Source organism: Empidonax traillii, unplaced genomic scaffold (assembly GCF_003031625.1).
Source record: "Empidonax traillii isolate 1590-97213 ecotype Southwest subspecies unplaced genomic scaffold, ASM303162v1 scaffold565:size409173, whole genome shotgun sequence".
NCBI classification, from domain to species: Eukaryota; Metazoa; Chordata; class Aves; order Passeriformes; family Tyrannidae; genus Empidonax; species Empidonax traillii.
Genome location: NW_020955758.1, coordinates 94,807 through 235,625, shown reverse-complemented (window position 1 = coordinate 235,625; position 140,819 = coordinate 94,807). Strand labels below are relative to the sequence as shown.

Here is a 140,819-nt window from a genome sequence, read left to right as displayed (position 1 = left end):
GGGTACTGCAGGGGGGGTCCCTGACCCGTGCTGGCCCCCAGCCCCCTTTGCCGGCTCCATCCCTGGTTTCCTGAGCAGTCATGTGCAAAATGTACCCGTCCCTAGACCTTCCCAATCCCTGCTCCGGCCCCATCCCGTGCCAGAGCTCTGCCTCCGGGCGGGGCTGTGGGATGGGGGCAAAGCGTGGACATTCATTAGAGCTTTTTTTGTGGGCTTTTTCTTTTTTTTTTTTTTTTTCCTGAGTTTCTCAGCCTGGATCTTAATTACAGGCTTAAATCTGCAGCCATAGGAGAGGGAAGGGAGCAACGGGCAAGTACTGGGAGGGAGGGGAAACGACTGGAGCCCCTGTGTGGTCAGATCCAGGGTGGGAGGGAGGACAGGGAGGTGTTTGCCCAGGCTGTGCTCCCCAAGGGTGCAGAGCCTGACCCCTCAGAGCAGCAGCTGAAGGGCTGCCATGGTGTCCCACTGCCACCCGGACTTACCACACTGCTCCTCTTGGCATAGAAGGGCTGGAGTGTGCAGAAATAAAGCAGAAATTTCCCTAAACACCCCGTTTCCTTGTCAGCCACAGCCTGGCCCTTCCTGTTGCTCCAGGCGCGTGGCTGAGCTCATGCTTGGAGCTGGCTTTTCCTCCCCGCCCTCCCCTGGTCCCAGGGGCTGTCCCTGCCCTGGTGCCCCTCACCACGGCCTCTGTCACTGGCAGCCAGGCCTCCCATGCTGGAGCCAGGCCGGGAAGAAGGAGCTGGGGGTGAGTGGGACAAATCCCACCCAGAGACGTGCAAACCCTCCTGTGCACGTGCCCTGGTGGTGTGTGTTCTGCTTGGCCTTGCTTAGCTCCCCAGCAGCCAGCGGGCAACCCTGGGGGAACCTGAGGGATCGCCAGGGAGATGGTGAGCAGTAGGCAACCCCAAGGGAACTCCAGGAGTCACTGGGGAGGTGGCTCAGGTAACAACCGCCTGAATTCAAGCCACCACCAGGAACTCTGGGGGCTGGGGCAGCAGAAGCTGTTGCAGGGTCCACTAGGTTTAGGGTTAGGGAGATGCAGGGGGCAGAGCTAGGGATGAACTTCCTTCCCACTTCCTTCCTGTGGTGCAGGGCCACCTGCATTCCTGTCACCTGCAGTCGGCAGCCAGGTGCAGGGAGCTGGCGGGGAGTGGGGCAACTGCCAGAAACTCTGTGTGGTGCAGCCGGCGGGGCTGGCGGCGGAGGTGACCCCGGGGTTTTGCTTTTGGACTGAGAGCTGAGGAGCTCCAAAATGCAGCATTTGGGGGGCTTTCGAGGGGTGGGGTTTTGGCTTGAGGTGGTGGCGCTGGCTGCAGGCGCCGGGTGCCAGTTCCCCGTTTGGCAGGGAGGGTGCTCGGGGAGATGAAGGGGAACCTCCTGTGACTCTTCAAACGCAACCGCAGATCCAGCTGAACCCCTGGCGTCTTCCCAAAGTGCATCTGTGTGTCCAGCCGAACTCAAGCAGTGGATCTCTGCATGGGAAACTCAAGGTACAATGTCAAAGGGAAGAGAATCAAACATCATCACCACTGTGCATTAGAAAAGCTGTTTAAAGTACCACATGCCGAAGGGTCCAAAGAGTCTCAAGCTGCTTTGCTGCAGGCATGGGGTGATGCCAGGGGCTGTGGTCCCACTCTGCTTCCTGGGTGGGCATCTTTGATCCCGGGAGCTGGCTCAACCAGGGCCAGTCCCAGGCACCGCGATGCCTCTTCCCTCCTGGGAAGGGCCCAGAGACATGGGGACTTGGGCTCCAGCTGCTGCCTCTCTGCCAGCAGCTCTCCAAGCAAGAAACAGAAGCAGAACCCCCTGGCAGGACACAGGGGCCCCTGGCAGCCGGAACAGCCCCTGGCAGCAGCGCTCCCTCTGCAGCCATCGCCACCCCTCCGGCTGGAGGGGCCCCTGCGTGGTCAGGGCTGGCTCCTGGGGCTGTTTGCACTGTCCAGCTCAGGGGCAAACTCTGTGATGACCCTCCGGGCCAGTGGGTTTGTGGTCTTGAGCAGTTCAGCGGCAGATGGCCGGGTACCGGGGCTAGTTTTGCTGCTCTTCTTCTGAAGCAGGGCTTTAAAATCCTTGTTCCTGCTGGAAGACTTCCCGCTGCTGCCTGCTGCTGCCGGCGACTCACTGGTTGGGGAGCCTGAAGTCTTTACAGGTGAGTGGGAGGTGGGTCGGCTGCTGAAGGTATCACCAGGTTCTTTCCTGCCCAAGACCTTCCTCTTTGACCTAGGCACCGAAGGGACATGGGTGGGAGCAGCCCTGGGCTGGAGTGAAGTCCCAGGAAGGGGCGTGGCAGTGCCCAGAGCTGGCTGTGCCTGCTCTGCTGGGGCAAGGTGACAACGCAAGCATGGCAGGTCATGCTGATGGCAGGACCAACCTGGACCCATCCCTGCAAGCTGGTGACCCAGCCTGGCTGTGCTCTGAAGCACTCAAGGCAGCACCAGCTGGGCTGCCCCAAGTGTAAGCATCAGCCCCATCATGGAAAACTGAGGTGTTGTGGTGGGGGGACGCTGCACCCGGTGCTGTGACTGTGGCAGGATACAGTGGGTACCAGGGGCTGTGCCCCCCCAGTGCCATACACCAGCCTTACCTGTGGATCACTGTGAAGAGATCCTCCGTGGTGCGGGATGTCGTGAACACCTCATCATCCTCCTCCACAATGGACTCAGCTGTCTTGTCGCTGGCAAAGCTCTTCTCCTCTGTGCTGGCCTCTGCTGAGCTGCCTGTGGGCGGGGAGGAGAAGATGGCAGTGAGCCCCTTTGCGGCATGGGGGGACACCCCTGTCCCCGAGGTGATCCCACTGTGGGGGTGGGGAGACCCTCACCTTGCTCCGAGGCAGGGTCACCAGCTTGCACGGTGTCCACAGCCTTGGGGGACGGCAGATCCTCAGCATCGGGGTCGCAGCAGGTGGGGTCAGCGTCCAGTGTGATGATGGGGCTGGGGGTGGGTGGCAGGTCCCCCATGCTGGCTCCCACCTGTGCCGGGGCTGGCATGAGTGGCAGGTAGAGCACGCTGGGCTTTTTGGGCACCGGTGGTGGCACCTTGGCCTTCCTCCGCTCCCTGTCGGCGGCACCGCTCCGCTCCGGCTGCAGCTCCTCCAGGCTGCCCTGTGAGAGCCGCCGGGGCCCTGCTGGGGTCAGGGACAAGGAGGGCTCCCCCAGACCCCTCCTCAGCTCCCCTCTCCGCAGCACCACGAAGCCATCCTGGGGCACCCCCTTCTCCTTGGCAGTGGTGCCTGGTGGGGACATGGAGGACAGGGGACCCTCCTCCCGCAGAGCTGGGGGTTTGGGCAGGATGCATGGAGGGCGCTTGGCCAGAGGTGGCTTCTCTGCCACAGGTGGCTTCACCTTCCTCTCTGGCCCTGGGCAGGGGCCACGCGCTGGCTCCTCAACATGTTCTGGGCCATCGGCATTGTCCTCTGGCTCCGAGCGGCTGACGGAGCGGAGGCGGACAGACTGGAGGTCAGACTGTGTCACTACTGGCATGATGGGCATGATGGGACTGGTCTTCTGGGCCAGCTTGGTGCCAAAGGTGGAGTCAGAGTGGTGCCGGCTGACCTTCGTCTTCCCCTTCAGGGAGATCTTCAGCCCCGAGAGGTCGAGGTGGGCAGGTGGAGTCATGGGGAGGTCAAAGGACAGCCTGCCCTTGGGGCTCCTCTCCATGGGGGATATGGGGGGCAGCGAGGACTTCCTTTCAGGGACCAGCGGCCTCACCCGCACCTGGTGTGGGGAGTGCCCGAGGATGGCAGAGGTGGGGACGGTGGGGGTTGGGGTCTCTGACTGACTGGAGTACCCACTGGATGGGGACATCAGTCCTGTGGGCCTGCCTGGAGAGGAGGTCTTGAGGTCTGCCTCGGCAGAGAGCTGGGAGGGTGTTGTGGCCCTGGAGATGGAAGGGGACACAAGGGACTCGGAGCTGCCCCGTGTCTTGGCGCACTCGATGGCCGTAGTCCCCGTGGTTGTGCTCGAGCTGGAGAGGGATCGGTAGGGATCACTGCCTCCCTTCCAGTCTGTGAGATGCCACTGGTGGGGGGCAGCTGTGCCGTCAGGCTCCCTCCCCGCACTCCCCTGAGGGTCAGCATGCACCAACCGGTGGCCCTGGAGCTCCGGTGGGATGCACAGGCTCTTGGGCCGATGGTCCTTGGGCAACGCTGCACTGAGCCCCACATCATCGTCCTGCCCCTCTTTGATCAGGGAGACACTGCGGGTAGGCGGTGAGGGCTTCTTCTTGGCCTTCTTCAGGGAGATGCTCTTGGAGCGCCGCCGCCGCTGGCCCTCGGGCTCCAGCCCCAGTGAGATGTTGTCAGTGCTGGTGCTGCCCTCGGAGCTGGCGCTGGGGTAGCCCAGGACATAGTTGGCGCTGCCCCGCCGAGTCTCGGCGTACGCGATGTCCATGGAGCAGAGGGACCCTGAGTCCGTGGGCACCGACAGTGACCGCTCGCGGAACCGGCACCCTGCCCGCTCCACCTCCAGCCGTGCTGGCCCTGCTGCTGGCTCCGGCTCCTCTCGGCTTCCTGGCAAGAAGTTCCCCTTGGCATCTTGGATGCACCCAGAGGTGAGGGGGGATGCAGGCACCGGGCCGGAGAAGAAGCTGGGCCCATTGTTGCCCATGCGCTCTTCCGTGGCGATGAAGAAGGAGGGGGTGGCAGTGGCGGGTGAGCCTGGGCTGGGCAATGGGATGGAGCCACCTGGTGATGTGCAGGTGGGCCCCTTTCCCAAGCCGGCGGTGGGGCTGGGGGGGCTCCCATAGCCCAGGGTGCTCCAGGGTGGGGAGAAAGGGGTGCCCTGCATCCCATTGCAGGTGCTGGCACAAGGGGTGGCCGCCCCGTCCATGGCAGCAGGTGGCTGGCAGCAGCGGGCCCCAAGGTCACTGAAGGTCTTCCTCAGTGGGGCCGAGAGGGGCTGGCGGGAGCTGATTTCCTGGGGTGCCGTCCCCCCACTTGTGGCTTCAGGCACAAAGCTGCAAGAGAGGGACTCAGCGATGGGCGCGTGTGTGCTGGATGTGGGGCCGTTGGCACTGCCTGCGAGGAGAGACACAGCCTGGTGAACATCATCCTGCCTCACTCTCAGGGTCATGGTTCTGCCCTGCCTGCCAGGGGCCAGGACTGGTCCTGTGGCCAGTCTCGGGGCTGCATCTCTGCCCAGGCATGAAATGTGTTTGGGTGGGCGGGGAGGAGGGGTTGTTACCCCGTTAATAGGTGCTCTCCTTCCATCTGTATCAGCATGGCCATAACCCAGCAGGGCCAACCCTCGAATCTGGGATCTGTGATCTTGAATGTGCCATGGACAACTCAGCAGCCATGGCAGGAGGCTCTATCCATGGGATCATCAGCCCCACAGTCACCGAAGTGCTGCCGCGGTGCTGCTCGATGGTGGGGACACAGATGGGGACCAAGAGGAGCCAGGCCAGGCATTGCCAGCTGGGATGGGGAGGGACATGGTGGCTCACAGTGCCACAACATCGTAGCACATCTGGAGTGGGAAAGGACCTGGGAACCCTGGGGTGGCTCTCAGTGCCACCTTAGCACAGCTGGGATGGGGAAGGAGATAGGGGACCCCGCTCCAAGCACCCCCAGCAGACCGGGATGCTCAAGGCTGTGGTGGGCTGAGGTCTAACCAACTCCAAGGGAGGAGCTGTTGATGGTCTGACTGCTGTCATGGGGAGAAACCTTCCTCCTACTCGGTGACAACTGCCTTGGAGCAGCCATTGCCATGGTCCCCCCTGTCCCTAGTTGTCTCCAAGGAGAGGTTGGCTCTGATTTCTCTACACCTTCCATAGGGAACAGCAGGACAGAGTCCCCAAGCCATACTGGCTGCTGTCCTCACAGGTCCAATGCCAGCCCAGGAGCACTGCAGGCACCCTCAGCCACACGCACCCTCAGCACTGCTGCGGCCAACTCGCCAGCCCCAGCAAAGACCTGGGCAGGGGTGCGCCCCACAGCCCTGGCACCCTGTGCACAGGGTCTGCCCACACTGGGGATGGAGGATACAGAGACAGAGCTGCTGGAGCCAAGGCTGGGTGACTCCTATCTCAGGATCCTGACTTGGGCTGAAGGGGCTGTCCCCAGTGCCGTGCCAGCTCCAAGCCAGCCCTGCGTCACCAGTGTGCTGAGCACCTCAGTGCCCCAGGAGGGCACAGAGTCAGCGTGGTGCCTGCACTTCCCCATGACTGGGGCATCTGTGCCTGGGCTGGCTGCCAGCCCCTGGGGTGGCTCTGCCCCCTGGTCAGGGCAGCTCTTGGGGGGTGCCAGCCCTGCCTGGGTGCTGCCTGCATGGTTCTTGCCGTCACCTTGGTCTCGCAGGGACAGGTTAGGGAATCCAATAATGGTCCGTCTACGCCGCAGGGTGGACTTTGGGTTCATCGCGGTCTCTGTGTTAAACAGGGAGTGACGAGCACTCGCGAGCCTAGCAAAGTGCTGCCCTGTAGCCAAAACAAACAGCGGTACACCGCGCTGCTGGGAGCCGCTGCCTCCATCCCCCATGTCCCCTGTGTGTCCCTAGCCTGGGATGGTGACACGGGCTGGAGCGTGGGATGGCAGGAGGATGGTGTGAGCCACGTGGGGTGAGTGCGGGGGGAGAGGGAGGCATGGCAGGAGATGCTGCAGATGGAGGTGGGACGGATGGAGAGCTGCTGAGACTGGACCCTGGCTGCATGACAGGCACTGGTGAGGCTGGACCCTGCACCACAGAGCTGAACCACACTGGGCATGTGGACATGAAATATGGAGAGGAAAGGGACCAGTGTGGCCAGGCACAGCTCTTCCTGATGCAGGGAAAGGGTGGACAGACACCTCTGCCCTTCAGAAGGGCTACCTCACCCAGCCACCAACCCCAGACTCTGACCTGGGGCAGAGCATGGCAGCTGTGTCTGCAAGGACCAGGCAGGACCGCACTGCTGGGAGCTGCAGCCCCAAGAGGACAAACAGACCGACAGACGGGTGACAAAGGTGAGACAGTCTGGGTGCATGGCGTGCAACAAGAGTCCAGGTGACAACGGACCTGGCTGGCTGGGCAGCACAGCAGGGATGTGAGACCTGCCAGAAGCATGGCCGGTGGACCAAAGTTGTGGATGGCATGAGAGGTGGTTGGGAATGATGGGTGCCAGCGTGGTCCTGCTGTCCCCTCTCTGCCCTGGTGCCCACCTGACCCACACAGACACAGCTGGTAATCCCAGCCCCCTCCCACCACCCCATGCCCCACCCCAGCAGGTACTGGGGCACATCTCTGCCCTCACCCTGTCCCCCCTGCCGCGCTGTGGGGTGCTGCCCTACCCGAGACATTAATGGGGACGATGTTGGTCTGGATGGTGCCGGGCTGGTGCCACTGCTTCTCCTCCACGGGGGGCAGGGGGAAGGCCCTGGGCCAGGGGGGCTGCTTGTCTGGGCTGGTGGGGAGGCTCAGGGAGGCGTCAGGGGGACGAGCGCTGAGGGGGGTGCTACTGGTGCTCTCCTCTTCAGCAGCTCGCCGGCTCGGGGGCTGCAGGGGGAAAGGGAGGGAAAGGCACATCAGCCACACAAGGAACAAGGGTGGGACACAAATTGGGGGCTTCTCACCTACCCCCATACCCCAGCACTCACCATAAGCACGAACTCAAGACGCTTGGCAGGTGGGGGTCGAGGTGACGGTTCAGGGGGGGTGTCGGGGTGACCAGCGGTGCGGAAGGTCTGCCCAGTGACCCTGCTCTCGGTGTACTGCTCCTCATACTCCTCTGCAAGAAAAACGACACCTGGGACCCTGCTCCAGCTGTTGGCTGCCGTGGCAGGGGGCACGCAAAGAGAGGGGTGACTGTCCCCTCTAGCTGTGCCCAGCCTGGCTGGCCATCCCTGCTCAGGACAGGCACCTCAGAAGTTGGGGAAGGGAGATCCCAAGGAGGGTCTGGGGGGGCGGTGGTGAAGCAGCACAAAGACTCCAGCAGCTGGCCCCACTCTTCCCAGGGGCCTGCCAGGGGATGTGGTGGGTCCTGCTGGGAAGCAGAGCCCCACTGGGGACAGCCAGGAACTCAGTGTGTCCTCATCCTGTAATTGTTGAGCTAATTAATGCTAGTGGCTGTGGACTGGTGAAAAGCAGGGCTGCTCAGGCTGACTTAATGAGATTACAAGCTGGGGGATGGTCGGGCTGCTGATCTCATCGATGCCTCCGGAGTATCCGAGGCAGGGCCGCGTGACGGCCCAGGCCAGAGATTGGAAGAAAACAAAACCACTGGCCACGCTGATCCAGTTAGGCAGATTGGTGGCAGGTCCCTAAGGCCGTCGTGAGCAGAACTGCGCTGTGGTGGGGCCTGTGGGTGACCTGGGGACTCCAGTGGCCTCAGAAGCCCCAGGGGGCAGTCCTGGCCCCAGCTGCTTTGGCACTTGCAGTAGTGATTTGGGAGCAGAGAACAGTGAGGAGCTACTGGAGGCTGGGACCCAACTTCTGCAGCCTGGTGAGGTCCGAGGAGCAGCTCGGACACGTGCATGGGAGATAAGCTCACTGTTTCATGGCGATCACGTAGCCAGGGCAGCACCCATATACCACCCTCATCCAGCCCACCCTAGCCCCTCTCCCTGCTACCTTGCAGCAAGCTCTGGAGGTTGAGCTGGGCCTCCTGGTGCAGCTGCTCCATGCCCGGTGGGCGCCCAGCTGCCAGGAAGACGTTCACAGGCTGCTGCCATGGCAGCTTGGCAGGGGCGGCTTTCTTGCTCTCAAGGTCCAGGTTAGAAGTGGCTGCAGGCAGGAGAGAGCAGGGTCAGAGGCGGGCAGGTGGGCAGCTTCCCCGCAGGTGCTGCCACTGGACAACACCGCAGCGGCACAGCGCTCATCCCACCCCACCTCTCCAGGAACACAGGGACTGGGATGTGGCTGCGTCCCACCCTGGCAGGCTGCTGCCCACTGGGACCAGCCCCCATCACTGCCACCGCTTTGGGGGCTGCACACTGTCCCTCTGGGCTGCCGAGAAGGGAGCGGGGTAAAATTGGGGAAGGAAGCCAGCCCTGCCACTCATGCCCAGCCGCACCCGGGCACAGGAAACGCTGCACACCCCAGTGGAGCAACATCCCAGCTGCAGAGGAGCAGAAGTTGCAACTGAAAGGCAGGAGCCAGGGGACCTCTCGCTTCCATCGCCCTGGATTCAGGGAGCTCGGGGCTCACGTGCCCTGTCCCCCTGTGGACACTCCCCAACCTCTCCAGGAAAAGAAAGCTCTGTGAGACTGCCCAGACCCTCTGAAACACCCTTACGGGTGAAAAAGTTCCTAGGAGAAGGATCTGGGCTTGCTGGTGAGGTGGCCCAGTGGGGAGCTGAGCGTTGCTCTGGCAAACAGGCTTTGCCATGGGAACGCTGCAGCCCCAGCACTGCCACTCTGAGTGGATGTGGGTTTGCTACCCAGCACGGAGCTGAGGGAGTGCCACTGCTGGCACGCTGCCTCTGAGGACATCCATGCCCCAGCGGGGCACAGAGCGGGTCTCTGTGAGCTTTACACAGGGATATGGATGGCCAGAGTCTCATCCCTGGGGATTTGGGGCTCATCCTGCGCTGCCTGGTCCCTGTCCCCATCCCCATCAAGTTGAGGTTCTGCAATTACCAGCATATTACAGTCCCCCTCTGCTACCCACAGCGTGGTGCTGTGGAGTGCCCGTCCCCAGGAACATGCTACCGCCCCGCTGCCAAACCCTGCTCCACTGCCAAACCCTGCTCCGTGCCAGACCCCAGCCAAGGCAGTACCAGCGATCCCACTCACCTGGGAAGGGGACTGGCCCCAAAACAGGGCTGGGACCCTGAGAACAAGCCACGTTCCGCTGTGCCTGTGGTGGTCGGGCTGCCATGCACTGCGTCACAAGCATCCCCCCTGCTGTCCCTGATACCCTCCTGCGCACGGTGCCCTCCTGCCCCCAAATGCCCTTCTGCCTACTGGGCCCTCCTGGCCATGATGCCATCCTTCCCCTGGATGCCCTCCTGTCTACAGTACCCTCCTGCCCCTGGGTGCCCTCTTGCCCACCCTTCCCCGAGCTGATGGAACCCGTACAATGCACAGCACCCCGAAGCAAGGTGCCACGTCCCCAGCCTAGTTACTTTTATAATTTGTGTTTCCATAACGACGCGCCTTAACACCAGGTTTTTTCCTTTTTTTTTTTTTTTTTTTTCCTTCTTTCTTCTTTCTCCTCTAAATAATTTGACTTGTTTCCATATCAACCAAGAGGTGTTGGGGCACATGTGTGCATGTGTGCAGTGGGCACAAGGCAGGGTTGGGCATCTCCCCAAAAACCTGACCCACACAGCTGGGGGCAGGGATCACACCTTCACCTCAGCATAACCCAGCCCCCCAACCTGCTGTCTTTGGCAACATGGGGGATCCACTGCTGCCTCCCCATTTCTGAGCGCATCCCAAGGGTGCACCCCACATGCTGGCTTGCTGCACCCCTCTGCCCAGGTCTCACAGCCCCAGCCTTCGGCCTTGGCACAGCTGATGCTCTTCACCTTCTGCCCACACATCCCCCACAGCAGCTACACGGTGTCCCACCAGGACTTGGGGACACACAAAGCACAGCCCCCCGCTGCCCCCTCCACCTGCCCGAGCTCCCGCCGCCCTCCCCAGAGTACAGGAGCTCACCTCTGCACCTCGGCCCTGCTGCTGGGGCAGCCCCGGCACCCACCCCCGGGCGCCAACCACGTGGGCAAACCGCAGTGCCGAAACTGGGGGCCGCCCTGGGTGTGGAGGAAGTGTGGTAGCACCCAGAGAAGGGCCCAGCACCCTGCCCTGCAGCGAGGGCAGCCTCGGCTGGGCAAAGGGGGAACGGGCAGCGATAGGGTGTCCTGTCCCACAGAGCTTCCCCCTCTTTGCCAACACGCACTCGTTTGGGACCGTGAGTGAGGCAGTGCAGCCCTGAGCTGGCACATTGCTGAGGTGCTGGCATTGCTGAGGTGTGGGCATCGTGGGGTCCATCTCCCCAGCTGGGGAGGAGAAGAGGTGGGGGCAAGGATGGTTGAGCCAAGCATTCTCCTGGCACCCAGGTGCCCAAAACTTGCACCGCAAGGGCAGCTCCACGCCAGAGTAGCACTCCCAGGCGTTGGCTTTGGCTCCCTGGGAGCAGCTGCTCTGAGGGTGTTTTGGGAGCAGCACTCAGAGCCCAGCACCACGCAGCAGCTTGGCAATGGGGAGCAAGGAGCCAGCAGCCCTGATCCAGCAGCGCTGCCACCAGCACTCCCAAGGGATGGGCAGTGTTTGAGAGCAGCCTGGTGCAGGATCAGTGGGAGGGCAGGTTTGGAGAGTGTCCGTGGAAGCCCAGCTGCTGCCCCCATCCACAGACACGGGACAGCTCAGCGAAACAGGAGTGCCCAGTGGTAGGACACGGCAGCTGGTGGGAATGCCCCGCCACATTTATCAGTGACAGGCTCAGAATACAAAATGCCTCTGAGGGGCCCCAACCCCGTGGCAAATGCCTGCGGGAGGTGAATGGCATCTCAGCAGAGCAGAGCCAGAGAGACAGTTCCAACCCACCACCCCCAGCAGTCTCGACCTGAGTCTGCCCAGTCTCAGCACTGAGGGAAACTGAGGCACAGCTGGTGGGGAGGTTCACCTTGCTCCCTGCTGGCACCAGGTCCCCCTTCTGACCCTAGGGCTTGTGGAGAGGAGCAGGCAGCATCCCCTGCTCTGCCTGCAGATGAACATGGGCATGGAGAGCATCCAGCTCTGGGATGTTCCCAGAGAGCCAGCACCATCAGCTGCAACAGATGCTGCAGCCTCAGAGTCCTGCTCAGCATGACCCAGTGTCCCAGCTAGGGGTGTCGTGGCCATGGCAGGTACACAAGGACCAGGGTTGAATTCTAGGGGAGTTCGCTTCAAGGGGAGCTGAACTCCACTCTCTCCTACAGGAAAAGTGTCCCTGCAGGACTCCCAGCCCCTCAGCACTTCCCGCATCACCGCCACTCCACACCAGGGTCCCTACTCACCCACAGCCCAGGCATCCCGAATCCACAGGGAGATATTTGACAGTGCCATCGGAGCTGTTTCAATCCAGGCTGAAGCTCCCGTGAGACGGCGCCTCTCGCTCAAATCCACCGCCAAACTTTTCCCTCTCAGGCTCGCTCCCCACGCACGGGAGATGCCGGGGACGCGGCTGGAGCTGCTCGGACCCTCTCCGCCAGCGCGGAGCTATGGCAGGAATGATGTAATGGCAGCAGCGGGCGATGCGCCATCAGCAGAGCAGCCATGGCAACGGATACGGGCACAGCGGCAACTGCCGCCGGTCCGGAGCACCGAGCGCGCCAGAGGGCGAGGGTGGTGAACTTGGGGGCTGAGACTGATCCTGACAGCTCCTCAACCCGCCCTCCGGAGCCGCTGCGCCTCAGTGCCGGTACATTATACCTCTGGCTACAAGCAAGCGCCGCGACCCGCCGCCGGCACCAGACTGCTCACTGCCAACGCGTGCGGCTCGGTGACACTCCCGTGGTATGCAGCCAAACTCATGCTGCTCCACAGCGAGCGGAGAGGAAGGGAAAAGAGCAAACAGTGGGAGCTGGCAGCGGACGCAGAAATGCCTCCTGTCCTAAGCTCACCCCCCACTGAACCGGACCTGCCGGGCCAGCTCCCTGCGGGATGGGGAGCGGCATCCGTGCGCACGGTAGCTCCAGCTACGGATGCCCACCCGGTGTCCCAAAGTGACACCCCCCTGACACCCCCAGGCCTGGTGCCACAGGGCGGTGGTGCTCACCAGGCAAGCGCTCACACACACAGTGCCCAGGACGAGCCCTTGTTGGGACAGCCAACAGACTGTGCCCTGTCCAAATCCGACCCTCCCAGGACACCCTCCCTCCATCGCATCTCTGGCGGCACAACTCTAAGCCCCTGGCGAGGCAGAACCACCTGCACAGGTGTCTGACCTGCTGGTATTTGAGCCCAGAAGGGCTGGAAGCCTTTCTGGGGTGCCCATGCCCAGCCCCCCCAGTGTGGCCATGCTGGAACCCTGGTGTTACCCTGCACAGCACATCCATGTGCTCCCACACAGGTGCCCACCTGGACCGCAGGCACTGAGGAATGACACTGTCTTGACACACCAGATCTGCTGGAGGCTTTTGGCTCTTCCACTCTCCCTGTTTTACATGAAATCAGCTGATTTTTGTACTGATGGGAGATAAGGGCGCTGCAGAAGTTGCTGGGGGCAGAGGGGCAGGTTTGGTGGTTGTGGGGTGAAGGCTGGATTATGTGAGAGGTTTCCGTGAAAACCAATAGCAGCAAAACAGTCAATAATAACATCACTGTCCATGAGTAGGGCTCAGAGTTAACAGTGTGCTAGGACACTCTGCCCTGGGTACATTTGGTCCCGGCAGTGCAAGACGGGCCCTGGTCAGGGATTTTTGGCAGGACGGGAGGTGCATGCGCTGCAGGAAGATTTGGCTGATGAGGCTTGCCCAGGAGGAGCCTGGCATGCCATCCCATCCTGTGCCGTGGGGATGGGAACTGCCTGCAGCCCTACTGGCAGCAGGGCTTGGCCTGGGACTGCAACCAGCCAAGGTGGACTCAGGCTGTTCCCTGCCAAGGGGCCAAGATCCACTGCTCCCAAGGATGGAGCAGCAGCACTGGGGTGGGGGTTGAAGCTCTGGAGCCTGGCTGGACCCAGATCCCTGCACCAAGCCCTTCACCACATGCAGCAGGACCAGCCCCAGCTGGTCTCTTCCAGTCCTGCCACACCTCCTTGACAGCCTGGCATCCTCGTCATACTGCGACCCTCACTCTCCCATGCTTCCCAGCAGAAATCCAGGCACAAACCTTTCCTGAGAGCCTCAGGAAACCTGGCAAGGCAATCTGTCATCCCTAGCCAGTCCTGGGACCCCGGCATCACAGCATCAAAGCCACAGGCATTGCCAGGCACAGGGTGGCTATGGCCAGCTGCCAGCCAGCCTTCCTGCAGTGATGTCTCCAGCCTAGCTGAGACTGTTTGGTGGCACATGGATGCCCAGGCAGTCCTCACCACTCTGCCCAGCGTGCAGGCTGCCTGTGCCAGAGAGGCTGCTTCCAGAGGGGTGCTTCCAGGAAAGCGCCGCTTCCCCTGTGCCTGGCTGGTTTTACACTCCGCGGGACCGGGACAATGCGAGGAAGTCGCCTGAGAGGGGAATGTGGCCAGAGGCCCCGGGACAAAGGGGCCAGAGACCTGAAATCAGTCACAGCGGGAGAGATAGCAGTAACAGCAGTGAGGGTCCTGGGTGGCTGTGATGTTTGTACTGACCCACAGTCCTCACTCCTGCTGCCACCAGCATGTGGGAGCTGCCAGGAGGGAACAGTGCCACGGAGACAGGCAGGATCTGTCCCTGCAGGACTGTGGAGTGGTCAGTGGGACACACAGGCTGGGAGTCTCCACCTTTCTCTTGTTTTGTCAGAGCAAAGACACCCCACCAGGCTGGGGAACGGCAGAAGGATTCAAAAGGGACAAGGGACACCCCACCAGGCTGGGGAACGGCAGAAGGATTTAAAAGGGAAAGGCACATACCCCAGGTCAGGCTGGGGAAGGTGGGACAAGACTGATACTGCTGGGCAGTGCTGACCTTGGGGCTACTGCATGGCCTCCACAGGATCCGTGCCCAACAGCTGCCCTCAGCCCCCAGAGTGAGCAGTGCCTGCCTGACGACCCCACCGCCCCACTGCCCACCCCAGCCCTGCCCTGCTGCCCACCTTACCTGCCCGGTGCCAGGGTGCCAGGAGCCACTCCACCTTGGCCATAGCTGCGGGCACCAGGGGAGAGGCTGCTCCCTCCGGCCGCCCGGGAGCTCCTGCCTCAAAACCAGTCCGAGAGCACTGAGCTTCCCCTGCGTCCCCGCTGCCCCAGCTCCAACGGGGAAAGGAAGCGACCAGGAACTGGTTGTTTGAGTCAGCGCCACAACCCATTGTCCCGGCCCTGGCCCCGGCCCCTCTTCCTTCCCCGGGGAGGGATGGCAGAGGGACCGCGGCTCTGCACAGCCCATCCCCGTCACAGAGACCAAACATCTCCAGCCGTGGCTGGAGCAGCAACCAGCACCGTCCGAAAGGGGTGGTGGGTCGCTGGGGGGACACACTGCACAGGGGCTTGTCCTCCTGGCAGAGCACAGTCATTCCTACATGGAGCAGCCCCAAGCATCTTCACCTGGAAACCAGCACCTGGAGCCTGATGATGCCCCCTGGCCCAGCTGAGCCACTGCTCCCCAGCCTCCCAATCCTTACAGCTAACGAAAACAGGGGCCCTTCTGAATCCACCTGGCTTTGCCCTGGGAGCTGCCAGAGGTCCCAGAGCTTCCTCTCACTTCGGCGCCTTCCAAAGCCTGGAGTAAAGGCTCCTTGGGGACCACTTTCCCTGTGCCCCAGGGCTTTGTAAAGCTGAGCTGGCTTCTCTCAGAGGATGGAGGCCCCTGGGAGCCAGGGCTGTGGCAGTCCCGGGAATGCAGCCCCAAGCCCTGGCTTCCTGCAGGAAGAGGCTTTGGAGCCATAGGAGCAGCATGTGGAGCACGTGCCTTGCCAGGGGCTGCTGCCACCCATCCTGTGCCAGGCACCCAGCGATGCTGCAGACTGAAACATCAGGATGGGTGACGGATGGCAGATACCAGCAGAGCTCATTTTCCACTGGCAAACCAGGCACATGGCTCTGACGGATGGGGGGACAAGGAGACCTGTCCCCATGGCCGTTGCTCCTCTGGGACCCCATCCCACAGATATAGTGCCAGTGAAGACAGATGCAGTAACTGGAGAGCTGCCTTCCAGCCCACCAGCCCATGAGGCAGAGGCCCAAAAACTTATCACAGTAGTGTCAGCAGCCCACGAGCATGCTGCCTGTTCCAAGAGGCCCCTCCAAACACTACCATGCACACAAGCCAGTGGCTGTGGCTCAGCCCACTTGGTTCCTCTGGCACATGAGGAAAGGGTGCAGGTGGCTGTGCATCCCCACCAGTGCTGCAGGAGCTACCGAGTACTAAGCAAAAGGGCAGAGTGAGGAGTCACTTGCCCCAGACTGATCCAGCCTCACAGGCCATGAGGAAGACTGGATTCTGGATCCCCAAGGCAGAGTAAGACCCCTCTGTGCACTGTCCTGTGCACAGGGCAGAAGGATAACCCTGCCTGAGGTTAGACAGGGTGCCTCCCAGTACGGCAGGCCCTGGCTCTGCTCTCCCACTGACACATTCCACCCCACCAGAGACCCAGACAGGGCTGCTCCTTATGGAGCCTCAGTTCCCTCCCCTTGGCAGATAAGCTCCAGCCTGGACCCGCCACTGCCTCTGCAAAGAAGCCTGCATGCAGCTGCTCAGGAATACCCCAGCCACTGACATCCCAGCAGCCCCGGGAGTGCCCAAGTATTCGCCCCAGCTTTACACCCAAGACAAGTTTCAAGCTATCCAGTGTCAAATCCCACTCCTCTCTGCTTTCAACAGCCAGGAGCAGGTCTCCCCAGAGAGGCCAGGCACCAGAGGGAGATCTGTCAGAGACCTCCAGGGTGACCTGTGCCTGAGGACAGAGATGGACCAGCTCAGGTGCAGGGGCTGGCCCCACAACCCCCCTTGGGCCCTTCCCACAGCTCCAAGAATTCCTTTGATGATAACGAAGTGTGATTAGCTCCTGTCCCCCTCAGAGCAGCAGCGGCACCCTGTGGGAGGGACAGGCAGGGAGCAGGCCAGCATGCTGTGGTCCGGGCACTGCTCACCCTCCATGCCCGTGAGATGGGAATCAAGGGCAATGTTCTCGGTACCGAGTGGCACAGCATCCTTCATCCCTCAGGACCTGCAGGCCAGCATCCCATGGCCCAAGCACTGCCTGCCTCCCAGCAGGGAACAGGCCAGCATCCCATGTCCATGGTACCTCTGAGGCCAACTAGTCCAAGCACTGCCCACTTCCCATGCCCAAAGATAGGAGCCGAGGGTGATGTGCTGGTTACTGACCAGACCCACATCCCTCATTCCTCACAGCTCAGCATCCCTTACCCCTCCAACCCACAGCTCAGCATCCCTCCTGATCCCCTCCTGAGCAACCCGCAGCTCTTGTGCCCCGTTCCAGAGCTTCGCACCCACCGCTACAACAGCGGTTGCAAAATTAGACAGCGTCAGGCTGTGCTGCCACCCCCTCTGCCCGCTGATTATTAAGCTGTGACAGTCACTTGTGCTGTGACAACCAGTCCCCATTTTCCTGCAGTTTCTAAGCAATCTTCCTGAGGTCTCTCCCAGGGCTGGCAGCTCCCTGCTGCTGCCCACTCTGCTGTGTCCTGCTCCTAAGCCAGCAGGCAGGGAAAGGGCAGCAGGAGCTGAGGCCAGCAGGGCCCGGCACGCTGCACTCCAGGGCTCCAGGACTCTGATGGGCCTGGCGCCAGGAGCCGTGGCAGACCCCAGCTCCCAGCTCTTCTGGCATTCCCAGGAGCTGGGCTGGGAGGACAGCTGGAGAGTGTCTGGGAAGGGTTGTTGAACTGCCTGGGCCAGCTAGGTGGGGACAAAGGAGTGACCGGACAAGTCCTGCTTGTCTGACCCGGCTTCCTCAGAGGGCACCTGCCCTCACTGACTGCTCCCAGCTCCGAGCAAACCCTCTGCTGCCTCTGCTCCCCCCACAACATACTCTTTGTGGAGCTGAAAGGCTGTCCGCCTCCCCAAGATCGTTTGTGGTATGAGAGCCCCCAGACACCCACTACCTCTGCGATGCGTGGGAGAAGGGAGCTGGGGTGTGGGGGCTACACAGGCACCAGGCTCGCTGCCTCTGGGGGCCCAGCTACGGGGACAGCAAGTGCAGGAGCTCCCCGTTGCCAAGGCTGGCACCCCACACCTTGGGGCTGGATGCCCATGCCCAGGGCTGGCTCCCCATTGCCTGGGGCTGGCTCTCTGCACCTTGGGGCTGGCTCCCCACTGCCTAGGCACGGCTCCCTGTCCTTATAGCTGGTTCCCCACTGCTTGGGGCTGGCTCTTCGGGGAGCACCTGTCCCACACGCCGGGGCACCGCGGTGGTGCCCCACCGCCAGCCCCCATCCCACGCCGTTCCCGCCGGGAGGCCGAGCCTCGGCCGGGGTGACCTCTGCCCGTGTCCTCCAAGCGACCCACCGGGGAGCGCGGGAGCGAAGGGTGCCGAGCCCCAGCCCGAGCCAAGCCTGAGCCGCCCCCTCCCCGCCGCCGCAGTGCGAGGGTCGCGGTGTTGGTGGAGGGGGGGATGAGGGGGGCGGGCGGGGGGCGCGGGTCCGGTCCCGCCCCGCCCGCGCCGGTACCTGTTGCCGAGCGCATCCTGCCCCGCCGCTGGCTGCGCGGCCCCTTCCGCTGCGCGTTGCCCATCCTCCGCCGCCGCCCGGCCCGGGCTCCGAGCGCCGCCGCCCCCGGGCCGCCCCCCGGCCGCCCCCCGCCGGGCCCGCCGCGCCGCGCGGGGAGGAGCCGCGGGGCCGGGCCGGGCCGGGCCGCATCGCTCCGCTCCGCGCCGCTCCGAGCAGAGCTGAGCAGAGCCGAGCCGAGCCGAGCCGAGCCGGGCGGCACCGGCACCGGCCCCCGCCTCGCCGCCCCCTCGGAGCCGAACGGGCGCCCAATGGCGGCGGCTGCGGGGGCCGGGCGTGGGCGGCGCGGGGATGGGGAGTACCGGAGTGATGGGGATGGGGTGGGGGGTAGAGGGGCTGGGGGCCCCCGGAGTGATGTGGATGGGGGGCTTTTGGGGCTGCGGAGGACCAGGCTGATGGGGATGGGAGGTACCAGCACTGGGCACCCCCGGGGCAGTGGGGATGGGGGTGACGCTGGGGCTGGGCAACCCCGGGGAGATGGGGATGTGGGGTACCATCGTGATGGTGGGAAGGTACCGGGTCTGGGCACCTTCGGAGCAATAGTGTGGGGATATCAGGGCTGGACAGCCCCCAGGGTGATTGCACTGGGCTGGAAGTCCTAGGGTTGGGCAGTCCCCTGGGTGGTGGGGATGGGGGGTACCAGGGCTGGGCACCCCTCGGGTGATGGGGCTGTGTGGGAGGTCCTGGGGCTGGGCATCCAAGGGTGTTGGGGCTGGGGCTGGGCCTGGGTGGGGGTCCCCGTGCTGGCCCTGTAGGGTAGGTGGCTGAGCAGGGGATGGATGGAGGCAAGGGGTCAGGGACCTCTTCCAGGAGGCAGAGGCCATCTCCAAGAGCAGCTGGAGCTGTGCACAGTGGGAGACAGGAGGTGCTGGGAGAGCTTTGGGGCTGGATCCCATCAGGAACCCTGTGTGAGAGCCACAGGACACTGCAAGAGCCAGGCATGGGGCTGATGAGGTATCAGGTAGGAAAAGCAGGGGGGTCCCTTGTCTGCAAGCACCTCTAAGGTCCCCGTTCCTGGCACTGAGTGTCCTGGGCACTGCCATGACTGCACAAGGCTGAGCTGCATGCAGGGACCCCCACCAGGAGAGGACTGGACACTGGAATCAGCTACTACCCTTGGGCTTCTTCCCCTGGCCCAAGCCCCACCATATCAATCTGATGGAGAAAAAAGCCCTTCCCAGGGTGGGGAAACCTGCCCAGCATACCCAGGCCTCCTGCACACACAGCCCTTCACCCCTGAGGGCCAAGAGGGATCAGGATGGCTCATCCCAGCCACTGTGTCCTGGGACGGAGCATCCCTGACACATCGGATCTTGGCATCTGTGTAGCAACAGAAAGGACCAGAAAGTGCTGGGAGGTTGTTATGGAAACAGCCACAAATTGGATCAGTACTTGGCGCAAGGAGCGGTTTGTGTGACTGATGTGGGAGCAGGTGGGTGTGACAGCCGCAGCAGTGCGGGGGGCCCCGTGGTGGCACCCCAGTGCCCGTGCCGTGCCCCTGTGCCAGGGCTGAGCTGCACAGCTCGGGGGCACCCGGGTGGTCATGGGGCTGAGGGCAGTGCAGGCTGGCTCCCACCCACCTCACCCAGCCTCCGCACTCCCCGGGAAGGCGAAGGACTGGGGCGAGCTGGGGGTGGTTTGCAGAAATTCCATCAAGAAAATACTTTCTGCCACTCCCCCAAGCCCCAGCTGAGCACAGACACATGGCACTCGTGCAGCAGCCCCTCTGCAAGCAGCCCCTCTTGTGGGTCGTGGGGTCAAGATTCAACAGTGGGACCTTTGTTCTGCACCTTGCCCCGGGGAGCTGGGCAAGTCCCCGTCACCCTGAGACACCTGATGGGGGGCAGCCCCAGACCCCAGGTCCTCATTGAGCCCCATGGGCACATGCAGCCGCCTGCACTGTCCTGGCCACACAGTTCCTGGGAGCCCAGACAGCTCCAGGTGGCCCATCCAGGTCTCTGGGCTCACCGTGCCGGGGCCGAAGAGCAGGAGGGTGCGAGTGGCTGAGGGCACCCCAAATGCCCAGCCTCACTGTGGGCACTGAGAGGGGAAATACTGGCGCTGTGGCACTGTCTGGCCCCAGCACAGGAGTGGCTTCACTGCCTGTTTCCAGAGCAGCCCCTCTCCTGGCAGAGAACCCAGCTATGAAGAAGCCATAAACACTCACTAAGTGGCCGAGCTGGTTATTTTCTGTCCAAGAGACCATGTTAAAGCTCACAACCAGTGAGACAGATGAGCTCATTGGAGAAGAATGGCTCGGGGCTGGCCAGGCCAGGGCCAGGGAGCAGGGCCAGGGCTCTCAGCCCCGCACCGGCACCATGGTGAGTCACTCCCAGGGCTGTGCTGGACCCTGAGGGGTCTGACATCCCAGCAGAATGAGTACAGCCCCCAGCAGGGTCCCAGCTGAGCTGTGGGGCAGCGCTGGGACACCGAGCCCTGCAACCCCACCCCGCTGAAGGTGACCCCCAAGCTGCCCCTCAAAACCTGGTGCTGTCGGGGGATCTGCGTGCAGAGCTGGAAAACTGGGCTGGAGCTGCCGTGACACCTTTGTGCCACCTCGAGTCCCCTCCAGGCTCTGCATTCCTGGGATTCCTTCAGTGCACCAACATATTTCCTTGCTCTGTGTCCCGGGAGCTGCACTGGGGCCTGACTGTGCCCATGCCCAGGACAGGCACTGCCAGTGGTGCCCTCCGTGCTCCCGGTGTGCCCAGGGCTGGAGAACGTGGTCGCCTGGCTCTGCTATGTCCCTGGCAGTGTGAGAACTTGGCATGAAGCCACTTGTGGGGCCAAGCCCAGGGGACACAGGGGACCTCGCAGCCCTGATCACTCCACAACCTGCCCCCACGCCCCCGGCCATGCAGAGCTTCCTCTGAACGCCCCCGAAAACAGCTGTGCCAGAGAACAGCACGGAGCCAGGCTGCCACCCCCTGCCGCGGTGCCATCACTAGTTCCTGCCATTTATGAGCCACTCATGGGAGACATGGGATGCAAGGGGTGGCGCTGGCATGTCCCCCCCAAGACCACTGCATCCCTCAGCCCCTCTGCCCTCAGCAGTGCAGGGGCAGACCGGGCACCTTCCTCCTGGTAGGGTCCCTGGGGATATTCTCCGAGGATGATTCCTGCCCCAGCCCAAGTGGGTTGGGGGTGGAGGGGGAAGCGGAGGGACACATTCAGTCCTTGGGCTGGGCACGGGCACTGCCAGAGGCTGGAGGGCACTGCACCCCTGCCCCTGTCCCCTGCTCTGGGGCTCTGCCTGCTGCCACCATCAGTGTGTGCCACCTGTAAGCCCATGAGGGGTGATGGGCACCCAGCTGGCCCCATCCCACCATCCCCATTGCATGCAGGCAGGAGCCAGGAGCTGAGCAGGCAGCTCTGCCAGCCCTGGGGCTGCCTGGTGCCTGCACCCAACTCCAGTGGGTGCCTGTCGTATGTCATGCACCCACCACTCCCTGCCAGGCCCTCCCGGAGCACGGCAGTGAGTCCCACAGGCGGGAGAGGAAAAAAACTTCTACTTACCTAACTCTGCCTCCTTCTCTTCTTCTCCCCGCAGGGCCAGAGGCTACAGGGGAGGACAGCTGCCCTGCACCTCACCCGCTGCTCTGAGCCCCCATGGCTGCCCACGGGGCGGACTGGCGTCTGCCCCGGCCGGGAGTGGGAACGGCCACAGCGCCAACTCCGGCAATCGCTCGCTTGCGCTAACTCGATCCAGGTTTCTGGAGAAAGGCTGGATGGAAATGCTTCTCCCACCCCAGCCCAGGCCCTTCTTAAAGATATAGCTACACGTCCCTGCTGCGGGTGCCGGAGCCATGGAGATGAAGCGGCGACGGAGCATCCTGCCAGCTGGCGTCCTTCCAGCGGGCCGGGGAGCCCCGCAAGGGAAGCGATTGGTGGGACCCCTGGGGAGGAGATGGCATCGCCACCTGTGCTGTGGGCTGTGCCGGCCCATGTGGCTGCTGTGGGCAATGTGAACTGCCCCTCCTGTAATTAACAGCAGCCAGGTGAAGGGCTCCCGAGGCTGGCAGCACCCCATGGCCGTCAGGGAGGAGGCTGTCCATCCCCCCATGCCCTTGGCCGGGATCCCAGCGCGGCAGGAAGGGAGCTGGTCCCACGCAGGCAGCCCCTTGCAGGTGGCCTCGACAGCCCACACGCTGCCTGATAGCCGGGACCACCCGGGAGGCTGCCGGCTGCAGCTGCGGGGAGGAGAACACCCGGGGGCCGGCCAGAACCTCGTCGTGATCTGGACAAGGGTGCACCCCCACGCCGGGTCTGCAAAGGGGAACCTGCTCCCCCTGCTTGCAGGACGCAGCCACGTGAAAACCCCCCAGATGGCAACGGTGGAATAGTGACAGACAAACCCTGTCCAGAGGAGAGGTGCTGGCATCAGGCAGCCAGGGCTGCAGCAGCCAACTGAGATGGATGGGAAAGCACCAGAGAAGAATCCTGCTACAGGGGCAGGTGGGTCTCAGGGCTGACCCCATAGCAGCAGAGACCCTCTGGTTCCATGGAGCACGGAGCAAGCACAAGACAACCCAGGAGAATCCCTCTGGGAGCTCTGACAGCACAGACCCTGGCACCCTCAGCATGCCCAGGAGTCCCCACCTCTGCAACAGGCACACGTGTGCACACTCAGACACGTATGGATACAAAAGCACATGTGTGTGAGTGGGGTTTGCCCTGTACTGGGGATATGGTGTGCCCTGCTGTTCCCACTCTCCTGCCTGGCTGTGGGGACACTGAGCCAGGATCCAAGCTCACAGTGGGGCCATGCTGCTCCATATGGATGCAGCCGGTGACTCGAGGTGTCAGGAAGGGAGGGAAATGGCTGCCCACAGCCACTGTCTAGGTAACTGGGCGGAATTACCTTGTTCCCTGACTGCTTTGATCTGCTGCCATTAATTAACTCAAGGACTAATGACCTTCTCCCACTCTCTGTACTGCCCACCATGCTCGGTCTCCCCATGCCATGCAGCTCCACGTTGGCTCCTGGAGCTGCCACCAGCTGCCAAACACTGTGCCGTGCCAGGCTGGCATCTGCGTCGGGTCAGGCTCCAGAGGGCAGTCAGGGGACGGTCACCCCGTGTGCTGGCAGGTACTCACCCAGAGCCACGCATTCACCGCTGCCCGAGGTGCCAGCCTGATCCCCAGCCAGAGGCATCCCGGTGCCCGAGGCGAGCGGCCGGCCTCGCTGCCAGGCACGAGTGCAGGAGGAGGGTGGAGGAGCCCGCTGGCACGGGTGAGGAGAAGAAGAGCCGATTCTCCTCGCCAGCATCCTCGGCCCATTCGGCGCCTCGCCAGCTCCGGCTCAATCCAGGCTTTGTGCCGGCAGCGGGCGGCTCCCGTGCACGCTCCAGCGTGTGGCCAGCCCTGTGCCAGCGCCCGCGGGGAAATGGGCACGGCCAGCGGGCACGGCACTGGGCACCCGGCGAGCACAGATCATGCTGAGAGCTGGGCACCTGCCCCCAAGGGCCTGCTGGTTTCCTCCCCTGCCAGGGGAGGAGGCTGTCCATCCAGGGGTCTCCTGCTCTCCAACACTCAGCCCCCCTGGCCACCGGTGCCTCGCTGCACGGATAACTTGCGCAGGCTCCACGGGGAGCCACCCTGCACCCCCACCTCTGCTGCTTCTGAGCACCACGGAGCTCCCTGCAGCTGGAGAACTGGCTGCCAAGGCACGCTCCAGCTCTTGCTTCCACATGGAGGTGAACGCATCCCGCACGCTGCTTTAGGATGACGCAAGCTCCAAGGAGACACATAGTTGAAGGCAACCCATATTCCTGGTCCGTAAATGCTGCCATATTCCCAGCCAATGTGATGCTGTAAGCGCTTCCTAAGAGGAGCCGGGAGCACTGGTGCTTGTGGAGTTTCTTCTAAGCTCACTCTGCAGGGACTGGTCCAGGCAGGAGGAATCAGGAACACCCGGGGTCCGTGAAGCTGTGAGGGAACAGCAGTGGCTGTATTCTCTCGTGCTTCCATGCACTTCTTACTGGGTGATGGGAGTCTTGAGGACCTGCTGTCCCCAAGGGACCTACTGCCCCTAAGGGCCACAGCCCAGCTCCTGAGCAAGGACCACCAGCTCAGCTCTCACATGAATCCTTCCAAAATACCACCCAAGGCTGAACAAGATTTTTTTTTTTTTTTTTAATCAGGATTTGGGTCCATTCAAGCAGGAATTCTGATCCCAACAAAACCCCAGGAGGGAGGGAGGTTGCAGCAATGAACTGGAGATGCCATCCTCAATGTCAGCTCTCAGGATGTCCCACGAGTCCCCCTGAGCGTGGTCAGGCTCTGCAGGGACCCCACACCCACGGGCAGGGAGGGTGGGGGGGAACTGCGACCACGGAGGGTGGCAAAGCCCAGCCAGGGCTGCCCCTTCCTTGTAGGAACATCAGCAGTGAAGGGAGCTACTGGTAGCAGGATTGGGGTGTCCTGCCCCCCCGTGCTGCCTGTAGCACACATTTTCAGGGACTGGCTGTCAGCTCGCTGCCGAGGAAGGCTGTCGGCCAGAGCGGGGCCGGTGGGAGCCGCGCGTTATCCATCCATCCACCTCTCACTGAGCCACTCGGCAGACGGTTCCTGTTAAGGGGAGGGTGCGGTTCCGCTCCCCCTCCTCCGGCAGCCGAGCCAACCATCCAGCTTTGGTCAGCATCCCGCTTCCCGCCCACGCCAGCAGCCTGGGGAGCTGTGCTCTCCCCTCCGATGCTGAAATCACCGCTGGCTCGGAGAAATGCAGGCAGAGAAAACGTCTTGGAGGTCTGGGAGGGTTTTGGGAGCTGCTCTGCCTTGCAGAGGAGGCTGCAGTGGGTTGTGACTGCGATGAGCAGGGCTGGGCTCCCCGGAGGGGGGTGGGGGGAGACCCCCATAAGCCACTTCAGCACCACTGTGGGGCTTCAGAACTGCTGTGGGGCGGGCAACACTGGCCACAGCCCATCCCGGTGAACAAGGAGGCTCCAAATGCCCCTTCCCAGTGGTGGTCATGGCCACAGTGAATCAGGGCTGCACGGGAGGAGAGCATCAGAAGGGACTGAGGCCACATCTCACTCCAAACCGACCCTTCTTGTCCCCTTGATTTGGGACATCTTCGTGTGGCTGTGCAGTGAGAGGCCAGCACCATTCCTGGCACTTTGTTCTGACTTGAAGGGCACTGCCCCCCTGGGCAGGTGCTGATAAAGCAGCTGCAGAGTCAGAGGAGCAGGACTTGGCAGCCTGGCCCCCAAAACGGAGCACTGAGGCTCAGGTAGGTTCACATGGGTGAGTCCTGGGACTGCAGTCACAGCTGCAACCCTTGTTCCCTGTCCGGGGGCACCAAAGGACAGGCCAACCACTCCAGCCTGGCAGAAAACTCCAGCATGTCACCGAGGGTTTTTAAAATTTATTTCATTCCTTTTTTTTTTTCCTTTTAATCCAGTGGCAGGATCTGGGCGAAAGTGTCTGTGGCAGCCCAGCAATGGGAGAGCCGAGCAGAGGGCGCAGGGGGCAGCAGCCCCAGCTGGCCGATGACTTTGTCCATCTTAACGGCTGATTTCAAGGAAGGCTGGGAGGTCAGAGGATGGGAACGCTGCACATTTCAGCAGGAGCAGTAAACAGCTGCTCCTGCCAGCACAACCCGGGGTTCCTTCCAGAGAACCGTCCCGCAGCTCTTCAGGGACTGCCGCTTGAATAGCTCTCGGCGCCAGCCCCATCCTCTGCTTTGCTGAGATTTATTTCTGGAGCTGCAGGGTCCCGAGAGGGGAGGGCTGAGCCATGCCTGCGTGTGTCACCCTCTGGGACATGGCTGTGCCGAGGGGAGTGGGACAGGGAGCCTGGTCCCTGCTCTGTCCTGGCTGCAGTGGGACCTCACGCCTGGATGTGGTGTCCCTGCACCAAGGGATGAGGGATTCTCCCAGCTCCCGGGGCTAGGCGTGCATCCTCCCCACTCCCACCACTGTTGGTGAATAAGAGCAGAGGAATCCAACAGTCCTTGGCTGCCGTATCTCACTGGAAACAGCCACTCTGCCTTGTCGGACAAGTGTTTTCCCAGCCCTTCGCCGTGCGATTCCTTCATCTGGCAGCAAAACTGCTCCACTGGTATCTCCCCTTCCTGACGAGGAGGATGAGGCAGCTCCCACCAGCTCACAGCTTCTGGCAAGACCAATGGACCTGTTCTGCTGCATAGCAGTGACCTGAACTACCCCGTCAGGGTGAGGGGACCTGCAGCTTTCGGATGTGTTTAAATCTTTCTGTGAGGATCCAAAGCCAGGCAAAGACTCCTGATTCAGCTGAGGATGCCCAAACCTGGGAGCTGGAGCGGAGCAAGGACCATCCTTGGGAAGGGTAAACCACCACGGGCAGGCTGTGACATGTCATCCAGACCCCACTGGCTGCTCAGAGCCACTACTGGTCCCAGGTGATCTTCCCCTGCGTCTCCCAAGGACAAGACGCTGGGGTTCCATTCTGGTTTAAGAGCAGAAATGTGATTTTTGCCTCTCTTGGATCCTCTTCAGGAAATGAAAACAAGGAGAAAATAAACCCCAAACCCAGTGAGGGGTGTTGTTAAGCACTAGATCCTTGCTCCGAGACCCTGCTGTGCTGCAGCTCGGTGGGACGTGCTCTCCCACAGCCCTGTGTGGCCGCAGCTTTCCCACAGTGCCAGGGACTCACATGGAACTCCCTGAGATGTGATCTGTCCCCCACCACAGGCTGATGCTGGAGCACTTAGAAAAAGAAACAGCCACTGAAATACCTGTTGGAATTCTGTTTTTTTCCTTAAGTAGAGAGTTCAGTCACTCTGGAGGCTCCAGCATCCCACCAGCTGTGAACCAGTAGTGGTGGATGGATGTAGAGAAGGCAGGAGGGTGGGTGGGCTATGCTCCCCTTAGGGTTTGGGGTGAAATGAACCCCCAGCCCTCTGTGCCACCAAGCAGGGATGAAGGGGAGGCATGGTGGGCTCAGCTCTACTCACTTCACATTGCCCCAACTCTTCCCACAAGATAAATCACAGCATTTTAATGATGTGACACACCTCTGACCCAGGCTCTGAGCCAGCCCGGCACATCTGCACACATGCATATTCATGGCTCTAATGAGGAGCTGCAGCACGGGAGGACAATTTGCTGCTGCCTTATGCACACACCTGCAGCTACCTGTGGTGTTCCTCCACAAGAAACTCCAGGTACTTGGAATTAGCTGAGCACAAAACGTGGGGCTACACACGCCACCTGCCCACAGCCACAGCTGCAGCCATTCAGTCACCCACACTGTCACCCACACCGTCTCCACCACGCTGTCCCTCCACTGTCTCCCTCACTGTCCCTCCGCTGTCTCCCTCACTGTCCCTCACACCATCTCTCCCATGCCATCCTCCTGCTGTCCCCACACACTGTGTCCCTTCCACCACGGTGGCACACGCACAACGCTCCCGTGGCCACCTGAAGCATTCCCAGCCTGCTGGCCAGACACAGGCAGTGAGGGACCATCTGGTCACCGGCACGGTCAGCTCCTCCTCCGGCAGACACCGGTCCAGCACATACAGTGATGATGCTGGCAGTTTTGGCACGGCACTGGTGCTGTGCACGAGTCAGCTTGGGTGAAACCTTGCTGTCCCCTCGTTTGTCCTGGCTGATTCACAGGACAACGGGAGACTCTTCCTACCCTAATGACGGATCCACAGCATTTGCAGGAGCAGCGTGGCTCCCAGGTCGAGGCTGAGTGCTCTGCTCGCTCCCGGCATCCGGGACACATGCTGCGAGGGTCTGGCAGTCATTTCCCATGGCTACAGGCAGACGGAGCAGCAAGGGAGCCCTTGCGACGGGGTTTGCCGAAAGCAGAGGCGCGTGGTCTGCCAAGGGCCTGGGAAACGCGCGGCGCTTCGGGGGAACGTGCCGGAGCAGCACTGCCCTTCCCGCCCCGCAAAGCCTCTAAAATAAACTTCTATAAACAAATCCAAAATGAGCTTATTTTAAACTCCTCTGAAATGGGCTGCCTGCTCCTGACCCAGCACAGCAGCCTGTGCCAGACCAAAACGCTCGGGATGGGAAGTGGAATCAGTCCAAGGGAACCCAAACCCTGCTGGCTGCCAGAAGAGGGGATGAGCCGACAGGACTCCTGGGCGACAACCCAGCGTTTACCCCGGACACACAACACCCTGAGCAAAAACTGCCCTGTGCTGGACAGGACAACCCCTTTGGTCCAGAATGGGGTGAAGTACCTAAGGCAGGGACATTGTAGGGTTGGCAAGAACCAGCTCTGGCAGCCCGGTGTCCCTGCTCTCCCAAAACAGCCCCTGGTAATTGGGGACACAGCATGAGGTGCGCTTGGACAGCAGCCTGGAAAATGCCCACTGTGAGCAGGGAAATAAAGACCGGGCAGAGGGAAAGGGTGTGGGGTTGTCCTGGCCTCAACCCAACACCCCAGCCCAGCACAGTGCAATGGCCACCCCCATCCCGCTCCCCCAGAACCTCCCCGCCGATGGAGCAGGGACGATGGGCCCCGACAGAAGGAGCCGGCGAGGATCGCCCGCCCGGAGAGGGGACTTGGAGGGACCACGTCGGAGGAGCAGCAGCGCAGCCCTCCGGCACTGGGGCAGGGAGCGGGACCCCTGGGAGCAGGAAGTGGCCCTAACGGTGGCACTCCCAGGGCTGGGGCACGCAGGACCCCCCGTCCCGAAGTGGGGGCCCCCTTACCTGTGGCGGCGGCGCGGAGCGGGCGGCCCCGCAGCAGCGCCTGCAGGCGGGCGGCGCGGCGGTGCAGGTGGGCGGCGCGGCGGGCCAGCGCCCGCAGGTGGCCCTCGATGTCCCCTAAGAGGGCGACCGAGTGGCCGCAGAGCTCGGCCAGCTGCCGCAGCAGGGCGAGGGCCGCCAGGCTGCAGGTGTCCCGCAGCTCGGTCAGCGGCCCCGCCGGCCGGACCCGCACCGCCACGCACCGGCGGTAGAACGGCATGGGGCGGCTCGGCTCGGGGCAGCTCGGCTCTGTTTTCCCCGGTCCCGTTGCCCCTTGGCCCTGCTCGGTTCAGCCCAGCCCAGCCCGGCCCGGTTCCCCCCGTCCAGCCCCGCGGCTGCCAGGGCTCTGGTCCGGCCGCGGCGCAGGGGCTCGGGGCCGGTCGGTGGGAGGAGGAGGAGGAGGAGGAAGGGGAGGGAGGGGGCGGCCCCGCACGAGGATACTCGGGCCGGCGGCGGGGCACGGCAGCGCGTCCCGACGACCGGGAGGGAGAGACCGGGCCCGGCGGGAGGAGATGTGGGGCCGCTGCGGGCTGGCGGCACACCCGTTGCTGGCACTGCTCGGGCACCCTTTGGTGCCGGCTCTTCCCTCCCGGTGCCCATTCTGGGGGGAACGGGCATTCCTCCCGCTGACGGCTCTTCTCTCTTGGTACCATTCTCGAGGGCACGGGTACCCCCCGGTACCAGCTGTTCCCCGCTCCGTTCCCGTTCCCGAAGTTGTGGCCCCCTCCGACGCTCTCTCCAGCTGCAGCCGTCCCTCTCGTTCTGGGAACGGGGGCTGCGGGGCCTCCCCCGAGACCTACCCGGGCCTCCCCGGGCTTCGGGGCTCCGGTGCCCCTTAAGGCAGGCAGCTCCCAGCAGCCGCAGCAGGACAGGCCGTTAGTTCCGCATTTTTCCCGCTTTTCCCGTGATGTTCCTGCCCCAGCAGCTGCTCCCCACCCACGCCCCAGCGCACACTACAGCCAATATTTGGGTGCCAGCGAGGCAGCGCCAGGATACAGCGGGGATGTCCTGCCCGCCGGACCTGGCTGCGTGTGGGGAGTCCCGGCAGCAGTGGGGGCAGCAGCAAAAGTTGAGAGGAAAGTGTCTGTGATGGGTGTAACCCCCAATCCAGCTGGCTCAGCACCCCATCCCCAGCAGCTCCCCTTGCTTTGGACAGAGCAGGACTGGAATTCCTACCGGAAGTTTCCTGTGAAACGATTTCTCCCTGCGTAGTGAAACTTGCTGCACTCCTGAACTATTCCTGCACTGCTTGGGCTCATGTAAATGTTTGTGCAACCAGCCAACTCCATGGGGCTGCTACCACTGAGAACTTCCTTCTCCCTCTCCCTTTTCCCTTTCCTATTTCAGCCTCATGAGGTGCCCTGAGCTCCTCTGTGTGCAGAGTGCTGAACAGTGTCTCCTCCAGGACAGTCTTGGAGCTCTCCTGTGTTGTCATTCCCTGGGCTCATGGGACTGTGGTGGTCGGCACCTCCCTGAAGGAAACCCAGGCAACAGCAGGCGCTGAGCAGCCTTGGTGTCTTGGCTCCGTTCCCGTCACAGATGGGGAAACTGAGGCACAGGGTCACACCCCACTGGGAGGTGAAGAGGGTGAAGTCAACCCAATTCTCTTAGCTTGGCCAGCCCCGATCATGAGTCATCATCTGGGTAAGGAGAGCATCTGGAGCCCATCAGGGCTCTGTTTGCTCCCCATTCCCAGCTCACCCACCCTTCCCAGCACTGACCTCTCCCACTGCCAACCAAGAAAGAACGCAAGGACAACGTGCCTATTTCTATGGCTTTTCCAGCACAGACCTGTGTGTTTCAAAATACAAGCACCAGGTTTACACCGTCCTCCCCATCAGCTGCAACTGCCCCACCTGGGCACTGTTCTGCTGGTCAGGGAGAGGACAGGCAACCCCGCCAAAATGAGAATTTATCCACTTTTTGTCTGATTTCAGGGTGGTTTCCTCTTGTTCTACCTCATGACACAGGTTTGTCATGGCAGCAGTGCCCAGGTCTTGAGGCTGGCTGAGCAAGCAGGAGTATTTTAAGCTGAGTAAGTGCCAAGGGCTTTTCCTTTTGCTTTCTTTGTGCCTTCAGCCTCATTTACAAGGCTTCTCCGCAGCTGGAGAGGTGTGAACACATTGCCCATTGAGTGCAAGCAGAGATCCTCAGATCATAACCTGACTCTGGGACCAAAGGGATTCATAAAGCCATCACATAGTTCAACAACCTCAGTAAATCACAAAATCCGGTCGCTTAGCAACTTAAACTGGCTTTTTCTCTCCTAAATGGCGTGTGTTTTCCTGAAGTCCTCTGCAAAATATTTAGCATGAGAAAACGACAAGGACCCTTTCCATGTGAGGTAAGCTGCACCATGAAGTCACCACATTATTCTGATGACCAGGAGTGGGGCTGGCCAGGGTGTGAGGGCTGGAAATGAGGAGCCATAGCCCTGTGACAGCTCTGGAGCTGTGGACAGGCCCCAGGGAGAGATCCTGGGTGAGGCAGTGCCAGAACAGTGTACCTCCATGAGGGTTTTGCTTCTCTGCAGGGCCAGAACCCCTCGATGTAGGCAGAGCCAGGATCCAGGGGCTGCTCCGGGATGCTGTAACAGATGTGCAAAACCCTGGCGCGGGGAGCAATGGACTGGGGATCCCGTGGGAAACAGCTCCATTGGCCACTGTCCGGGCAGGAGCGTAGCCAGTTCTGCAAACACTGATTGCAACCAGATGCTTCAGGAACTGCTTTCCCTGCTTCGACTCCGCCCCGCAGAGAGCATCCCCTCTGAGGGAGGGGACACGGCGTATCCAAAGGGAATACCTCGGGTGCGTTTTATGGGTGGTGGGGCTTTGGGTGAGCCTTGCTTGGTGGAGAGGGGCAGGGCATGGTGGTGCCAGGACCCTGGAGGGGGTCCTTACCTTCTCCCAACGTACCCTGAGGACTCTCACCGCCTCTGTCTTGTGCCTTCTCACTGAACATCTGGTGATTGAATGAGAATCATCAGCTCTCCACACAACTGCCTGTCCCATATTGCATCCCCTGACACCAGGAAATCCAGAGCATCATCACTGGCTGAACTGATGCCTGAGGGGTTCAGCATCCAACAGCCAAACTCGGCTTTTGCAGAACCTCTCTGAGATCCTCAGCTCCAGAGCAACACTTGTCTGTAGCCCACGGCCACAGACGTGAGCCGAGCTTGGCATCCGATGGGAGCTGCACTGCGCTGGCTGCCCCAGGACCCCTCACTGGGGCTCCCTCATGCTGCCCGGGATGCTGGATCCCCCCTTGCCTGTGGCTCCCATTGGCCTCCCAGTGCCCACTGGAGGGTGCTCTCTGCCAAGCTTTGCGCCGCGGATGCTTCCGAGCAGCCCTCGCTGAGAAAACAATGAGGGAGAGGCTGGAGCCGTTTTGGTGGGATGTGAGAGCCAAATCCCTTCCCCAGCGAGGGGGCGGCACTGGACCCCACCGGGCACCGTGCGGACCCCACTGCAGTCACATGCCCCGGGACCAGCTCCTGCCCCATTTGCCTCCCATCCAACCCCCTCCATCCTCCTTGAGTTGCTCTCCCAGGCTTTGCCGTGGGACAGCAATTCCCTGGGGCAGTAGCTGAAGCTGCTCCAGGAGCCCGAGGTGCAGGTAAACACTTCCAGCTCACACTGCTTGGCTGTGCCACTCCACGCGGCCTCAGGGCACACTGCCCTGAAGCCTGTGTGGTTGTGCCTCCCAAGTCACCCTTTGTGGTCCCTCTGGAGTCCCTTTCCTGCTTCTGCTCCAAAGCCCAGCAATTCCTGCAGCCTCCCTGCTCTCCCTGTGTTTTGTCCAGTCATCCCATGCAAAGGTGCCCAGCAGATCCCAACAGAGACTTGCAGACTGCCGGTGCTGTGGGTCCACTTGGACATGATCCCATGGCCCAGGACACTGAGGCAGGACAGGGAACAACAGCACCTGGGATCAGGCTTTTCTTCCACACAATCCCCTTTATTTCCTGAGCTGCATGCAAACTGTCCAGAACTTCATCCAAGGAGTGTGAAATATCCCCACCTGGGCCGATGGATCCAGCTCCCACCACCTCCCCAGTCCTTGTCCTCCTGCTAAAAATTAGTTTGCACAGCCGACACCCCAGAGGCATCTCCTACAGCCAGGTCTGATCACTGATGCCATTTGCTACCAAAATGGGCTACAACATTCCCTGTTCTTGGCTCACACGTGGTCCTAATCATTACAGCAGCTCCTTTTCCCTCCAAGTTCACTCCCTCCCAACTCCGACAGTCCTCTTTGTGCATTCTTCCAAGGCTGGGCTTTGCACTCCCGAAACGTGGGTGCTGAGGAACGTGTTTGTCAAAGTGGATATTCAGCTGCAAACTGGAAGAGCTGTCTGGCTCAGGCTGCTTGGAGGTGCAATGGGTTTTCTGGGTTCAATTAACTTTCCTCTGTGTCATCTGCGAACTGGGCTCTGCTCTCCAGCTCTTCCTCCTTTCCAGATTGCTGCAGAAAACATTAACATGCGCAGTGATGAGATCCATGGTGGAATTGTTCATGAAAAATTGAATATCAACTCCCTTAGTCTTCTGTCCAAGTAATTTTTCCCGTGTTGGCATCATTCTCCTGACTCTTAACCTGTATGCAGTGCTGCACCTTCCTCAACCCTCTGGCTACCCCAGCCACCCATAACTCCCACTGGGAAGTGGGACATCCCCCAGTACCAGGGATGTTTTGGAAAGACTGACACATTTTCCGTCACGGAATCCATGTCATCCCATCTGTGCTCCATTAGTCTATTTTTAATCACAGTTTAAAGCCATTTTCCAGGAACAAACACAGATTTGCTGGCCTGTAACTCCTTCAACCCCTGGTGACATTTTGGGTCCAGGTATGTGAGTTGCTGCCAGGTAGAGCAGAGGCTGCAGTAATACGTTGCATGTTCATACAATCATGGAATGGTTTGGGTTGGAAGGGACCTTAAAGCTCATCTAATTCCACCTTCTAATTCCCTGCCATGGGCAGGTACATCTTCCACTATCCTAGGTTGCTCCAAGCCCTGTCCAACCTGGCCTTGGACACTTCCAGGGATGGAGCAGGCACAGCTTCTCTGGGCAGCCTGTGCCAGGGCCTCCACCCTCCCAGGGAAGGATTTTTTAGAGCAGATCAGCAATTAACATCTCCCTTTTTCTTTAGTCCCATTTTGACACCTGCTGAGTCACTGTTGTGCATGTGAATTGGTTTTCATTCCCTACAAGCCTCAGCTCCTGCAGCCCACACGCCAAACTTGCTGATGTCCCAGATGCAGACCCCTGGCACCACGTCTCTCCTGGGGCAGGAGCATTAGGATGAAGGGCTGCACTGTCCTGGATTTCATAGGTTTCATGTATTTTTGAGTTTACTCCCTCTAGGTTTCCTCGCAGACCAGGACAATGCTTGCTGTGCTTGCTTTGACACGAGCCCCTGGGCTATTTTCGAGCCCTGTGCTGCAGGATGCCACAAACAGGGGTGCAAGGGGGTCAGTGGTCAGTCTCTTGGGGAGTTCCCTCCCATGGAGGAGGCCACTCCCTCATACTCACATGTAAAGTGCCTCAGTACTGGGGAAAAGCCCATGGGACCCCAGGGACTGAGGGTGGGAGGGGGCTCTGTGGCATCCACATCACCAGCCTGGGCAATACCCAGGGCGCAAGGCAAATCTGATGTTCTAAACTCCTCTCCTTGCTGTGGCCTGTCCTTCCAGGGAAAGAAAACAATTTCCCTCTTTCCAAGGCTGTTAACAACCCAGGCCCTGAGCTAGGGGGCTTGGTACAGCCCAGTGGCATCCACCTCATCCTGCTCCCTGCAGAATGGGATGCTCATGGGGTTTCTACAGGGATACAAGGAGCTTCTCTCATCTCCCTTAACCAGGAGGCCTCAGATTGCCCTGAAGAATGAAAATCATCCTGGACGACCTCAAGCTGTGCCTTGGAAAAGTCCCACTATCCAGGTGATCCCTCACAGTGTGCAAATGTTAATTAAGAACTTCACAAAGCTCCACTCTGTTTCTCCCTCTGCACTTTGTTTTTCCCTCTTTGGGGCCTCAGAGCTCGTTACTGGATGTGCTGGCCGTGGGGAGCAAGTGTTTAAATAATCTGCTGCAAAATAATTATTATTGGACAAAACCCACAGGCAAAATTCCATCTGCAGGGCAGAGGACACAGTTCTTCTAATTGACACAACACAGGTATTTGTGTCAGGAAGGAAACACCACTTTGATGCTGTTTGAATACCTGGGATTGTTGAAAGATCCTAATGAAGAGTCACCCATGCAGAGGCTCTGTGGATGGATCCTGCTGTGTGCTCAGAAGTACTCACCCCCTTCTGAAGCAGAAGCTCCAGACATGTGGCAGTTCACAGAGACATTTTCATTTATTCTTGATTTAATCCTTAAGGTAATTTATTCTTACACATGAAATGAGATTTTTTTTTTTTTCCGTGTCAATAGATTTTTTTTTTAAAGATTTCCACCTGTTTAAAATCCATGGGCTGTGGCAGGCAGGGGATTGGCAGTGGCGTGGGAAGACATGTACACCAGGAGAACCAGAGCTGACCTGTAGCTGTGACAGGGCAGAGCACACTCGTGTCAGGTGGCCCTGAGACTGGCACAAGAGTAGGCACAGCTCTGCTCTCGTCCCTGGCAGTGTCAGTGCTCTGCTGGTGCAGGGTTGGAGATGACGTGTGTGGACATTCCTGCTCCAAAGGCTGCAGATCTGCAAATCACGCTTGGCTGCAGAGCACAAGGGACCATTTTCATGGGGCTGTGCTCCCCACGGAGGAGACCCTCATGCAGGAGGGCCCATCCCTGCAGGAGGACACCAGGACGTGTCCTCACCACAGGATCACCATAGTCCTGGCTTGTGGGAGCCGACTGTGCTGATGCCCTTAGGCATTGCCAGGCAGAATTGGGGTACACGTGTTATATCTCCCCATTCCATCTGGGACTGTAGGGTCTCAGCCCACAGCTCATTCTTCCCCGTCAGGATGCGGAGGGAGAGGTGTCTCACTCAGGCTGATCGATCACCGTCACTTCCAATTATGATAATAAATGTCTCCTGCTGCCTCATTTGCTCTCCTGGTTCTGCCAGCGTGGCCGCGCTCCTTGCACAGATTAAATGCGTGATGAACACCGTCACTGCTGTCATTCACACCGTCGTGTCATTCACCAAGGGACTCTCAGTGGGTTAAATAAATGCTGGTGAGAACTTCTCCCTGTCAGGATGCCCTCTGCGTGCTCAGGAAACATATTCTCCTCTCTCTTTGCTGCCAGCTCTGCTCTGGAGGAGAGGGAACGCAGCAGCATGGGGCTCTTGAGTCTCAGCCAGTGACCAAGCCTGTGCTGGACCTTGTGTGGATCAACACCCCAGACCTCAGAACCATGGCAGAGGCCAAAGCTCATCTTTCTGCTCTCTCCCAGCCCTCTTTGCTGTCCATCTGGTTCCAAAATCTTCCACTGTCATCCTCCTGAGCAGCACAGCCCAGAAGCACTTGGACAGGAGGTGCTTTTTTTTTAACTTGTGAATAATTTCTGTCCTTGTACCCTCCCATGAGTGTTGTTGCTGTGATTGTTCATCTTCCTATCTCATTGCTCTTTCCAGTATATTGTTTTCATCTCAACCTATGATCTTTGTCTTTTGTGCTTCCAATTCTCCTCTCCATCCCACTGCAGTGGGGAGTGAGAGAGCAGGGTGTGGTTTGGAGAGTTTCGGTGGGGGCACTAAATTGAGGAGTATCATTCCTAAAACACAACATCCTCCAAGTGGGAAAAACATCCCACCAAGCCCTGTGGAGCAAAGGCCACATGGAGCAGGAGGAGCCCAGGCAGGTAAGGGGCCCTGTGGCTCATTCCAGACAGTCAGGAGCTGTGTCTGTCTGTCCCAGCTGGACCCACACCAGTGCAGGGAACAGTCACCTCATGGAGATGGGGGGGCCCAGAGCAAAGCCTCTCTCTGCCAAAATGTGACTTTACATTTTGGACTTTACAACGAGTCCTTTCCTAATCCAAAATTTTAATGTATGATGTGTCTGTGAAGGGCTGAGCTGCAGCCATGTGCAGTGCAGCAATATATCCAATTAACTATGGGCTGCTTTTACACGCAACATATATTTTAAAGACGCTCTTAATCACCAACATATTTTTTCCCTGGCTTTAAATAAATATTTATAGGGCCCAGGGGGTGGCTACCTGGAAATAACTAGTGTTACTTTTTGATATCACAATACATATTTCTAGAACGGAAATTAGTTATTTAATTCTCACGTGCGCGTGTCCAGCACCAACACAGACCTTGGAAGGGAGCATTCGATACTGAGTTCACTCTGGGGTTGTTCTGCAGAGCTCCTCTGTATGGATGTCCCTGTCATCTCCATCGTGGTGTCCTTGTCACTGTCACCTCAGTCCTGGCAGGGCAGCTGGGTGCAATGGGGACAGCTTTCAGGGTCCCTCCTGTGGGTGTCACTGTGCAATCACTCTAGAATTGCTGAGCATTGCTGCCTGGGAGGGGACTTGGCCCAAAAGAGGGAAGGAAAATATTGCTCATGGCCTGACATGCCGCCAGCGCTGCTGATGGCCAAGCGCTCTGCATTTGGGCACTGGTCCCCCTTGGCCTGTTCTTCTCCAGTTGCTCACCCTCTCCTGCTTAAACCCCAGACTCCACTCTCCTTCTCCATTCCTGCCTCTTGCTCAGGTTGGTGGGGCTCTGAAGGGCTGCAGTAACTCCTGAAAGTCCCAGAGCTGGTAGGAAGGAGACCCGGAGGAGAGGACCCACTGTGGGGGCAGGGCAGGGGCAGGTTTATTTATGATCCCCTTTCATCCCTGCGCTGACGCACTCGGCTGTTCTGAGCCTCCCACACCTTCAAAAGCTGCTTGTTCCAGTTTCTTTTCAGGTAAAACTTCACTTTTGGATTAAAAAGCTGGTTTTGGAGGAAGAAGTCATCCAGCAAATCCACCTTAAACCTCTTGCTGCTCAGGGCCCTTCTTCCTATCTCAGACACAACTGCCGGACCCCCAAATGCTGGGGGAGGAAAGCAGCCTCTGCCCACCCACTGCCCACATACCCCTTGAAGCCCCTCCCCACAGCGGGGTGAGAAGGGGCAGAAAATGCTCCCACTGAGCCCCGGGATGTCGCAGCAGCTCCAGAGGGAATGGAGCAGCTGAGGCTGGAGAGGGAGGAAAGCAACGGCAGGGAACGGATGGAGCTGTGATTTCTTTTGTCGGGAAACTGATGTATCAGCAGGTCTGGCACTCCTTTGGCATCTCATCCCACTCAGACACCCAGGTCGGAGGTGAGGAGTTCAGGGAACTGGGGGCTCTGCAGTGTGACTGAAGCTGGAATCCAGAAAACACCTAAAAATAGCAACTGGATGATCCCTGACCCCATTAGTCATCTCCCTCCCCAGAAATACAGATCAGACCGGACTGGAGTCCAGCTGAAGGCCTGCCTTTTCCCAGAGTGATCTTTAGTGAGGAGTCAGATGAATCCACAGCAGCCCACCGGTGTCATTTCATCACTGGTGGTGAAGGTGGGGTGGGACACGGGGTGGAAATGTCTCTATTTCCTTTTGCAAGCAGATCCACCTCAGAAAAAAGCTGATGTTTTTTGATTTCTCCTTTTGCCTTACAGCAGTTATGTCATTTATGTCCCAGCGTTTTTGGCCATTTTAAACTCAGCACTCCCGGTAAAAACAAACCAGAAAAGGCACTTGATGGTTTAACTTGTGACGGTTTAATTCCCAGTCCCCTGTTAGCATCAGCTGGTCTTGGTTTCAGAATTAGCAATGGTAATTGATACCTGAGCACGGGATAACTGCTCCTGGGCTGTGCTCCTGTCAGCCCCAGTGACAGCTCTGTCAGTCACCAGGTGATTTATGCAGGCTCAGGGCCTCACAAGGATTGTGTCGGTGCTCCCGCCTGCAAACTGCTTTTGTTTTCTCCTCGCTGCCTCTCGTGCTCACTCACAAGTTGATGCTTGTCATGATCATTTATTTGTATGGGTGTAGGACGGGATGAGCGCCACGTTCCTTACCTAGATGGACACAGACTCCAGGGAGTGCGCACACACATCTGGAGCTGCGTGCCGGTCCATATCCTGGAGCTCCTGCACACAGGAGTAGGTTTATTATTTCTTAATTCATCCTCCTGCCTCTTGACGGATTGGGTAGATGCCCTGGGTGGGTTGGAGTACCCAAAAGTGGTTGGATTTGCTGTTCTGTCAGGGGGTTGCCAAAGAGCAGTGGGGCTGAGGGTTGGTCTGGCCAATGAGCCATGACCCAGCACAGCACCAGAGAGAGGGGCAGGGAGAGCTGCCAGGACCAGGACAGTGCTGAGAAGGAGGATGGTGGAATGCAGGGAATGCTGGGCAGCTGGAGGAGGATCAGGGAACCACCAGCAGGAGATAGTTCTCTGCTTCTCCTGGGCTCTCAGCTGGGTGAAGAAGGTCAGAGGCAATGCCATGGCTGAGGAGGACAGGCCACATCAGGCCTGCGGGTGACAAGTGAGGGTTAGGGCTGCAGGTCTGCCATACTGTGAGAGCTGCTGCATCCCTGCACATGTGTGGCCACCACAGAGGAGTGCTTTTGCCACTCAGGACTGAGATTTCCACAGCCATGTCTCTGCTCAGTGCCCCAAAGTAGCTACAGAGTGCACGATGTGTTATGAAGAGGATAAAGAACCCAACAACAATAAGTAATAGCAGTTCCCTTACTACACACCCCTGGGATCCTGGTGGGAGTGACACATCCTGTATGTTCTTAAAGCCCATATAATTCTAACACCCTGCCATGGGCAGGAACACCTTCCACTAGACCAGGTTGTTCCAAGCCCCGTCCAACCTGGCCTTGGACACTTCCAGGGATGGGGCAGCCACAGTTTCTCTGTTCCCATGGTGTACCTGGCACACTTTCCCTCCAGCTGCAAGTGTGCCAGTAGCAGGGCTGGAGCCCTGGGACACATTCAAGGCAGGTTGGCAGCCTCTTGGGGATCCTCAGGGGCTGCGGGCTCTCCAGCTGGATGGTATCCACCTGCAGGGCTGGGCAGAGAGTGGTCATTGTCCTGCACAGGTGCCCTTGGTTAGATGAGATGTGGTTAGATGGGAGGCTGGTGAACACCTCAGCCCAGGGACTCTGCCCTGTCTGCCCTCAAGGACCTGGCTGGCACGACTGCACGACCCCTCAGCAGCCAGCCGGGGGTGTCTGGCAATGCCTGTGGTGTGCCTGATGCTGCCAGGATTGCTCCTTCACCATCTTCTCGTGGGCTGGAATGAGGTGCTGTCTGCTGGGGAGGGTGGGGAGCTGAACATCTTTGCCTGGACGTGCGCAGTGCTGCCCTGAGGGATGGGGTGCAGGAGCAGCTGTTCCCCAGGGGGAAGGCTCACATCCCAACCCCAGCCCTGTGCTGGGATCACCTCGCTGCCTGAGGCTGCCCACCTGCGGCCACAGTGTGTCCCAGCTCCAGCCGGGACACGCAGAGGCAGATGCTGCCCTGAGGACCCCCAGAATGGCTCAGCAAGCAGCAGGGAGACACAGGAAAGCACTCATCAGTGTTAGCACACAGCCAAGACCCAAAGAAAAGGCCTTTTGTCCTCCTCCTCATTAGCGTGTGTGTCTCTCCATGCAGGGGAAGTAATTATCCATTTCTTCATGCTGTTGTGGAGTCTCCTCTTCCCGTCAGTTCGTGCCCAAACACCTTGTCTGCAGAGTCAATTGACTCGCACAATAGATGCTTCTCTCTCCCTACTTCCTGAAAGGGCTCTGTGTTCCCTGTGTTCCATGTGTTTGGTCTTTTTCTGCCTTTGTTTCTCTTTTTTTTTTTTTTTTTTTTTTCCCCTGGTGCCCACTTAATTAACCAAATAGGGGCAATTTTGCCTGTAAGTAGGGATTAATCCCCCAAGTAGGAACATCAGCTCTGGCTCTCCAGGCTGTGCCTGTGCTCTCGTGCAGGGTTACTCATCAGTGTTGAGCAGGATGGACTTGTGGGAACTCATGACCCCCAGCTCCTGAGAAGGAAGACTCAACGTTATGAAAGTGAAACCTCTGTTCTCTCCTACCAGCAACTACCCAGGGGAGTCTGAATTTCTGTGGCCCAAAGAGCGGGAGATGATTTCCTGGGGCAGCATCTCATGGTGGCTGAGGAAGGAACAGCTCCGGCTGTGCCAAGTTTTAGTTCAGGAGGTAAATTGTATGCCCAGCTCCTGGGCAGTGTGTGAACAGCCATGCAACCCTGGCCTGCATGGTATGGGATGTCCCTGAGTGGCATGGGATGCTGTTTTGACAGCCCCATGTTGGTCTCCCGTTTTGGCCTTGAGCTCTTAAAAGCCACCTCCTGCCTCCTGGCAATGACAAATTGGGAAGATGTTGCTGAATTAAGATATTGATGTCGCCTCCTGAACGTTGGGCTGGTAATAAAATCACTTGATAGCATTTCTGCTCTTACTATAATTAATTACCTGCCATTTTTATGTCTGCTAATGATTTGTTTGTGATGCTTGTCGTTGCTGTAATGGGGGATCAGTGAGTGATGGACCTCCCTTCTTTATACGTACAATTAAAAAGGCAGCAATTAAGGCATTTATGCAGAAATTACACCCAGGATCCAAACCTCGGGTGAGGTGTGTGATCCACACCATTCATTAAATGCCACAGTCACAGTTACAGGCTCCTGCCTGATTCACATCAGGTTGCTGGAGTGGGGTGTGATCTCCAGGCGCATTGCTGGGGAAGCAACAAGTGGGAGCTGCCACAGTAGACACGCGATGATTCAACCGAGGCTGAGGAACGCTGTGGGCAGGGAGCATTGTGTCGTCCCCACAGTTCCAAGCTCCTAAGGCTCCTGTATGTGATGGCCTTTGTCCAGGTGCTGCACATGGGTGTGCCAGGTCCTTTGAGCATCCACCATGGAGGTTCACTGCTCTTCCTGTGGGAGATGAAAACGCAGAGGGGTTGGGATTTTGGGGTGGCACAGGCTGCTGTGGGCAGAGTGATGGCTCTGTGTGCCGAGGCCAAGGTTCTGACACTGGCAAGTCTGCTCCTGATACCCCAGGGTAACTCCCTCCTGATGCCAGACGTGGAGCTTGTTTGTCTTTGGGATGCCATCAGAATATCGCAGAATCACAAAACAGTTTAGGTCAGAAGACACCTCCAGGATCATCGATTCCAGCCATTAACCCAGAACTGCCAAGTACACCACTAAGCTATCTCAGCACATTAAGAGTGACCCTGTTAGAGGAGACAAGGACCTCAACTCCCAGCTAGTTCCTAGTGCACTGATATACACATCCTTTTAGATCCCACTGCTTTGAGATGTCTTGACCTCTTAGGTTTAGAAACTGCAGCCTCAGAGCAAGAAAACCCTGAGCCGGGTTTTTGCTGATGTGCTATCCCCCAGCAGCCCCTCAGCTCCTTGGTGTCCACCAGCCTATGTGGGTGTTTGAGATGTTTCCCAGTCTCCATGGCCATGGGGGACATTTAAATTCAGCGGGTTTTCTGGAAGAACATCCCCAGCTCCGAGAGGGAAGGTTGTTTCCAGCTGACTGCCTGTCACCAGCCATTTGGGACTGAGCTCAGAGAGGCTTTGGCAGGAGACATGTCACTCGTGGGTCTCATTGCTCCAGACATCGTTGGGTGCTCTGACCACCCAGTGTCTGACAGGTACAGCCAAGCCTCCCCCTTCTGGCTTCTCCTCCAGCCGCCCAACCTGCTGCTCCGTGGAGCGCTCAAATGTCACTGTTGATTTTACACCCCCTTTTTGTGGGTGGTTCATTTTGTGTTGAGGTTGGTTCCCTGTGCCCCTGGGTGTGTAGGCAGCACCTCTCAGTCCTTGCCCAGCTGGTCCTGGCCCTCAGGTAGCACATCTCATGTTGTTCCTTGTTTGCTGTCCCAGCAATTTTGGGGCCAATTTTGGGTTTCATCCTGGCTGCTTGGGATGCCTGTGGAGGCAGGCAGTGCTATGGATCCGTGGGGCCTGTCTCCAACCTCCCTCACATTTTTCTCCCCTTGCACAGAGCCCACACTACCTTTGAAAAATCTGTGGGGGTTATTTAATCTCTTGGTTTCTTCTGTCCAGAGGGACTGTTTTTAAACTGGTGTTTTCACAGCCAAGATGTGGAGGTGAGGTTTATTTGGGGCATTACTATGGGAGGAGCTCTGACATCGAGACCATCAGGGATCTGTGATTTATTCTGGGCACAAGCTCACATCTGTGAGTTAGAACCCACTGAAAGTCTCATCTGTCTCTAATTCCAATAGAAGATGTAGCCTGTGCCCTCACACTCCCTCTGTGCTGGGAAAACCTGGAAGCAGCAGCACTTGTCACACAGCCTTCACAGTGCTGGTTTACCACTCCTGTCAGTTCACCTCAGATTTCTGTTATTTTCAACTGCAATTGTCCCAAATTTCTGCCTGGGCATTGCAGGCAGGGCCAGGGCAGTGAGGGAGCTGGGTGCCCTTCACCCTGCCAGGGACAACATGCCATCAGAGCGGATGGACAGAGAGCAGGGGACACACCATGGGGGTCATGTACTACCCTGCATTTTGATCTAACACTTCTGCAGAGAAGGAACGTGATTCCCTGTGTCTGATTAGTATTAAATATTTCCGAAACCCACGAGGTCCTGGTGTGCATCAGCATATGGCAGAGCTGCCTCGGCGTTGGCCACCGCGAGGAGGGGATTCATTAGTAAGACATTTTTATGTATGAAAAGAAAAACATTACAATCCCCGTGGCTGGCAGCAGGCTGGTGTTTTGCAGTTCTGGAAGGAATGGAAGGATCTGCTCGTTGGCACACTGCCCCGAAATGTTTACCAGCAAACATTTGTCCTTGTTTTCTTAAATAAAAATATTGCATATTGCATGTTGGAGTAACAGCCTGCTGGAAACGGGCCCTTTGGACGGGAATGGGCAGTGGAATCTCTGGCTGCAGAGACGCACTTCTCTACCTTTAAACACAAATATACACGTTGTTTGGGGGAGAGTCGAGCTTGGAAGAGGAGAAGGAGGATGGAGGAAGTTGGTAGCAGAGCCATTAGGAGCGCTGGGAAGCGGAAATGGAGATGCAGGTGTATAGCAGCATCGGGAGCAGCACTGGGGAAGGGATGGGGAACAAAGTGGTGTTACATCTGATGCCAAGCTCGGGCTGAACCTAGAGGCACTGCAAACTGTACCAAGATCACATCTGTGGTCAGACACACTGTTGATCAGAAGGAGCCTTCACTCCAATAATGGGAAGGTGGCACCAAGGGGTTTTTCATCACACACAGACATTTCTCTTCCAGAGGGCGAATGGTGCGTGAAGATGCACAAAACCAAAGGACAAAACACAGTGGGCAGTGATGCTATCTGGGCACTGAGAGTTAGCAAACAGAATATCTCCACAATAAATGTTGACTCCTGAAATATGTAAGAGGCTGCTGCCCTGGGCTGCAGGGCATGTGAGAACAGCAGCATACGCTCCCCCAGAATGGAGACTCTGAGGTCACCCACCCCACTTGGAGTGCAACACAGAAAACCTTCTTTTGAACCCTTCCCAAATTACTTAATCTGCTTTAAAATGCTGGTGCCTTATTGCGGGTCAGAAAAAATGATGATTCCCATCAGGCGTGTCAGCACTGGACCACACACACTGACCCTTTAGGTGGATGGAGCAGGTGAGCCCTCCATGCTCCCCACAGAAACCTACACAGGAGAGGGCCCAAGGAAGATGCACGTTAGCCATTAGCCCTGGTGGAAGGTTCCAGCACTGGAGTGTGGCCAGGAATCCTGGAGGGACCACCAGCTTTTGTTCCCAGCTCATTGCCACTGAGCATCCTCTGCCTGAGCCAACGCCACTGCAGGCACGTCCCTTCCCTCTGCACCCCGGGAACGTGGAGGCTCTCAAGGTCCATGTGCAAGGATTTCTCTTCCCTTGCTTCCCCTTTGTTGAATAAGCGGTGGCAAATTAGGTCATGTGGAGCTAAATTGAGCATTAACTGTTCTCCCTTCAGAGCTGAGGCTGCAGCCTCTCTGGGGAAATCAAAACCATTTCAAAATATGACCGGGATCAGATCACTTCCCCTCCAGTGCTGCAGAACTCTGGGCTTTCCAGAGAGGACTTTGGGAGAAAAGCTCCTGGTGAAGAGCAGGGCTTTGTGGAGGCGTGAGGGTGAAAATGGGCTGGGAAGGGGCTGGAGTGTCCATCTTACTCTGGCATCTTGCACTCTGCTGCCCCTCTCCTCAGCCCTGCTCCCACATCTCACAGTGTTGCCGTGCCTGTTGTTGGCTCCCCGCAGGCGTGTGATGCTCCTCATGTGGAGTCAGCAGAGCTCGGGAAGTTACCCCTTCAGTATCTCTCACAACCCAGCTCTCTCACTGCTGCTGCAGGGATCTGGGAAAGCTGCTGAGATGCTGGAGGGAGAACTCCAGAGACTCTCCCCGCCCTGTGGAACTTTGTACGGATCTGACCTGTGCTGGAGCCTCCATCCCTGCCCAGTGCACTGCCCGCAGCTCAGCTTCCTCATACAGGAATCCCACCTGTGCTACCAGCAGCAGGAGCAACATGGAGGTCCCTGGGTCCTGGGGTACCTGACCCTCCCTCTGGGCACTCCTGCCCCAAGGGAAGAGGGGTGACCAGAGCTGCCTCACTGCCTTTGGATCAGTTATTTCCTCCAGATTAGAAAGTTTCAGAGGCAACTGGATGGTGCACCATGGACTATGGGATTTCCAAGGACTATGGGATTTCCTAGGCACCACTCAGTCAGTGATGAGCAAAAAGGCACAGGATCCTTCCTGGGATCCCATGGCTGCTGTGGGACAAGGTGAGAAGTCCTGAACGGTGCCTGCAGGAATTATGGGGTAAAACCTGGGACAAGCTGAATGCAGAGGATGACTCCAGCAGTGAGGTTGGGCTGGGTACGAAGGAGCCTCTGGTTACACATACCAAAGTCACTCTGTGGGCTTTTTCCTCCTTCCCACTCTTTTCCCAAGCTGCCCTCTCCACAAGGCTTGTCCTCACATGCAGGTTCCATGGATATATTCCAGGTAAGTTAATGAGACCTGAGAGGTGCTCGTGGCTGCTCCAGCATCAGTGAAACTGTGCTCTCCAGTGTGTGAGATGGTGATAAAATCACCAGGACCAGCTCAGCCTGGTTCTCAGACCACCCAGACCTCCACCATGGGGTCCATCTGTCGAGCCCACATCAGGGACAGCAACAGCAAATCTCAAGGCATTTACAGGGCTGGGTGACTTCACTGAAGGGGTTTGATCCTTTTCCAGGTAGAACCCACTGTCCCAGCAAAAATATCTTTCAAATACTGTATGTCCCTTTTCTCACCCTGTGTCTGTCTCCTTTCCCACTGCACAACAGACCAAGCTAACCTGGCCCATCACATTGTGTCTTCCCAGGGCAGAACCTTCCAAAGGCTCCCAGAAATCATGGAATAACATGCTATAGGTTGGAAGGAGCCATCTAGTTCCACCCCCCCGGCCATGGACAGGGACACCTTCCATAGATCAGGTTGCTCCAAGTCCCATCCAATCTGCCCTTGAACACTTCAAGAGATGGGGAAATCCTGCATAACTGCCTCCACCCCAGGTATTCTCCTGTGCTGGTACCCAGGTGATGGTGGCTCTTGGCTCTGGCCAGTGCTGGCTCCTTCCTGACAGGTGATTTACTGCCCCGCTGTTTATTGCCCAGGGAAATTATCCAGATTAATCACAACCACTACAACAAAGTTGCACAATAAAAGCCTAAATGAAATAAAAGTCGGTCAAGTGATTCATTGATGGAAATGTCTCCCCTGCTCTCAGTGAAAGTGTGTGCTGTAATCTCTGTCACTTTGTTACCTTCAGTTTCCAGCCTTTAATCCAAAAAACACTGTTATGGTTTAGAGATATCCTGCAGGTTGGGAGAGCTGGGAAAGGGATAATTCCTGCCAGAGAAATGGAGGGCTGGAGCACCCCTGCTCTGGAGATAGGTTGGGAGAGCTGGGGTTGTTTAGTCTGGAGAAGAGAAGGCTCTGGGGAGACCTGAGAGCCCCTTCCAGTGCCTAAAGGGACTCCAAGGGAGATGGAGAGGGGCTTTGGACAAGAGCCTGGAGTCACAGAACAAAGGGGAATGATTTCCTGCTGACAGAGGGCAGGGTTAGACGCAATATTAGGAAGAAATTCTTCCCTGTGTGGGTGAGTCCCCTCCCTCAGCCCCCAGAGCCACGGTGCTGAAAGCAGGATCCCATCCTGCAGCTGCACCCAGGGCTGGCACAGGAAGGGGAGATGGCAGCACAATAGACCAAGAAGCTTTGATACGCAGGGTGAGAGCTGCACTTGGGTCCTTCTGAGGGTGGCAGAGCAGAAGGCTGGATCCATGGAATGCAGCCTCTGGAAGCATCTGCCTGATGTAGGCTTTACTTGCTTCCTAAGGTGTCCCTGCAGCTTTTTTGGTGGGAATTAGGAAGTAGTTGTAAGTGGGCTGGTAAAGTTTGGAAGGGACTTCAAAGATCTTCTAGTTCCAGTACCCCTGCCATGGGCAGGGATGCTGAGATGCCTACTGGATTTTTTCTGGGATATCCAGTAGCCTGTCTTAAGTACCCTGGGGATATTGCTGAACACACGCAGCCTTTGGAAAAACACCCACATTCCCTAAAACAGAGTTTCCCAGCCAAAGCTGAAATGTTCTTTAATTAGCCTCGGCTTTGGATAAGGCTGCTTTAAGCAGATCCTTGTTTTTGCTGAGTTATGCAGGGCTCGGAATGAACAAGATTCCAAGTTTCTGCCAGGAATAAGTGCGTGTTTGCACAGACGGGAAGGTTACCTGGCTCCCTCCATCTGCGACGGGTTATTTACCATTACCATGTTTGCACTGGAGTTGTGAAATGAAGGCATGTTTATTGAAAACCTTGGAGCAGCTGTTGTCTCGGCATCTCCCGGGAAACTGTCACTGCCGGCTTTTCTCCCTGTGGAAGTGGCAGTGCAGATCAGTCTGGGGAATGAGTGTTGTGCCAAGGAGGGATTTGTGTTGTGCTGCCAGGGGAATAGCGAATTCCTGTTTGATGCATTAAGCTACGTGTAAAAATTTAATCAAAACCGCATTTATTATACATGATAGTGGGAAAAAAAAAACCAACTAAGGGCTTCTTCTCCTCATTAAATGCCTTAAAAATGGCTCAAGAGGAGAGGGAAAGTGCCTTGGCTTAGCAGAAAGGCTTTAAAATAAAAGTGTTGCCATTAGCTTTGCTGAGGTGACCCAAAAACTATTTGGTGTGGGAGCACTTGAACTCCCCCTGGAAAAGTGCAGTGCCTGAGCCAGCAGTCAGGAACAACCCGAGGTGTTGTGTTGTACTGGGATCTTCATCTCCTGGGGTCTCTCTTGCCTGTGGGCAGTCACCTGTCTGTGGGACCCCCGTGTGGCATTAGCCAGAGCTGGAGCAGTAGGGGCTCCCTCTGTCTCTGTGACTGGCTTCTTCCCTTGTGGGTGCAGTGATGCAGCATGAACATGGCCAATGGATGTGACTTTGCAAGTGGTTTCTGCTCTAGGAAAGGCAGAAAGTGCCCACAAGGTGCATCAGGTATGGGCTGATCCTGTGTTCCAGGACAGTGGGATCCGGGACGATGCTCCTTGGCTGGTGGCACAGAGAGCAGCACATGTCTCTGATGTGGGTGACACTCCAGCCCTGCCACCAGCTCCCTTGGGTCCCCTGATGGTACCCTTGCTGCTGCCAGGCCTGTGGCATGCCTCGAGGGGGGCAGCAGTAAAGCCTGTGCTGCAGTACAGAGATTCCACATGATCCTTTCATAGACTGGTTTGGATATGGAGATTCCACATGATACCATCATAGTTTGGTTTGGTTGTACAGCAGCAGGTCTGGGGGTACCACAGGGTGGGGAGTCCCCAGGACCCCTGCAGAGCCTGGCCAGGGGTGCACCCAGCTGGCACCCCCTGCCATAGTCTCTCCTCCGTGTCTGGTGGGTACCACTTGTCCCACTACAGGTGGGGAGGCTTTCACAGCCTTCCACTTTCTATTTCCATTTCACCTCTTCTCCATTCTCCACAGCCTGTCTCAGCCATGGCTCACTGCTCTGGGCACTCCTGGTCCCTGCATGGGAGGTGGGTGGTTGGGAGGGGGTGTATCTGGCTGATGGGTGATCTCAGATGGATGACTGGGGTCTGCCGCTGCAGCATATGGAAGTTCCCGGACCCCCTGGCTGGGATGGATGGACTTGGTTGCTCCTCTGCTTCATTTAAGCAGAGGTTTGGTAAAGGGTCTCTGAAACTGTGGTCAATAACTGTGAAAACAACATGAACACAGGAAGGTAAATAACTATTATTTCCAAGGTTACACCTCTGTGAAGTCGCAATAGCATCCTTTACTGATGGAAGGAAAATCCAACAATGAAGAGGCTACTGGACTGACTCAGAGCAGGAAGCATTGAAGTAGAATGAAGGGAAGGAGCTGGAGCCCGGTGGAGGAGTAAAAACTGTGTTAAACTGCAGGGTGAATGGAAATCTTGGTGTCCAGGTGCTCTGGGTTGGGTGCTCCGGTAAGATCCCAGTGTCCTGGTGCTGGTGGGAGCATGGCCCAGCAGTGGGCATGTCCGTGGGAACCACAGATCTCAGGGAACAGGTGACAACATTCCGAGGAGTGCTGTGAGAATTTGAGACCGGAGATGCAGGAGCAGAGAGGTAACAGAAGAGCTCGTGCTGTGATTTGTTATTTGTTCTCTTGAAGCACGATGGTGCTGCCTAAAGAGCCTCTTGGAGCCGGAGGAGGGGGCAGGAAAATAAGGAATCTCTGGCAGAGGTGCTTACAGGCAAAGCCACCAGAAATGTCAGGAGTGGCTGTAAATCCCTTTTTTTCTGCTCTGCTTCCAAAGTTTTTGGGTGGAGATGGGGCAGCTGTGATGCTGCTGTCCTGCATCCCAATAACCAGGGGTGACAGAGCCATTTCATGGTATGGGAAAGTGTCCCTTCACCTTAAATAACTTCCTTTGCATTCCCTCCTCTGCCTCCTTGGTGGCTGCAGCCCTGGGGCAGGAAGAGAAAGGTTGGAGTTGTCAGTGCTGAGAAATAGAATATTGTTTGGGAAAAGGCAAGGAAGGTAAATAGAATTTTTTTTTTTCTCTAGCAGTTAAAATTGCATGGTAAAAAAAAAAGAAAAAAAGAAAGAAAGAAAGAAGAAAGAAGAAAGAAATGAAAGGAGAAAAAAGCTGATGGGAGGAAAATGGATCTGCAAATAGGGTCTCTTGTAGTAAAGGGGAAATTGTTTTTTGTGAGAAAATTATTGCAAAATACTGCATGAATAGGATCTTACCCTGTCAGACAGAAAATGCAGCTGAGGGAAAGGCTGGGCTGGTGACAGTGGTAATTGGTTCTGACTGTAATTTCAACAAGGCAAGAGCTGCTGGAGCAGGGCTTGGCAGAGAGAGAATTCTCCTGCTTGTAAGAGGAGCTGGGTGGCATGCAGCTGGAAAACAACTTCTTCCTTGAAAAATTGATTTTGAGTGAAGTGATTCATAGATCCAAGGTAAACTGAAAAGTGTAGTTGTTTAGGGGAAAGTTGAAATGTTTAGTTCGAAGATATTTTTTGAAAAAGAAAACAAGCTTATTTCTCTTTCCAAATTAATGATCTGAAATGCGATGTGGGTTTGGTTTTCTCTTTTTTTACATTAAAATGAAACAAATCCCCTCAAAATGAAATAACTCCATAAGAAAATGGTAACATCTTCATTTTGGAGTAATTCAGAGCAGTCCTCCTTGTTTCCTTGTTTTAGTGTTGTGCTGAGCAACAAATACTTTGCCCTGTTCTGGTGTGTGTATGTGGGGGTGAAGGGGTCGGTTGGGGCTGCTGCAGAGTCTGGGAGCCCTTTTTGTACTGAGGGGAGAAAATGTTGTTGAAATGTTGAAAACACATGTGTCAAGAGCATGGCAGTGTTAAATCTCTCTGGCTGCTGCAGGTACTGGCCAGATCATTGGGTTTTCATGGGAAAATCAATAATAATCGTGTCTCCTGCAGATCCACGGGGATGAACTGGTCATTCAAGTCATCTTGATCTAAAACCCTGGAAGATTTGGGGAAAAGGAAAAACTCATGTAAGGCCAACAAAAATGTTAAAACGTGGTTATTTCTGCCAGGTTTTCCCTGGAGAGCTACGCTGGGAACACCATGCATGGTCTGGGTGTCCAGTCAGAATTCATCACTGGCCACAGAAATCCAGGGTGAGAGCTGGGCATCGGAATATACAGATCTGATGTTGTTTAACATGATCTGGAGTGTCTTCATTGGCATTCACTGTCTTTCCAGGAGCCTTTGGATCTCCCACAGAGCCCATGGAAATGGAGAGGTTATATCCTAAGGCTTCCACAATGGCATGGGACACCTGCACCCAATGTTTTCTTGGAGGTAAAGTGGCCTCTAGGGCCCCACAGGATTTATTTCAGGGCGCTGGCTCATTTAAGACTTACCACTCAACCCGGTACTGGTGTCAAGCGGATGTGTTTTGGGAGTGGATTAAACATCTGCTGCTGAACATTATTTTGCAGTCTCTCTGGTTTTCATCTTCCAGATGCCAGACTTGTTCAGGGTCAGCTTAGGCTTTGCTCTGTGAGGCAGGTTTAATACCTGCATTTGCTCTGTATTTCATAAGGGGAAGCAGTTCAAGCATGAACATTCTGCCCTTCAGGGGATATCCACCAACACAGCTTTTCCACTTGGCAGTAATCCCAGCACCAGTCCTGGCTTAACAGTATCACTTCCATTGCCCTGTCAGGCTCTCCATCATGGCACAAGCTGCTGAACACAGCGAGTGTTTCAGGTGATTTGATAAGCTGCTGTCTCGCTGAGCACCATGGACGTGGAGTGCTGTCGGTCACGGTGCAATCCTTCAAGATCCGGTGGATTGAGAAAGATCAAAGAATCGCAGAACAGTTTGGGTTGGAAGGGACCTTTAATGGTCACCTCATCCAAGCCCCAAAGATACTGTGTTTGTGCTGGAAAATGTGTGATAAGACATTGCTGCTGGCCTCGAAGGTGAAGGTAATGCTCTAAACTGCTGGTAAATTCAGGATATGACCAGGGCGTTACCGTGCTGAGTGAGGAGCTGGTGGCACATGCGTGGGAAGGGGTCATGGATTTTGGCAAAGTGGTGATCCTGTCTGCAATGAACAGGTATCACTGCAAGGGCCATTCCTGAATCACACATCTGTGCCCAGGTGTTTCATAAAATAACCAAAACCCAGTTAAAATTTGCAGGTCTGGGAAGGAACCAGAAGCTCCCGACACAGCTTCCAGCCGATCCCAGGACCTGGACGGACTTCATGGTGGGAGCCAGCCCTGCCCACTGCAGTGCTCTGCCAAGGGTCCTGTTGGAGGGTAGGACACAGGTCACCACCATCCTGTCCCACTCAGCACTGCCACCACACATTTTAGAGCTGGACAGGAGGTGAGTGTTCCTTAACACTCAGAGATTTCTCATAGGAAGCATCTTTTTAAACTTGTGTCAGATGTATCAAGTCCTGATCTCTTTCCCAGGCAGTGCAGGGGCTCGTAGGCTCTCCTCCAGACCTTCCTCATCTGTCTCCCCTTGGAAGGAAACAACCAACCCTTTCAGGTGCTCCACAACAGAATGTTTCTGAAATTTATCTTCATTGTTTTTTCCTCAGAGACCCTTTTCACTGGGGCGTGTCCCCTCTGGGTCACACACAGCATTTTTTTGAGCCTGACTTCTTGGTCAGGAAAAGACTTTTGCTTTCCCAAGGATTCTGCTGGGTCTGAAGGGGTGAATTCCCTCTCCATCCAAAGGGATTAAGTGAGACGTGTGTCAGAGCCACAGACCAGGTGTGCTGGAGACCCCAGGGCTGGTTCACCGGGACTGAGAAGGATGCAGGAGAAGGGAAGCCCACCACCTCAGTGAAGCTCATCACTCCTGCCTGGCCCTTCCCAATGCCATGGCCACATCTCAGCCAGCTCTGTCACTGGCAGACCCTCAGGGAGCCCTGGATTAAGCTTTTCCCTATATTTTTTTTTTTTTTTTAAATTTAAAAATCCAGCTGCCTGCATATACATGTGCAGCCTCGGTGACTCCTCGGTCTGAAAAGCTGCTGAGTGGATAAGTGGTTTGAAATGGTTGATGCAGAAACTGGGTCTTGGCATTTCCAGAAGGAGGAGTTCCCATGCTTTTTCATTTTACAAAGTGCTTGGAAATGAGTTAAAAGATCAGCTGAAATGGAAGCGAAATTGTTTGAAGTTCTCTAAATATGTGTATATGGATACACACACCAGGGAAAAAAGGAAGAGAGGGGGAATTCTGGTTTCAACTGTTTTCTTTTTGCCTTAGGTATGCTCATTTTATTTCAGCTTTTCATCTGGTTTTGTAATAATGCTCTTACTTTTTATTTTTAACTTTCTTGAAGATGTTTCTGGCATCAGGATACAGGTTTCTCTGCTCATCAGCAGCCTGGGGAGCAGGGAAGGAGACCAGCAAAAAACCTTGAGGTGCCCCAAATTCGGCTATGACGGAAAGTACCAGTGCTAGGGAAGAAAGGAAAACCTTTGTGCAACCTGAGTGTATCCACGCTGAAGGGTTACATGGCATCCAAACTGCAGGGTTGCACGGCAGAGATGTGTGTGTGTGATTCATGCAATTTCCACAGGCAGGGAGGTGTTTTCCAGCACGGGGGCCGAAGAATTCCCGCTCCGACGCGATTTCCTTCCTCCCTAATTCCTTGAGCCATTAATCTGAACAGACTTTTATCATCCCCTTGCTGCCCTCCTGTGCATGCAGGATGATAAATGATCCATGGGTGACTCCAGATTGTTGTGTTGTTATTTACTGCACGGTGTTGGCTCCTGGGCTGAGCTGAGCTCTCCGTGCTGGCTGTGACCACTGAGCCTGGGTTGGGCTGTTTCGGGGGGTGTTCCCTGTCTCAGGGCAGGGAACCACCACCCTGTGTTTGGGGACTGGAGGGGAACTTTATTATTTGGGCAGATAGCAGTTTCTGCTAAATTTTCAAGACTTTGGTCTATATGAGCATCTTTGGAAGTGCCATTACAGCATCCTGCAGCACTGGCAGATCTGGAACTAAGATCCCACTAAGCTTGGGTTATTATAAAGGGAAAAAAGCAGCTGCTCCTGCTCATCCTTTCCACAGTTCCTCCATGCTACCAACACTCTGGTTTCTTTCCCTGTGCAGTGTACCATGTGGGATGGCCTCCTTGTGCTGGGGGATGCTGTGGGAATGCCACGAGGATGTTGTGGGGGTTGCCTCCCCACCGTGTCACCATCACTTCCATGTCACGCTGTTGCTCACTTAGGTTGAGCACCTTTGGTGATGGAGGGGATTTTAGTCCCACATTTTATGGTGAGCTAAAGGTGGGAACGTGACTTTTCTTCCCCCCCCCCCCCTCCCCCAGAAAAACCCACTGTGGTGGTTTGTGTCTGTTTAAATCTGATTTCTTCCCCAGCAGCAGCCAGCATGGTGTGCTGCTGAAACCTCATACTGGGTTTGGAAATGGGAAGGATAAAAATATAATGGGGACATTTCCCTGGCTCCTCCATTTGCAGTCCTGCTCTATTTAGTAGCCCAATGCTGTGATGAGCTATTTTACCACTGAATTTCATTTGCATTCCCTGCCCCTGGGTGCTGTGGGTGTACTGGACATCCCTTCTAACTCTCGCTGCCTCTGAGAGCCCTCCTCTCCTCTCCCTCACTCCATGGGACAGGGCCAGCCGGAGCTCCTTTTCCCTGCTGCGAGGGAGACAATGGCTGATCACATATTCCAAGCGCCTCGTTCCTCTTCCGGACTCATTTTCCAGCACGGGAATGTTTCCTCTCTGGAGAGGATGCTGAATACCAAACATGCCGTGGTGCCTCCGACGTGTTCAGTTCAAGGTCACGTCTCTGACAGCCTCAGGCTTACCTTCTCAAAATCATTCCAAAGGTCCCTCTGATGACTTGGGAGGAACGAGGGATGTGCCTGGCTGCGTTATCAAGGATGGGAATCTTAATTGCAGCCTGTGAGGTGGGTCTGTGCGAGGAGGGGGTGATGGGGCTCCTGAACACAGCCCTCAGTGCCTGTCACCTTGTGCCATTAGTTTAGTCCTGCGCATGCATGGAGACTAAAAAGAGAACAGTCTAATTAAAACCAGTATAAATCTGGACTTCCCAAAGTTGGACTGATTAATAATGTATCACTCTGCAGCAACACAGAGCTGTGAATTAGCCTGGCTGTGCCTGGCCCCGGCGCGCCGCGTGCCACGGCGAGGGCTGCCGGAGCGCCGGGCTGTGAATCACGTCTGCTCGAGGTCGTCTCCAACAGGCTAGAAAGGCTTAATTCCATGAGTTCAATAAATGATGTGTCTGTCTTAAACACAGCCAGTAATTCATGGCCTCTGTGTAACAGTAGCTCAAAGATCTTCATTGAAAGCTCTTTGGGAGGACGATGCTCTCATGTGCTGGGGATGGTTATGGAGTCTCTCATTTTCAAATTACTGGGTAGAACCGAGCCCTGTTTTAATCTGGCCATTAATTAGAGGGAGTAATTGTCACTCCGTGTCTCTCCAGTCGCTCTAATGTGAACAGGAGCAGTCATTTATGTGGCGCTGGTGGACAGACGCCCGCGGCACTTGGCTCTAATTGGGTCCCAGCCCTGGAGAGGACGGGACTGAGCGGAGCCGGAGCCTTCGGGCTGCCTCGCTCATCCCTCCGGTCGTGATGAATTGATGGATTCACTGCCTGACCCACGGGCCGGGGCGATGCAATCCGCACTAATGAGAGCTGGGGTTTTGCCTGGCGTCAATTAGCGCTGCTGGGAAGGAAGAGGAGTGGGCTGGGGGGTGATGTGCTGCCTCTGCCACCCTGGGAATTGGCCCTGGAGAGCCCCTTGTGCCTACAGGGAGGTGGGAAATGGGCACGGCGGTGCCAGGGAAGTGTTTGACAAGTACCACATCTCTGCACTTCATCCTGTGCTGGGACTATGACTCCATGTAGGAGCTGAGAGGGAAGGGAGATGGAAAGGGAGGAGAGAGACCACATGGCAACTCACAGGCAAAGGGTGCCTGAGCCATGGGCATCAGGGAGAGGGAATGGGAGCAGGAAGGAGAGAGAGCAACAACAGCCTGGTCAGGACGAAAGGCATTTTTATATCTGCCAGTGAAAACGGATTCAATAAGTATCTGCCCCACCACAGCTGCCAAAGCCATTTCCCATAACACAGGCCCCCCTCCTCTCCCACTACCCCTTCCCTGTGCAGGGAGGGTGTGGGTACCGAGAGCCACAGCTCTGAAACGGTTGGCTGAGGAAGGAAAAACACCTGAAGTTACCTTCTGTGGTTGCCTTTTAGAGCTCTGTCCCCCTTCCCCCACCATCCCAAGCAAATCCTGCCAGCTCAACAGAGCTCACCACAGCATGGGGCAAGAGGCACAGGAATCACAGACAAAACCACCAGCAGGGACAGAGGTGGGAATGTATGGGGTGGGTTTGGCTGCCTCATCTCGGATCTCTCTTTTGGAGAAGGGTACCTGGGCTTGGACCCCAGGCTCTGGACCCGGGGAGCCCTTGCTCTGACAAATCACTGGCAGGATGCAGGGTGAGAAAAGGCAAATGGTGCCTCTGGTGTTCCGAGCATCCTTGATCCTGTTGCTTCATAGGGTGGATTCTTCTCCATTGCCTCTTGCGCCTTCACCCACTCCATGCTTGAAATTCCTCTCTCTCCTTCCTGCTCCCAGTCCCTCTCCTGCTCCCTTTTCTTCTCCCATTCCAGCGAGGCACCTGCTGCTTGGTTCCTTGGAGAGACCAAGTTTCCATCGGTGCCTTTGATAGAGATAGATGGGGGCTGATGGGGGCAGTTTTCTGGGATTTGGGGCTGCAGCTGCTGAAGGGAACGGTTTAGGCCAGGACCACCATCCCCATCAGCACCACAGAAGGTGGCTGAGAGTGAAACAGGGTCATTTGGCGACATGGGTTAGTGCTGGGCTGGGCACTGCTGGGGGAATGATTGGGCTCAGTGGTCGCAGAGGGCTTTTCCAACCTACAAGATTCCATGTCTCTATGTGCTGCAGGCTTGCAGGGGGAGAAGCAGGCTCAGAATTCAGGGTAATCTCCACGTGCTGAAGAAACAGCCCAAAATCAATGATAGAAAATTCAATAATAACAAGTGCAAAGCACTGCACTTCAGCAGGGGGAAAAAAAAACTGTGCAAGGAGATGAAAGGAGGAATAATTGGCTCTGCAGCAGATTCCCTATTTAATTATTTATTTATTTGCTGCCAGTTTTTTATTAAAGCAGCTTCTCAGGGAAGCAGGTAGCAGGGCCAGAGGCTTGTTTGGGTACATGGGGAGCCCGGGGGGAAGCAGAGGGGTTGGAACATCCCCTGGGTGTCCCCTCCTCCTTCTGCCAGAATCCCCTGACCAAGAACCTGTGAAATGAACAATTCCACAGCCTGACTGTGACTACAGGCAGCCCTCCCCCTCCAGTGCCAGCTCGACTGAGAGGGATCCTGGCATCATCTCAAAAGGATCTCTGGCAAGGCAGAGCCAACCTGGAGCTGCAGTACCTCATCATCCCTCAGCAGTGGAGTGACTACAGGGCTGGGAGCTCCAGGCTGCAGGGACATGAGCACTGAAGTTAATGGATGGGGAGCGGGATTTGATGTGCTTTAGTGTCTGTTTGAAGAGTCAGGAAACACTTGGGGTTATTTAATTGAAAGTAACTGTGCAAAACCCAGAATTAATTCTTATTAAACATCCACAGTGACATTTTCTTAAGTGGAAATTAAACAGGCATTGAGGTGAAGCCTTCTAAGACTATTCCTGTTGTGACCAGGAATATTTTAAGGCACCAGAGTGTGTTAAATTTGAAGAAATGAGCTGATCTGGATGCACTCTGGTTCTCTGTGTGGCTGCTCAGGCAAGAAGGGGGAGCTGGAAGTAGAACCATAGAATCAGGGAATCGTTGAATGGTTTGGGTTGGAATGGACCTTAAGAATTGTCCTGTTCCAAGCCCCTGCCATGGACAGGGACACTTTCCACTAGCCCAGCTTGCTCAGAGTCCCATCCTTGAACACTCCCAGGGATGGGGCAGCCACAGCTTCCCTGGGCAACCTGTGCCAGTGGGAAAGCCCATCTGAGCTGTCAGTGTGTTTGAGGAAGGAGAAGGCAGGACTGGTGGAGAGAAGGCCAGGAAGAAGAGAGGGCTGGCAAGTAGGGATGGAGTGTCAGGGAAAGGAGTTGAATGGGACACCCTGAAGCCCCCATCCCTCTTTGGGGATGAGCCCTGGTCACTGGAGGCAGCAAGGGCTGCCTGTGAAGCAGCAGTGAGACAGAGGGAACCATCCCACTGACCAGGAGAGTGACCTGTTGGAAGATAAAAACTTGGCTGGACATTAGCAGTTGGTTCTTGCCCCTCAGAGCAGAAGAGCTCCTGTGGGAGTAATGGGGACAGAAACCTGAAGGGTTTTTTTTGATTCTTAGCTTCCTGACAGAGGCTGTGTGACACCATGGCAGAGCTGTAAGGAGATGACTGCTGCCCACCAGCTCCATTCAGCACAAGACTCCCAGTTTCCAGGTCTGGCCATCTCCTCATCCAGTGTGCTATTCAATTAATTAAATATTCTCTCCTCCAGATTGCTGGCTGAGGGTGACACGCGCTTAATGAACAGCTGCAGGTCCCTAATCACATTGGCAATTAGGAATGTAATTAGAGCACTTGCAAATGGTTTTCATGCTGATAAAACACGACAGAATGGAGCGTTTTCACTCACTGTCAGCTGCCAGACAATCTGTTACCCATCTAATGGCAATTTAATTACAAATTCCTCCACTGCCCTTGTTTCTGGTTGCTCGGCCGTGGCTTGACGGGCAGCTCTTGTGTTCCACTGTGGAGCCACCCGGCAGCACTGGGCTGAGGCTGGGCATGGAGAAGATGGATTTCAGGAAAGGAGGTCCAGGAAGTTGTTCCCTCCCACATGGCTGCTGCTGAACCAGGTAGGAGCCCGCCCAGAGGGGCAGGAACTTGTCACCACCGATGCTTCTCAAAGGGATGAACTCCAAAAATCCCACAGGAGCTGCCTTTGGAGCAAGATACAGCTGGTGGGGGTGTGGGCAAAGTGAGGGCAGGGCTGGAGCACGGGGTGACCCCCTGACACCTGAGATGATGCAGCTGAAAACGTGATGCTGAGGAACATCCCACTGGGAACTTTCAGAGATACCATTTAATGAACTTGCTGGTAGGCACATCATGAGATCTGGCTCAAAAACGTTCCTGGTGGTGAAGGCTCCTCGTTTCTGCTTCATTTCAAAGAGTTTTCTGATGTCTTTGTGCCATATTGAGACTTGACCCTGAACCCCTGAACCTCTCATGCTGTGCCATGGCCCCAAATGAGAGCTGGCCAGACCCCCCCTCCTCCCTTCCCCCAGGGACTCCATTTTTCCTGTGACCCCATTTCTAGATCCCAAACACCCTTTACTCTCCCGAGTTTTGCTCTGAAGTACCAAGCTGCTTGCTGTGAGCTGGCACACCTGCAGAACAGCCCTTTTCTTCCCAGACCAACCCTGGCTGAGCCGAGCTGGTGTTGGGAAGTCACAGAGCTCCCAGGCCAGCACACAGAGCTCTCCATCCCACTGGATGTGACAACCCTGAGCCGTGCTCAGCCCCTGGACCACAGTGATAAACTGTGAGCAGCTGATCCAGCCCCATTGATGTCTTGGCACCTTCTTCAGAAAAACCAGCACCTTTTTATCCCCCTCAAAGCCTTTCTGGAAGCAGCAGATCCTGTTTAACTGGCAGCCAGTGAAAGAGAACACCAGGCCAGTGAGGACAGGAGGGACTATTTTAAGGTCCTTCCTTTTTCATCTCCATCTGAGGGAATGGCTGGAGCTGTGTCAGGCGAGGTTTAGGTTGAATATTAGGAAAAGGTTCTTCCCCCAGAGGGTTGTTGGGCAGTGGTCATGGCCTCAAACCTGAGAGAGTTCGAGAAGTGTTTGGACAATATTTTCAGGCACATGGTGGGATTCTTGGGGTGTCCTGAGCAGGGCCAGGAGTTGGACTGGATAATCCTTATGGGCAACTTCCAACTCAAGATATTCATGATTCTACGATTCTAAGGGGATTAAGGGGAAACCCAGGCTAAACACAGCAGTGGGACAGCCACAGATATGTGGGGAGGGCTGTGCAGAGGGCACGGTGAGGGGGCAGATCCCAGATTCCATGGAACTATATGTGGTAGGATTCATTTTCATTACCTTCACCAACCAGGGGGCAAATCCCACCTGGATCAGGAGCCCTGAGGAAGTGGGTGTCCCCTACAATGATGTAAGCAGAACCTGATGTGCCCCTGTTGTCAGGGATAAAGGCTCCTATCCCATGAACCAGCCCCAAGTTACTCCAGTGCTGCCTCCCCTGGGCAGGTGAGGAACGCAGTGACACAGAGCAGTGTCACATCTCGACCTGCCCACCTTCCCAGGCCATGCAGGGCTGTGGCCATCTCCACGCTGGCCAGCTTGGACTTTTGTGGTGATGGCTGGACTGGGAAGAGCTGTGGCTGTGAGATGGGTCAGTGTGTGGGGCAGGAGAAGGGGTTCAGGCTCCACTGTGGCACGAGGACGGAGGTGCTCAGAGGATGCTGCTATTTGTGCAGTCAGTGTAATAGAATAACACTGTAATTTTGTCATCAACAGCACTTCCCTCTGTCTTGCAGGTGCTGTGTGAATGTTAAGAGCGTGTTTAGTTCATTATCAGGTGGAGCAGGATTAAAAAGCCCATTTAACAAATGAAGGCACCACTTGAGAGAAGTTATTCACATCAGGGTGACACACTGGGAACAGAACAGAGGGATTTTAATGACAAATGAAGGCCAAGGGCCTGCCAAACGACAGCCCCATTTTGGTACATGAAAGCTCAGAGCCCAGGTATCAATTAAAACATCAAACCAGCTGAAGGTGGTGATGGTTCCTCGTGACCATCAGTAACCACGCCGGCCGAATTCATGGCTCTGATGGGCCTTGGGGAAAATCTGCTGGTCATTTCCTCATTGTTCTCAAAACCTGCAGCTGCTGTGTAACTTCACAGAAGCACAGAACCGTGGAATGGTTTTGGTTGGAAGGGACCTTCAGGATCTTCCATTTCCAACCTCCAGTTCCACCCGCTTCCTCCTGCTGTGCTCTGCAGCCCCCTCAAACCACCTCGCCCACTGCTGCTGCCCCAACAGCTCAGCGCTGTTCCTGTCACTCAGGTAATTACAGAAGGGCTGTCATGGCAGAGGCACCTCCATGCTGGCAGCAGGATAATGATGGAGCCTCCACCGCGAGGCTTCTGAGCGCAGAGCAAAGGCAGTGGCCTCGTTGCTCGGATCCAAGCTTGATCCAAGCATCCAGCTGATCAAAGGCAGTGAGCCCAGCACAGCTGCTGTCAGCAAGGAGCTGTAATGAGGATTTTCACATGGACAGCCTCTGCACAGAGAATCCTGGGGATGGATGCCAGCCTGCTCACCTGTGCAAATAAACAGGGGTAAATTAGAGCTAGGGAGGCAGGAGAGCAAGGGCCATGGGGAGAGAAGGCTCAAAGCAGTGGGAAATAGAGGGAAGGGCACATTTCTAGGCACACTTGCTGACTGGAGGCATGGAGGGCTGTGTGTGCCTTGGGGACCACGCAGGCCCCTGCCCTGTGTAGCCCTGGGTCTGCTGTCACACGCAGAATTGCCCACAGGAACCTTCTCATGCCCCATCTGCCTGAGCAGGGCTGGGACCCCACTGTGCCCTGTGGCAAGTGGTGATAGGAGTCCTGATGCAGCTCTGGGGGTCCCAGGGTCCCCTCAACACCCACCTTCTTTCTTTCTGGCTGGTGTCTACTTTTAAAACTCCTGGGAGTGCTCAGCTCCTCGCATCCTGCACTGACCCAGTTCTTGCTCGTTGCCATGGAGAACTGGACCTGATTCCATTAATGGTCCCTGTGTTGCTCCTGACCAGCTCTGGGGCAGGGAGGAGGCTGTGGTGAGGCTGGATGAGGTGTTCCCAGGAGAGGGGCCAGGTGGGATTTGCAAGTCCCAGTGGAGAGTTAAGAGTTCCTGACTGCCTGTCTCAGGTGTGTCAGGATGGTTCCTGCAGCTCAGGACACATTCCTGCCACTCAGGATGGTTCCTGCAGCTCAGGATGGGTTCATGAGGTTCCCCTAGCAACCATTTTTAGTCTGAGACACAAACACTGATGCCCTCACCACCTTGCTCCCTGCATGCCTTAAAATCCACAAATTCTTCAGTAAAGCCTTCTATTTTCATTCCAGGTGTTGTCCATCATAGCCAGACCAAGAATATTCCTACAAGATATTAAACGATCCTTTGATGTGTCTAATGATCAGGAACAGTCAGTTTTAAGGGCTGGTGCTTCAGATGAGTATTTAAAATCTCAATTAAAGTTCTATTAAGGATTAATTCAGGCCAGCTCACTCCATAACTCGTTTGCCCTGCATGGGCTGTGAGCAGCTCAGGGTGTAATTTTCTGTTCTGTCATTTTATTAAACTGTTGGGTTTTTTTTTTCAACCTGGAGTGAAATCACCAGTTAAAGGAATTTTCATTCCTGGATGGAGGAGCTGCAGTGTGTATTCCCAGCAAGGATTACCCCATCCCAGTGCAAGCCATTGCTGCTGCAGACAGGGACAGCTGAGGCATTTTTTGATGTCTCTTGCTATATAAACCCAGTAATTTCTCCTGTCTCTTCACCTTGCAGCTCCCCAGAGAAGGGGCGAAGCCCTAGGGCTCCCAGGCAGTGGATTTTAAAGCTTTAACAATTTCCTTTTATTTCCTATTTCCTGAAATCCAAAGGAAATGAAAAATAAAAAGCCAACACGAAAACCTCAGCCCCCCCAAACCTTTCATTAGCCCTCCCCAAGCCATGCCACATGCTGTTTTTTCCCCTTTCCTGTCTGACTTGAGGAATCCATTTCTGGTTTGATTTGTGGCATCTGTGACACTGAAGCCTCTCATGTTTAAAGCACATTCCTGGAAAGCAGCGGCAAAGCTCATTCCATCATCTCAGTACAGCCTTTCCCTTTCCATGAAGCAACCTGCCACATCAGTGATGGTTTAAAATTGGCTTTCACAACAAGAGATGCTGTTTCCTAGAAACCTGAGGTTGATAGTGGAAGGCACCAGATAAAGCAGTAAGAGAGAGGGTAAACCTCCTTCCCAGGCTCCTGCCTGCACCAGCTGCTTCAGGAAAATAGGTGACCAGGGATTACATCCTTTCAACAGAGTAAAGCTTCCCCTGGTTTCCAGGGACTTCGACAGAGACCTGGGCAAGTCCCAGCGTTCGTGAGGGCTGCAGTAGCTGGTTGTGCCTGGCACTGGCTGGAGGGGAGAGTGGGAGAAGGGGGAATCCAGTGGTGGTGATGGCTCCCAGGGGGTTTTGGGCATGGCCAGAGGACATGGAGGTAACACTGCCACGTTTCTGCCCCTGCACCAACCCAGTACAGGCAGTGCCTTTGCCACCTGCTCTCCACTTGCCCAGTATCCCCAGTCATGTCTGCACCCTCAGGCGGCACCGAGTGCTGTCCCAGTGCCCGGTGCTCCTCATCCCATTGGATGTTTTGGGCTGTGGTTTGTTCTGGAGATGGGTTTCAGGGCCGGGATAACGAAGCTCAGCTATGGGAAGACTGGAGGAAAACGCACCCCTCCCTCCCACGACTCATTTCCCCATTTAACCTGGACAATGAAGCAATCTCCGAAGTGACAGTGTGGAGCTTCCCCTCATTCCACTGAGGCAGAGGGATGAGGGATGGGAGGGTGTGATTCCCACCACCCCTGGGACCCTGCTTTGCCAAGGTGTGCCTTTCCCAGCAACTCCCAGCCCCGGCAGCTCTCCAGGCACTGGGCTAACATCCATCCTGGTGATTCACAGCAACACCCACTCGCAGCCTGAGCCACCGAGGCCGGAATCCTGCTAGCAGCATGAGGGGAGCAGTCAGGCACATCCACGCACAGAGAATCCCTGTCCTTCTGCCACCACAGGGCCCTGTTGTGAGAGCTGGGGTGAGCGAAAGGGGATGTAGGATTTGGAAGCCCAAGGATGGGCCTGAGAGAGGGCAATCCCTGTGTCCTCCTTGCTGGCTGCCAGTCTCTGTGCATGGCAAGGGCTCTGCAGAGGGCAAGGATGTCATGGCTGGTGCTCAACCCCACCACCAGCTCAGCCCCAAACTGCTGGGAAGGGCAGGTCAGGCTCCATCCCCGCCCTCCCACAGCTCCGAGTCACTGTGGGGGTGAGTGGGACCTGGGCTCCAGCTGGACCTCACTGGCACTCGAAGATGTCCAGGCCATCCAGGGCTGGGGAAAGGCAGGCTGAGGCACTTGGTGCCCTGACAAATTGGACAGTGTGACATCCTCCAAGGGCTGGCAGCAGGGTGAAAAATATTTCTGTGTATGGATGTTTTTGGATGGATGTTTTATCAGCCTGTGTTCCCAGCCACCCCGCAGGTTCTTCAGGCTGGGCTGAGCCCAGCACGAGGAAAGCTGCTGTTGGATGGTACCATATACCCCCTCTGCTCCTGTGGATGCATGGCCACATGTATGTTTTGGTAAGTTTGGAGAACACCCTGACGGCTAAAGAGAAGATCCCAGGGCTGTCCCCATCTCATGACCTCCCCACACACAGACATACCCAGTAACATATATATATTATATTATATTTTATATATATATATATATATATATACACACATTAACAAAGAAGTTGCCAAAAAAAACCCTCAAAACAAACAACCCAACAAAAAGGGGAAAAAACCCAACAGAAATAACAACCCTCCCCCCAGTTAAAACCGAAGCAGGAATGTTACATGTGGAAGGGGAGGCTGAGGGGAGCCAGGAGCTCACACATCCCAAATCTGTACAACTGTGCCACCAGGAGCAGAGGAGCTGGCAGCAGCACCCCGGACCACCCCCATGTCCTGCCCCTGAACCACGTCCTGAGCAGGGCTCTGGGATGGGGCTGCTGCTCCCCAACTCCCGCTGACACTCAGATAGGCTCTGCTTCCAGCACCAGGAGAGGACAATGTGGGTGACTGGGAAAGGCCCCCAGCCCTGGAGCTGCCTGTTTGGGGTGCAGGGCTCCTCCAGCTCCCCCCGCCGTCCTCCCGCCTGGCCGGGTCTGAGACGCCTGTGGGGGGTCCCTGTAATTAGTGCAATTTCATCAGGTGCAAACGTCACGTTAAGGGCTCGTGGCCTCCGAGCTGCAGATGTGCCGAGTCCTCCATGAGCCCATCCCAGTGGTGCCAGTGCCAGCAGGGAGCTCGACTGCCAGCGCCAACATCCATCTCCAGTGCTTGGCATCCGTCTGAGAGTGACACAGCATGAGCAGCCCCAGATGGGACCAGAACATGGGGAAGGGACATCCATGAGAGTTTCCCACGAAAAATATCCGACTGAAAAGGGGGACAACCTCCCAGAACGAACCAGGGTTGTGTGCTGGGCTGTGGGGACAGCAGATGCACTCCCACTGCAACCCCACTCGTGCCCTGGAGCTGGGAGAAGCAAACGGACCTGCTCCGTCTGCTCAGCAGGGAGGGATGTATCCCCCGTGCTGGCCCTGCCAGGCACCGTTGGGAAGCAGCCTGGATCAGAGAGAAACCCCTCTTGGATCAGCAGGGCAGGAGACAGATCCTTCCCAAAGGTGCCACCTGCCTCCCTTTTCCAAAAACTGCAGCCTGGAGACACGGAGGGATGCCATGCTGCTCTCTAACCTCTCACTCCCCAATTTATACACACAACCAGGGTTGCCCTGCCCCAGGTGCAGAATCCAGCACTTGCCCATGTTGAACTTCATACGGTTGGTGATTGCCCATCTCTCTGATTTGTCGAGGTGTCTCCGCCCTCGAGGGAGTCAACAGCTCCTCCCAATTTAGTGTCATCAGCAAAGTTACTTAGTATCGCTTTGAGTCCTGCATCCAAGCTGTTAATTAAGATGTTGAAGAGAACTGGGCTGAGGATGGAGCTGCCAGTAACCAGAGCATGGAGCCCCTGGAGCTCCAGTCCATTGCCACAGAGTAAACAGGATGTCTCTGTGCTCCCATCACCACTGAATCAGGGAAGAGTTTGGGCTGGAAGGGACCTTTAAAATTCACCCAGTCCAATCCCCTGGCATGGTGGAGAACAAACCAGGAGCCACGATCTGGGGTCATAAATTGAGATTTGGGTCATAAAACATAGAAATATTCTTCAGGCAGGACTCTGCTGTGGGCCCAGAGCAGGAAGACGAGTGTTTTTCTGCTGGGACACCAGACAGGGCACTAACAGAGCAGGGCACCACCGTCCACACCCGCATTGGGAAGGAGCAGCTGCCAAACCTCCGTGCCAGGGGCCGAAGCTCCTCGGGGATGCAGGCCTCCCTGGCTACTGGGGAGCTCCCAAAGGAGGAGACGTGGTGAGGTGGGGATCTGTGGCTCTCCACTGTGGGACTGCAAACCCTAAAAATGCTTCAGGAACGTGCCAGCTGCAGCATGGACAAGCAGTGGGACCATCCTCAGTGCTGCCTCTGCTCTCAGAGACCATTTGCCACATAATCACCCTCACCCACCACATAACCAGCATCCACCACATAACCACCATTCATCCACCACGCCAGCGCTCACCAAGCCCAAGGGCTCCATGCATTATTCACCCCACCAGGGAAGCTACTGAGCCTCAGCCACAGGGAAAGATCTCCCTGGAAAGCGCTGCTCAGTGGCTGCAGTTCCCCAGACCGGCTGCCAGTGGGCTCCAGAACCCATCCCTTCTGTCCCAACCTGTGCCTCATGGGACACATGAGCTGTCCCCTGACCACCACAGCACCTCAGGTCACCTCACCCCAGCCTTTCCAGCCCCCGAAGGAAGACAGGTGACAATCCACTTGGGGAGGGACGGGAGCCACTGCCAAGGTGCTGCTCCAGCTGCTCTCACGCACACCGGAGCTCACCACCAGCAGTTTATTTCCAGCTGCGGTTCGAGGTTCTTCCACTTTTCCCTTAAAACAAGACGGAGCTGGTTGTGGATGGCGCTCGATTGCTGGGGTGGCACTGTGGCTCTCTGGCACGGCTGCCAGTGGGCTCCCAGCAGGCAGCTCCGACCACCAGCACCCACCAGCACAGCCAGAGCTGCCACGGGGCGCGGGCAGGCCTGGGCAGCCTAGTGACAGGCTTTCATTCCTGACACGTACGGGGACTCCTGGGGCCGGCAGTTACACTCCTGCTGCTCGGGGTAATCAATGAAATCCGGGGCAGGCAGCCCCGAGAGGATCATCAGGGATTTGTTCCAGATGGTGAAGGTGGGACACACCGGCAGGATGAAGGAGACTTCGAAGGTGTGGAGGTGGAGGGAGTTGGCCGGGTCGTAGAAGGAGAGCGCGTTGTTGTCATAGTCCAGGAGGACGCCGAGCCGCTTCATCTGCGGGTGCACCTCCACCAGCATCTCCTTGTTGTTGTGCCTCACCACAAAGTTGTTGTTGCAGCGGGAGAAAACCCAGGAAGAGGAGTTCTTCCCGATCCACTCATTTTTGGGGGCCGACTTGTAAGCCACGCCGATGGCGTACCTGCAGGAGAGGAGAAGCTTCGCTCAGCACCCTCCAGCCCCCAGTACAGGAACGAGCCCAGCTCTGATGGCTGTGGCACCCTGTGCTTCCAGAGCCCACCTGTCTGTGGAAGCAGCACTCTGTGCTTCCAGAGCCCACCTGTCTGTGGAAGTGGCACAGCAACAGCTTCACGTGCCCAAAAAGCATATGGCAGAGGCTGGACTGGGAAAGCAACTCCCTCCCAGAGGTGGTGCTTACCAGGTGGAGGATCCCACCACGACCTCCCAGTAGTGGCAGCCGCTGTCGATGAAGATGTTGCCGGCTGCCCCATAGCAGCCCGTTCCACTGAACCTCTCCGGCGTGTGGCTCTTCTTCAAGGAGCTCTCATCCTTCTCCATCTGCAGCCCATCATTGGAGATCTTCAGCTTCTTGTGAGCCATCTTGGGGTCCAGCTTGAATGGCTGACCTGTGGGGAGGGGACACAGGGATTAGGATTTGTGTTGCTAGCATCACTGTGCAGGGAGAACATGGCAGCAAAGGTCTGTCATGGGTTCTCTGGCCATCCTCCATGAGCCACAGGTTCCCCCACCAGCTGAGAACTCTGGATTACAGATACCCAGTAGGGACAAACGCAGCACCTTCACTCACCTTCCCAGGCCAAACAGAGGCAAAGGAGGTGAAACTTGAAAATGCAAGAGAAATGAGCTGCAGAGAGTGAGCTTTCTGCTCCTGGGAGAGGATTCGGACTGGAGAGCAGCTAGGATGGGTAGCATTTTTAGGAAGGGCTACACTGTCCTGGCAGGGATCCCCAAATGAGGGGCTGGGGATGTCCAGAGTCTCCTTATTGGGCATTACCCCCTCCCAATGTTTATTCCCCGTTCAAGTAGTTTTCCTTTGTCCTCCACTAATGATATAAAATGTGCCAGAAACAAGGGTGTCCCCTGGTAACGGGAATGGCACTGAAGATGCCATCAGGATGGATGCAACTGCGAGCCAAACCCGGGCAGGGCGTGCAGCCTGAATTCCTGAATGGATCTGCACACTATTACCAGTAAGAGGAGTGATATAAGCACAGGAAAGGGACAGACCAGTAAGTGCTGGGCTAAGTGCAGCCCCGTGGCACTGAGCCTGCCCCTGAATCCCATCAGCTGTTGGCACAGACTGCTCCTCACAGCGCTCAGGCTGCAGTTACGTGTTACAGGGCACATAGCCGGGGTCTTCTCTGCTATGTGTCTGTACTTCTCTGCTGCCAAACACAATCTCACTGCTTGGAGAGGACAGTCCAGGGTGTGGAAGCACATCCAAGGCATTGCATCCAGCCCATGTCCAGGAGAGCCGGATGGGAGGTGAGAGCACCGGGCCAGCAGTGAGTGCACTGCCCGGGCTTCCTCCACAATTAACAGAACTGAGGCTGATGGATTCTGCAGGTCCCTGATGCTGGCTTGAAACCCAGCTGCATCTCCTCTGTAACACTACCAGCACACAAAGCCAAACTGCTTCCCAAAGGACACGTGCTGGCTGTGCTGCTTGCAGGGTTAACCCCGTGCAGCCCCACGAGCACCTGCCCTCCCTCATGCCAATAAGCGCCATCGCTCTGGGCACCAGCTCCCCCACACATTCCACCATCAGGGTTTCTCCACAGGCTCCAGGTTTTGGCGCCATGCAGCCTTGCTGGGGCACAGGTGGGGGTCAGGAAAACACTTGTGTACACAGACATCCTCGGCATGGAGGGTCGGGGGGTTGGTGACTATTTCCATAGAGATTCACCTTCTTCAGGACAAAGTAAATGGCAGCTGCAGAAAACACCCCAAATCCTGCATGTTTTGTTACCTGAGGGGTCCCTGACCTGGCTCTGGGAAGGAAGAGCTGTTTCCTCCTGCATGCTCCCACTTTTCACAATGGACATCAAGTCCCAGCGAGGAGAGACACCCACACCACTCACAACGGGGGGCCCTGATCCAGGTCTGGGAACCCCTGCAAACAGCTGGGCAAGGCTGGGGACCCCTGGAACAGCCAGGAACCCCTGCAAACAGACAGGCAAGGAGAACCGCAGCTGTGAACCCCTGCAAACAGCTGCAGCATCAGTAACAACGAGGCTGGAGAGCTCTCAAGTGCAACTGCAGAACGAAGCTCCTCCGTGCCGTGCTCCGATACCTGATGGTAGCTCGTGTTGGTTTTCCTTGGAGTCCAATTTGCTGGATAATTGAGTTGAGAGGCCTGAAAGTAAAGCTGTAAATTGGGATTGACCTGCCCCCTCCTTCCTCTGGCTGCTCTGATCTTTCTGCCGTATCTTTTCCTGGCAGTAATGCAAGGAGACAAGCTCTGAGGAAGTGAGGTATAAAAATACTTGGCTCTGTCAGGAGAGAGACACTCACAGCCCTGTTTCCGAAGGCGGCCCCTCGTTAAGGTCAGTGTGAAGAACTGGAGCCCAGCCCTTGTCACTGGTTTGTGCTGCCATGTCCTGGACTGGGCGCTCGAGCCGCATCCACAGGCAGTGTCTGCGATGGGCTGGGATAGGTCAGAGGATGCTTCAGAGGACACGGACTGCTCCCATCAACCCCCTTCCCAAAATATCTCCCTGGCACTGGGAAACCATAGGCTTCACAGAGTTGTGATGATCCCAGCCTCAAATCCCCAGCATGGGAGCTGCCAAAGGCAGGGGAACTCCCACTACACAAGAGGGCAGAGCTGCCCTCGCTCCCTGCCCAATGCCACCCTCACTGTCCCCTGTGCCCCAGGTCGCTGCACCCCTCCAGCCCCACAACCCTGCCTGGCAGAGAGCTGGGGATTGAGATGATTTGTCTCATGATTAATGGGTGTGTCCTGGGCTGGTCACTCAGATAACCTTTATCCCATAAATTCAGCTTGCTGGGATATTCCTGATAGCCTTATTCTGGTCATCCCTGCACGGGGCTTGGGAGCTGTGGGGAAACAGCTGGCTTCAGGGCTGGACACAGCTGGGTACAGTGGCAGTGTCCCTGCTCCCACCAGCCATTCAGGATGCCACCTGTGGGGCACAGGACACCCCACAGAGCGAGCCTGTCAGCACCATCCCATCCTCCCTGCAGACATCAGCTCCAGGAAACAAAGCTGCAGCACTGTACTGCTGAGTCATCAAGTCAGAGGAAAGACATAAATCTATCCAAATCTATGAATCTTCCCACACATTCCCTGTGGGCAGCTTCTGTACGGATCATCCTGCTCCTTAAAAATATCTGTACTAACACAATCCAGTCTCTAACAGGGACTCCAGAGCCCACTGCTCAGGCATCAGACCCACTCCTGACATCTAGGATGAGATGTGGATGGAGCCATCCTGTACCACACTGAAGTCTTGCTAACAGATGCAGAAATCAGAAAAAGGGAGAACTGCAAGGGAGAGTAAGATCAGGCTGCACTGGTCAAGGCGAAGACTGTAAAACCCACCTTCCCTGCACTTTATTTATTGCCAGAGCCGGGCCTGTCCCTGCATTCTGGCACTTTTATCCACTTTTGGACACTTGCTCCTAAATATGTCCTGCTCAGGTCCAGCCTCAGCAGAGGAAGGTCCCCCTGCCATTAAACCAAACCTGTTCTCCCAAGCTCTTCTGCTCGGGAACACAGATTTTGCGCCAGCACTGACAGCGCCGACGCTGTGGAAATCAATGTGTCCTGACACTGACCTTCTGGCAACGGAGGGATCTCTCCAGACATCACTTCTGGAACAGAACAGGCTGTGAAATATGCTAATGGGCCGCCTCTGTGTTGAGCTGCTGACTTTTCCACCAAGGTTACAGCAGTGGGAAAGCGTGGGTGTGATGTCGTCTGGATGTTGTGCACAGGAAAAGGAGAAACCCCGGTCCCAAATACAGGCAGGGGGAATGACCAGTGGGGGCACGCTGGGGATGCAGCACGAGGTGGTGGCACCATCAGACACCGTAGAAGAGCCCTTGTTCCCTCAAGCTGGCCACAGGAGAAATTACATTGATTTATATTATACCTATATACATGGCTAAATCAAACCTTCAGGAATTCAGAAGTTTCCACAAACACAGATGACAAAGGAATGCCAAACTGGTGGCGAGGAGGGATGTGTGCCCATCAGTGCCACATGCCTCTCCTGTCCAGAGTGGGAAGAGAAGGATCAGTCCTCGTGGAAGGGGCTTTGGCACACACAAACCCACACTCACACATAACCTGTGCAGCGCCTCAGGTGAGGCTGCTCAAGGTTTTGAACAGGCGGGAAGATGCTGCAGACAGATCCTTGTAACAAGGGGAGCTCAAAACCAGATGAGGCTCTTATCAAACTGAGTCTGTCTCTGAGCAGAAGCCCTCCATGCTGTGCTGGCAGCTCTGGTGACTGACACTCAGTTAAAATCCCAGAGAGCAACTCCCATCCACTGGGAGCTGCCGCCACGGCCAACTGCCCTCGCTCCTGGTTTCCCAAGCCGCCTATTCCTCGTTCCCAGAGCGAGCGCCTTTCAAAGCTGGGGAAGCGCTGAAAAACAGCAGCCACAGGAGGGATAAATTTTTAATAAACAGGCGGATTGGATTGGATTGGAGCTTGCTCCTCAGCAGCTCCCTCAGCCCCACTGCCTCGATGTCGTTTTATTCAGTTTAACGTCGTGCAAAGAAAAGGAGGAGGTGTAGGTGACAAATCATCACAAAAGCCTCGTCCAGGTAGAAGCCATTGCTGGGGGAAGGGACAAATGGGAAAAGGGAAAGGCTGTGCTCACCAGGGCTGTGCAGAGATATGGGAGCACCACAGAGATGTGGGCACAGATCAGGCAGTGAGCAGGAGCCTGAAGAGCCAACTTATTCCCTCCTCCCCCACCACACATTGTCCCTCCTGTGGCCTCCCCCCAGGCTATGGGTGCCAGTGGGAAAAGGTTTTCCACAGCAAACTCAGGAGCTCTGTCTGTGCCAGAACCACTGGCCTCTGAGTTTGGCTTTCCCTAAACACATTTAACCCTCCTTGGCATCCTTGGGGCATTGGAAAGTGCAACTTCTGCTTTGTGTATGGCTGCAAAGTCCCATCCACCACCATGGAGACACTTTTCAGTGCCCTCAAGTCTATCTAAAATCACAACCCTTTGCGAGCTCAGCCACACGCAAGACTGCAATTGCTCTGGGACTCTCTGCATTAGCCCCAAAAAGACCAGGGATGTAAAGCCACCAGAATTATGGACCTTTGTGGCCTCTTAAGGCCCCAGGGATGGGTGCTGACAGGAGCACAGGGTACCACACGGGGCAGCAGGAGACCATCCCCGAGGCAGGCAAGGAGCAGAGGCACCCAGGGAGACGGGCACTTCAACAATTTAAACACCCCGGTATGGCGCTCAGCCATACCCCTGGAACCCCAACACCCACGAAACTCCCCCCTCCCCACCTGCCACAGCCAGGTGAGTGCCCGGGCACCTACTGTTGGTCTTGAGGCGGGCGGGCTCGCTGTTCCGGCTGCCCGCCTGGTTGATGGCCTTCACCAGGAAGATGTAGCGGGTGCCACTCTGCAGCCCGTGCACCGTGTAGTGGTTCTGCTTGATGTTCGGGACGATCATCCAGCTGTCCATGGAGTTGTAGAGACCTGCAGTGCGGGAGAGGCGGGGAGAGATTTAATGCCAGGGAAGGGCAGAATACAAAGCCCCCCGTGCTGCTAAGGCAGAGCTCACGACCGCGCGGTCCCCCGGGAGGATTTACCGCCTGCCTGGGAGTTCAGAGTGCCTGCAGGGAAATTTCCAGAGATGATGAATCCCAGCAACTCAGAATCTCTTTTATTATCACATAAAGGCAGTGTTGGTGAGGCAGAGCCAGGGCTGTCGTGCTGGCATCTTGGGATGCTGCTGTGGGAAGTGATGGGGAAAAGGTGCAGAGAAAGGAAATTTCAGCCAGTGGCACCTTCCAGCCAGGGCAGATGGCAGAGGTGGCTGCTGGTGCCAAGGAGGGGGTGATGCTCACGATTATCTATCATCCTATCCTCACCCCACTATCATCCTCTCTTATGTTTCTGCTCCCACAGGACAGCCTCTCTCATGGTCCTGGTCCACAATATGCAATTCCAGAAGTAGAAAGGGATGTATTTGCGCTCAAATAAACGTGTTTGCACCTGAATCCTGCTCGTGCCTGGTGCTCAGTGCTCCAGGGCGGGAAGTAATAATCCATGGCCAAGGGATGCTGATGCTTCAGTTCCCTGGGCAGACTAATCTGCAGAGCAGTTCAAAGAAAATGAGCTCTCAGTGAAGGGATCCAGATGCTTGGAAATCATTCAGGAGCCTGAACTTTTTCTGGAAATGGGAGGGAATGAAAAATCCGAGACTGTGGAGGTGCCAAGCCCGACTGCTGCAGCAGTTTGCAGTGTTGGAGCTCCAGGGCCTGGCATGTATGGAAATGGAGTGTTGTACCTCAGGTGGGGTGACACAGTGCTCCAGGAAAGGGGAAAAGCCCTACAGAGTGCCACTGAGGCTGTTCCTGCCACCAGCACGGCTGGCATAAGGATCACCAGCAGCCAGCATGACCACCTGAGTAGCCAGGGCTGGGGGACAGGGATCCTGCAGGGGCTCAGGGGAACTGGAGGGCTGGGGCAGTGAGAGCCCAGGACCCACCACAGCAGCAGTGCTAAGCTTCCTGGACACAGCTCTGGGGCAGCTATTGCAGCACAGGGCCAGGGCTTTGAATGAAAAGAGGAATAAGGAGGAGGCTTGGAAGCAGTAGCTGGAGGCTCACTGGAACTGGTGAGAGGTGAGGAGTGGGTTGTGAATTCAGGGTGACTGGAGGGGGGGTTTCAGCATGTGCAGGGCTGGGAGGCAGGAGCTGGGAACACTCCACACCTCCTCTGCAATGACTTCCATGGGGTGTTCATTTATCTCCAGTGGCTGGCTCAGCCACAGGACAAGGGCAGGTTGCAGTCCCTGTCAGCCTGGATTTGGTTTAGAACACACATGGGAATGGCCGAGGGGCACAGAGCAGTGTGATGTGAAGTAGAAAATAAAACAGATGTGATCCTGATTGCAGCCTACACACAGAGCTACTCCCGTCAGAGGACACAGCTTCCAGCCTGGCACTGGTCGCTGTCACCTCCCTGCAGGAAGGACCAGCTGGGGATCCTCCATAAGGAAGAACAAAGTCGCTGAGAGATGACAGCGGGAAGGATTCAGCCTCCCAAGCAGGCTTATTTCCCAAAACAACCACAAAGAGCTTGGCCTTGAAGACTGAGGGCTCCTACCCTCGCCAAAGCATAAAAAAATCCTTTTTATTGCAGCATTCGTCATCCATAAAAACGTCCGGCTCTTGCTGAGCTCTTGGCTTTGATGGGAGCGTGAAGGGGATGGGTTCCACAGGCCAACTGTGTGCTCCTTGGAAAGGTATTTCCTCTCCTGGTCAGCCTCCCGGACTCCTGCTCGGTGTTCCAGTGTCTCTTCATGCACGAGTTCAGCCAGGGCTCACACGCTCCCATCACCCAGACCCAGCTGGGCTTTTCCAAGGGACAGTACGTTATTCATTTTCCCCTTGGAGATTTATCTGATGTTTTCTTCGCTCTTCTAGCAAGAGCAACCCAAGCTGGCTAAGAAGGACACTCCTGACATGTGCCCCTCAGGGTTCTCTTCCAGCCCTGCCCTTGCTTCTCCTCTCCCTGCAGTCGCCACAGCTCCCCCGTCCCAGTGCCTGAGCCAGACCCCCAGAGGTGGGCAGGTGACTCATTCTCAAGTCCCTTGATGGATGGGAGTCCAAGCCATGTGTCCAAAGTAGCATTTGGGGAGAGGTGGGAGCCAGCTCCTTCCCCAGTATGGTCCCAGGGCAAGGGCACAAGCTGCAGTGGGGGAAATCCCGGTTGGAGAAGGGCAAAATCCATCTAGCTGAGGGTGGGGAAGCACTGGGTGTTCCATCCCTAGACAGTTCTTGCTCCTCAAGGACCAAGCCCTGAGCACCCTGTCAGCCCAGCTTGTGCAGAGCTGACTCGGGGACCTTCAGGTGTCCCTCCCCACTGAAACCACTCAATGACACCAGCACTGTCCCTGTCTTGTCCTCGTCTGGAAGTGCAGTGGACATGGGGCTGGCGGTCATCCAAAAGCACAGCCAGAGAGGTGGCTGAGCTCTCCAGGCTTCCAGAGAAGGAAAAAGTGCTGGAGATAACACCCTGTAGCTGGGAAGAAAGGGAGAGTCGAGCAGGGCAGATCTGGCTGCGGCAGCACCATTACCCTACAGCTTCTGACTGAGAGGAAACGCATCATCTTGTTTCCCAAAACAAGGGCAAAGGCTGGGCTGGGGCTGGGGAGGTGAGATACAGCTTGGAAAGCCACAAAGAACTTTCTCTGGCAGCTTCCTGCACATTCCAGAGTGCACTGAGCAGCCTTCCGGAGCCATGACATCGTGCTCCCAGCACCAGCGTCCTCCCAGCCAGTGGGACAGACTGGTGGCGGCCCAAAATGCCTGAGGCACCTTGTCAGCACTTCCCCCAGCGGCAAGGGCTGCTAGGGAAAACCAGGAGTAACACTTTCTCACAATCCACGGCACATCAGCGAGATCCCTCCTTGGTCCTCAAATCCCATTCCTGTCAGGCAAATTTGTGGCGGTGTGGAAAAACAATTAGGTATGGCAGCGATTTGCACGAGAAATGACCTGGAGACATGCCTCAGTGTTGTTACAGAGGGTTTATAAGGCATGTTAATTATCAGCCAGCACTGCCTTGCCCATACGATCCCAGATGTACGGACCTGGGAGCTGTGAGATGGATGAGACCTTCCAATGTTCCCTGTGCTTCAATGAGCCAGGGCTAAGGGGCTCTGCAGGGCAGAGCAGTTCAGGGATGGACCCCCAGCATGGGGAGGTCTCCATTACTCTGATAGCAGCCCTTGGTGGATTCTTTGCTGCTGTTTCCTCCACGAATTCCCAGTCTTTAAACCACTGGGAACCTTTTCCTTACGGAATCACAGAATGGTCTAGGCTGGGAGAGACCTTAAAGATCATCTTGTTCCAACCCCCTGCCATGGGTGGGGAAGGGAAGGGACACCTTCCACTAGCCCAGGTTGCTCCAATCGCCCTCCAACCTGGCCTTGGACACTTCCAGGGATGGGGCAGCCGCAGCTTCCCTGGCAACCCGGGATTCCTTCCCGAAGTGAACCGCAGCCCCTGCAGCGCGTGGTGACTTACTGATGAAGTTGGCCTGGCCGGTGAAGATGGTGTATTGGAGCTCGTAGGAGCTGACGCTGAACTCGTCCTCCGAGATCCAGTGCACGGTGATGGTGTCGTGCGAGGCCGTGCAGAGCTCCTCGCGGATCGACGGCGGGTTCGGTGCTGCAGGACGGCACAGACCACAGATTTCAGTCAGTTTGGGCTTTCCTTTCTTAAAAACCCAGGGCTTTTCTGCTCCCAGAAGGGTAGAGACGGGCTCGCGGTGGGAGCAGAGTCTCTGGGCACCAAGAAATCTCTCGTTTTATCTGTCAGTGTGTTTCAAACTAAATCAAACTTTTTAGTTTAACAAAGCACCCAGGGGTTTTGCTGCTCCATCAGGTCTGACACTCCCACTCTGAAATAGGCTGAGAACCCACTTCCAAATCCACTTATTTCCCAGCACTGGCTGTGGAATAAGTATTTTATCCCATAACTGATCCGGACACATGTTTGTGTTAATCTTTCAGTGAAAGCTGATCTGCTTTGTGATAATAAAATCGGATTTGGGTGAGTGAGGATGTCCTTGCCTCCCTGGAGCTTTCATCCCCCCCAGTGCTCCAGCAGAGGCCAGTCCAGCAGCTGTTGCTGCTCTCAGACCCCCAAGGGCAGTGTTCAGTCTGTGCTGCAGCACTGTGGGGCCCACCAAGGTCCTGCCCATCAGGGTTCCTAATTTAGGACCAAGACACCCGTGAAAAGGGAAATGTTAAAGCACACAGCGCATTAGAAGTATAATAATTGGTTAATTCACTGTTCCCTCCCTGTAATCTTTATGGATCCTGAAGTAATCCTTATCCCTCTCGCATCCTTATGGGCATCAGACTCCTCCCCAGGTCACAGAGACCGTAATTTTTGAGCTTTCTGGACTTTTCTATGGATCCTCCAGGAGCAGTAGAGTGAAATGGAAGGATGGGGACCTGTCACTGTCTCGGGAACAGCACGGCCCCTGCTCTGCCACAGCTGACCTGGCCCTTGTTACTGGTTAAGTCTTAAAATACATCCACCAGCCCTTAGTGGGGCATAGGGGAAGGCACTAAGGGGAAGATGGGGGGCACAGGGGCAGGGGCTGAAGGGAAGACACGGGGTTGCGGGGAGGACACAGGGTGCAGCGGAGGGCAATGTGCCTGTGCACTCACCCGTTAGATAATCCAGCCCCTCCAGCAGCTTCTTCTCTCTGGAAAAATCTAAAGCAAAGTTTTCAAAGGCATCATTAAAATTGATATCTGGTATCAGAACTTGTGAGGATGCAGTTGCCATGGCGACCCTGGAAGGAAAGAAGGGACCGTCAGTATGCGCCAGGGTGCACGTGTTTCCCGAAGTCTTGGGGGGGCACAGGGGTGCAGGCAGCCTTGCTGTGATGTTCCTGCTGTCAGGAAACCAGCTTGCACCTAAAAATCACTGCCCAGAGGGGGCGGCCTAGCCTGGGGACATGTCCCCTTGGAGGTCCCAGCTTTGACTGGCCCCCGGGCTCCCTGTGGATTGGCATTCCCACCACTTTCCCACCCCGGTATCCCACAATGTTTTTAGGACCAGCCATGCAACCTGTCCTGTGAGGGATGGGAACCTGACCTCGGGATTTCTTTGAGGGCAGCGTGGTGGGAGGTTGCAGGGGAAACTGGGAATGTCTGGAGAAGGAACCTGGGGGGACAAAGCCATCTCTGGGCAGGATCCTGAGGCCAGGGGACAACTCCAGCATCAGTGTGCTGAGCCCAGCCCACCTCTCAGCCACGTTCCTGGCGGTCTGCAGGAACCGTGCGTGGTCGTTCTCCTTCAGGATGTGCTCGGCCTGGTTGATGAGGACCGTGGAGCGCTCAAGGCACTGCCGGCAGTTGGCAACCTGCTGAGCCAGCTTCCGCAGCTTCATCACCTGCCGGAGGGAGCAGAGGGAGCTCAGCAGCTGGAAAAGCACAGAGGGAGCCCCATCCTGAGCCAGGGCCTGCTCACGGGGGCAAGAAGCATTGAAATGGCACGGGAGTGTCCCAGTGGCTCCAAGGAGCTGTCTTTCAAGCTTTTTCAACTCTCCTGTGCTTTTAGTTGGGGCTCCTGGTAAAGCTGCTTCCCCTTCCAACCTGGAAATTGCTCCTCAGGTGTTGGAAGCAAGGGGGTACCCTGCCCAGCTCTGCCATGGACAGCACGGGGAGGGTACAGAGGTATCTGCAATGCTGCACACCTGCACTTTTCCACACCCAGCCTCTTTTCACTGGCACAGATTCTTATTCCAGTTCCCAGGTAACTTTGGCAGCCAAACCCAGTATGGTCAGTCCCTACACCCACCTCCCACTGGTGCAGTGCTGGGTTGGCAGCTCTTCAGTGCGGCTTCTGTGGAGGGTTTGGGCACTAATCCGTGCCACTCACCCCTGCCCAGGTGCCAACTGTAGGAAAACAACACTTTGGAGCCTCCAGCTCCTCCCAAGCACGGCTTGAACTGGACAGCACAGCCTGGAGCCATCAGGGAAGAGAGTGGGAAGTGCCAGCAGACAGACAGATGGACCGGCAGACGGCACCGTTACATAAAATATGTTCCCTGGAGTGCCTGGGGTAGAAGCAGGATTTCAGAGCTCCCACTGAAGCCAGGGTGTCCCACAGACACGCCAGTGGCTCTCCTGAGTACGCCTGCAGCAGAACCTGCTCCCAAACTATACCTGGGAAACATCTGTACTTGGGGTTTGGCTGTGGGCACTGCAGTGGGACCCCAGTGCATGCCCAAACTCAGTGAGAACAACAAAGGGCTCATGGAAACTCCCATGGGCAGCCCTCCAGCCTCTCCCTGTCAAACGTGGGGAGCACAGGGATTGCTGTGGCTGGAGAAGGGGACACACGGAGGTAGGGCCGCACTTATTTGGGAAAAACATCCTTGTTCTGGCTCCTGGAGACAAGCACAACGCAGCACAGCAGGAGTGAGGTGGAGAAGTGGACATGACCTGTAGGGGAGATCAAGACCACCAAAGACCCCTGAAGCCTCTGTTTCCAGAAAGGTCTGGAAAAATGGACTACACATGAGAAGTGACTGGCACAGAAAGGGAGAAACTTCTCTCCAGGGTGAGGAAAACTTACCTATAAAAAAGTCCCCACACAAAGCCCAGGCAGTGCCCCAGGACCTTGGACACCCTGTTGCTGGAACCAGGACTGGTGATCTCTCTTTCTTCCTCTCTCTCCCTCTTTAATCAATCTCCCTCTCTGTCTTCCTGTTCACCCTACCCCTTTATCCAAAACTCAGCACTGTGCGCTTATACTAGGAGATGACAGACTCATTTTTATCAATTTCCATGCCAAGTAAATTACTTGTAATTTACTAACAAAACTCTGTAAGCTTTTGCCAACCCTCTGACTCCTGCCATTCCTTTCGACCACGAGCATCTATGAATCTTGAGAGTTGCCTTCTCTTTTGGGGTGGGACATCACACAAAGAAACCACTGCAAAACACCTGGAACCGCTGGATGAAGGCTCCAAACACCCCTACAAAGAAAAGGATGAGAAGCAGCTCCCCCCTCGGCTGTGCTGCAATGCAGACTGTGCAGCCTGTGCTCTCTTTGCAGCGCTGGCTCCAGTCCTTCAGTATTAATTCCATATTATTCTATTAGGACCATGGTAGTTAAAAGCCCTGAGGAAGCTGTCTAGAGTGATCCAAGCCTCTGCACCCACTTGTCACGCTAACCCACACACCCTTCCTCCTCCAGCCACATCCAGCACATGCCTTGTCCTTGGCAGAGGAGCCGTGGGGCTGCAGCTGTGAGGGACACACAGATTTGGGGTGGCAGGGAGGGCAGCAGTAGCGAGAGACATCCGGATTTTGGACAGCAAGGAGATGAACCCGTGTGCACTGATGGGTGCCCAAAGCAAATCCTTCATGGCTGCAGCCCCTCTGCCCGTGGCTGGGATGTCCCAGCACCACCAGCTGCTCAAGTGCTGTGCCCAGAGAGGAAGGGAGACTCCACAGGGCAGGTGGGGACCTCTGGACCAGGGACACATGAGCCAGCCCCCCTCACCTTTGTCTCCTTGATCTTGACAGCGATGACCTGCTTGCGCTGGCGGATGATCTCCATCAGCTCATCACACTCCTCCATCAGCTTGGCCTCGTGCATGGCTGTGTTCACCTGGCCAGGAACAGCGACACGTGGGGTGTTAGGAGGGACACACAACATAGAGGTGTTGGGGGGGACATACAACACACCCTCATGGTTGTGTTCACTGTGGTGCACACATGGAGTGCGGGGGGATGTAGGCAGAGCTTCCAGTCCTCTGCCTGCAGGGAATACCAGTATCCCTGGGGTGGTGGACAGGACAAGACAAGACAGGACGGAGGGGATGCACTTCATGGAAGAGGAATTGAGCCCTAACAATTAAAGCACACTAAAGGACAGAAATCAGTTTTCCTCCTTTCATACTCCTAAATCCCTGTGAAGCACAGAGCAGTCCAAAGGCAGCCCTGAGTGAACCACGTTTTTGCTACAGGATCTTTTTTTAAACCTGGCCAGCAGATTATGCAACACTGGAGTGGGAGACAGCTGATGGTCTGCAAAGAGAGCTCCACAGAGGAAAAACAGCGTAAAATCTTCCCAATCTGCTGCACGTAGCAGGAGAGGGGGGGGGAATCAGCTCCAGGGTTTGGAGCCTGCAGCGAGCTGCTGTGGCAGTGCTGCTGTGCAGCCTGGCTGTGGAGAGCTGGCAGCACCCAGGTGCCTCGAGGCTGTGTGCCCATAGGGATGGCTGTCACCCCAACTTCCCACTCCCACTCTCATTCAGTTTCTGGTTCACATGAAGGTAAGGGAAGATGTGCACGTCGAAGAGAGGGAAGGAGACGATGAGCTAAAGCATAGGAGGGGAGGCTGGAGCACCTCAGCTTGGTCTTAGGTCCATCCCCCTCACTAGCAGCTGCCCAACAGTGGTCCCAGGGCTCAGGTCTGGAGCACTCCCCTTCCAGGATGGCTACAGGACAACATAAATGTGTACCCATCCATAACAAAAATCTGAAAACCTGCCCAGGGCAAGAAATCTGCTCTCAGCCATGCTCATGCTCTGGGAGGCTGAAGGTAGGTGAAGTCACAGAGGCCACTCAGTCCCTTTCCCAGTTGCCTTCTGCCCAAAGAGGGGCATTTTCAGAGCTGGAGTCCTCCCAAAGGGACAGCAGAGCACAGTGGGGGTACTGCAAACCAGCACTGCTCTGCTGGCAAATCCCTGGCTCAAACACATCTGGACACTGGCCAAACCATTCTGTAGGGATGAATCAGTTCCCAGGTAAATGCTGGACTTGGGGTGAAGACTTGGCAAGTGCCATGGGAATAGGAACACTGGGCATGGGGGTGTAAGAAAGGAGAGAAAAAAATACTTCATTATTCTCAACCCTGAGGGGGAATGTGCTAGGGACAACATAGCCCTGGAATAAACTCAGCCCTGGAAAGAGCTCATCCTGCAGCTCGTGGGGATGAGGAATAGCATCTCAGCCCACAGTATGATTCAGGCACAGGCAAACCTCCTCCTTCACACCTTGGCAGCTCGGGGGATGGAGCAGAGAACTCCATCCCCCCTCCAAAACGCTCGAGAGTTATTAGGCTGTGTAGCAGCCGTGCTCTGTAGACACCACGAGCTCACACTGAGGTCAGCCCTGCGGCTGCCGTGGCAAAGAGGCCACCACCCCATGGTGCACGTGCAGCATCTCCTGCTGCCCCCACAACATTAGGGTGGTACCACCTCTATTTTACAAACTCAGCTTCTCCACAGGATTGTTACCTGCTCTCCTTGGTCCACATTTCCACCACTGCCACGGGATTTGGCCCTTCCACCCTCTCTCAGTGCAGCCCCCCAGGCATCAGAGTCACTTCGACAGGCAGCACAGGCTCAGTGGCTCGGGGACACTTGCAGTGCCCTTGTGAACCCCTGTCCATCGGGGTGTTGGTGGCACCACTCCCTGGCCATGCCATGGGACTTACACTGAACGTGGCCGACGGGCAGAGTATGCCGGGATCGCATGTGCCACGTCTGCAAATAGCTCGAAAGCAAAATTCCCTGGAATTAGACTGACAGGGAAAACAGGGAGGCAGAGATATTTTCTGCTTCACACTTTACTGTGCTCTCTGAGAAGATGCCTCCAAGGGCCCGGCTGTGCATTCAGCACGGCTGAGAAATGTTGTTTGAACTGTTATTTTAAGCAGAGCGTCTGACAAAGCTGAAAACTCCCAAACTCTGTTGAAAATGACAGCTTAGAGGTCTGAGACTCCCTGGATCAGACAGAAATACCAAATGGATTTCAATTCGTCCTAGGTCAGGTCATTAAGATATTGGAGCTGGATTCAAAGGAGGAGGTTTGGAACGACATCCAGCCACATCCCTGCTCCATCCCCAGTGGGTTCTCAGAACTAAAGTGTGGCCCATCAGAGCAGCAAGGGCTGGTGACTGTCACCAGAGCTCTGCAAGGACGTCCTGGCTCCTTCTCTCCCTGCCAGCCAGCCATTTGCTCTCTGTTTTCCCAGACTCACTCCAAGCCCTCTAAGCCCTGGGGAAGAGGGAGCCCAGGAGAGAGAGCTCTGACAAAGCCATTCCCACTGCAGTGATGCCTGGGCAGAGAGAAACAGGACAGTGTGAGTGACACGGAGCATCAGCGTGGAAGGCCAGCAGTGCTGCAGAGCCAAGTGGGATTTTTCTGCTCCTTATTTTGGCTGGAAGTTCAGAGCATCTCAGCCCCGCCCCCCCCTCCTCCTCCTCCTCCTCCTCGCACACTGTGACAGTGGCTGCCAGCTGCTGGCAGCACACTCAGCCTTGCTGGCACTCACAGAAAGGGCTTCTACTCTCATTTCCTCTCGCCAGATCATCAGGACATCATTGAGGGAGCAAAGAACAAAGCGCTGACGCTGCCTGTAGGAACCACGGGGGTTTGGAAGCACCTTCCTGGCCCCAGAGCCCCAGCTGCTCCGAGATGCAGGTGGTGAAGGACAAGCTGCAGCTCCATGGACAAATCCATTCCAGGTGTTTCGCTGTGGGCAAGCAGTTCCAGCCAGCACATGCAGCATCCCTCGTCCTGCTGCAGCATCCCCACATCCCACCAGAGCATCCTTGCATCCTGTCATACCATCCCACTGCAGCATCCCTGCATACTGCCACAGCATCCCTGCAAACCACTGCAGCATCCCTGCATCCCACCACAGCATTCCAACATGCTACTGCAGCATCCTCACATCCTGCTGCAGCATCCCTACATCCCGCCAAAGCATCCCTGCATCCTGCTAACTTCTGGGCTCACGGGGTGGCTAAGGGGAGGTGCTGGGAAGGCTGGGGTGCCCAAGGCTGAAGCAAACAGCTGTTGTGTTCACTCAGGCACTGACAAATTCCCCCTGAATCCTCTGCAGCAATCCTGGCAGCGGTCTGGGATTTTATCCTATGGGAAGGCGGTGGTTCAAGGAACAGCTGCATGCTTAGTGCCACCCAGTTATGAGCCCTGTTGGCAGGATTAGCGTCACCCAGGCTGCTGCTGAGCCCTGTTTCCATGCTTGGTGTCACAGAGCTGGGACTTGTTTCCATGCTTGGTGTCACCCAGTTCATGAGCCCTGTTAAAGGCTCGGTGTCACCCAGCTGAGCGCAGTTTTCAGGCCCGGTCACCAGGATGAGCCTTGTTTCCATGCTCAGTTCCACCCAGGCTTCCACCAAAAACACCTGCTGCCTCCAGTACAGGGAAGCTGGCAGGCCCTCCTGCCTGGAACCAGCCCAGCAGCCCATGTCTCTTCCCAGTGGCTCCCAGTCATGCCATACTCCTTTAGACCCTACAGACCCTGGAAACCATCCCTGCATCTTCAATTGCTTGTGACTAAACTCCCCCAAGCAATTCAGCTCCACTGAGACCTCAGCAATGCTTCCCCCCACACTCATCTCTGTTCCCAGGGTAGTCCCCAGGAAAGGACTCATGCATCCCATCCCTAGAGCAGCGAGATGCCCTGGACAACTCCCCCAGCCCCCTGTTGGCCCTCACCCACCTCCACTTGCTGGCAGATCTGTATCAGCTTGGCCATCTGGTTTTCCAGTTCGCTGTTGCGTTTAACCAGGTTGGTGAGATTCGTCTCCAGGGTTTGCTGCAGGTCCAGAAATGGGAGAAAGAAGAAAAACACAGAGATCAGTAAACCTGGAGTGTCCCCAGTCCCCCGCCAGCAACCGAGACCCTCCACCACCCAGCACACTGCCTGAGGGAGCGGCACTGGAATAACTTTGGGAAAAGGCTCTGGGGTTCCTTGGCAGCTCCTGCCCTCTCTGCTGGGTTGGGCCATGGGGGAGGCATCGAGCCCAGCTCTGTGGTGTCACCAGCTGGTGGGGACAGTGTTAGGGTGTCTGCTCTTTGGAGAGAAGATTTTGGCTGTTTTCATCATCAGTTTTGTCCTGCACAGGGTGAGGGAGCCTGATGAGCCACAGGAGAGGGACATCTCGTCCGCCAACCACCTCAGCCAGAGCAGTGTGGGCACAGGCCAAGAGTGCCCTGCACTGTCCTCTCAGTCCCCAGCCACGCTGCCCTTTGCTTGCAGGGGCAGATCTCAGCCAGTGGATCCTGGCCAGTGGATCACAACCAGTGGATCTCAGCCAGTGGACCACAGTAAGCAGATCTTGGCCAGCAGATCTTGGCCAGCAGATCTTGGTCAGCTGATCCCCACCAGTGAATCTCATCCAGTGGATCTGGGTCAGCAGATTATGGGCAGTGGATCACAGCCAGCAGATCTCTGCCAGCAGATCACAACCCCAGCAGCACAGGGATCCCTGGGGCCTGCTTTGGTGCCCGCAGGCCACAATATTCCGGGAGCAGAAGGGGATCCAGTGGAGTGTGGAGAAAGAGTCCATTTGAGGGGGTATTCATATCCATGGCCACATGGGGGACGCACAGTTTGTGGGTGTCAATTCCAGGGACACGGCACTGCCAGTTCCACGTGCTCTGCTAACAGGAATTTTTCATAACAGAGCGCTCAGTACCTGTTGCAGCGCTTGCTGGGAAATGATATCCTATTAATATTTTAAACTCCAGGGCTGGAAGAAGATCCCTGAGGTGGTTCATTCATCCTTGGGTAGGAACTGCAGTCCAAGGCTTTGATCCAACTCCAGCAGACCCATAAACACGGCCCCCCCTCCGCACACATGGGTAATTGGGGGCTACAGAGCCAGGAGAACTTGAATCACAGGCACGGAGCACAGGCAGAGCACTCATTCCTGAAAAACCACTGGCTCCTAAAATACTCCGAGCTCGTTTGCAACCCTGCAAATTGCCAGCCAAGGGCGGGTGAGGCAGAACACAGGAACAGGCTGGAGAAATGGAATAAAACCCAGGAAACCTTCGTTATGCAGGAAGGATTCGCAGAGCAGGGCTGTATGGATAATGGAAAAACCAGCTGCTCCCACCCTCCCCTCCTCACAGCCCGGTATCATTTCACTACAGCACTGAACATTTCACTTGCTAATTACTCCCTCGTCACCACCTTGGCTGTGCTGAGGTCCCAGCTTTGAACTCACACCAACCTGCTTTAATGTTTCAGGGTGTGATAGAAGGGGGGGGGGAATGGGGGTACAGCTTTGAAGCATGCGAGCCCAAACCCCATTTGCAGCTTTCTGAGTTTTCTAGGGGATGGCATCACTCCTCCCCATCCATAAACACACACAAATCCTGCGCCTAAGCACCGATCCCTTCATCACACGTCCACTGTGGTGATGCTGAACCAGTCAGCAATGGTTGCATAGCCCTTTGCTGCTCCTCCAGCCCCTCACTGCTCCCTCCCCAGCCCTTCTCTGCACCCACAGACACTCACTGCCAACCCCTCTATATCCTAGAAAAACACAGGTGGAATGTTTCCATCTGTTTGATGTGCTGAAACAAATAAAATGGGCTTGAAGCCTGGATCACACCAGCTGGTTATTTTGTAGGTGTATATAAATTACAGCAATTACAGGGGTTGGGCTTTAATTGCTTTATAAAACACTCATCATTTCCCCAAGCTTCCACCTTCTGGCCTGAAATAGGTGATTTCTCTACAACTGGGGAGAGAAGTGAGAAAAACTGACAAAAAGGGAACACCATCATGCCCTTGAGCAGGAGTCACTGGTACTCCATGAGGGCAAGGGGCTAAGTCACCCAGGGATGGTGGGACCAGAGAGGGGATTGCCCGGACACAGGCACTGTGGGACAGAGGCTGAACCTCCCCCATCCTGAGTGTCAGGGATCCATGGGATCAAACCCTCCTGGAGCTCCAACAGAGCAGCTCAGCACCTGCACTCCTTTACCTGTTGGTGACTAGATGCACAGTGAATCCATTCACACCCAGCCAGAGGGGAGGAATCACACAGTACACACCTGGTGAGCACCGATGCTCATATTTGTTCAGTAACGGGCACGATAGGCAACAACTCCATTTTCCTTTTTCTCCAAATACCAAACAAGCAGTTGGACTAAACATGGATTTCTCCGTTTGAAGAAGGCCTTAAGGTTGGGGGCTCAAGACAGCTTCAAGAACTATAAATGCATGGTGTTCTCCTGGTCCCTGTGCATCAGCAAACATGATCTTGCCTGCACCTGGCCAGAGCTGCACTCCATGGCTGGTCACCAGCCCATCCACCAGTCTGGAAGCTGATCAGCACTGGGAAACACTATCAGCCTTGTGGCTTTAACCATCTGGGAGACAGAGCAGAGTAGGCTCTGTCTTCCAAGAAGGGGGGAAGGGGACAGGGTCCCTACATGTCACACAGACCCATTGTGTGAGGGTAGCTGAGTCCCCAGGAGTTCAGGCCACGCAAGTCTCAGGTCTCCTCCAGCAGCAGGAATCCCTGGGTGCAGGATGGGGGGACCTGGAGCGACCTGGAGCTAGGGGAGCCCTAGTGATGGGAGCAGAGAGGCTGTGGGTGGCTGCTGGTCAATGCTGCTGTCCCTCAGCACTGATCTGAGAGGGGAAGGGCTCAGCCTCACATGGCAGCACGGACGATTTGCTTTGGCTACACCTTATCACAGACAGATTTCCACATGTATCTTCATGGAAAGACAGCCAAAACTGGAGAGTATTACTTCCAGGATTTTTCTCATTGCTCCTGTTCATCTATAATCACTTCCAGTAATGGAGACAGATTTTTGCCCCAATCCCCCTGCACACCATTAAACACAAATCAGGTGTGCATTCACAAACCCATGTGCAGGCACACTTGCTCCAAGTCAAACCCTCTCCAGAATGCTCACCACGTGCCAAAGTGGCAGGAAAACTGGTCCGTGGATGCCACCACCATTCACCAGCCTCACCTGGATGGGGCAGGGGACAAGCACCTGCAGCGGCAGGCTGGGATTGCTGCCAGGCTGAGGATGCACAGTTAAGCCCTTCAGGCTGAGGATGTGCTGCCAGGTCCTGGCACGGGGCAGGATTGCTGCTGGGTGTCCTCTGACCCATTTGGAACAGCACAGGGAAGCCAAATGTCACCAGGACATTGCCCAAGGCATCTGGACTCTGCCACAGGGATCCTGAGGGAGCTGCTCGCATTTCAAAACCACAAAGTTGTTGGTTGCATCCTGCAGCTGCAGTGACACTGGAGCCCTGGGAACCTCTCAACCCATGCCCCTGTTCCTGGCCAAAATGCTGCTTTGCACTGTGCTCCTGCCCCAGGCACTTGATAGCTCTGTGAGGATGAGGGCACTGATGTGGTTCATTTCAGGAATGCTGGGGTGGCTTTCCTGGGAAGCAGCAGCTGGACAGGGTGAGATGCAGGTAGCTCCCACCAGGGTCAGTCCAGCCCCATCTGCTCTGAGGGGATTTTGGAGCAGGACAGTGATGGTGGGGTTTGTACAGCATCGTCCCACTCCACTGACAGCTGCCTCCACGCTAACAAACCACAGAATCACAGAATGGTTTGGGTTGGAAGGGACTTCAAGCTCATCTCATCCAACCCCTGCCACAGACAGGGACGCCTTCCAATAGACCGGGTTGCTCCAAGCCCCATCCAACCTGGCCTGGAACACTTCCAGGAAAATCCTGGGCAGCACTGCACAGACCAGGCTCCTCTCCATGGTGGCACTGCACAGACCAGGCTCCTCTCCATGGTGGCACTACACAGATGAGGCTCCTCTCAGTGGCCACAGCAGGTCCAGAGCCTGGCACTACTCCAGCACCACTGGATGATCCCACTCCCACATCCCCCTCCCACAGGCTGGACAGAGGGCTGAGCGTGGCACTACCCACCTCCAACCCTGGCAGGGGCACATCCCTCTGAGGCGATTCCAACTGAAAGGGGGGAAATTTAGGTTAGATTAGAAATTCAGGTTAATACGGAAGAAATTCTTGGCTGGGAGGGTGGGGAGGCCCTGGAACAGGTTGCCTGGAGAAGCTGTGGCTGCCCCATCCCTGGAAGGGCTCAAGGTCAGGCTGGGCAGGGCCTGGAACAACCCTAGTCCAGTAGAAAGTGTCCCTGCCCATGGCAGGGCGTTGGAACAACATGAGCTTTAAGGTCCCTTCCAACCCAAACCATTCTGTGATTCCACAATTCTATGTTTAGAATCAATTCCCAGCACCAATAAAAAAAATCTAGGGGAAAAATATGCAAAACCAGTCAGCTGCTAGGCTTTGCTAAGGAGAATGTCCCCAGACAATGGGACAAGTGACAGAGAGACAGGACTGAGCTGCCATGTGTGACAGTAATGCATTTTAAGTCGCTTTGGAGCAAAACAGGCTGAGTAAGAGCTAAAATCTCTGCCAGTGTTCGGGGCTGCTATCACCCCACTGGCAGAGCTGACCTAGAAACTGAGCAGCTCACAGTGGCACAGGACTAGTGGTGACTGATGGTGCTGAAGAGTCCAGAGCCAGAGCCTTAGCCAGGTAAAGGAGTGCTGGCAGTGACCCCCTGGCATGGAGGGGATGAGAGGCCATGGGATGCATTTGACCAACACACAAGGACGTACCTGAGGGTGCAGCAACATCCCCCCGTGCCTCCCACTCAGTCAGAGTGAGTGAGAGCTGCTCCAAATCCATTCATCATTAGGTTTAATCCCTGATGACGTGTCAAGTTTAAAGCCTGACTGGCTCTTTCTATGCTCACCTTCGCTTGGGAAACAAGTCTGGAGGGAAGTTCCCCAGAGGGAGTGGGGCTGGAGATGTAGGTGACCAGGGGGGCGGGTGAGCCAGGGCTCCCCACCACATCCAGCACGAGCCCTGCGCTGGGAGTCACCTGTGCTAGCCTGGCAAGGTCCCCAGTGCCCAGCCTGGGGTCCTGGGCATCCCTAGCCCATCCCCTTCACCCCACACACAGTAAGCACAGGGTTATCTCAGCCTGGCGAGAGCTGGGGCTGGATCCTGCTCTCAGTGCAGCAGATCCACCATTTCAGTGGCCATGCTTTAATCTGGGATGAGATGAAAGGAAAGAAGGAACCGTCAGGAACCCGGAGGAGCAGCTGTGCTGGGCTGAGCAGGGACTGGGGGGCAGAGGCAGGCGGGTGGGATCCATGCTCCTCCACGCAGCATTCCAGTGCGGGCTGCATCAGCACTTACTGTGTCTAGTGTCTCCTTGGGAATTTAAATTGAGGAGAGAAAAATAAAAGCAGAAAACCCCGAGTAAACAGAGTGAGCTGACTCTGTGATTTGCAGCCCTTGCATGTGCCTCTGCCTAATCAGCACATCCTGGATTTGTGTCTTGTCGGCTCTTCTGGAGCATCTTCTCTTGGGCTGAGCCGACCAGCACTGCCTGAACCCTCACGGTTTTGGGGAGTAAACTCCTTGTCTGTCTCCCCACATGAGCTAAGAGCACAGCTCGGGTCTGTCATGTAGCCCCCTCGTGCCAGCTGGGTGTCACTCATACCCCCACCCCCGTGGGACACCACGTTCCCAGCAGCTCCTAATTACTGGATGATCCCAAAACCAGCCTAATGAGCAGAGGAAACTGGGCAGAAATCTGCTGAGCCTGTACCAGAGCAGGTGTATCCCTGCAGTGGGCTGCAGGGACCTAGGGACAGTGACCCCAAAGTGTACCTGCTGCAGACACTGCCCCTGCTTCCCAGCCTGCTGCCCCTATCCCCTGCCCTGCAGGTGGAGGGGGAGTCAAGGGCAGATCCCAGTGTGGCCCACACATCTCAGGTCCCACCTCATATCTTCACCACGAGTACCATCACACACTCTGGGTGCCTCACTGACACAAGCCATTGACTGGATGTGACATGAGTGGACCCCACACAAAGAGTCACCCAAGCCACAGGGCAACTGCAGAGCACCAGCAGCAAACTGCTTTGTTAGGGCAGGAGACCTGATGCCAAAGAGTCACAGAATTAATAATGAAGATGTGATGGCAGGAGTCAATCCTTCCTTGGGATACACCAAGGGACCAGAGGAAGCAAGAGAAGTGTCTGTCCCTAGTCCACGGCACTAAGGGCACCTCAGTGGGGAGGGGCTGCTGGGCTGGGGAGTGAGAAAGCTGCCCCTACAGCAATGAGAACAGTTTGTTTATCCTCGTCAGGAAATTTCTCTCCTCCAGCCAATTGGACAGTCTGTGGATTTTTGGCAGGATGGGAGGGAATATGGGAACAGCACTGGTACTCCTCGCAAGGAGAGCCACACAGAGGTGGTTCATCACTGAGGCATCACCGTGCAGCAGCTCTGACAGGGTCCTGCTTCTCCCATTGCTGGGGACAGTTCTTGTCCACCAAGGAGGACAGCACGAGGGTCCAGCTGCACAGACACGTCTGTCTGAAGCTCAGCACGTTCCTGGAGCTCAGCCCTCTGGACAGGGCACACGGCCAGAGCTCTGCACTGTCACACTGCCGCCAGATCCAGGATCATCCCCAGCATCACTCATCCCTCTGGACAGGGCACATGGCCAGAGCTCTGCATGGCCATGCTGCTACCAGGTCTGGGATCGTCCCCAGCACCGCCCTGTCCCCGTGGCACAACCGCACACACAACACAGACACAACTGAAGCACATCCCCAAACACAGGGGAGATCTCAGCTTCTCCTGACACAAACACAGAGCTCCTGCCTTCCTCAGGTACATCTCAGCTAAAGAAACAACAGGGACAGAAATGGCTGCAGGTAAAACTTGCTGCCTGCTGATGGGAGCAACCCAGGATCCCACTCACCTCCTCCTGATGCCTCACTTTTCAGCCTCTGATCGGCAGGAATGTGACCAAATGCTCCTGCTCCTACAGACCATCTGAGGATCAGGGTGGGGAGCGCTGCTAATTCGCCTGTAAATCAAAGCTGTCCTGCACAGTTCCAAGACGGAAAAAAATCACATGAACTAGTTTAATGCTGCCATTTCTCCAAAGCTGCTGATTAGTTGCAGACTCAGTCTGAGCATTGTTTTGGCAAGGTTTGCGTCTGGCTGCCTGGTGCAGCTCCAGGGTGCACGTTCCCTGTTTGCTCCTGTCCCTGCACTACTTAACAGCAACAAGGGCTTTGCTCCCGAAAACACCCCTTCAGGCAAAACCCTGTAAGAGCCCAAACACCTGCAAGTCCTTGGCATGGGCCGTCCTCCTCACCACAGGGAGAAGAGGAATGGCTGGCAGTGGTGGAGAACCTCTGCTGCTGGAGCTCGGCCACGCAAGCGTGTCTCCCACGGAACGAGCTGTTCCCTGGCAAGCCACGCTGGGCTGTTTTCCTGGATAAGATGAGAAAAAGGACAGGAACAAGGCTGTTGACACCCTCCCTGTTACAGGGTGACCAGACCTTCTCCTACATCACCACAAGTGTGCGGGTCTGTCAGTAAGTCAGCACAAGGGAGGAGCCTGTCAATGCATAGAACATTCCTGAAGCTCCTGGGCTTGTCCTGGGATCTGGAGGGGAAAACCAGGGGCAGCCCAAAGGAAAGCTCAGCTTCCACACTTCCACCAAATACACATACAGCAGAGGCTGGTTCCCTTCATTCCTGTGAAAGGGCACACCACAGCAGCATTTTGGATGGTTTCTCTCCTGCCTCCTTCATCGCCAACCAAGACATCTTGGCATAGATCTTGATACCCACTTCCAGGCCACAGAGAGACATGACACATGGCAGCTCACTCTCTGGACCCCAACTCCTCCAGCTGTCAGAAGCACATGTGAGGCACATGGCTGTGGGAGCACCACAGCATCCCTTCCCATCCCCACGGGTTGGATAACTCCTGAGAGCCAGCCACGTGGCAGCGGGTCCCACAGGACATCCAACAGCCTGAGGAGGACATTTTTATGCCACCTGCTTCCACAACCAGCCCTGCACTACCTGCTGCCTCAGTGGCTACAGTGGGCAGAGGGTGCCAGCAGCATTCAGCTACCCAAGGCAGCTGTTTGCATCTGGGTTGGTCCCCCCATTCCCCCAACACTCACCAGAATCAGCAAATCCCAGAATGATTTGGGTTGGGAGGGACCTTAAAGCTCATCCAGTTCCACCCCTTGCCATGGGGGTGTCCATTAGATGAGGTTGCTCCAAACTGGCCTTGAACACTTCCAGGGATGGGGCAGCCACAGCTTCTCTGGGTATCAAAGTGGTTCACCGTGGCAGAAAATGCGTATGGCTGATTTTAGGCCCTTCAGTCATTACATCCTTTAATCTTTCCAAAGCAATTCTTCTCCTCTTGGATATTATCCTGGTTTTCTGTAACATCACAGCAGTGTGGAAAATTGTTTAAATATTTTATTAAATTCGTCCTGACTGTGACAAGCCAGTTTTCATTCCTGAAGTCATCTAAGCATGATCTGCTTGTCTGAGCTGTCCTAGTTAAACACTCTGAGATTTTACTCCCCAGTTCAGGCCATGTGTTTCTCAGCTTAAAAGAATGTGATTTTCAGACATCTTATTAAATGTGCTACATTTGGTATTAAAAATTCCCTAACTACAGTGAGGCCTGAGGTTATTTGCAGATTTTCTACTATTTTTATTTATTCCTGGAAGGAATGGAAGGAGTGGAAGGAAAAGATTTTCACTGCTCCAAGCAACGCCTTTTCCCAGGAACTTTCCTCTGGTGAATAATTCCAAGTTCCTTCCAAACCAGGAGGTCTAGAGGGGTAATTTCCTGATGGGGTGGAAAGGCTGGGGAAAAAGGCTCCCCACCTTCCCAACTCTGGGCTCACCATGGGATGGGTGATGCTGAGTGAAAGGACACAGTGCTGGCAGCAGCCCCAGAGCCTCCTGGCAGCCCTGGTCCCCCCATGCTGGCCCCAAAAATCCCCAGGGCTCATCTTGAGAGAAACCCTGGAAGCAGTTCTGCTGTCCTCGTGGGAGCTGAGCGTTGCTGGCATCCCTGCTTCCCTGAGAAATCCCTTCTGTTGGAAAAGTAAGTGAAAATAATGATCCTGTTTTTTTGTGCCACAGTGATGAAACCATAAAAATTGAGGACAGAGAACAATTAAAAAAAAAAAAAAAAAAAAGAAGGCACCACAGATGTCCACCTGTTTTTTCAGTCTCAGCCTTCCAGTCTTCCATCCTCTTGGGTTTCTGTCTCTCCTGTGCTGCAAAAGGAACTCAGTTACCACCCTCTGGGGTCATCGTGGCCTCTCTGATGATGCCCCAAACCCCTCCCTGCACGGGAGAACTGCAAGGGAACAAGCTCCTTCTACCTCTTGGGGATCCTTCTGTATCAGAGTTGGAGGATGTGAGTGCTGGCAGCAGTGCAGATTCTTCCTGAGATCCTTAGTTGTCCCGAAGACACCCAGGTGAACAAATCCCTGCAAGACCCTCGTGGGTAGATGACTCACATGGTTCCATGCCCAGAGAGCTCCCGCACCAACCCCAACAGGAAAGAGGCCCAGCTGAGTCCCAGGGCAAGGTCAGGCAGGAGTCACCCACAGCCCTGGGATGGCAGAGATTCCAAAGGACAAGCACAACCCACGGCCTCAAACGCAGAGCAACAATCTCAGACACAGGGAAGAATTAGAAACAGAATACACTAAGCACCTGGAGGAGCTGTGGGAAGGCAGAGGGATAACTAGAGGACAAAACAACAACAACACAGCTCGAGGAGAGATCAGACCATGAGGAAAGATCCTGAGAACCCCTCTGTTTCACAGCTGAGGATGGACCATCAGGCACGAGGCAGCACCCTGGCTTTGAAGCCTAAGCGAACAAAATCCTTTCAAAGTATAAAAGACAGATAATGCTTCGTTCCATAAATGCTTCGTTCCATAAATATGTATATCCTTGTGAAAGAGCTGACTAGTGGAAGGAAGATGCATCTTTTGAAGGAGTTCTGTGAATACACAGTAGGCAATGAACACCATAAAAGTTATCCTCAAAAGAGGGAAAGGGAAAAGGAAGGGGAAAGGAAGGGGATGACACCAACTCCAGTAAACACAAGTCTCCACGGGCTCACTAATGACACTACAACTGCTCTTGCTGCAGGTAGCTGTCTGGCTGTGAAGAGCTCTTTGGAACACTCCTATGGGTGTGTGAGAATCTCAGGCAGAGATGGGATTTCCAGGGAAAAAAGCCTGACACATACTGATATGAGGCAACCATACCCATACTGATATTTCACAGCCAGGGATGCTTCATTAGGCAAAAACCTCATGATGTGTGACGTGTCCCCAGGAGACACAGGACCATCCTGTGAGCACCAGGGACACCTGGCTCAGGGCATGGTTTGGGTTCCAAGGGTCCAACAGCCTTTCCAAGCAGCGATACCCTCACACGAGCACCAACACCCATCTGAGGCTGCCAAAGGAAATCTAGGATGTCCCACGTCATTTATGCAAATTCCCGTTTGCACTTTTTAAACAACCAAGTGTCTGTGGCAGAAACGAGGAGATGGAATTCAAAGGGAACACACTGAACAGGGAGTTTAGTGCTAGAGAGAAACTCATGGAAGATTCATACATTCCCAAGGAACATCTGGTTCCATTCAACAGTGAATATGCCGCTTTGTGACTTTCACCAGATAATAAGTTTATCAGAGATTGACTAATCACTTCATTCAATTCCTATCTCACCTCCCAAACCAAATTAGCAAAATTCAAGCAAAAAGTAAGGAAGAATCCCAGGGAAAGTACCTGTTCCCCCCTTGCTTGCTGCCTGGGCTGTATGACAAGATTGAGATCCACTTGCTCCCAAACTGAATGGGAAACACATAAAGTGGCTGCAAAGCAGAATTCATGCCTGAACACCATGGAGAAAGTGTTTGAATTACAAACACAAAATTAGCTAGAGAGTGAAGCTAAAGCTCCTGCATTTCAAATTATGGCAGGAAGTGTATGGAATTCTGCAAAGATCAGCCAGACCTGGCACCAGAGGTCAGGAACAAGTGATGGGGTGATACCAATCCAAGGGGAGCCTGACTCGTGCTGTGAGCAGGATACAGTGTTCAGTTTTACTGAGCCAAAACACTGCATATATATATAACATATAATATATATATTACTAAAATATTAATTGTCAATAAATGCATAAATTGTATCTGCAAATGGCTCGGCCTCCAGCCCACCTGTTTGTCCCAGCCTGGGGGTTTGTTTGGTGTCTCATCCTCCTCAATGCTTCTACTGCCTCCATCACCACCTCACTGCTACCTGCCACAGCACTGGCACCCACCTCCTGTCTCTATGGATTATTTCTGCCAGTTCCTCCATCTGGGAGCTGCAAACAGGCAGAGCTTGAAATCAGACAATCTGTGCTGGAAGGGCTTAGAGTCGGAGGCAGACGAGGAGTGAGGGCTGAGGAGGAGGAGGAGATTGCATTGGGTGACAATGACCAAGGATGGGGAGAGACTGGCTGATGGGAAGAGCTCAGTGAAAAACCCAAGGGAAAGGAAACCTCCCTGCCTGCACCCATCCCCAGGACTGTGACACCCACGGCCAGGGCTGTGACACCCATCTTTGGGGCTGTGACACCCATTTCTGCGTCTGCAACACCCATCTCCAGGTCTGTGATACCCATCCCACCAGCAGGAACTGGGGCTCAGCATCTCTGTGTTCAGCAGTCAGAAGCATCGAAACCACCTGCCCAAGGGAGCCTGCTTTGAGCTCCCTCCCGGCAGGGCACAGGGCAGGTGAGTCATTGCCAACACTCCTGAAATATTCACTCCCACTGCCCCCCTTTTTCATACCCTTCCACCCTCACACCCCCCATCAGGGGCTCCTGCTGCAGAGGGGGCACCAAGCTGCCTGCCAACGACTGATAACGGAATACACTCTGGTGCCTTCCCTCTTCTGGCATACCCTGAAAACTCAGCTTCCAGCTCCGAGGATCAAACAAGCAGATCAAACACTCCAGCAGCTGGGTTTTAATTCCCTGTTGGTCCAACTCCTGTGCACACTCAGGAGCCTTTTTTATTCCTTCCCCCATCTCTGCAGAAGCAGCTGGAGGAGCTGGAGCCACAGGACAGTGCACTGAGGCAGGAACAGCAGGTGGGAGTACGTCAGGAATTGCAAACATCTCTTTACCTGTCCCCTATTGAAGGATTTCTCTCAGTTTAAAACCTTTTCCAGGAGCTGGATGGGAGGGCATCATGGATGGGCTGGTCCCAGGGTACATGGTACCTGGGAGTAAGCAGGGACCCTCACCAGAATCAGTCACTTGTATCTGCCTTCCCTGTCCCCCCAAGGACACAATGGGCAGCAGGAGGTGGGTGGAGGGTCTTTTCCCACAGCCTGGCTGTCTCTCCTGGGCCAGCTGCTCGTGGGAGAGCAGGAAACCTTAAAAGTGGGCAATGCTGCAGGATAAAAGGTGGAAAAGCTCCCTTAAAGCCAACTTCCCTACACTTTAGCTACTTTTTTCCTCAAATTGTAAATATTTAAGCTCGTGGCAGAGGAAGAAGAAGAGGCAGAAGACCAGAGAAGCTCCCGCAGATGCCAGAGCATTGCCTTATTTTTGGATGCATGATCTTCCAAGGGTTCCCTTCCTTCCAAGGGAGAGCCTGACAGACAGGAGACCCCCAAAATGGGGAAGAGAAACATCCCTAGGAAAGCTGCACCACTTGGTGGCATCACTCTCAAAAGCCTGGGCACGTGGGGACATTTTGCTAATGAGGATCACAGCGATTAGGAACGTCAAATTATCTTCCGAAGCACACAACAAACAATGCTAATGGTGGGATAATGTCAGGCGGAATCACACTGGATTGGAACAGCGCTGATAGCACATGTTAAGCAGACATATAATTAGCACTGTGGCGCCTCAATAATATTAATAAAAGGCTGCTAATTAGGCTGATATAAATAGCGAGATTAATTGTCACAAAACGTCAGGGTTTGAAAGGCAGCCCCAAACCTCCCACTTTTTGTCAGGGCTTGGGCACCAGGGGCATAAGAGACAGCACCCAGCACCGATGGCACCCAGCAGCAACAGGTGGCACCTGGCAGCTCCTGGTGGCACCCAGCAGCACCCAGCCCTGATGCAGGGAGTTGTCGTGGGGTAGGCAGCAGCGGCAGGAAGGTACAGCCCAGCACTGGGTGATACAAAGTCCTCCCAATCTAGAAGATGCCTGAACACCCCAAGGACAGCTGGGACAATCCTGCAGTGTGTCCCCACACAGCCCTGGCAGCCTTGTTTGCTCTGGACTGACAACAGAACAGCCTGTCTGCAGGAAATAACAGCTACTTTCCCTTAATACCCTGAAGACAGATGAGAGCAGTGTTGGAAGCCATTGAGGAAAACGTTCTTCCACTGGGGCTTTGCTATGTTCCTGCTCATGGGAGCAAGAAGTGCCTCCAAGGCTGGTTTAGAAACAAACATCCCAGTGCTGGCAAAGGCAGGATAGGGATGAATGGGGACAATTAAGCCCAATGTGCCCCCTGGGAGACCTCTCTCCTGCCACAGGGCTGCTGCTCTCAGCGAGGGGCTGGCGGGGAGCAGCACCGGGGATGGGCTGGAGGGTGACACCACAACCAGGGTCTCCCCTCCTCACCTCTCCTGGCAGAAGAACAAATTTGGATGGAAAGACTAGGAGGAGCTGGGCACAAGAGGTGAGTCCTTTCCAAACCCAGATATTCTATGATCCTATGAAGCGTAAAGCCCATGGAGGCTGCTGCTGCTTGAATAACCTCCTCCCAAACTCCTGCTTCCTGCGGGATGTGCCTGCGCTGAACCAACTTCTCCACCTTCCCAGCCCCAGCGTGTGAGTTGCCGGGGGCACGTTCACCTCCCCACTCGGCCAGGCCATCCCACACTTCTCAGGGAGCTCGCCCTGAGTTCCTCCCCGTCTGGCTCTGAGCCACACCGAGGGGAGAGGGAGATGCTTGGCTGGGCGAGCTCCGAGGGTGCTCCGGGCTCCCCGCCCCAGCACCTGGCTGCGGGGGCAGCAGGCAAGATCATGGGAACGCCGAAAGCCAAGCGCAGGGCGCGCTCCCGCTCCCACCCAGCCGGCCCAGCCATGCCCGTGCTGGCAGGTCACGGCGCGAAGGAGGACGCAAACCCTCGGGTTTCTCTTGGAAGCGGAATCAATGCGCCAACAACTGCCTGGGATGGGGCTTATTTTGGCTGATTTGTTGCTTAGGTAAAGCCACGGTGAGAGGTGAGACTGTTCAAACCGGTGCTGGAGATGTTGAGATAGACGCTCATGGTACAAACTCAGCCTCAGGGTGAATGCGCTGACGCTGGAGAAGGTTTTAACTCCTTGTGCAGACACAGGCAGAGAGTCCCATTCCTTCTGCTTTTTTTCCCTTTGCTGTTTTGCTGCTGGAAAAGCGAACAAAACGCCTAAACAGTCCAAAAAGTCACCCAAATCATCCCCAAGCAATGGCACACACAGCATTTTTGGAGTTTCTACTGCGGCCAGAGCCTTGGCGCTGCTTGGGGACCCCCTCTGCCCCTGCAACACGTGGGGTGCTACAGGGGACTCTCCAGAGATGCAGAAGGGACAACGCACTTCCAGAGCCTTTGTATCCCAGAGTCCCACCAGACTAACTGGCACTGTGGCCACTGCAGAAATCCTGGGCAAGTAAAGCCCACATACTTCCCTTGGCACACCCGTGGCACCACTGGTGACTCCAGTGGGTCAAGCCCCACAGTAGCACAGGGGTCTGAGCCCACAGCCTCCTACAGCACATCCCAGCATGGTCCCAGGCTGCCCCAGCACAGTCAGCTTATCCAACAGATCTCAGGCACCGGCCCCATGGATTACACAAGCTCCAGTGTCTTACGGGAACAGGCACGAGGGAAAATGCCTGAACAGGTCTTCCCTCCTGGAGCAAACATCCCTGCCCGCTGCGGCTGCCCCGGGGCCGGAGACACAGCGGGGCGTTGGCAGGTGCCCCAAAGTGCCTGAAGGCTGTGGGTTTGGGCAGTGAAGAGGGAGCCCATGTGCCCAGCCAGGCCTTCAGCCAGCCCTGCTGCCCTCCTCATCCCCCCCAAATCCACAACTCCGTGCCAGCAGGAGTGTGGAGCATCCCAGGAGCTCCCTACCCCATGCTGTGCCGCTGGACGGGCACTGCCCAAGCCTCCCTGCAGGCCACCTTGAGGAGCAAGGCCAGGAATCAACCCAAGGCAGACTTTTCCAAAAGTTACAACATCTGGGAAGCGCGGAGGGGAGGGACCACTGGAGCCTTCACGCCGAGCGCAGGGTAAATGCTCACGCCAAAACCTGCTCCAGCTGCTTCAAACTTGGCTAAAGCCGCACGCAGGGAAGTGCAAAGCTCCCATCAGCCCTTTTTTTCTCTCCTTATGAAAAAACTCATCTGTTCCTGGTATAAGGAAAAATTCTCTTTTCTCCTCTGCACTAGGAAGGAAAGCCTTAAATTTCTGGTTATTTCCCCAGAAAACTCAAAGGCTCGGTGGAGGCTCAGTCAGGGTTGAAGTTTGGGGAAAGGGGGAACTGTTCTGGAACAAACCCAAATGTACCAAAGTGACAAGGTGCTGTGAGGCCTTGGAGCATTCCCAGGGACTTCTTGAGAGCTGCCCCAGAGTCCTCACCCCCAGTACAGCAGCCCCACCCTGTGCCACTCCAGCGCTACCCCAGTGCCACCGCCATCCTCCCCAGCCTCTCTCAGCTTGCCCTTTTCTCCTTCCCAAAAAAGCCCAAACACCTCCAGGAATCCAAAAGCCCACATGGAGTCACACAAAAGTGTTTAGGTTGGAAAAGCTCTCTAAGACCATTGAGTCCAGCCATTCCCCCAAGCACTGCCAAGGCCACTAAGCTACAGCCCCAAGCGCCACATCCACACATCTCTTAAATCCCCACAGGGATGGGTACTCCACCACTGCCCCGGGCAAAGCCCTTTTACACTGGAAAATGTCACCCTGAAGAGCTGGGATTTGGTGAAGTTACTGGTGACACCATGGACTAAAGGGACGTGGCACAGCTGGCCTGACAGCACTCATTGCTGCAGCCCCGGGGCAGTAATGGGGAGAGTCCCTGCAGGGAGCAGACTCTCTGCACTGTCACCAGTGGGAAAGGCCCCTGGATAAGGCAGCATGGCCAACAGCTCTGCTCTTCCACTCACCTCCATCCCTGAATCAACACCTGTCACCCCACACCGCACACTTTCCCTGCCTTTATCTCTCAGCCAGGTATGATGCTCTCCAGAACCTGCTCCAGAGGGTTTTCCTTCAGTCCAGGCTCACCTTGACAAAGTATTATTTTAAAAATGGCCTCTGAGTGCTCAGCAAAGCTCTGCCATCAGCACAGCCCTCACCTGCACACCTGCCAAAGCCCCTTGCAGGCAGCAGCCTCTTCGCTGCCTGTGACAGTCCTGCAGTGCTGGGCTGGGTGAGCTCATCGCTTCCTTTTGAGCTCACACCCCAAAAAAACCCAGCTGGTTACTTCCAAAGTAGTTGGGAGCAGAAAGGAAACGGATCTGCTCAATGGCACCACTGGTAAAGGGGAGCCTGAAGCACGGTGGGCCACTCACAGACCCTCGGGGTGGCTGCCGAGGGGGCAGTGTCGGTACCACTCCCTCCTTACACATGCAGACCTTCTCCCCATGCACAAGGCTTCCCAGCGTGGATAGAGAGCATCCAGCTGCTTCCCTGAATGCCCCACAGCCCCCTGCACAGCATCTCGCCTGCCTAGTGCAGGCATCAGTTCCATCCTGGTGAGTCAGAGCCCAAGGAAGTCAGAAGGCTGGTTGGAAAACCCCAAGAGTTCCAGAAAGTAAACAAACACCTCATGGGTTTCACTTTGTCTGCCTCCTGCTTTGCTTTTTTTTTTTTTCTTTCCACGCCTTTGGAGTGGATTTGAGTCAGTGTTTGAGTTTCTCTCCAAAGTCTCGGCATAACACACATACCAGCTCTGGGATGCTTGATTTATTGTGACAGCTGAAGCTCTCACATCCCCTCTCCTCCCAGAGCAGGGGCTTCCCAACCTCCCTGATAATTGGGATGGCCCTTAAACCAGCGGCACCCTTCACCCCAGTTGCAGTCCCGCTGGGACCTGGCTTGGTGGGCAGCTGATCGGCATCACCAGCACAGGGAGCGACTCAAGGCACTTCCACCGAGCACCATCGATCCTGGGGTTCTGGGATGACTCCCAAAGCCAATGGGCAGGGAGAGTGCACCTGAGAAGCCTGAAGGGTCCTGCAGCACCTCCCAAAGAAGTTCAGCAATACCTCAGGAGGACTATGCACACGGAAGGAACAACAGGAGTTCCCACATCCAGGAAAACCACAGCTGCACCTCTTCACACCCTTTGCCACTGCAACAGGAGCTTGGCTGCATCAGCCAAGGCACCCAGGAGGTTTTCTGCAGCAGATCCTGAGTTCTTATAATGTAAGGCTGGCACAGGAGTCCTGCTCCCTGCCCCTTCCTCTGCCCACTCCTGATCATTCCCAGCCCCCTCCCTCTGCTTACTCCCGGCCCCTTTCTTGCCTGCTTCCTGCCCCCTCCCAGCCCAATCCCCCTATACACTCCTGGCCCCTTCCCTGCCCACTCCCCCTGCCCGCTCCTGGCCCCATCCCGCTCCAGCAGCCCCTTTCCTGCACATCCACCCATGGGTCAAAAGACTCTTTCAACACTGAGCAGTGTCAAAGCACAAGAATTACCTTCCCACACTGATCCTCCGGGCAGACCCCCACCCCAAGGGTCACTCACTGAACCTTGATCTAATTTGCTTTTCTTCCCTTTATTCCCCCCCTCTCAGTCCCCTCATCTTTCTTTAGAGCCAATCTTTGCCAACAGGAACTTTTTGTTCCCTCTGACGCCATGGATTTATGTGCTGGCAGGGCTGCTGTGAGCACACAGCTTCCGTGAGAGGCCTCAGCCTGGGCTCTGGAACAGCCACATTAGCATTTCATTTCTATTTTGCGATCACAGTGTTTTACAACAGAGAAAAGGCAGATTTTGAACACCAAATAACTTGCCGCCGATATTACCAGAGGTGTAAGGGATGCCTTCACTTACCCAAGTTTACACAAAGCTCAGCCGTGGGCAACTTGGAAGATAAACTCCCTGGCTGGGCATGACTCGGATTTAAATTATTCCAAAGCCGTCATGTTTATTACTCTCTATTCTCCTTAATTTTCCTCGCTCTCCCTGTGCCTCAACCCAGCAGTGAATGGAGCTCGGTGCCGAGGCTGCCTCTCTGGAAGGACCCCCCAAGCACCCGCAGTGTTCACAGTGTTCCACTCTGCTTGCACCAATTTTTGATGAAAGGGTGTGAAACCCCCCCAGCCTGGCCTCTGCCACCCAACCTGGGGGCAGGTGAGGCTGGAGAACACCCCCTCTCCTGCCTTCCTGATGCCAAGGAACAGGGGGAAGAGAAGGGGAAGGGTTTGGTTCTCACATCAGCTTCCTCACTCTTTCCCAAGGCTATATAAAAGGGCTTTGTTTGTGCTGCTGTATTAGAAACATGGAATGGTTTGGGTTGGAGGGGACCTTAAAGACCATCCAGTTCCAATCCCCTGCCATAGGCAGGGACATCTTCCACAAGACCAGACTGCTCCAAGCCCCATCCAACCTGGCCTCAAACACTTCCAGGGAACTGTTCAGTTCCTTTGTGGAAACACTGTGAGCATGGCCACAGCAGCAGAGCTGGTTCCAGTGATAATTTACAAGTCAATTTTTTCCAACAACGTGCTTGAGGGCAGCACCTCGCCAGGGGCTGCCACTACCCACAGGCTGGGGGAGCTCCAGGACTCATTCCAGGGATGAAACACAGAAATTAGAGCTGCAAAGCAGCAAGAGAGAGGAGGAAGGTGGCAGGAGCAGGCTCCAATGTGCCAAAATGGGACATTTCATAGAATCATGGAACTGTTAAGGTTGGAAAAGACCTTTAAGATAATCAAGCCCAAGCATCAACTCAGCATCACCAAACCATGTCTCCAAGTCCACATCCACACATTTTTAGAACACCTCCAGGGATGGTGACTACACCACTGCCCTGGGTAACCTGTTCCAGTGCTTTCTGTGACGATATATTCCCAAATATCCAATCTAAACCTCCCTTGGTGCAACTTGAGGCCATTTCCTCTCATCTCGTCACTTGTTAACTGGTCCCATCTGAGCCTCCCTTTCTGAACAACCCCAGTTATTTGTACCTCTTGCTAAGAGGGGTTTCAGTTGGAGCATCTCTGCCATCCCAGGAGGGATTGGTGGAGGACAGGAATGCTCGCATGGAACATGAACCCTCCGCTGATGTCAGCATGATGGTGCTGCGTTGACAGTTGGACTTGATTATCTTAAAGGTCTCCTCCAACCTTAACAAGTCTGTGATTCCATGATTCTAGCACTAATTCAGCATATGAAACCCCACACCCAGAGTTTTGACCCACCTAGTGCCCCCTCCGAGCGGAGTCACCACCCAGGAGTCGCTCATGTGTCGCATTAATAAATCCTGAGTGGAATACAAAATAACTCAGCATCAGTCTGAGGCACAAGCCCCATCTGGCACAGCCTCCAACCAGAACTCAGAAACAAAACAAGAGAGAATCAAAGGGAAAAAAAAAAATGGAAAGAAAAAAAAAAAAAAGGAAGAGGAAAAAGGATAAAATGGATTAAACTCCAGAGTTCAGCCAGTGACATGTTTAATTGCTAATGTGGCTTTGGGATTATTCTTTTTTAAGACTTTTCTACCAGCCCAGCTGGTGTCATCCTCTAATACCCAGCAAGCAGCAAACAGATTGCAGGAGACATGTTGCACTCTCACTGTGCTTTCTGCTAATAAATAAATAAATAAGTAAATAAAGACAGATCAAAGAAGTGAAAAAAAACCCCTTCTGGTAGTTCCCCCCCCCCCTTCTGTTTCCCAACTGGTCCCAAACATATTTCCTGCTGGGACTGACAAGGAACACTGTGAAATTCAAAATCACAGCTTTAAGAATCAAGTGGCATCAAACAAAATGGAAGGGCTGGGTTTGATACAAGGGATGATGCAGAAGGGGTTGAGTGAATGCTGTCCTGGGCAGTCACAGGCTTCCCAAGGTAGGGGCACTGCCTGGGGCAAAGGGGGTTCCTGCTGAGTATGGAGCCTTTGGCCCCAAGCTGTCCCAGGGCTGTGCCATCCTCCTCCCAGTCCTAAACTCTAACATGTCTTTTTTTTCCCAGTGGCCACACCACCTCTGTGGGCTGGCGGGAAGGGAAACAAGGCATTTCCCTCCCATTTCACCAGGAAAACCACAAAAACAAGCTCATGACAATAATTTCTCTTCTTCCAGGGGGTAACAACCACGCTACACCTGAGGTAGGTTGCGGGGCTCAGAGATGGTGATGAGGTGAAGGAGGAACAAGGATGCTCAAACAGCAGGTCCTGGCAGTGCTTGCCACTCCCAAAAGCAGAGCCACCCTCCATGGGCAGCGTGGGAGATGTGCCCAAGGAAAGCCAAAAGGCGGTGAAGACCAAGCAATAAATAACCAGCGCTTTGTCTCCAGCGGGAGCATCGGCCAACGGACCGACAGCGGATTCCTCTCCGAGCGGCGCTCCGATCCCAAGCGACTGGCACTCCTTTGCATTAGCTAGCCCAGCACTGCCCAGGAGCATGCTCCTGTGGGAAGGGAGAGGGTATTCCTATGGGTAAAGCTCCAACCTCGTGGGTGCACAAGCCGGCACACAGCAGCTCACAGCACTCACCCCTTCTTCTCCCAGCAGGAGCACCAGCTCTTCTGGAGACAGCGCAGAAAAAGTCATCACTTCTCCAGGCATGTAAAACCCCACAGAAGGACCAAAGGGCCCCTGGAACACCTAACAAGTGTGGGCTGACTTTGTGAGAGCTGCTGGGGGGTGGCTGAGTGCCCACCCCATCCAACCCACACTGCCCTCTCATGGGCTTCAGACACATGAGATTCAGCCTCAATTTATAGGTTGGACTTGAGACACGGGACATGGAGTAAAAGATGCACTAAGAGAAGAAGGCAAGACTCTCCCTCTACTTAAAGAATGATGAATTACCTGAACTCAATTACAGCTCTGGAAGAGCAGATGGAGCATGGCCAGGGGTGGGAACACATCCACCTCCACCCACGTGGGGAACTCATCTGTGTTCTGGGGCAGGTGGAACACCTCCTGTATGGCCACTGCTCTCCAGAGACAGTGAGGCAGAACATGACCCCAAAGGTCTCTGCACCCAGTGAGCAAATGAAGCTCCTCTTTGCCTTCCTGCACAATACTGTGCTCTCTTTGATTTGACAACAAATGACCCACAGAGGTGGAAAGGATCTTGCCCTCAATCCTGCCTCCGGGGTGCCAACTCCTACACACTTCACCTCTAGAGAGCTGAATGGCAAGACCTTAAAACAAGAGGCTGACAGCAAATCATTAGCAGCACATAAAGTTTGGCTGGAAAACCGGCAAATCCACCTGAAAACAAGGCAGAGAAAAATCAATAGCTCTTTCCTCTACAAACTGAGCTCTGAAACCTGGAGTTGGCCGTGCTCTCCTCTCAGCCATCCTCTGCCTCTCTGAGGCCAAGTGCACAGAGTGCTGGTTTAATGATGGGAAACTGAGGCAGAGCTACCAAGAATCTGCCACAGGTGAGCAGTGAGGAGGAGGTGAATTCTCATGACCTGTTGGGGGGAGGACAGCCTGTCCAGCCAGCATGAGAGGGACCACGTGTCCCGGGAGCCGGCTCATGGCAGCGATGAGGACAGCATCCACAGCTGCTTTCTTAAGAAATCAATTTAATTGATCTTGGCAAAGATTAAAGTCTTTCTCAGACAGAGCCAACAGAGACAGGACTCGCAGGAAAGAGAGAATCTCTCGCAACTTTCACAGCACGTCTTGGTCTCACTGAGGGATGTCCCAGCAGCATCAGTAAAGCCTGGGAGGTGCAAGTTTCAGCTGCCAAGTCAGTGGTGCTAAGGAGTCAGGGGAGATAAATCTCTTCCTTGGATGCAGATCTCAGCAACTGCCATCTGCTGCTGCTGCACCCCTCTATCCAACCCTGCCACTGGAGGACAACACCCCACAGTCCCCGTGGTGTCTGGGAGGAGAATGCAATTAAAGCCACAGTGTGTGTCCCACCTCCACCTCTCCAATGCATAAATAACCTGCTCTGTCCCCACCTGTCACATTCCAAACAAAACTAGTAAGTTCACGTTGCAAACAGCATTCCTAAAACACATTCCCCCTCACTCCCAGCTCCTTTCTGCGCAACACCCTCTCTAAGCATCCTTCCATTTTCCAGCCTGCTTGCCTTCCTGCTGGATCTGAGTGGCAGGAGTGTCTGCTAACAAAGGCATTGCTGTTGGAAGCCAGGTGTGGCTGAAGAGAAATTTGGACTCTCCTGGCTTTAACCTAGTGATTAGACTCCTAAAACATCAGTGTTCCTGACCCTGCCACAGGCTCATAGCTTCCCAAGACGTGGCTTTAATCCTGCAGATGCTGTAAGGGAATATCCAGCTTTCAACTTCCGCACCCAATAAACACACAAGCCTCCATCCAGTTAATAAAAAATGGTTCCACGCACGAGTTATCCAGGAAAAACACCATTTTAAGCAGTATGGAAGTACTCAGGGTGAGTTACTTTGAGATGAACCTCTACAAACACACTTCAGAAAGAGATTTGGGTTTTGTCAGGCACCACCCTGCAGCCCCATTACCCCTGAACCACTTGGAAACTTCTCCTCCTCCACAGTACTGGGAGACCTTCAGGCAGGACACAGCTCCTTCCTTGGGAGGCCAAAGAGGGGGCTTGTTTTTTTTTGATGGTTTCTATTATAGGATGGATTTTTATGGATCACTTCACCACAAGCACCAGACTCCAGCCAGGACACAAAGCTGCAGCAAGCACATCCATCAGGCTCTCTCGTCTCCCAACCTTTAGTTTCCAATCACTATCATCATAAAAATAAACAAACAAAGCCAAAGAGCTCATGCTGAAAGACAACCCATGCGTGTTTTTCTTTTGGATGCCGGATGTGTGTTTCCCAAAAGCCCTTTGGAGAAACAAGGGAGGAATCTGGATTTATTGTTTTGGCACACCCCGCATGGCACACACCTTTTCGCACGCTATTTGCTGAGTTTATCCCATAAATTAGAGATGCCCATAAGAGTGCAAAGGGGTTCAGCTGGCTCACAGGGATTTGGCTGCAGGTCGGGATGATTTTAAACACTGAAATGCCCAAATCCCAGCTCCTGGTAAACAAATGTGCTTGGAAAAGCTGGAGTGCTCAGATGGGGCCACGCTCAGAGGAGGTAGCAGGGTGCAGGGGATGCAGATTTATCCAATAGCTTTCTCAGGAGGAAAAGGTGTTTCCTGCTGGGAGCAGGTCTCTCCATCCTCAAGCCCATTTGGTGAATCATCACATGAACAGGGCTGATGGGCCAGAGCCATGGGGGGCTCATGCCGGTGGTGGTGCTAAGAACACTGCTGGGCATCAAAGCAAAACATGCTCTCAAATTAACCAAATAAAGGCAACAGGCAGGACCACGAAATGCCTAATCCATTCCACACAGAGGGAGATGATTGGAAATATCCCTGCTCCTCACATCTGAGACTCCGTTTGCTCCAGGCAGCAGAGTCAAGGATGTTGATCTATGCCCCAAAATGGTCACCTGGCTCCCACAGACACTTTAAACACCTGAGGGCAGCCCTAATCCTGCTGTGCATGGCCAGAGCCCATTGCAGGGGACTGGCAGGTGAGGGGGACTGACTGCCTCGTTAGAGTGAACAGTCAGCAGGAATTCACACTCTGTGCCGTTCCAGTGCTGCCACCCAGCCCAGCTGCACAGCCCCACGGTGGCCCTTCCACCTCCTGACACGATGCTGTACGTCACACAGCAGGATTACAGGAGCTGTATGCACACACTGCACATCGTACAGCAGCACAGAGCCATCACATCCCGCAAGGACAGCGCTCTCCAGCCGCTCCAGACGTGCCCTCCTACGGACCACCCAGCTTGGAAACAGTATCAGAGGTGCAAGAACTTGTTCATCGGGAAGCCAGCTCAGGAGATTTTGGGGACACACCTCTGCTTTCCTCACCACAGACCTACCTGTTTGTCGATAAAGATCAAACCCAGGTGGGCTGATCTGCCACCGCTCACAGAATCCTTTGGGATGCAAAAGACCTTCAAGGTCAAGTGAAAGGTCACAGCTCCCATGGGGAGCAGACTCTGCCAGCTCCATGGGACGTGCCCAGCTCCACAGAGGCCCACGAGCACCTTTCAGCAAGGGGATGGTTTCCCTGGAGACCCTGAAAGCCCAAAGCAGGAGACAGGACACTGCAGGGACCAGCCAGGAGCTGGGACATTCCCCAGGTAAGGTAACCCCCCACTTCTCCTCTAAGTCCAGAGATTCATCTCCACACCCAACACAGGAGGATTTATCAGCAGATCTGCTGCTATTGCACATTGATGTCTATAAAAGGGCACATCAAACTACACCTATTGGATATTCAAAGTTGGGGTTTTTTTTTAAAAAAGCACATCAGCTGTCAAGGTAAAATCACTTAATTACACTTGTCAGGTGTTTCAGTGGCTAATGTGATAATAATAGCAATATTCAGCATCACAGAGCAGGGCTTCGAGCCTGCTGAGAAATTCATCTGGTGCTCAATTGCACGTAGCCGACTCTCCAAATTACTAAAGCTACTGAACGTTGCTGGGACCCATTTTCCACGGACACACGCGCCGGGAATGGCTGAAGAGAGCCTGAGGAGAGCCAGCGCCATCCCCAGCGCTCAGCCAGAGGCATCAGCTGAGCTCTGCTCATTCCCTCCCCTGAATATTCATCGTGCCCAAACGCAATATATCCTGAATATTAAACAACAGCTACTCAGGGTAGGAATATCAATCCTTCGGCAAAGGCGCCAGTTGTTTCGGGAGCAGAGGGCTGTGGGTGCCAGGTGGGAGGAGAGGGACAGCACTGCTCCTTCTCCTTGGGAGGTGAGTGCTGAGTGAGTGGGGCTGGTGGCCTCACAGCAGCTACCCTGCAATCCAGGAGCTGCAAGGGCACACAGCCCCGTGCTGGGGGCACACAGTCCCTGTGCCACGCAGGCAGGAGCACAGTGGGCAGCACAACCCCTCTGCTCAGCCCCACATCCCCGTGATGCTCCTGGGGCAGCAGGGCTGCCCAGCCTCCAAGCAGGGCTGTGACCTCCGAAAATGATGGCTAAGCACTTTTCATGAGGAGAAAATGGTCTTTGTTTCCCTCAAATGAGGCTGTTCGCAGGGCAGTACCTTCCAGCACAAGCATCCTGAGACCCATCACCCCATCCCATTGAGCTCTGCCCACCCCGGTCTGGCTTCAGGCAGAGCTTGTCACTGACACGGCTGGAGTGCCAGGAGTAAAGAGGGAAAAAATCCAAATCAAGTAGAAAATGCAGTTGCTGTGAGCTTTCCAAAACGCAGCTGTTGGACAGAGGAGGATGGAGGCTCGCACCCCTCTCAGCCCCTCCATGCCAGAGGGTCACCTGCAAGGGAGGTGTTTCTGCTCAATGACCTGCAGCTACGGGAGGGAGGAGCAGCCAGGTAACCAGACCCTGCTGCAGAAACACAAGGACACGTTTTGGGATACAAGCGCTGCAAGGGAAACACACCTACATGCTCGGGAATGGAAAGTTCAGAGTAACAGTTCTGAAAGGTAAGAAAAAAAGAAAAAGAGAAAAAAAGGCACAGGTAGCATGAGCTTGCTGGAAGCAGGAGCACTGCAGAGGAGCTGAGGATAAACAGTCTTAAACAGTGTCCTGCCCTCGGGCAAAGCGTGGGTCTGCAAGGAGCAAACCAAGCTTACAGGAACAGCAGGAGCAGAAAATGTACCTGAGGACCCCAAAAAGCAGCTCCCCAGGGAGGGACCACCAGGCACAGCTGAGCTGGTAGAGCATCATCTCCCACACAGGGAAGACACCACTGCTGGGAATTCCTGTGGGACCTGGAGTCCCACTAATCCTTTTCATTATTTAATTTATTGAATTTATTTTAAAGTGCAGAAGTGAAAGAACTTGAAGCTCAGCTCACACCCTTCAAACAACCACATACCAGAAGCCTTGTAAAGAACACAGCTCACAGTGGTTTCAGGAAGCACAAATTCCCCTTCTGGGAAGGCAACAGGGCGCACAGGGGTACGTTCTGCCTCACAGAGCTTATATTGCAGAAAAACCATGGAGAGAAGAATCAGGATCGAATGAAAATTCAGAATCTGCAAAAGATAACTCAGAATTGAGGCATCCAGAGAGATGTTACAAAGAAATTAACATGAAAGTGTCGATATTGTTAATTAGTGTGTTAACAGAGGGGAAAAAAACATAATCTGTGAAATCATGTGCCAAAGGATGAGTACAGCAAAGAGTAAGGTTGATGCCTTGGAAAATTCTGGGGTGATGGCAGAAGGACCAGCATGGACATGTCACAGCCCATGGGTAGATCCCTCTCCAGACAGTTAATGGCACCTTCCATGGTGCCTTCATCTTCCCAGAACAAGTCAACCCTTCAAGTCCAATAGCCCTATCAGTCTCATCTGCCCTTCAGATCTTGCACCCCACTATCTCCACGCTCACAGAGTTGATAAGAACCACAGATTTTGGCTTATCGAACCAGAAAAGCGTGGAATTTCACATACTTAACCATCACCTTCATCACTTCCTACTGCTTGAGGCTGATGCAAGGGTTGAACAGACTGATACCAGTCACTTTCTGAAATTAGGATCTTTGGAGGGGGGAGAATTTGATCAAAGAAGATGACAATTGTTACTTAAAAATAATCTCATCTGCCAACCATCTTTCTCCCTTCACAGACCTCGAACTCCAGTCCTGGCTTGCCCAGAACACAAAAGCTGAAGATTAATCTTCCAGCCTCATCCCAAACATGGCATCACTGAGTGATTTTCACACAGCTTTATGCTTTCATTTTCCATCTCAAGCTGCTCTTGAGATAGCAACATTGAAATCATCTTGGATGTGAGTGTAGGTTTGGAAAAAAGCGAGAGATTAATCTAACCAATGCCGTTTTGCAGCTCTGCTATCTCAATCCCCATAACAGCTTTAGCTTAATAAGAAAAAAAAAAATCCAAACCCTCCCCAAAAAGCAGAACTTCTGAGAAGAAAAAAAAAAAAAAATTATCAAAGATCCTAGCCCTCAGTGCTGATTCCTGCCCCCCCCCCCGACCTCCAAATGATCAATATTTAAGCAGGATGCACCAGGGATGAGGCAGGAGGATCTTCTGGCTGTTCAGTGCCCACTGAGCACTCACTGCTCCGGCACTGAGAGGGAGGCAACAGTGAGGAGAACCCTGTGCTGGGGACCCTGGTGCATGGCACCGGTCTCCCAGCTCAGGGAGGTCACAAGGTGACAAACTTGCCCTGAGATAACACCAAAAACACCCGGTGTTGTGGGGGAGCTTGAACCATGGCTGAGCCGTGCAGGACAAAGCCCCGCTGCCCAGAGGCTGGGGCTGCAGCACCCATGGAGGCCACAACTCCTCCTCCAACATCCCCACAGCACTGGGGGGGTTCCAGCCCCCACCACCAGCTGAGGAACAAGCCTCAGCTGGGCCTGCATCCCCTCCTCCAAGGGGTCTGGAAGCGAAGCAGCAAAAGCACGCCTGTCTGGTTCGGCGCTCAGAGGCCGACAGCTCCGGCACCACTAAAGCTCTGTTCCTGCTGGGAACAGCCCCCATCTGCTGTGTGGGAGTCTCAGCAGTCACAACTGCAGCCTTCGTCCTCGGCTGACTCTTCTTGGTGTGGAGGAACACAGACACACACACTGAAATTCCTCTGAGCCCCATGGCAGCGCAGTAAATTATAAATCAAGCAGCTATCCGTGACTCACCCAGCGCTAGTGGGAACACGCTCGCAGCTCCCAGGTGAACAAGTCCCACGTGGCAGCATGACGGAGGGTTTTTCTCAATTTTCTACCCCACCACTCTCCTAAAAGCCTTTAGAATCACCAACAGCTCTCTGCACAATTTGTCAGCTCGGGCAGGTTTTGTTAATCCTGGTCCCGCTCTCACATCCCCATGGGAGGCAGCGTTGCTCCAACAGGTAACAGAGGATGTGATTTCCGCCTGGCTCACCGCTCTTTCTCCAGAAGGAGGGGGATGTAAGTGTTACAAGAAACAGCTTTTCTCTTTCTTTTGCATATTTCCAGCCTGTCAATCTACAGAAGCCTCAGCAACAGCAGAGGAAAAGCCTCCTCAGAGCTGGCCCTTTCTCTGGCTCCTCAAAGGAAGCAGAGCTCATGGAGAAGCCACGGAGAGCAGACAATAATTAAGGCAAAATCCTTTCTTCCAACACTCCTTCCACCACAAATCATGGATGAGGGAGCCAGCTGGAGCTCTGCAGAGACCCCTTCTTGCTGTATCCCTCCGTGTAACCCTGCGCTGGCCCCGGCACGGCAGCGGCACTGCGGTGCAGGCAGGACTCAGGCAGGCACTGAAGACAGGGTGGTAATTACGAGTTTCAAGCAATCTGAATTTATAATTGGCTGAGATTTCACTCAGCAGATAATGCACTGCCGTCCTGGGCACTTGCTGTATCTAGGTCAGGCCATTAGTTTTGCTCTTAATCTACACACAGTTTTAATTTCATCTTTAATGTCGAATTCCAGCCAGCAAGCTGAGCCAGCGGATGACTTTGTCACTGATTGCATTCAACATCTCGACCCCTCCTGAACCCACAGAGAGGGAAAACAAGCACCAACATCCTGATGTACTTGGACCACTCCCAGCCAAGCTCATGCAGCCGGAGCGCTGGCGCTGCCTGTTGGACCGGGAAATCAGAGAATCATGGAATGGTTTCAGTTGGAATGGACCTCAAAGACCATCTATCCACTCCCCTGCCACGGGCAGGGACACCTTCCTCTAGACTAGGCTGCTCCAAGCCCTGCTCAACCTGGCCTTGAACACTTCCAGGGATGGGCCAGCCAGAGTTTGTCTGGGCAACCTGTGCCAGTGTTTCAGCATCCTCATCATAGAAAACTTTTGGGAAGCAGAAGCCATTGCTACCAAGGAGCCAGCCTGGTCCATGCTGCCAGTGGATGCCTCACCCACCACACGAGGTGCTGCACGGGACAGCAGGACAGGCAGTGCACAGCTCAGCAAGGACACAGAGCAGAGCACACCCCAAGTCCCACACCCAGGTGGCACTCCAGGACCTCTGAGGGCCTAGGATGGGAGAACATGCCATGTTAAAACTCAGGTCCACTTTCTGAGGGCACCTTCCTGCCCCTCACCTCATCCTCACAGTACCCACTGGGTGCCACACCTCCCCTCACCTGTGGGATGCCACCACCAGTATTTCATCCCCCATTATCTCCGCAGCTCTCCAAGCAGGTCAGCACAGCACTGGAAAAAAGCAACTCCATTACAGATACTTTCCTACCCCAGGAGATGTTGTTCCCTTCCCTCACTGTCTCTGGGGCTGATAACCCTTGACATGAACCTTCCCAGAGAAACAGAATGCTGCTGCAGCCATCCCAGGCATCCCAGCTTCAGAAAGCTCCTGGACACGCTCCAGCGCTCCGACCTCTGCCCCATCCTGCCCCAGCATCCACATGGTCCCTGCTTAAATCCGGAAAACTGCTCACACCGGCCAGAATCTTTACAGCATGAACAAGTGGGGTTCAGGATGCACAAAAATAAACCCATCACAGGTGTTAAAGGGATTAAAGATGGTTCCTACAACACTTGGAGGTGTATAATACAGTATAGATGGATCACTGCAGAGCATCCACAGGGAAGTCAGGTTGCTGGCACACTCTGGAGGCTTTGGATGACAAACTGGCTTGGAGGGAAGGAGAGCACTAGGATGAGGTTTCTGGTCTATACACAACAGTCCAGTTTCAGGCACTCAGCTCTTCTAAAGAAAGGAAAAAAATTCCCCACCGAAGATTTCTATGGAAAGCACAGCCCTTCTGACAACAGGAAGTTACTCACTTCAAAAACCCAATTTTCCATCAAAAAAAAATCCAAGTTGAAAGGCGTTTCCAGCTCACTCGAGCTGCAGGATCAAAGCCAGGGATTAAGTGCCTCTGCTCACTGCTGGCTGCACGAGTGTGTCATGGAGCTCTGGGAGCAGACACGGAGCTCACCGACAGCATCCTGTGGAGGGGGCAGAGCCCTGCCATGGGAACGGGACACAGGGCAGGCCTGCGGGAGCAGCAGCATCCTACCAGCACATTTTTAAGGGTTTCAACTATTTCAGGCACTTGCAAGGACTTTGAGCGCTGCCAGGGAGCGTGTGGCGGTCAGAGCTGTGGACTGAGGCGGCGCGAGGAGATGGCACAAGATGATAAAGCAAACGTTGGCTCTGCTGGTGAAGCCCAGCATTGATGCCAAGCAATTCCTGCAGCGGAGGTAGAGCGTTAGGAAAAGAGACACAGAAAACCAGCCCAAACAGTGCACAGCCAGAGGCAGGGATGTGCTGGAGGATGAGCCAGAGGAAGGGCACATAGGGGGTCGCCCCCAGGTAGTTGGGGCCACCCTCACGCCTGCTCCCCCTCCACCTCCAGCCCTGCAGCGAGTGGGGAGCTGGGCAGGGTGAACGGCACAGGAAGAATGTTTGCAGCAGAGGACAGCTTCCCTCCACAGCCAGAATCACTTCAGACTGCTATTTAAAAGGGGAAAAAAAATGGTGTTCTGGCAGCCTGCAAAGCTTCCTCAGATGGATTTGTGTGGCTGGCACGGACCAGATCAGGGAGGAATAGTCCAAGGTTTTAATTTCCCTGCCCAGGTTTTATTGCGTGCAAACATAGGTGGTCATTGCTTTTGAAGGTTTCCAATTTGCAAACGTCTCCTCATGGAAAAAGAATGTCCTGCACTTTGGATGGGGCTGCTGGCACAGCTCCACGCACCGAGGAAGCTTAGGTGAGGCGTGATGTGATGGGAGATGGGCACGTCAGGGGCCGCAGGAAAATCCCAGCCTCCCCATAGACCCCGTTTGGCAGCACTGACCCAAAGCCAAACCTCGTGCCTGGAAAAAGGGAAGAAAGAAACAACATCCAGGACATCCCACCGCCCATTCCTCATGCTGTCATGGGCGTTTAGTCACAGCACTAGGCACCTTGCAGTGGGTTTGGGAGGGTTTGGAGAGGGGCAGGTGGGAAACCAGCCCAGGAAACTGAACATCTAGGAAGATTTCTTTCCAGGCATCTCAGGGTGTTTAAAAACAAGGAAGAAAAAAAATAATCTGGTCTGCACAAAAAAAACCCCTCAAGTCTTCTGCATTTTTGCTGGAGCAACAGAAGTATTCCTTCTGCCCTCAAAATCCACCAGAGCAGAGACCGCACTTTTGTTCTGAACATGAACAGGACAAAGAGTCAAGAAATGCACTTTTGGGTCAGAACAAGCATGGTACATGAAGGGAGAAAGGTCTAAGGAAGCAGCAGCTGGGAAAGGCATGAGCAGGGTTCTAATGGGAACATGACTGCTGCCACAGCCTCACCAGCGTGACCTCGGATGGGACCTGTTGTAGTTTTTTTTCATATTAAAAAAAAAAAGGGGGGGGTTAAAAGCTTTTTTTTTTTTTTTTTTGCAGGCTCATCCAGATTGCACAGGGGACAGAGAGGGATTTCAAACTTTATATAGGGCAAACATCATCCATGGAGGTTCACATCACTGCATGCAACCGCAGCCCCCGCATAAAGACTGAGCTTCAAAGTGCTCTGGTGGGACCCTGGGAAGTTTGTCAGCTCCCTCCTGAAGACCAGCAGAACAGTAGCTCAGTTCAGATCAGTATGTGCCACGAGTGAAGGGGCTGGAGATGCATCACCCACTTCTGCCACTGCAGCCTGGGGGGGTTTAGGATAGAAAAGGTGGGCTGTCCTAGAGAAAAAGCTCCCTGCCACAGGAGCTCCCGCTGCTGGAAATGCTTCAGTGGAAGCGAGACCCCAGACAGTGGGACCACGGGGAGATCTTCAGAAACCTTCAAATCCTTGTCAGCCTTCAGTCACCTTTTCCTCCCTAGGCAAGGTCCTTCTGGGAACACAGAAGTGTTCAGGCCAGCCCCCCCCGGGATGGCATCTGCAAGGAGCCAAAGTGCTGAGATGCCATAGGAGGGTGAAGGACAGAAGAGAAGTTTGAGGCACTTGGGAAGCTCCAACATTGCCTCATTGGATCACATAAGGATCTGGGTTAAGAGTGACATTCAGAGACCATCCAATCCAACCCAAAGTCCCTTTAGGCACTGCAAGAGGCTCTAAGATCTTTCTGGAGCCTTCTCTTCTCCAGGCTGAACAATCCCACCTGTCTCAGCCTTTCTTCCTAGCAGAGGTTCCAGCCTTTGGACCATTTCTGTGGCCTCCTACAAGCCTGTTCCAATAGGTCCATGTGCTCCTTGTGCTGGGGGCCCCAAAGCTGGACCTCAGTGCTCCAGGGGGTCTCACCAGAGCAAAAGGGGAGAACCCTCTCCCTCCACACTGCTGGGGATGCACCCAGGACACAGCTGGATTTCCAGGCTGTGAGCACACATTGCCAGCTCATGTCCAGTTCTTCACCCACCAGCATCCCCAAATCCTTCTCCACAGGGCTGCTCCCAAACTATCTGTCCCCAAGGCTCAGAGCCTGAGCCTTTCCTCACACAGTAGAGGAGCCCTGAGCAAGCCGGCTCAAGGGGGGCACAAAAGCATTCCTGGAGCACTTCCCAAGGCTCAGTGGTCCTCAGGCAAAGGGAGAGCCTGCAGGGGACGATTTATGGGCAGTGGGAGGTTTCCATGTGCTGCAGCCTATGGATTGGGAGACTGTGGAACAGCTTTCCCAAAGGAAATGGAAACAGTTCAACCTGTCCTGCTCCCATCCTCCAAGAGGGCTGAGCAGGCATGGCCTGAGGGCTAAAGCCTTAGGGGATGGTGCTGCATGTCTCCCAGGAGACCTCCCTCTGCCATCTCAGCTCTCCCACAGGACAAGGCAAAGCAACATTGACACCTGAAGTCCGATGGCATTTGGATCCAACAGCCAGACTTGGCACTCACACTCCCACACCAGCAGGAGAACCGAAAACAGCAAAGACTTTGCTCTAATGGCAAGACCAAGACCGAGCTCAGCCTCCCGTACCAGAGGAGCCCACCAGCTGCATCCCACAGATCCTTCAGCAGCTGTTTGGCTTAAATACGAGGTGCTGCTTGGGGCACCTGGAACCGGCCCCCGCTCTGAGCACTGGAGACACAGCTCCCGTGGGTGACTGCACCGCCACAGCCACGCCAGCTCCTTACCTTCAGCTTCTCGAAGCGATCACTGAGCGATGCCACTTGGTGGTCCCGGTGGCGGCCCACCAGTTTACATAAGGCACAGATGAGCTGGTCGTCAGCGACACAGTACATGTTCACCTTCTCGTTCTCGTGCTCCAGGCACGTGAGTCCGCGGAAGTGCGCGTCGGGCACCGGCTCCACCAGCCGGTGGCTGGTGAAGGGCTTCTTGTTGGGGTGGGTGGCCCGCAGGCAGCGGTCGCAGTAGGACACCTCGCAGGTGATGCAGGTCTTGACGGCGTCGCGGGGCGGATCCTGCTCGCAGAACTGGCAGGCGATCCTCTCGCTGGCCACGGACATGGTAGGGCTGTTGCGGTAGGTCCTGTCGCGGCGGCTCTCGCTGGGGGAGTTGGGGCCGCTCAGGGAGGCCTTCTGGAAGCGGTCGATGATGTTCTGCAGGGTCACATTTCTCTTGAGGCCCTCCAGGCCCCGGTGGTTGAGGGAGATGACATAGCGGCAGGTGGGGCACTGGAAGGCGGTGATGGGCTCAATGGACTCGCTGGAGGAGCAGCTGGACACCAGGATGCGGTGGGCACAGCTGAAGCAGAGGCTGTGGGCACAGGGCAGCAGGAGGGGGTCCTCAAATAACTCCAGGCAGATTGGGCAGGTCAATTCTGACTCCAGTGTTTCCATCTTTAGTTAACACGATCCTGATTCAGCACGAAAAACCAGGGAAGGTGGTCGAGAACCTGAGAGGGAGGAGAGCAGAGACATGAGACGGCAGCAACAGCGACTCTCCTGGGCAGCGCCTCTTCTCCAGCAGCAGGCACTCAGGCAGGTCAGACACGTCACTCCTGCAACACTCCAACACTCTATACATCCCACACTGTCACTACAGCCCAGCCAGTCCCCTGGAAGTGCACACCACTGTGGCTGAAGCCTCTCACTGAGGTGTCTCACCCCACCCTCACCCTGAGCCAAACCACTACTGTGGAGCAGTGGGACAAGATCCATACAGAGGGGATGGGAGATGTGCAGCAGCTGCCCTGACACCTTCAAGCCCAGCCAGGGAAGGACCTGGACCACAAGGCTGGAGACAAAACAAGGAGAAACCACACGATTTCATGTTTGTGCTGCTGAGCGCTGCTGAGGACTGGGGTGGGGCAGTGCTGGCATTCCATGCAGAAGGGCTGCACTGTACTGCAGAATTAAGCCCCTAAACATCCCCTCCAGCAGCTCCAGGCATGTCTGCTTCTAATGAGGGGGAAAAGGTGAATCATGTCCTGGAAACTCTAAGCAGAGCATGTTGGGAGCTCTTAACACCCCATCCTGCTCCCTGCTTTTCCCGGTCATTGCTTTTTGGAGCAGGGTGGGTAGGGCAGAGCAGTGAAATTATAGTCGGCAAACTTCCACCACTGGCTGTCCTCCACTGCACTCCACAACAGCCAGGGATGCCCAAATCAACTCCAGCTGGAGGCAAACAAGCTGTATTTTTAGCTCCCTTCCTCTGCATGAGCTGAAAAAGAGCTCCCAGCAGGCGACAACCTGCTGCTCCCAGCTCCGGTTTGCAGAGCACCAGGAGCTGCACCTCGAGCCCTGCCCAGCCTGCTCCCAAATGCCTGTCACATAATGACATGGAGCTGGACCCAGTCTCTCCTTTCTTACCTGCCACCTAGTGCACATGTGGTGCCTCCTGGTCTTCTCGACTCACTGCGATGTCCCTTGTCACAGACACGGGGAAAAAGCCTCATTCTGTCAAAGCCACAGGGACCCCTCACCCTGGCACTGCTGCAGGGGCCAACCCTGTCAGAAGGAACACAGTGCCCAGCCCAGCCCTGTTTCCACCCCAGCACACTTTGGTGGGGTACATGGGCTCTGCTTGGGGAGAAGAGGAAAAACTCTTCCCTGGGTGGGTGGGGAGGCCCTGGCACAGGTTGCCCAGAGACGCTGTGGTTGCCCCATGCCAGGATGGATGGGACTTGGAGCAACCCAGTCCAGTGGAAGGTGTCCCCATCCATGGCAGGGTGTGGGACTGGATGAACTTTAAGGTCCTTCCAGCACAAACCAATCTGGGATTCTGTGAAAAAGGGCTGGCTGGGGGGCATGAACCAGCAGCAGGAGAGGGTTTGGCTGCTGAAAGCCCCAGGCTGCTGCCAAGGCCTGCAAATGGCAAACTGCACAGGCGTAACCTGCACACCCCCATCCCATCACACCCATCCCTTCCATCACTCCCATCCTCTCTCTTCCCAATTGCCCGAAATGGGATTTGCAAGTGGTTGGAGGAGACCTTGAGCTCCTCCCTGAACCAGCTCGAGGGGCTTATAAAATTAATCCACTGGGTATTTTGGTATGTTCATGCTGCAGCAGCTTCTGCTGTCTAAACACAGCCTCACACACAAATGTATCCAACACTTTCTCTAAGGTTATTTTTCTTTTCCTCAAGAGAGACAGTGGAAAAGTAGCTGCGTCCAAACAAGGAGAGCAGCACAAGGGCTCCCTGACAGCTTCCTCTCCGCAGCTCCCGGAGTGTTTCTCAAGCCTCGGAGCCTGCCACAGCCATGGGAAAGCAGCGGGGAGGGAACATTCCTGGACCTCTGCCCAGCTGCTCGCACTCTGCTGTGGTTGCCCCAGATCTGCTGGGCTCCCCCGTGCCCCAGGCCTGGCAGGACAAGGAGGGGGGTCCCAGCGTCCAGCCACGACTCTCCCATCGCCAGCACTGCGGCACCTCCCGCACTGCCCTCGGGCACTGGAGCTGCAACACCTCCCACACTGATCCCTCGCCGTGCCAGATGCTCTGGACACAGCAGCTGCCTCACCCTCAGAGCCCAGCACCCCGCTCCACACGTGACCCCAGCTCGGGGGGCACAGCCCCCTCACCTCCCCACGTGATCCATGGATTCCCTCCGGCCAGCAAACACAAAGGGAAAAAAGGAAGAAGGACAACAACAGGATTTGGTTCAGAGCCTGACCAAGACTGGGAAAAGAATTTAAAAAACAGGATTGGTGTGAGAGGCTCCCAAACGCCTTGCCAGAGCCGCCTGTTGCTGGGCCAGCCCCACGGAGCAACATCTCATGCTCCCACAAGCTCCAACATCCAGCTTCGCATCCAGCTCCGCTGCCATCCGAGGGAAAACGAAGCAAAAAGCTTAAACAGCCTTTGGCTTTGTTACCAAGTTTTTACATTAATCTTGTTTTCCTTGCTGGGACAACAGCTTTTACCTGTGACATATCCAAGAGGAGCCTCAGGCCCTGGGCTGGGACAGGAGCAGGTACAGGAGCCCTCTCAGAAGTGCAGGAGCAGGCACAGGAGCCTGCCTGGAGGTGCAGGAGCCCCACTGGAAGTGCGGGAGCCCCCTTGGAGGAGGCACCTGCTCCGAGGTGCTGCACCTGGCAAGGCAGCCACGCTGCCGTCAGAGCCTTTCATGCCTCTCACTTTGATGTTCTCTTTGATGTCCAGGATTGACGCAGCACAAGGAATAGCTGATTAGATTAAAATCTGCTTTCTTTACAGTCATTAACTCCCTAAATATAAAAGTCATAAAATATTAACACTGTTTACAGACAGCCCCGTGTCACTTGTGCCCCAAGGGTCAGCAGCCCTGGCCAAGCCGGGCTGTGATAACAACAAGCAGCAGCAGCAGCAGGTGGTTAACAACACAGTAACATAAAACCAAACACTTTTTTTCGTGTTGATTTGATCTTTGCCTAAAACCCAAGGGAAAGAGAGAAAATAATAATAACAAATAAAAATTCTAATAAATAAATCAATGACCAACAAGACAGAAGAGAGGGGGGAAGGCAGAGAACCCCAGAGTGAGCAAAGCTGTGGGTGCTGCAGAGCCAGAGCAGAGCCAGTGCCAGGTCCTCTGGGATACAGTGACTGGTGCTTTTACTTCCAGCCCAGATGCATTCCAAAACCCACATGCCAGCACAGAGCAGCAGGAGCATGGTGAGCCTCAGGGGTTCTCAGGATACCTTTAGCAAGTTACACTAAAGGTTGTTGGATACAAAAGGTTCCCCCTCCACTTCTCCCAAATTGGTATTTTCACAAGATCAAAGCCAAATGCGCTTCATCACTGCCTGAAGCTCAGAGGCTCATCAGGAGCGAGGCAGAGGTTTGGCACCAAGGGAAGAAGGGAGGAGAGACATGGAAGGAGGAGATGCTGCTCACATCATCTGATCCATACCTGGCGGGGACATCCCAGTGTGTATCACCTGAGGCCATGGGCAGCCAGCCCAAAATTCACACTTTCCCCTCCAGCCACCATCCAGCTCCCATTTTTACCCATGTTTTTTTACAAGTCCACCCAACATTGCCTGAGGTTTCTCCCAGCACCAATCCTGGGCAGAGCCCCATGCTGGGATAACTGGACCTGCTCTGACAAACGCTAACTGTGCAGGTCAGTATTTTCCACACCATTATTTATTTATTTTTTTATTATTTATTTATTTATTGTGGATTTTATTATTATTTATTATTTTTATTTATTAATTTTTATTTATTTATTTATGTGATTATTTATTTATTTTCTCTCTTTCCCCCCCTTTTTTCCCCTCCTTTTTTTTCCTCCCTTCCCCCCCAAAAGCTCCAGCTCAGATTGCTCAGCCCCTTCCAAGAATGAGGCTTTAGAAGAGCTATGCTGCTCCACCCGTGCATTAACGAAAAAAATAATAAAATATGGCAACCCTTTCCTTAATTGGCTCAGCGACAGCAGGATACAAAATCTGGGCAGCAGTTATCTCTGCGCTTTTTGTTGTCCTCGGGAAAATTAGCTCAAAATCGGATCACTGTTGAAGGGAGGATAGAACGCCCCATCCAGCAGCCACATCCCGTTCCCAAAGAGCCCAGGCTGCCCAGCACAGCTCCCATGGCAGCAGGGATCCACTCCCTCATTTGAGGTCCCCCCTCAGCTCCCCTGGCCCTGCCAGCATCAGCCTTCCCAACCAACTGCCCTGAATCTCCCCTTGGGATGGGCCTGTCTCAGGAGAAACAGGGTCCTACGAGGGAACACAGCCCCCCAACTGCACAATTAGCAACAGCTTCCGACCTAGCAAAGGCACCCCAGGGACAGGGGAGGCTGTCAGGCTCCTCCAGCTAATTCAGATCCAGTGTTACCTAATTCTTCTGTGCTCGATTTGCATCAGCTGTGCATATTTAATGCCAAATTTTAAGCTTGGAGCCGCAGCCAGCACAGAGCATCCCTCGGCCCCTGCTCCTCCCTCCCAGCACACCTGAACACGCTGAACAGAACTTGGCCTTTCCTCCCATCGCTCCTGCCTTCACACATTCCTTAATAACTCCACAAATTTGTCTGAGGCTTTCTGAAAATCCCAATGATCCATCTCCCAGCTGCTCTCCCCAATCACCTTATTGACATACCAGAAAAAGAAGAACCCCCCCGTCCCCATTAAACTGGATTTCCCCTATAAAAGCCAGTGTTGCTGTCCCTAATCCATCATACTGGAGCAGCATTTCCACACCAGCTTTAATTATTTTCTCAGCCAATTTGCTTGGTGCTAAAGCAAAGCTGCTCCATGATTCCCACTGCTCTCCCTGCACCTCTTAAATAAAGGACAGAGCTGAGAGGCTGCATTCACATGCAGCAGTTCCCTTTAATGAGAGATTTGCTGGCAGTTTGGCTGCTTCATCCTTAAACCCCTCATGAAGAGCCACCAGAGTCCACCAGGCACTGGACATTTGTGCTCTTTAATTCCTCCATTTGCACAGCACCTGATTCCCTCTGGGAATTTCACCTTCATCGCTGCCTTCACTGATGGGATGAGACCACTTTGTTCCATCACAGCATCCCCTTTCTCCTGAAGGTCTCCTGCCTCCAGGGTTGGGAAGGGCCCCCAACATACTACTGGATGTCCTGATCCCCTCTGCCCCTGCTGCTTGCACAAGTAGTTTTGGGTGGGGTTTTCCTCCCCCTCATCCCCCAAGGGGATTACTCCCAATGTGTGAACCCCACACAAGCCTCAGTTCCCCACGTGATGTCAGAGAGGCAAGCACCAAACGAAGCTCCTCTGTTTGACCTCCAGGGACATCCCAGTACAAGGGAAGACTTTACCTCTTTCCTACAAGTGAGGTGACAGCTCCTGGTGTGCTCCCACAGGACCTCAGCACAGCATGTGTTCACTAAAGGCTCCCCAGGGATTTGGAGCCCATGACCTGCAAGGTGGATCAGGGAGGGATTCCCTGCAGCTTGCTCCTCAGCTCCCACAGCCATGCAGAGGGAATCACTCCAGGCAGATTCCTCAGAAGCTGCAGTGGTCTGAAGACAGGCAGCAATGGTGCATGTCACCCTCTGGGACGGTATGGGGCAATTCCCACGGACACGGTGTGGAAACGTTCCCCAGCAATCTCCATTGGTGGCCTGGGGGTCAGCTGGACACAAAAGGGACAGGGCATCTCTGCAGCCCCTCTGACTCAGCAGGTCCCTGGAGCACAGCGCAGTTGCTTCCAGTTCCTGGGGAACACTGCAGCTTCCCTGGGTCCCCTGCACTCCATAATCCATGAAAACTGGGGCTGCAGCAGCCAAGCCTCAGCCTCTGGCAGGTCCCAGCCCATCATAGCCCTCCTCCCCATGCACTGCATATGTCCATCCATCCCATTCCTCCTGCACACAGCCCTTGCCTCTCTACCAGCAGCTGCCACCACAGCTCAGGGGCTGAAACCCCAGCTGAAGCTGGGGGCTCACAGCAAGCAGTGCCTGAGCCAGCGACATACAAAGGCACGTGGTTTGAGGGCTGCTGCAATGGCAGGGGGAACAGCCCCACCTTCCCAAGACCATCACAGATGTGAGTGAGCCCCTTCCAGCCTGGCCCTTGAGAAGAGCAGCTGGGGACTGGGCACACCACCAAACTGGCACGTCCAGTGCTCCTGTGGCCCTGGCAGCCCTGCCACCCCCCTGCAAATACTCCTTCCCCTCCTACCACGGCACTCCACTGCTCCAGGTCTCGCCACCCTCCCTCTCTCCCTCCCCTCCCTTACCTCTCCTGCAGCTCTGTGCTCTCCTGCCACCCTGCTGCCCTGGCCTCTCCAGCCAATGCTTTACAGCAAGCGAGCGGACCGAGCACTCGTGTCAGCAACAGCAGCTCCCAAAAACAGCCCTGCTCCCAGCTGGCTCCTGCCAGACCACACATGGCAGCAGCCTTTTGATCCGAGCTTTTCTCCAGGCGCACCCTGTGGCTCCGCATCCTTCCCCTCTTCCTCAGCCACCGCCTGCAATGCAGCTCCAGCCCGCTCTCGTCCCCACCACAGCCAGCAGCCCTTGGCCCAGCAAGAAGGAGGGAGGGCATGGCTGCAACAGCAGCTGGTGCTCTGGAATAACAACCTTTGTGCTCCAGAGCAAGGCAAGGCTGTTATCCCCCAGATGGATGCTGCGGAGATCATCCAGCCCCGCACTGAGAACCCCCAAGGAGGAGCATATTCCAAGGGCAAATCCCTCTGTCTCTCCAGAGGCTGGAGCAGCAGCAGCCTGCTCCAGCATTCACAGCCCCAGTGCTGTGTTAGGTACCAGAATCCTTTGGGGTCTGCACCCCCACAAGCCACTGGGGTGGCTTCCCACTCCTGTGCTTTCTACAGGACACCTACGGGACACCGGTGCTACTCATCCACAGGGGAGCAGAGTTCAAAGAGGTGCAGAGACATGACCACAGCAAAGGCAAGGCTGGGCTCATGGCAAAGCCCACCGTGGGTAAGAGCCAGGAGATAGATACACACATGTGGGAAGGTACTGGTGCTGCTGCCATGCAAGCATGATGCAACGAGGAGCCAGTGCATCCCAGCAAGGAGCCAGCCCCTCACCAGTGCTCCCCAGGCACCCTCGTGCTGTGCAAAAGTCAAAGCTGTAAAGGGTGTTTTCTGGGGGACAGAATAATAACAGATCCTCAACCAAAGAAGGGGGGTTGGCACAGTCCCATTCTGGCAAAGATACAGAGCTTGAGAGGGGCAGCCTGAGCCACCACTGTGCCCCCCAACCCGTGCTTTGCCCCTTTTCACCTCCTGACCCCTCCTGATCCTTTCCTTTCCACAGGGAAGGAAAAAATACTGAACGGGGCGTGGGAGCAAGAATGGCTCCAGAAGGGTTGGGAGCTGCTGCCTGAACCGAGGGCTCTGTCACGTCCCCACCTCGGGGCTGCCGTGTGTCCCGACAGAGCTCCGAGGAGCGTGTGTGCCCCAGCCCTGCAGCCCACAGCAACACACGCTGCCAGTGACACCGTTTCAGTCCCGTTTTGCTGAGACCTCCTGGCAGACCTCGGCCTCCGCTGCAGATGGAGGCTGTGACAGCCAGCCCAGAGCCTTGTTGCTGCCCCGACCCAGCGACCGCTCCAACCTCCCCACCCCGAAACGACAGATCAGCTCCGCTTCCGACAGATACCACGGAGCCGGGAAATCCAGAGGCCATTGTGCTGCTCTGTGCAAGGTTAAATATATCTGCGTGGCTCCTTGGGCTGCATTCCTGGGAGGTGGAAAGGATAAACAAGGCTTCCTGCAGGAAGTGGAGACAATGGGGGGATAATTAGTTCTAGTCCCCAGTGCAGAAACAATGCAGGTAGCAGATATTTTGGACTTTCACACCCACCCCCTCGCCATGCTCAGAAAGCGGTGCCCTGACTGGTGCAACTTGACTCCCAGACTGGTATAACTGGGCTCCCTGGCCAGATAGGAGACTAAAGATATAAAATGAGGGAAGCTGCCACAGCCAAGGGATCAGCCTGGGGCTTCACTACTCCAGGCTTACGCTGGCAAGAGGCTGGCATACGAGGACACATTTCGGAGACACGTTTTTCCCAGAGCCAGCAGCTCCTGGCACAAGTTGGGGGCTATGGGCACCCACACACCAAGAGTTACAAAGCAGGTTTGGGGACAGAGCTTGCACCAGTGCCCCAGCCATGCTTCACTTCCAGCATGGCACAGCCAGCAATGCCAACAGCACTCCAGAGCAACCACGAGCAAACTGCAAGGGGAGCTCCCAGGTCACTGTAGCGAAGGGACCCCCACACCACCCTCCACAGCCGGCCAGAGGATGCCAGGGATCTGCTTTCCTACAGTTACCTCCTCTTCATTCCAAAGAGGGCCCGACCAGGGCTTATTTTCAAATCACAGCAATTTTTAATCCTTTTTCCTACCCCGGCCCCTTGGGAGTGCTCTGTACGCCAGCCAGATTTCCCAGTCCTCCTTCTGGCGCTGCGGAATGACACAGGGACCCAGTGCTCCCCGGACGTCTTCCCAGCACATTACACAGGTCATTTAAAGCCTTTCAAGACAAAAGGCTCCCTCCCTCTGAAGTGACTCAGAACCATTAGCATCCCTTTGGAGAGGGTTCTCTGCCCTCACCACTGCAGCACAGGAGCACTTTTGCCCTTTAGCTCTAAATAAAATACATTTATGAACAAAAAAGCACCGATTCCCCTGGCTCGGAGCCACTGCCTGCCCCCATGTCCCACCCCCTGCTGGGAATGTCACAGACACCCACAGCAGTGTCCCTCACACTTTGAGCCACACCAAAGGATGCTCCACCAGCAATGCCACACACCCTGTCCTCTGCAATCAGCCTTAAGCTTGCTCCCTAACCACTCAGGAGATGTTCCCTGAGCCAAGGACACCAGCATGGCTGTGCTGCTTCTGGACGCAGCTTCCCACAGCTCATGCCAGGCTGGGGATGAACCATCGAGCTCAAGGCAGGTCTGGAGCACACACAGTCAGGAGAAACACTCAGCTCACCCTGTCATCCCCTGGATCAGCCTGAGGAGAACCAGGGAAGAACCCCGAACCCAACACAGGCTGCATCCCAGAGCACGCCCAACCACTCGAGCATCCCCAACCCTGGTTCCTGGAGGATTCAGACCACGCTGTTGCCTCCATCACCCCTGTTCCCTGGCCAGCACAGCTCCACCACGCTGCATCACTCCAAAGTCCTGCTCCCTTCTCCAAGGGGCAGCCAAAATAATGCTGGGGGCATGCAGGGGCTGCGGATCTGCCCGCCACCCCTCTCAGCTCTGCTCAGATGCAGTTCAGGAGATAAAGCAGGAAACTACAAAGGTAATTTCCTCCTGTCATCCCTGCTGCCTCCCCACGGGCTGCCGGAGGGAGGCAGAGGTTTCTGGTGACAAGAGGCACGGCACAGACAATACCTGCTTTCGTACTCCAACGAGTTCTTTAAAGATCTGAAAGGAACCCAAAACACTCCCAATTTTGCATCTGTCACCATCACAGAACACGCCAGAGCCTCGCAGGGTCTGGGATTTGACACACGGAGGTGCCTTCGCTCCCAAGAGCATCCAACACTCCTGATTTCCCATGGGAAGCTGCTGTGGCTCTGCAGGCAGTCAGCAAAGCTCACAGCTGCTGAGGAATGACAAATGGACACAAATTCCTGGGATGCTGGAGGGAACACAGCACTCTACAGGGTCACCCCGGGACTGACCACAGTGCTGGTCAGAGGCTTGCAAAAGTATTGGCAGGAGCAAAAGAGTTTACAAAATAATATTATATGTAATATATAAATCAGCCTGTCATGCTGATGGTCTCTCTCATCCAAGGAGAGCAGCTTTCCAAGTCCCCTCTCCTGCCACCCCCACAATGCAGCAAGGACACCAGGCCAGCACCAGAGCTGGATCCTGTCCCCAGCCAGGGGCTGTGAGGAATCCTCAGCCCCGTGGCATCTCCCTCGGTGACACACATCACCCTGCAAGTGATGGGTGACCCTGCAGAGCATCCCAGTCACTTCCCAACACATAGGGCCATAACACAGTGATGACTATTCATGGCTTGAAGCTGCTAAAGGACTCAGATTAAAGGGATGGAAAAAAGCTGAAGATTTAATGCCAGGAAACCACAAATGGGTCACACATGGAGACAGGGGACATGGAGGTGACAGCACAAGCACCCACACAACCCCAGAAGTTGGGATCCTCCTTTTGCAGCGTAACAGAGCCATGGACCAGCCCAGTGTCATTCCCAGAAATTCAATTTTGCACTATCCACCAGTTCTCACAGCAGGCACAAGGCAGTCCAAATGCTGGGAGAACAGGCAGACCAAGAAGGATCAGGTTAGGGGCCAAGAAAAATCACAGAGGATAAAAACAAGGAGCCTGTTGCTGTGAGAGGCCAGCCCTCATTATGGAGAAATGCGAGAATTCCCAGGAGGAAAGCAGACCTGAGAGGCAAAGCACAGAGAAGCAGGGATCCCAGAGAACTTCAGAACGTCCTCTGGGTGCCCACTGGCCTCAATACCATCTCCCACCACCAGTCATGAAGGAGAAGGAATACAACAAGGAAGAGGATTCTGGCAGGATTGCTCCTCACAGAGCTGTACAGCTCAGCACTCACCACCCTCCTGCCAGACAAACCCTATCCCGTTCTCCTTCCTACAGGCACACAAACACTTCCAGCACAAAGGAGCAGAGCTGGAGCCACTGCAGCCAGGGAAAACATCCAAGAAAAAAAAAGAAAAAAAAAAAAAAAAAACAACGACCGAGAACACATTTCTAGGAGGGGAAAACAGCAACGCAGGCGGCGAGGAACCAACGGAGAGCACAAGGCCGGGCCCCCGTGGAGTTTTCTAAGCCGGTCAGGATCCTCGCTCGGTGCTCCAGCCCCTGCACACACCATTCGGCTCCAGGAATTGCCGGCAGCGCTACAGCATGGAGAGGGGGGAGAATCCCTGGCAACACGGAGCTGCCGTGGGAGCCTGCGTGTTCCAGCCGGGGCTGGGGAGACGCCGACGCGCACACAGGACGCTCCCGGGACGTGCATCCAGAGCAGCTCCCACGGCTCCCCAGCGCCAGCTTCAAGCATCAGCTGCTTAAGATAAACAAAATGCCACTGTGTGGCCTGAGCCAACATTATTTCTGCAGCAATCCAGAGCTTTGGGATTCCTGCTGCACCTGGGGAGCACGGGCGCTGCGCTGGACCACCACGCTCCCAGGTCAGAATCCAGCAAGTCACAGAAAAGCCGAGGTCTGCAGGGAGCTCTGGGAATGGAGACTGACTCACCTGGGGTCACCTGGAGTCAGCTGTCCAGGACTGTGACCCACTGGGTTCTGTATACCTCCACAGATGGAGACTCCACAGCCTCTCTGGGTAGCATTTCACCCATCTCAGAGTTAAAACCACCACACTTTCTCCCATGAGATTTCAGCCAGATGCAAGGAGTCAAGAACAGGAGGTGCAGACGCCTCATCCAAAGCCGCAATAACAGGGCTAGCAGACCACCAGCAGCCCTAGCTGCCCTTGAGCACTGGCTCAAGGTCAGGTTCCACCAGGATAGATCATCTGGCATAGGACTTCCAAAGCCTGGATCCACATCTGCTCCCTTGCATGGGAAACAGGTCCAGCGCCAGGGCTCTGGAGCACTTACAGGAGGGATGTGAAGCTCCTGTGCCTGTCCTCTCCCCCTTGCATGGGGACTGCAGACCTCTGCCACCCTCATGTGCCTCATTCCTCCTCTCCCAACCATCTGCTTCCAGCCAGTGCCAGAGCAAAACTGCTGATTAAAGGCCAGAGAGCAGCTCCCAAACACCCTGGAGCCTTGGACACCCTGGTGGGCAAAGCAAATCCCAAGGCAAGGGCACAGTGCCCCAGGCAGCACGAGCATCACAGCCACCACTGCCACTGTCACACTATCACACCGGGGCTCAGTATCAGCATGACAGCACGGGGGGCAGCCTGAGCCAGCGCAGCATCCAGCCAAAAACCCAGCCTGCTCCTTAACGATGTGTTGAGCCAGGTCAGCCTGGCTCAAAGCCCCAAATTCCTCCCTCCCAGGAAGCCCAGTGGGCAGTGAACCAGAGCAGCTGCCCACAGCCCCATGCCTGGAGCTCAAATGCTGGCGCTGCCATTCCAGCCCACCCATGATCCAAGTTCCTGAGCACCCTTTAGATGGCCTTTCCCTGCCTCATTGCACTCAGCCCTGTAACACAGCCAGATTTATGGGGTTCTTTGGGGATCATCCATGAAATGCATTTAAGCCTCTCTGTCTCTTTGAAACTGCAAAAAGCTAATTTATTCCTCGGTATCCCTGCTGTGCTGCCAGAGGATGCTGCAGGCTGCACCTCAGAGGGCTGACACGTCCCCACTTCCCCTGTACCCCCACAGATCTTCCCCCAGCTCACACTGATCGCACTGGGCCTGAACCCTGCTCCTGCCAGGCCTCTGCCTCCTGCCTGAAGGTAATTTTTTCCTCTTCGGTCAACCAACTCAAAATTGGGTTTGTGCATTAAAGTGAAATTTAATTTCTGGGCCATTACCCCAACATAGTCTAGTTCCTGTGTCTGCAAAACGAGGAATAAACAAACAGACTGAGCAATTCATTTCCCTCTTAGACGCAAATTTCAGTTATAAACAAGAGTAATGACATTCTGCAGAGGCATGGAGCCCATTTCATTTCAGGATCCCACAGAAAGCAGGCAAAGCTGTGGGACCCCCAACACAGCCAGCACACAGTCCTGCTACACGTGCTCCTGCATGGCTGCAACACACATCCCTGGGATCTGCCCTCAGAGTCTCATTGATGCAGCAAGTTTCCATTTATTTCTCACGCTGTTTTTTCACAAGCCTCTGGGTTTTCCTTTTCCCCCCGCCTCAAGCTGATAGTCCAGACATTGAGATCTAGAAAATACATGGTTTTGAGACCTGAAAAATCAAAAACTCCAACTCCCCCCAAAAAACCAACAAAACCCCTGCACAACTCCCCCTCTATTTCCCTTCAGTCTCTCTACTGAGTATAAAAAAACTCAGCAGCAATTAAGCCCACACGGTGACAACAGTGTCCCCATCCAGTCACAGGCTGCTCTGGCACATTCCAACCAGACCCCATCCACACCCTCTTCCTGTCCAAGGGCGGAAATCCCACGGGAAATGCCCAAAAGGAAGCGAACCAGCTGCCACCACCCAGTCAGGAAGACCTGGCAGCCACATCGGGCTCCTGCAGCAGCTCCTCACCGGGACCTCCCAGCCAGAACTGTTTCAATAATAAACAGTTTCCGTTGGGAATCACTGTTTCTATTTCAATTTAAGAGACAGGGACAAGAGGTTTACCTTAGATATCAGGAAAAGGTTTTTCACTCAGAGGGTGGCAGACCAGTGGAACAGGAAGTGGTCACAGCACCAAGCCTGTCCGAGTTGAAGAAATGTTTGGACAACGCTCTCAGGCACAGGGTGGGATTCTTGTGTCCTCTGCAGGCTTGGACTTGATGATTCTGATGGGTCCCTTCCAACTCAGCACATTTTATGATTCTATGAGAGGGATGACAGCTTGAGCGAGGACTCCAAAGGCAAGAGGGAAGCAGGGGACAGAGTGACAGAGGAATGGCCCCTGCCCTCCTGGTACCCGGGGAATATCAAGTTTGTTTGCTCAGAGAGGAAGCCGAGCCCACAGTGGCACGGGGACCAGTGAGCTGCACGGAGGCCAACGAGCACTAGGGCTGAGACTGCACAGGGAAGAGATGAAAAGTGGTTCCAGCCTGACTTTCCCCCAGCCCTGGCTTCACCAGCTTTTTGTAACCAAGCTCCATTCCCACACCGCAGTGGTCCTGAGGGCCAGCAACCTGCTCCTCTCCCCACTGTTGGTGGGCCTTGCTGGGGGCTGCCTTTCCCCCAGCAGTGAGCCAGGAGCCCCAGTAAAGCTAGGACAAGGCTGTCCCCATCCTGGACACTGCCTGGCCACAGGACATGCCTGGCCCCAGGGCCTGGGCACAAGGCAGGGCCAGAATGGAGGCGGTGACAGAGTCCAGCGCTGCCAGAGAGCACAACTAGTTGTTTCCTGAGAAAGGGCAGCATGTCCAGAGGCACAAAAGGGGCCATTCTGCTGCTGGCCATGCTCTGGGGACCAGGGGCTAGGACCAGATGCCAAAGCTACCGCATCTAAAGGATGCTGGCAGGGCCCTACCCCCGGCACCCCAAAAGCCAGGGCTGCAGCATGCCAAGCTCTGCCCCATGTCCTCCCAAACCACACGCTCAGAGCTCAGCATTGTCACCCTCCCTGCACCCATGGATGAGGCAGGTCCAGAGCTGCTGGCACAAAGATCCAACCCAATGTTTTCAGCGCTGAGTAAGAACACGGGCAGGCACCCAGGATCCAAGGGGTGAGACGCTCCCCCCATGCTGCCAGAGCCCCCCGCCCTCACACAGCACAAGGCGCCTTTCAGCGCCACACAGACACCCCATTCTCCCACTGCTGACCTTCTTGCTCTGACATTTTTGGGATTCAGGCTCCACAGCAGCAAGGGAGGGCGCTGGAAGCAGCAGCCTGAGGCCAGTCGTCAGCATCTCCACGTGTCCACTCAGTAATCAGAGGGGCCGAGAGAGCTGCTCGTTTGCACAAGATGACAGTACAGATAGGCACTCATTAGGCTCCAACACACACTTGTTTTCCAAGGGAAGAACATTAAAAACAAGGAAAAGCAGCCACATAGGCTCCAGCCTCCCCGAGGCTTTCACTCCACAGGAGGGAGCTCAGGGAAGCAGCCACAGACCCTCTCGCCCCAACAAGGGGAGCACCAGCCTGGGAGGGATTCTGAGCAGGCAAAGGTGGGTTTGTTATGGCAGGGTTTTTTTTTTTTAATCGACAGCAGCAACTCCCTCCAGAGGTACAAAATAATCACAGTGCTCATCAGCTTCGCTTAACGAACTGGCTGTGCAGCCTGCAGAAACAGTTCTGGTTCCAGCATCTCTGATGGGACAGCTGAGACCCACAGTCTCACCAGTGACCAAGGCTCTGGGATGCACTGACTCCCCAAAGCCAGGGTCTGACCCAAGTGATAACAGGCTCAAATCCCCCTCCCCAGTACAGGAACCCTGACCAACAGCTCAGAAACCCACAGAGAGCCCAGGAGAGTCACTGAAAACCTCAGTGAGGGTTCGGAAACATCTCTCCATCCCTAGAGGGGATGAGCAGGAAACAGCATAATCCCAGTTTTAAAAATAAGTCATTTATCAATCTTGTGCAGTCTCAGGGCCGATCCCACCCAACTCACAAACACGGACATGCACACACACCAACACCCACTGCTGGCACACCCCGGAGCCGTGCCTGGGCCACGGAGGCCAGCACAGCTTGCCCGGAGCACACTCTGCAAGGCAGGGATTTATCACCCACTGCAGCTCCATTTCTTTTCCAAAACAGCATTTCCAAAACAGGATGGATGCGGGCTGTGCACAGGCACGGCCTCCCTGCCGCCGTGGAAGGCTCTGCAGGGCACGGACCCGGCTCCGTAACCACCTGCTCGAACCGAAGCAGCTGCTGCTGCCGTTGGCGTGGATTCATCCTTCCTCCTCGTACTCCTATCCCACTCGCTGTCTATTTCCAGGAGCATCCTCAAGGAATACCCCCTCGGCGCACTTTCCAGCGCCACTGCCGGGGCCAGCCCCTCGCCCTCCGTGCCGCGGCCGGTGGTGTTACCACTCAGCCAGGGCAAGCGAGGAGCCTCGAGTCTGCTCCTCACCGGCGAAACGCAGCAGTGACAACCTCAGCACAGAGCCCACGGCATCCGCGGGAGCCGGAGCCAGCTCCGACACGGACCGAGGGTTGCTGCTGCCGGAGCGGGGGTTCGGGAACAAGCGGCTCTGCTGACCACATCAGGAGGGTCAAGGAGCAGCTCGAGCCCACGCTCAACGCCCCCCCTGAAGGCAGGCTGACGGCTTGGTGGCATCCCCAGCTTTGCCAGCCGCTGCCCGGCGGTGCCCCCCTGCCACCGGGGTGCCGGCAGTGCCCCGTTCTCCGGCGGGCACCGCTGCGCCAGCTCCCGCCCGGCTGCGGCGGCTCCTCCGGCAGAGCCGGTCTCCTTGAAGCCGCCTTCCGACAACAAAGGCTCAGCCGAGGTTTCGGGCTGGCTGAGGAGGCCTGGGAGAGAGCCAGGAAGGGCAGGAGCCATTAACGCCGGCGTGTCCGGACTTGAGGGAATGACGGAGCAACCAGAGCCGTTTGCCCTCTCCAGAAACTCGGCAGCCCGCTGGGCAGATCGGCCCTTCGCCGCGCTCCAGCCCTTACCAGCTGTGCTCTAGCCCTCGCCAGCTGCGCACATCGGGGCAATAAACCTGCGGTCGGGATGTTTTTTTGAGGCGAAACACAAAAATAAAGCGCGAGGACAAGGAAATTCCGTTCTCGCGTGTCACTCAGGCACGTTCTCCAGCAGCTTCACAGACCCTCGGCGCCAACCGAGCAGCGACACCCCGAAACGCGGGCAATACCCCGGGAATGTCCCCCGGTGCATCCGGAGGCTGCGCTACCAGACCCCGCACTTGGTGCCGTGTCTCCCCGCCGCGGCTCTCGGAGCGCCGGTCCCGGAGCCCGGTACCATTTAACTTCCATGGCCCTGGAGTTTATCGGATTCCAGCCGCGCTGGGGCGAGGATCGGGGCAGCACCGGCCCCGCACGGGCTCTGCGGCAGCGGCGGGAGCCCGGCACCGCAAACCTCCGGGATCTGAAGTGCGGGCTGGGAGGTGAAATTGATGTGACACGCTCCATCGGGAAAAACGGGGCGAGGGGGAACGGGGAGGGCAGGGGGAGACGGGGTGAGCGCAGTGTCCCCTAAACGCGCGGGCAGGGAGCCGGTATCCGGGGGCCGGCGAGTTAGTACCCGCTCCGCCCGGTAACGCATCGCCGCTTCCCAACAGGACGGCTCCCGGCGAACCGAGGGACCGGGAAGGCCGCGGGCAGCCCGGCTGCCCCCGCCGAGCAGGGGCAGGCCCCCGGGTCTCCCCGCCGAGCGGCGGGAGGTGCCGGGGCGGGCCGGCAGGCGCAGCCGGGAGAGCAGAGAGGGAGCGGGGGGAGCCGCCACGGGCGCCGGCTGCCGGGAAGGGCGGGAGCCCCCCGGCCCCGGCACTTGCTGCAAACCCGCGGGAAGGGCCGCGTCGGGGCCCCGCCGCCCGGCTCGGTGCCCCCTCCCGCCCCGGTGGCGGTACCTACCGGCGAGCCGCGGGAGCCTCCCTCCCCCCGGGCTCGGTGACCCCTCCCGCCCCGCTGCCGGTGCCGGTACCTACCGGCGGGCCGCGGGAGCCTCCCCGCCGCTGCCCGGGCATCTTGGAGGCGCGGGGACACGGCGGCGGTGGCGGCGGCGGCGGCGCGCGCGGGGCGGGGCGGGGCCGCGCGCTCCCGGTGACCCCGCCCCTCCCGCTCCGCCCCGCCCGGCCCCGCCCCGCCGCAGGTGAGGCCGGGCCGGGAGCGGCGTCCTGCAGGGTCCTAGAGCCCGCCCGCCCCGGGCTGCTGCGGCACGGGCGAGCGGTGCCATGCGATGGGAGGGCACCGCGTGCGTCCCCATGGGATGGAGGGCATTGTGTGCCCCTATGGGACTGAGGGCGGTGTGTGCCCCTATGGGGTGATGGGCAGCGTGTGCCCCCATGGGATTGAGGGCACTGCGTGTCCCGATGGGATGGCAGATGCCTATGTGTTCCCGTGGGATTCAGGGCAGCGTGTGTCCTTATGTTTACGGTGGGGCTCGGTTCCTTGGCAGCACGTCTTTCAACACATTTAATCTTTTCAAAATGAATAATGCATCAAATGAGGGTTCTCACCGCCTGGTTCAGCATCATGGAGGGACGTCCCGGTGTTCTCTGTACAGCAAACCGGCTCCGGGTGAGGCTGGATTGTTAGGTGTGAAGTGCACATACAAGTGTATCCACGGCAATAACATCAAAGGGAAGCATGGGAGGGGGAACCCAGAACTGTAATTTATTCCTTGGTAACATGGGGACGTGCTGCACGGGTTATTTATATTTGAAGGCTGCCCAGAGTGCTAAATGAGCCATCTTTTTAAAATAAACATGAGGAAAAATACATCCAGGCTCCTGGTGCGTTTTAAGGTGAGGCCGGGCGAGCTGCCGGCAGGTGCTGGAGGAGGTGCAGACGCCTCCTCTCTGCCCTTAACACCATCATCACTGCACACACACACACAAATACACACACACAAGCTCTGCATTTGCCCAGGCAGACCCGAGCATGTGGCAGCTGTCCTGCTATGGCTCTCCAGTGGGACAGGACAGATGCGTGGCTGCTGAGCAGCTGAGGCCACTCCCACCACCATGGCCAGCCTTTTTCTCACCTGGTTCACTACACAGAGGAATCACAAATGCTTGTTCCCAGGAGGGTCTGACAGCAGGGGAGTTAATATGCACCACGTAGCTTGCATTAAACCCCTTCTCTGCTTTCTGGCAGCAAAAGCACAGCCCAGGCAGCTGTGGCCAAATCACAGAGCTCAGAGCCATCCTGGGACCAGCCCTTGTCTCTGCATCTGCAGAGGGATGTGAGGTGAGTGACCAGCCAGACCAGAGCCTGACACAGCCCCATCCTCCATCCCTCAGACAGGCAGGAAATTAAAGCCACTTTTCCAAATTCAGAGCCACATCTGGTAGCCAGGGGAGGGTTCAGGCTCTGAGCACAGCTGGAGCGGGTGGCTGGGCAACAGCACAGATGTGCAGCCCACAGACACGGCACGTCATGAGCCCACTAACAATGAGCAGATGGCTGAAGGTCACAGCAAAGCCCCAACACCAAGGATTTTGGGTGACAACCCAACTGCCTGGGCTCAGATACCAGCAGCAGCTCAGCCCTGAGCTCCGAGAGCCTCAGCCTTGCTCCCACAGCAGCCATGGAGACAAAGCCCAGGCAATGGCACCACACAGCAGTGGCCAGCTCCATAGCATGACCATGTCCCACCAGCTCCCAGCTTTGGTGACAGCCCCGCTGCAGAGGGTGAGCAGGGCTGGGGCGCTCAGGGGCCTGGAGCAGCTGTTGGGATGATGCAGCAGAGATCAGCCTCACTGTCTCCTCTCCACTCTGGGAACCAGCTCGTGGGGCTGGAGCAGCTGTTGGGATGATGCAGCAGAGATTGGCCCTGGTGCCTCCTCTGCCCTCTGGGATCTGGTTGCTGCTGGCACTCACAAGCTGAGGGACTGTGGTGGATGAGCACAGCTGTGGCTCCAGCTGTTGAACAGACCCAATGCCAAGGCCCAGAGTAGGCTGGGATGCACCAGACCGTAGCTCAGAGACAAAGAATATTTAAGTCCCTCAAACAGTTTTCCCCATGGATCACTACAGACGCCAGCCCCGCTCGCAGCCTGATGAGTGCCAGGATTAGCTGGGCTCCTGCATTAATCGCCGGAGGTGTCAGAGGTGACCTTGGGCAAATATTTACAATTACTGCTGTGGCGTGCCTGTGCATGTGCTCAAAACACAGAAGGGATTGGGTTCAGATGGCACTTTAATGAGCAGCAGGACAGCAGAGCGTAGAGCTTCTCATGCTGATGTGTTGAGCACTCCAGCGTGGGGAGATCATCTCTATCTGCCCACAAAGGCATGTTGGAGTGGCGAGTGCTCAGCAGCCCTTCCAGGACCTGTGCATTTTAAATAAAGACCATCTTGGTTTCTGTCTCACACGGCTGTGAGCGTGTTGCTGGGACTTGGGGAATTGCAATTTTCCTGCCCAAGGCTGGTCTGTGCTCACATCCACATCACACAGGCAGCAATGGACACACTCGAGTTGTGCTGCGTGCCTGGGATGCAAACTGAATAAATAACATGAAGTTATAAAGCGGGATTCCCCCTCGAAAATTTGTTCTTCCAGTGGAAAACACAGAGGAGGAAAAAATCCTTTTAAGTTCTTTAGCCCTCTTCCCACTCCTTATGAAGTGCAGGCATGGAGATGAGCAGGGATGGATGAATGAATTCCCCCAGAATAATCTCTCCTCGATTCCTTTCTACATTTTGATGACTTCATTCTTCCAGCTCTCATTAGCAGCTCCTTTATCCCCAGTTCTCCTCCAAAGGCATTCTGCTCTTGCTCCCTGCTGCTGCACAGGGAGCGGCAGAGCAGGGATGGAAGCAAATGCTGTGCACCACCTCATGCTGAGGCCTGGAATTTCAGAGCCTGATCTCAGCTCCAGCCCTCTACCAAGGCCTCACCTGCCCCAGAACTCTCCCTGATGATAAGCATCCACTTGTCTGACACCTCATCCTCACCCAAGGAGTCAGTGGCATTGTCCTGCCCTTGGTTAAGGCTCCAGGGTACAACACGCCCCCGGCAAAGTCCCTGCATCCAGATGAGCTGCCCCACAGGCTTTGAGGGCTGATTTCCAAAGAGTCTGTTCTCCCAAGTGCATCCCTTCTCTGCACTCAAACCAAGCCTGGATGCCTCTCGATGCAGCCCAGCTCCGTCAAAGTGGGTCACAGGATTTTCTGCCACCCTGTTTGTGAGCAGTTCCGTGCTCTGCCTCCTTCCTGGGGCCCTCAGGAGGGAAATTCTCACCTGGGTAAGGAGGCAGGGGTTTGACAGGTGAGAACTATCCACCCAGGCTTCCAGCCATCCCCGGCACATCTCTGTATTGCCAATGCTGTTTGCACTCCCCTAAGCCAGATCTCAGACAGAGGATTTGGTCACAAAGTCCTGCTGGGCCAGGGAAAATGGTCCTGAGTCCCTTAGGTCAGGCATGCAGAGGGATCACATGCTGTTTGGGCTTTTCTCTGGCATCCTTGGGCTGTGGGTCGCAGCTCTCACTTATTAAAGTTGGAAAAAACATGCGTGATGCTTTGCAGAGCCCATGGGTCAGTTTTGGGCTCCAGAGGAACCACACATCTGTAAGTCTGCATTTCAGCACAACATCCTTGCACTCAAAGCCAGCTGTGGTGGCCTGAGCTGCCCCTGCACCATTGCCAGGATGGGAAAGGTGCCCCAGCCCACCCAGCCTTGCACCCAAGAACACTGTTTTGACCCCCAAACAATCAGTTCAGTAGGAAATAAACCAAGTGGGATGTACAAGAATTACTCGCAAGGTCACACAGTGGACAGCACAACACTGCACTCGGTGGGGCATGCACTGCAAGAAGCAGGGCAGCACTGCTGTAGTGTTCTCCATGAACCTTGTTTCAGGCTGCTGGAGCTGCTGAGTGGATCATCCAAGGGGAATGCTGGTTCTCAAGACACAGAGATTTCTGAAGACAGACATCCAAAGCTGCATATGAGAATGCTCCCTTGGACATACACATCCCTGCACTGGCATGAAGGGAAAGGGAGGTTACACCACACCTGCATTCCCCAGCTCTGAGCGAAGGACGGCTCAGGCAGGGACTGAGCTGACTTCGGGGATGCTGCAGGTAACCTCTGCGCTGTGCAGAAGAGAAACCAGCTCTCAGAAGCCAAAGTAGAGTTCTCCAAACCCAGCCTGCCCCTGGCATCACCAGACCTGCCCTGACTCACCATGCTTCAGGGAGAATCCCCCCTTCCCAACTCACGGCTCACACACACTCAGAGCAGCCCTTCCATATTAATGTGAATCTCCCGCTTTCTTTGAGCCTCACACATCGACAAGTAACAGCAAACACGCACTTAGTAAGACCTAGGTCAGGCTTATAACCAGGAAAAAAGCTACATGCTCACTCCAGAGCACTCAGAATTTCCTCAACGACCATCATCTGCACTCCAAGGACATCAAAGACCTTCCGAAAAGCAAAGATGTGATTCCCCAGCTTATATATTCCCCCACCCCCTCACCTGCAGCACCCAGCAAGTGGTTCCTTCTCCCCATTCACACCTCATCAGCCAGAAGGTGAGAGAGAAAATGAGTGCTGAGCTTGAGGGAATTTAAGGAGAGACAAAGGACAGCAGCTCCTCTGTTGGGATTCACAGTAGCACCTCTGGGCAGGAGCAAGTGCTGGGCAGGGAACTGGGGAGACAGGGCTGAGGTTTGTCAGGGCAGAATCCCTGTTTCGGCTGAGCAGGCGCCCATACCTGTGTGTGGGTCACATGGGGCTGTCCTGAGCCCGCTGCCCACCTGCAGAAAATACCCTGCATTCCTAAACAGCGCTGGCTTTGTTACTGAGGCGCAGGAGAGAACAAAAAGGCACGTTTGGGTCATTTACTAAATTAGGTTGTGAAATTAGAGGCTGTGTGGACTCGGCCATCACCGTGGGCTGGCGTGGGTT

The 140,819-nt window shown here is 55.6% G+C and overlaps 2 protein-coding genes across 8 annotated transcripts; both read right to left on the bottom strand.

Moving 5' to 3' along the window:
• Positions 1-1,535: 1,535 nt before the first annotated feature.
• On the bottom strand, positions 1,536-21,984 carry NHSL2 (NHS like 2). Of its 6 annotated transcripts, none has more exons than XM_027897879.1 (8): positions 21,738-21,984; positions 8,547-8,699; positions 7,574-7,704; positions 7,268-7,472; positions 6,286-6,417; positions 2,822-5,017; positions 2,588-2,720; positions 1,536-2,223 (listed from the first exon to the last, which is right to left on the bottom strand). In XM_027897879.1, the coding sequence occupies exons 2-8, from the start codon at positions 8,596-8,598 to the stop codon at positions 1,911-1,913; spliced, it is 3,162 nt and encodes a 1,053-aa protein (XP_027753680.1). In that variant the 5' UTR covers positions 8,599-8,699; positions 21,738-21,984; the 3' UTR covers positions 1,536-1,910. The 6 variants fall into 6 exon arrangements, with proteins under 6 accessions (XP_027753680.1, XP_027753678.1, XP_027753676.1 ...); XM_027897877.1 differs by lacking the exon at positions 21,738-21,984 and adding an exon at positions 18,165-18,235; XM_027897875.1 differs by lacking the exon at positions 21,738-21,984 and adding an exon at positions 14,641-15,117.
• A 43,861-nt stretch (positions 21,985-65,845) lies between these two features.
• Positions 65,846-135,952, bottom strand: LOC114064653 (probable E3 ubiquitin-protein ligase MID2). Of its 2 annotated transcripts, XM_027897883.1 has the most exons (10): positions 135,887-135,952; positions 117,925-118,646; positions 84,497-84,592; positions 80,522-80,629; positions 78,253-78,401; positions 77,671-77,798; positions 76,517-76,660; positions 72,795-72,956; positions 67,652-67,859; positions 65,846-67,414 (listed from the first exon to the last, which is right to left on the bottom strand). In XM_027897883.1, the coding sequence occupies exons 2-10, from the start codon at positions 118,588-118,590 to the stop codon at positions 67,012-67,014; spliced, it is 2,064 nt and encodes a 687-aa protein (XP_027753684.1). In that variant the 5' UTR covers positions 118,591-118,646; positions 135,887-135,952; the 3' UTR covers positions 65,846-67,011. The 2 variants fall into 2 exon arrangements, with proteins under 2 accessions (XP_027753684.1, XP_027753685.1); XM_027897884.1 differs by lacking the exon at positions 65,846-67,414 and having other exon boundaries at positions 67,694-67,859; positions 72,791-72,956.
• Positions 135,953-140,819: the final 4,867 nt, after the last annotated feature.

Excerpts from the sequence above, each read along its gene's own strand:
- NHSL2 (XM_027897875.1), bottom strand. The coding sequence starts at position 15,052 with ATGACTGTGCTCTGCCAGGAGGACAAGCCCCTGTGCAGTGTGTCCCCC. Across the intron at positions 7,705-8,546 it reads CCTCCAGAGCTTGCTGCAAG|AGGAGTATGAGGAGCAGTAC; the intron begins GTAGCAGGGAGA and ends TTTTTCTTGCAG. Across the intron at positions 2,224-2,587 it reads CTCTTCACAGTGATCCACAG|GTCAAAGAGGAAGGTCTTGG; the intron begins GTAAGGCTGGTG and ends TTCGGTGCCTAG.
- LOC114064653 (XM_027897883.1), bottom strand. The coding sequence starts at position 118,590 with ATGGAAACACTGGAGTCAGAATTGACCTGCCCAATCTGCCTGGAGTTA. Across the intron at positions 80,630-84,496 it reads AGATCTGCCAGCAAGTGGAG|GTGAACACAGCCATGCACGA; the intron begins GTGGGTGAGGGC and ends GTTCCTGGCCAG. Across the intron at positions 78,402-80,521 it reads TCAAGATCAAGGAGACAAAG|GTGATGAAGCTGCGGAAGCT; the intron begins GTGAGGGGGGCT and ends TCCCTCCGGCAG.